This window comes from Anarhichas minor, unplaced genomic scaffold, assembly GCF_050575085.1.
Source record: "Anarhichas minor isolate MPS153535 unplaced genomic scaffold, ASM5057508v1 ptg000016l, whole genome shotgun sequence".
Taxonomy (NCBI): Eukaryota; Metazoa; Chordata; class Actinopteri; order Perciformes; family Anarhichadidae; genus Anarhichas; species Anarhichas minor.
Window position 1 is genome coordinate 5,372,797 of NW_027466462.1, and position 144,179 is coordinate 5,516,975.

Consider the following 144,179-nt stretch of genomic DNA (forward strand, 5'->3'; position numbering starts at 1 on the left):
CACTTATTTCTGCCTCTGCTCCATGTTCATAGATACACACTGCAGACAGGAATAGCTAAATGATCTTAATTTTGCAAGTAGCTACAGGAGTGAAGTGTTAATTACCCTCCAATAAGAACAACACGTGTTGAAGATCTCAATAAAACCCCTAGTTTGGTGTTCGCGGAAACTAATAGCGCCTGCTATGTTGTGAAAATACACAAACGTGACTATTTCTTGGCTTTTTTTTTCAAATGTAGCCTTGCTCATGCGACAGAGTGCAATGTCATAATTAATTGAGTACATTCGCCCCCAAGTCCCAAACACTTGGTGGCTCAGCACCAGCTCAAAAAAACAACAACCAATAATGTGATCCGTCGAGCACTTCAAAGCGACAGAGTCAATTTACTGTGTTATTAACAGTCCAAGCAGCCTCTACCAATGTGGAGAACAATGTGCTGCCTTTCTTTTGTAAATGTTTTTACTGATTGCAGAAAGGAGTAATCCAGCTATAGATGTCATTTAATGCACGTAAACAAAGTTGGAAATTGAAAGCCCATGAAGGAGTTTTATGCATCCTGGATCCATAGTCCAATTGTTGTCATGCAGCAATTTTCCCAGCTTTTGTGATGGGCTGAAAACCAAAACTAGATGGAGGATGGTACAAAAATCAACCCTTTTCAGATTCACAAGATTCTCACAGACCTGGAATTACAGTGATACTTTTCTCACATTTCTCTAAACTAGCTATCACACTTTCAAAGATGTAAACACAGTGAACAACACTGAAACTTCATTGGGAAATCTTGCCTCCCTTTCCAGATTAGATACCCATGGGAATCAAAATCATCTCATGTCATACCAATAAGCAAGTATACGTTGATCGTAAAATATCTGCTTGTCTGCAGTTTTATCTATGATATCTTGCTTGTTTCTGTACAATATGCAAATGTGCAAAAGTCTCTATTTTCATTTCAAAGACACATTCAATGTTGGTCGTGCCATCTGAAATCTCTTCAGAAAATAGACATGAAAAAAAAAAAAATGCTAACATCGTTGTAACCCCGCCAAAGCTGAATGCCAATTAGCAGCATTTTTCTGTCACAAAAGAGGACTTTGCAATCGCGCAGTTTTGGAATGCGAGTGTTCAAAGCAACACAAGACGTAAAAGAGCTCAATAGTGGCCAAAATCACCTCAAATGCTGTCTTGCTTTACTTTTCACCCTTAGTAACATAATTCAATATCTTTTCATCGCTTAATCATAATAATTATGTAGCTGTTTGGGGGCCTTATTGTTGGGGTCCACAGGCAGTTGCCTACCTTGCCTAACAGTAAAATGTGTTTCTGACTGTGATTATCTGCGATTTGAGTGTGTGACACACACACACAACTATGTCATTGCAGGTGTATTGCTGAGGACCCAAGGAAGCGCAGTGTTTGTGTGAAAACTTCTTTGTATGAGCTGCTTTTGAGAAAGCTTCAAGTAACAACACCACAGGCCGAGTATTCTGAACACGGGGGGGGCAGTCAAAAAAACCTTGTTCTCCTCTAGCCTACTCCATAGTTCTCTCAAAGGTACGCCTCCGGTTAAGTTAAACTAATATTTCCCTCACCTGAAGCCAATCCCTAATCACCATCCCCTCTATCAATCCATTTAGCTGCACCTGCAGTGTGCCGCTTCCAGCACCTGATGCCAACATCCAACCAGCAGCTCTTCCGCCAACGCCAGCCTCAAGATTTCACGCAGTCACGATGATGGCGGCCCAGACAGAGGTGGTTGAGTGCTCCATGCCAGAGTTCATCCCTATAATTATCAGCAGTGTTTAACCATATTCAGAAATATATAATATTTTCACAGCAATATGACCAACCTTGGTGTTATGTGTGAAGCAGTTTACTGTGACTATTTCAACTAAGTTCTTGCACACAACAGTGTCTTATTGACAGGCGGGTTTAGCCAACTAAACTGCTTGCTTAGGCTTAGGAAGTGATCATGGTTTGCGTTAAAATAAGTATGTTAGTTGTGTAACAAAAGTACAGTTATAAGTCAACGGTGACTTTTGGTTTAGCACAGGTCACAGCAGTCTTCGAGGTGAAAGTCCAGAGTATGTTTGAGCCATCCATCACCCATGACCACCTGCCGCAATGGGTTTTGTTGCTCTTCATGCCACGTCACCTGACTTCCTCCTTTGTTCCTTTCATAATTACAAAGGGGGGAGAGAGGTCGGAGTCGTCATTCTGAAACCTACTAGGTGTAGCAGGAACCCTCTAAACCGTATCTATGAGGCTGATGAACCACTGATTACACTCGTATAATTGGTGTTAACATCTGGAGTGGGTTTAGTGACATATTTTCATCCGTCGGTTGCACACTATAACCTGCACTCACAATGTGTTTTAGAAAGATTAAAGTTATTCGGTAAATATACCTTTTTTTTTGTTGACAAGACAACTCCACTGGGTATCTTACATTGTAGTCTGTTTTAGCTTTTTATTTCTTTTTCACCCCCGCCCCTCAGACAGCCAGAGTCCACCATTGGATCAAGGAGTTGTCAGTGTTTTCATCTTAGAACTTTATTCCTTTCAACAGTGTGTGTTTAGTTCATGAAAGTAAATTGTTACATTTTGGTCCTCTAAAAATGTCTTATTCAGCATTCGGATGTACTTAGCTCCACCCTCTCATGGCACTTCTGGTTCCAAAAAAACAACAACATGGTGACAGCCAAAAACCAAGATGGCTACGGCCTAAATGCAGAACTGGAGATGCCAAAAACGGTAGTCCACAAACAAATGGGTGACCTCACGTTTTCCTTTAGGGAGAATCATTTTGTATATCAGTTTGTACTGCAGCATTAGTCACTTGGACATTTTACTGGTGGAGAATGTGTGACTAATGGAGAAAAGTGTTTGCAGCATGGACTGGAAAGCAGAAAACATTAACAAAATAAAGATTGGCAGACATTTCTGCAATTTTTCATTTTCTGAAGCTTTAGCCATTTTGCCATCCGGATATTCCCTAACTTTTACTTTGTGTTTAAAATGCAAAGATTCGGTTCGAAAATTACTTTTTGGGGGCAGAAAAATGTGAAAAATGTATCATCTCTTGTCAGGACTTATTTTAATTGTGTGCTACCAGTCATTGCGTGGGAGTATGAGTCAATTTTTTTTTAAACATCTCGTTCTCGCCGTTGAGGTCTTTGTAACGGCGTGGAATGCTTTCCCTAGCATCATTTTAGACCACTCATCCACTCGAAAGCAAGATCGATGCTACACACACAGCAACGATAATGTGTTTCAGTGATGATTTTGTAGCCTTGATCTTCACGGTTCTGATAGTGAACAATGTCTCAGAATCGCCTACAAGCTCTATTCCACATTGACTTATTCCAAAGGCCTTGGGACACGGAGTTGTTCATGTTATTGCTTGATGCGGTAGATTCATACCGGCTGTTGCTCGTGAGGCTGTGGAGAAAGAGCCATGGACTGTGTGAACGTCTTTGGATGTTTTGATTTTGTTTTTGCCTCAAGGGTTGATTAAAATTGTCGGTTGACTATCAATGTGGCTGTGTTTCGAACATTTTTTTGACATATACATGGAAATGATCAAATTTAACCAAACCACTGCAGTATAATATGGTATGCTCGCAAACTGTTATGATGTACTGTTTCAACTTGCAGTTTTAATGCCATGTGCACATGGTTCTGTAGTACTTACAACACATTTGTTACAGTTTTAGGGTGAAACATCAGCTCGTTATGTCTGACACAGGATTACCATACTGTATTTTAGTTTGATTACATAACCCTACAATAATCTCAACCTCAGCCTGAGGCTTTCAGTGTCTACACTTCAACCCTATTCCTCATAATGTTGGATAAATTATATAGCATTTTCTGGAAAAAAAAACATACTTGTAGTCATGATTCTGAGGGAAGTCATAGCCAACTTCCCTATGATGAAATTCTATTTTAATTAGTGATAATTAAAACTGCCTCACTGCATTCACATAAAGCCTCTGCATATCATCCCGAAGAAAGAACAACATATATCCCCTTATAATAAACCATTATACTGTTATTTAGTTCTACAAAGTGTCTTTTGAGATAGACTAAAGGATGAAAATGCACGTCCATAATAAATGTACAACATGATTGGAATCATCTTCTTTCTGCTGTACTTCCACTACAGAAATTTCGAAAGGGTTTGATTTTAATTCGACGATAGAGGGCGCTAGTAAGCAAGGATAAACGCCACTGCTGGAATTCAGACAGCCCGTCTGAGAAAGATGCAGAAAGGGCTGCCTCTTTTCCTCTCTCCCCCGTTCTCACGCTCCCTCTATCCCTCTCTGCCCCTCAGTCCTTCACTCACTCATTCACTGTATATTCAGTCGCATGCAGCGCCGCACTGACCCTGTATAAAAACGGGAGAGCATCCCCAACTCCAATTTGGAGTAGAGTATCCTCACGCGCGCGCACCAAAGCACAAGTTTCTTCTTTTTTTTTCTCTTCTTTTTGCTCATAACACAGCAGTGAAAATGCGCCATAGTTAAAGTAAATCCACGCAATCACCGAACATGTGCTCATTTAACCACCTTACACAGAGTGTCCTTTTAAGCATGATGATCAGAGTGACCGCCTGCATCAAGTGAATGTTTGCCCAACACTGTGCCCATCACAAGTACTCGGATTGCAGCTGCGGTAGGACACACACGGCGCACACTAATTTTACGCGGGGACTTGGGTTTGCGCAGTGGCCGGTCGTCTGGAGGGCCACGCGGGAGGGATTTCGGTCTTTCTTCCTCTTCACGCAAATTAACTCACAGCCACTGTATGAGGCTCCTCGATGCTGAGTGGACCGAACAGCACGCAGGCGAAAAAGACACCGAGCCCGCCGCGCCGGAGAGCGCAGCCACTTGCGACCACACGCATCCATATTATAGTAACCACAGGGAAACCACAGCACTGCGCACACAGCCAGCCAGCCCCTGTCCCGTCCCGCCAGTGTCGTCCGCTGCTGGACAGATTTTTTTGAACACATCAAATTAAAAACATAACTTGTGTTGTCAACCTAGGAGTGCGTAAAAGTTATGGTTTGAATTTGCGGGGAGGTTGTCTTTTTTCTTGGCAAGGAGTCTCTTGCGGCAAAGCCAACATCCCCGCATCACACTGCATAGACTACAACATGAAATAACGCGTTGCTTGTTGTAATGTAAAATACATTAAATTGTATTTTGTATGTCGGATAACTCGCTGTGTTGCCCATACATATGAAGCATTGGAACTGTGCTCACAAAATAAGGTCCGAACCACGTCTCGGGAAAGCACCGATTAAAAAAAAGGACCATTATTAAGGCGTCTCACTCCCCCCTGTCCCCTTTTTCGTCAAATATTGTCTGCTGGTGTCTGGACCGGGCGATCGAGACCAAGTCCGACCCTGTTTACGGGCGCGCTGCTGGGGGAGAACACACCGGAGGGGGTGGAGAGTCAGAGAGAGAGAGAGACGGAGAAGGAGAGGGAGAGAGAGACTGCAATATCATTTGTGAATCCCTCTCACAGTGCTGCAGATAGGGGCTGCCAACACATGCGGCGTGTCTGCAGGTGAGGGAACAGGCTGAATGTGCTGGACAACAATTCGACCAACGTTTCCTTAAAACTGCGTCGGATGTACATTTTTGATTGTCCTCGAGTGATATGTGTTCCTCTTAAAACATCCGTGGCATTTTGGGGTTGCAAAGGGAGAGAAAACTGTACCGCCCGCTCGCCGCAAGTGACTTGGAGGAAGAGAGCGGAGTAGGCAACCGGACAGGTAATTTGCTTCATATTCAGGCTCCGCGCGCAGACAAACCTCGCCGTCTGCTGAGTTGGAAAACTGCGCGGGCCTTTAAATGATCCTCTGACATATGTGGACATATCGTCGGACAGAGGAATATTGCAGCCTCACCCCCAAAAAAAGAGGAGATTCGAAGCACAGACTGTGAGTAAAACGGCGGCATATGGAATGAATTCACTTTCTGGTGACATGATTCCCGGACTATAACATTTTGGCTGATTACGCGCATTTGTGGAGGCGCACTACGGTGAGTTTTAGATATCATTGCGTTTTTCTTTTCTTTTTTTACTCAAACAAGGAAAGAGCAACTAACACCCGGAGCTGGAGAAGGAAAAGCAGAGAACAGACGAGCAGCCCGTGCACTTGCTGCTTTGCACTGCAGCAGGAGCGATGTGAAGTCGTCCGGAGGATGAAGACTCACGCATCCCGCTGCAGAGAGCTTTGCTCTGTATGAAAACGACATTTTACCTTCCATATTCGGACTCTCCGGCAGTGATTAAATTATTTTTTGGACATTTTTCTTTTTCAAATCTAACTGGACATTTTTTTTCAGACGAGAACAATGAGGACTACTGGTGCAGTGGACTATTTGTACTATTGCCTGCTCATCCTGCAGCTTGTGCATCAGCCCGCTGCCAAGCAAGTGCTCCGGTACCGTTTGGCTGAGGAAGGACCCCCCGATGTAAGAGTAGGGAACGTAGCCGGCGACCTGGGCATCGTTGCCGGGTCCGGCGAGGTGACATTCACTCTAGAATCAGGCTCCGATTTTTTCAAAATAGACAACATTACAGGTGAGCTCACCACCAATGAGAGGCGCATAGACCGTGAAAAATTACAGCAGTGCCAAATGATATTTGATGAAAATGAGTGCTTTATAGATTTTGAAGTGTCAGTGATTGGACCAGCCCAAAGTTGGGTCGACCTCTTTGAGGGAAAAGTCATCATATTAGATATAAACGATAACACCCCGTCTTTCCCATCCCCTGTCCTGACACTGTCTGTGGAGGAAAACAGACCGATTGGAACCCTTTATTTGCTGCCCACAGCCACAGACAGAGATTTCGGCAGAAATGGAATAGAGAGATACGAGCTTATCCAGGACAATGGAGAGAACACAAGGCGCTTGAGCTCTTCTGGGGATTCATTCTCGGGGAAGAGGAGATTTGATGAAGGCGCAAGCAGGAGCAGCGTCTTTGAACTGCAAGTTGCTGACACTACTGATGGAGAGAAGCAGCCTCAACTCATCATTAAAGGGGCCCTTGATAGAGAACAGAGAGACTCCTATGAGCTCACACTGCGTGTTAGAGACGGAGGAGATCCCCCTCGCTCCTCTCAAGCCATTCTAAGGGTGATGATCACCGACGTGAATGACAACAACCCTCGGTTTGAGAAGAGTGTGTATGAAGCTGACCTACCAGAGAACAGCTCCCCTGGTGCACCCATACTGCAGCTTAAAGCGGCTGATGCAGACGTGGGGGTTAATGGTCAAATAGAGTACGTGTTTGGGGCAGCCACAGAGTCAGTGAGGAGGCTGCTGAGGCTGGATGAGAGCACAGGGTGGCTGAGTGTGTTGCACCGCATTGACCGTGAAGAAGTGAGCCAACTGAGGTTCACGGTAATGGCCCGTGACAGAGGCCAGCCCCCAAAAATGGACAAGGCCACTGTGGTGTTGAACATCAAGGATGAGAATGACAACGTTCCTTCTATAGAGATACGGAAAATTGGACGCATTTTCTTAAAAGACGGCATAGCCAACGTGGCTGAGGACGTGGTGGTGGACACACCCATTGCCTTAGTTCAGGTGTCAGACCGTGACCAGGGGGAAAACGGCATTGTGACATGCACAGTGGTAGGGGATGTTCCCTTCCAGCTCAAACCAGCCAGTGAGATGGAAGGTGAGCAGAATAAAAAGAAATATTTCCTCCACACGTCCGCAACGCTGGACTATGAGGCCACACAGGAATACAATGTGGTCATAGTGGCTGTGGACTCTGGAAGCCCAAGTCTGGCAAGTAATAACTCTGTTATCGTCAAAGTGGGCGACACTAACGACAACCCTCCTATCTTCAGCCAGAATGTAGTAGAGGTGTCGTTTCCAGAAAACAATGCCCCTGGCGAGAGGGTGACAACAGTGGCAGCCATTGATGCAGATAGTGGGAAGAATGCTGAAATAGCTTATTCCCTAGACTCATCAGTAAATGGGATTTTCTCTATCGATGCAGACAGCGGAGACATACGAGTAAACACCATTCTGGATAGAGAGCAAACAGAGCGCTACGAATTCAAAGTGATAGCCAAAGATAAAGGCATAAACACTCTACAGGGCTCTGCAACCGTGGTCGTCCTTGTGGCAGACAAGAATGACAACGAACCAAAGTTCATGCAGGACGTGTTCACCTTCTACGTCAAAGAGAACCTTGAACCAAATAGCCCAGTTGGGATGGTCACAGTTATTGACGCAGATAAAGGCCAAAATGCAGAGATGAGTCTTTTCATTGAGGAAGAGGAGGAAGTCTTTTCTATTGAGAATGACACCGGGACTATTTTCTCCACCCTGTCCTTTGACAGAGAGCAGAAAACTACATACACATTCCGTGTCAAGGCTGTGGACGGTGGTGATCCTCCGAGATCTGCCACCGCCACAGTTTCACTCTTAATCATGGACGAAAATGACAACGCGCCAACTGTCACTTTCCCAATAAACAGCTCCTACACCCTTCTACCTCCCTCCAGTAACATCAGAACAGTAGTCAGAACTGTCATAGCCACTGATACCGACACCGGCATCCACGCGGACTTGAACTACAGCATCATCGGGGGAAACCCCTTCAAGCTGTTTGAGATTGATGGGGGCACTGGGGTCATTTCGCTGGTGGCGAAGTTGGAGCTGAAGCACTACGGCCTCCACAGACTGGTGGTCCAGGTGAACGACAGGGGCCAGCCTTCACAGAGCACCACCACACTAGTCCATGTGTATGTGAACGAGACACTTTCCAATTCCACAGTTGTGGACGCCCAGGTGGCAAAGAGCCTGAGCACGTCTCTCAACACCAACATTGCCGGTGACCCCAACTATGATCTGAGCAAACAGCGGCTAAGCATTGTAATTGGAGTAGTTTCGGGCATCATGACGGTCATCCTCATTATTCTAGTTGTCGTCATGGCCCGTTACTGCCGCCCCAAGAATAAGAATGGCTACGAGGCCGGTAAAAAGGATCACGAAGACTTCTTCACACCACAGCAGCACGATAAGTCCAAGAAGCCTAAGAAAGACAAGAAGAAACAGAAGTCTAAACAGCCCCTCTATAGCAGTATCGTCACCGTAGAGGCCTCCAAACCCAACGGGCAACGCTACGATGGCGTCAACGAGAAGCTGTCGGACAGTCCTGGCATGGGTCGCTACCGCTCGGTCAACGGAGGGCCGGGGAGCCCAGATCTGGCCCGGCACTACAAGTCCAGTTCACCACTCCCTACCGTCCAGCTTCACCCGCAGTCGCCGACAGCTGGAAAAAAGCACCAGGCAGTTCAGGACCTGCCACCTGCCAACACCTTTGTTGGCACCGGAGATAACATTTCCCTTGGATCTGACCACTGCTCTGAATACAGCAGTCAAACTATCAACAAGTACAACAAACAGGTAAGACGACACATCTCCATGTTCTTCCCCCCCCCCCCCCCCCCCTCTTCACCACTCTTAAATGTCTTCTGTTTCTTCCTCTTAGTGTTCTCTCTACCATAATGCTTTCTGACAGGGCTAGTCTCAGTAGTCGTGTTGCCTTTATGGTGGTAATGTGTGTCAAGTTAGCGGTATTGATCTGTTTTGGTTTGGAGTGCCATTCACATGTAATATTGAAAGGGAAGGAAATCTTTAAGCTTATACGAAGAGGGTATTGTTACCAATCGACCAAACTCCTCCAACTTTTCCCCTTTTATCACGGCATATGTTGAGGCTGCCTTTTCCGTCTGCGGTGTCACATCTACTAAACTTAGCAACTACGTGTTGTAGTGTTGTAGACAGCTCACATAAGGGTTTGGTTTGCAGTTATTTTATCCCAGAGGGGGAGCGTGCCAGGGGCTGGCTATGCTTCCCCCTTAGGCATGTCATGCCCTGCCCTGCCCCTCTGTCTGTGACAAGGCCGCCTTGTCTTCTTGTGAAAGAGAGCGAAACAAAAGAGGGAAAGGGGAGAAAGGTAGATGAGGGGTGAATGCAGCACAAACATGGCTTTGTGAGCTTTGTGAGTCAGTTTTACACTCTCGGCTTGAGTATGAACATCTGGCCAGGAAGTCTTATTAACATTCTTCTGCACTTCAGGGTCTGCATCAATTCATTGAACCTAGCGGTGAAATTGGACATTTTTATATCACCTCCCCTATTGTGCCTCGGCTTCTTTCGCTCCTTTTATCCGTTTCCTCATATATAAATGTCTGCCATCTTCTACCTGCTTTTCTTCCACTCTCCTCCACCCTCCAGCTCGTCTTACCGCCCTTCTTGCCTTTGCTTTTTCTTCCTCCCAGTAATTATTTTCTTCCACTTGCAGTGCTGGAAAAATAAAGGTGTAGGTGGCATGATGTTATATTCAAATGTGGGCTTTTTTTCAGTTCAGTCTTTATATTTTTTTGTCAGCCTTTCCGCTGTGATGTGCACCAACAGCAAGAAACAAAGTTAATACATAATGAAGTCAGTTGATTTGCACTATTGTTTTATGTGTTTGCTACGGCAGTTTAATGAATTATTGATCTTTCTTTTACATGGTGTCAGCACGGCTCTTTATAAATCTGGAGTGCTGTTTTCTTTCTGGATTGTTCCTTTTTCCCTTCCATTTTCTGTTTTTGATCTCCTCTCTCTCTTTCTCCAGCTATAGCTTTGTTCATGTTTTTTTTATATTCTATGCCCACTGTCGCCCCTCAAACTCTCCTTTGGCTCTGTGTAGTACATCCTTGCATGCCTTTCAACCACCCGTGCAGCCTCTATTCCCTCAGTATTCCTTTTGCTCTGTTTTTTTTTTTTTCAGCCTCTGCCACATCATACCCTTTACAATTGTGCTCTCTGCCTTTCCTTTTTTTCTTGCAGTGCTTTCTTTTTAAATCTCCACTCTCATCTCTCTATACCACTCTTCCCTCCCTCTTTCTATTACTCCTCTCAAATCATTTCACTTCCCTTTTTTACTTCTCTACCTTCTCCTCCCCTGCTCTGTCTTTAACAGCTTCTAATATGGTGTATTCACTGAGCTGCTTCCCAGAGTGTGAGGAGTGATGTTGCTTTCGGATGTCTCCTGCATAATTAAAAGGGCACTCTATTTGCTGCTGCGGCAGCAGCATGTATTGTGTGTCACTATGCTCCACTTATATAATTATTTATTTACTCTCTACATTAATGCTGCGGTAACTTTTTATGGACTGCGTTTGTTAGTAGACAGTGTCATGGGAAAAACACAAAGAGAATTTTTCTGTGACTCTTTAGTTTGGATATTTAAACTGTAAAATTGAAGAAAGTGTTTACTGGTGTACTGGGCAATATCAGCCAGGTTTATTTGGTGGTGTATAGCCTGTTAGGTATTGAATATACAATAGCTAGCAGGTATTCAAGTAGCCTTTTATATCCCATGGGCTCAGTAAATACTCACTGTTGATGATACATTCTGCTGAGGTGAATAGGGTGTAATTTAATGGCTGCACAAGAGAGCTAATTGAAGAGAAGGTGTGTGTTCATGTGCAACAATTATGGCGTTAAACAGCCACTCCTGTATTAGATTAAATAGCGAAGCGGTCACACTCTCGCCTAGAAATATTCTGTATTCACATAAGTGCCACTACAGCTTAAAGACATAATAAAACACTTAACGACACTTGTGTTCCTCAGTTAATTGATGGCGTCAACGAAAACCAGTGACGTTATATTGTTGTTATATTTAGTCATTTTCTTAAGAAATGATATGCTTTGCTTTCTTGAGATTTAGTCATTATAGTTAATATTTTACCTTTTATCACATTTAGCAAACCAGGTTGAGCCTGTTGAAGCTGTGTATGGTTAAGATTAATGCTAAGTGTTATAAGGGATATTTTTCATTGTGTGTGTGCGCACATACACTCCCTCGCCCACAAACCCTTCTCTTTTACCACTCCCTCTCTTTTTCTCCATCTGTGGGAAGAGATAGAGACAGGCACAAGAAAGACGGCCCTGTTAGCAGTGTAGAGAATGGCCCCTACTGTTTCACAGGGGACTCAGGGGTCGGGCGGAGAGAACGAGAGAGCGGCCGGCAGAGGGAGAGAATGGAGCTGACCATTGACTGTAAGGTATCGGGTTCCGTCTTTCTCTCTCCTCTCGCCTACCTAATCTTACGATAACTGCAAAGGCAACTTGCAGGTAACCAAGCAACTGAGGGAGTTAATTGGTGAGGCGAGCCTTTTTTTTTTTTTTTAGCCCATCAGACATTTAAACACTCATTAAGCTGATCTAGCGGTGAGGGAGAAGCCAGCGTGTCACCCAGCATCTGCTGAGGCTTGATCAAGAGGTGCAACTGACTTGACATTTCATCTCTTTCTTTAACTCCATTGATTGGGACTTATTCATAGTTCTTTCTGCATTGCACTTGTTGGTCTGTCTGCTTCTTACATACCCACGTCCAGTCCTTACATCTGCAGGGCTGATGAGTAGTGCATGCACTTAACTGAGCACTTAACTGTATTACTTTTGGCAGTAGCCTCTGTTGGTACCCAGTGCCAGAAAATAACGCTGTCCAACTGTAATGTGGTGAGGAATGAAATCACTTAGCCATCGAATTAGCACAAGCCATCAGCATTTGTTTTATCATTGCACTTCAAAGCGCCACTCGTTGCCCAGGTGGATCACTTTTAATCAGTGGTGAGCCACAGCAGCTTGTATTCTGTGCTCTTGCCACGTAGCCCCCCCCCCACCCCTCCCACATGGCAGCAGGCAAAGCCTTGTTCCATACTCTTATACCAGGTTATCCTGCCTCAGGGCTGATGCATTAAGCATAACTGGACATTGTCCACCCAGCGTTCGCTACCCGTGCCCTGGCCAGCTGTTCCTCCCCTGCGCTATTGTAGCTGCAACCTCTCCAGCGCGGGCCGAATACCGCCGAGAAGCGTCCGATTTGCATAGGGCACATCCTCGCCCCAGCCAAACAATATCACCATGCAAATAGGGGTCACCTGGATGGTGTTTGCAGCCAAAACATAGGAAGTGAATGCCCTTCAGGCTGCAGGCAGATCAGGAAACCAATATGGAAATGCAGCACTTTGCCTCTGGCCTCATTTGTTTCAACCAAGCAAAATGTAGCTGCATAAAACACCTACGAAAAGCCACAAATGACCTTTATTGAAACTCACAAAGCCCCAGTGCTGCAGCATTTCAGGTGTTTTCAGTTTAATAGGAACACCTGTACATGACGACATTGCCCGAACCAAAGGTAATAGCTTGTTAAGAGGATCCACAAAATATCAACAATGTGTGGCCATCCCCAACCCCTCCATGGCCGCGAATACAGGTCAGCTCCGGAGTAAGCAGACAAAGTAGTCACTTTTCTCAATCATCAGCAATTCTGACTTTCTGGGACATAATGAAAACTGGTGTTAAAGCAACTTCACTGAATGTCAGAAATAGGTGCCAAAGGTGAAAAAAAAAAACACACACACACAATCTGGACATCTTGCATTTCGTAAGAAATGAAATGATGTGCAATGAGCTGGTTGGTTATTATTAGCGTATGCCCTTTTTGTGTGGTGCTGGGTACCGCCGACTCGTGGCTAATTTGATCAAAATTGTTTTGGATCTATTACGGCTTAATTCAATCTACGGCTGCGCGGGCTTTTGTTGTTTGTGTTATGACAGGAAAATGGAAGGAGTAAGAGTGCACAGTAATACTCGTGAAATTGCAGCGGGCAGCATTTTCTGGTATAATTTGGTTTGGTGATTTGAATGCATTCGCTCTAAGGCAATTACTAATCTCAGGATTAGACGTACCTGATACGCCAGCAGAAATGGTGGGGACTGAGAGAGGGAAGTCGGAGAGCGATTGGTACAGCTGGATGCTGCTATATTACCCTGCATAATATGTTAATACTGAGGTTTTCACTCCCTGATAGGGGAAGCCATGAAAAGTGTTGCTTCAGTTTTCTTCGCATTGGAAATAAATACTCATGATTGAAGGAGCCCCAACTCATTGGCGAACATTTGTCACGATAAGATGCCAGAATACAGAGAATTGGGGGGAGTGAGGGGAGAAACAGACAAGAAATTTAAGCCGCATACCACCTTGATTGCTCTCCACGCCGCTGATTGTAAGTGGCAGTGTCGGGGATGCCACCTTCTTCTCGTCGCTTCTTTCAATTTGATGTCATCGAAAATGGAATTTCATTTCAGACGCGGCAGCGATCGCATTAGATAGGGCTCGCCTGGATAAAGCCGATTCATTTTTGCAGATTTGCCTTTCCTGTGGCACTATCAATCATCGCATACTCATATCGCAGACTTGTTTTTCACGGCAATTTTTTAGGAGGAGTTTGTACAGTAAATTGACTTCTACAAGGCTCCCAAGGTCTATGATATGCTAGCCTTGTTGTTTTCTCTAGCTGTCCTCTCGTATCGACCGCAGAAGCTAGAACCGACTAAATGAGAACATCGCTGAACTCCGCTGCTGTACAGCCCTGGGGAATAGTTCTCTGTCGGCGAGCGGGATCACAACACGGATCAGACGTAAGGCTTGTTGTTTGTGAGACTAATAGGCAAAACAATAGTGCTTTGTTTACTGCGACACTGCACCTCATCAAAATTGCAAAACTGTCTGGCAGAGTAAGTTCCGTAATGATGTGATTTTTTGTTGTTGTTTTGCAGAAGAAGGTCACTGGCCATTTGTTCTCTTGATGTTGATTCAAACAGGTGGAAGAGGAGTCTTCTTTTTTTATTTTTCAGATTCTCTGACGAGCAAAAATTCTGTTTTCCTTCTTCGTGCGCTCGCCCTCCTTCTCTCCTTCCGTCCATCGGTCACCGCGGATGAAAGATGGCAGTGAATCAGATGGATCACTCCCTGTCAGTGTTGCTCGCGTGGGTCCAAGGTGTCAAGGGAACAGCCGGCAGAGTCCCTGGCCCCACCCGTCAGGGCGCCCGGCGATTTAAATCCCCCATCCAGCATCCAGCCATGTTGTGGCCACGCGGCCTTCGTGAAAAATGAGAACGAGAGCCGTGAAAGCCAGACACGCGGCGTCCATGATTTACTCCCTAAGGGCCACCTTTTGCTCCGGCAGCCAACTGTAAAGCTCCTTAACACAAAGTGAACTTGTTTGTTCGGTGGAGCTGGCAGGTGAAGAAAGAGACACTTTAACTGACATGTTGCCTAATAGAATATTAGTACAATTAAATGGTGGGACATTCACCCTTTAGGTTCACATTGATTTTTTTTTCCAGGCTCTGACAGACATGCACCTGCTCTGCCTCACATAGGACTCTGACCTTCCTTTTTTTGTTGAGAAAGTGCTGAAATATTAACATGCGCTGAGATCTCCTGACTGCGTAAGACACATTAGGAATTGTCCGGTTTGAATAATGCATCCGAAAGCTTTTTTTCTTGTACAAAAGGCGATAGCGTTTTATGAACAGGCTGCAGTCATACATATTTGCGAAGCAGCGGCGTATAATGGGTACGACTTGACTTGGGAAGGGGATGGATAGGACAGCTTGACTGCTTCTATTAGCCCTGCTTTGGTGCGGCTCCCGCCGTGCGGCCCCCCCAAATGAGATTATGTGTGTATGAAACGGGAGGTATAGAGCACTCACCGACCATCCATCAAAGCCTGGGGGGGGGGGGGACCTGTGCGAAAGTTTGTGCACGTGTACTCAGCGGGTGCACTCACTGCGCGGGCGTGTGTGTACATGTGTGAGGGTGTGAGGAAGCGTGTGGGTGTACAGTATGAATGTGTGTACGTGTGTGTTTGTGTATCCTGTGGGGGCTGGCGAGGAGAGCAAAAGGGGGGCCTCCACAGTTCAGCCTCTCAATCATCCCGCACGGCAGGCACACGCGCGGCGACATGCCTGAGAGGGTTTCAATATCCTGTATGTGTTTGTGCGCATGTGTGTGTGTGTGTGTGCGCCTGTGCTGCAGTGTTTACCCAAGGAATGCAGTTCATTATATTTGTATGTGTGCCTGGTTATTACATATACTCTCTACACACATGCGTAAAGAGGCAGATGGAGGCTGAAGGCTGGAGCAATACTTTATCTTCATCTGTTAAAAACCCACAACGAGCTCGAGTGGATGATGTCACTCTCGAGCAAGGCACCCGGAATCCTTTGCCCCCCCCAACTGAGCTAGTTATTGGACACTGGCTATGACTGCTAATGTGTATTTAAACCGCAGGAGAAGCCCCTGTATCGATGAGGCCCTACCTGGCAGAGAGCAGGCTGGTAGCCAGGCCCGATAACCCTTGTCAGAGGCTGGGAGAGTCTGCCTGCCTTGCTGGAGAATGAAGGTCACAGGGCAGCTGGAGTTCCGAGCGGCCTCGCTAGGCACCTGCTATCAAATTAAATGAAATATGAAGTCCAGCCAGCTTCTTTTTTCTTTGAATGCTAATTTCTCAATTTTGTTAGTGTGTGCTTTCTTCCGCTCGCCCCTTTTCCCATGCAGCAACGTGGGATTGGAATGCGAATAAGGTACAGCCTCGTCTGGGATCACCGTGAGGCAGATGAGGGCAACATTGATATATTGAATTTTCATGAAACATATATTATTTTTATCTTGTCTTACATCTGCTTCACGCGCGATTTGATGATGATTTAATGTCGTATAAAAAGGGAGGACAGAGAATCCTCTAGATATCCTCAAAAGGACAAAGCGAATAAAAGCAGGTCTCCGCTTGTGTGTCTTCATCTAGGTAACACATAGAGCGGAGGGATCAATCAAGTAGTTGATAAACAGAAAATAAAATGTTTCCAGCTCCGTAAATGTGAAGACGCTATGCTTATCATTGTCATATATGAGAGTAAACTGAATATCTTTGAGCTGCTGGTGAACAAAGACCTTTGTAATGGACACATTTCACTTCTCTTCACTAGATTAATCGACCGTGCAAACAACCATTAGCTTGCACCCCTATTGCTTGTTGGAGTGTCCAAAAAAACTGCATTACAAATAAGTCATCACACATTGCTTGATGACAGTGACAGCGGCATTAAAAAATGGTTCTAAGCCGAAAGCTTAAGATGAAAAGTTGTGTACAATAGCAGAGCTCTATGTATGCTCCATATATATTTCTGCCAGGATAAATTGTATATAGTCTGACACGGTTCCTCATAACGCTGTACAAAGGCCTGCCCTGTTAGAAACTGAAAAATAAAGCGGAGACGACTGTAATGCTGGCCTTAGTCAGACAAATTCTACTGTGGATTGAGGAGCTGCAGACATTTAATATGGTTTCAAGTATTGATTTGCGGGCACCTTGCCCTATAGCCTGTTTATTATCTAGCTTTGGTTTCACCTTTTACTCCTTTTTTCTTCAGCAGTATCTCAGGAGATGGAGTCCTCCTCCTCATTTCTCCCGCTCTCTTCCCCCAGCAACAACATTCTTAGTAACAAGTACAAACAGTCAATCAAAAAAACGGCCACTGGCGAGGAACAGCCGTTCTCGGTTGTGAATGAGCACACGTTGACTCAGGTGCTGGGATAATGGCGGCTCCATGGGCCGTGGCGGTGTAGAGAAACAGTGGGGGGGTAATGCAGACTGAAAGACAGGTCTTTGATATGGTTAATTTACTGTAAGGTGGTCCAATGCAACACTCGGGACACGGTAGCCGATTGTAAATTGCAGAGTGGAATCTGTGGCGAGGAGTGCCTTGAGGAGGAACCAGTCCGAAGAGGTGTCTGTGTGTGTGTGTGTGTGGTGTTGTCGTACGCTGCTACTTTTATCCAGGTTGATGAGGTCTGGGATTGTGCGGAAAGGCGAGGACATCAATCAAATTGACATGTCCGGGGGCGGTAAAATGATTAGAATAATAGTAAACAAAAGCCGCTTAAACACGAGCAGCTTTTTCATACTTTACCCTCAGCTTTATTTCAAACCCATGCCTTAGCCTTAATAAGCTTCACTTAGCGTCAGATTCATCACATTTAACCCGCCCATGATGATATATTAATAACAGACTCCAGCGGAAAGGAGGCGAACTGCTGGGACACATCATGAGCGCATGCCGGAAGCCGATCACGCTGTGAAGAGCTCTTGATGAACCGGTGACGTGCTCGGGGAGCTCATAGTGTGCGTTGACAAGCAGCTGAGAGCCTACATGGGTGACATTTAGGAGTGTGCGGCGGCGGTCCCCCAGCCGGACTTAAGAGGGAAGACTACTACTTTCTGTTTAATCACCATCAGAATTCTGCGCTGCAGCAAATGTTTGAGGAGCGCAGATTACTTTCCCCCCCCGTGAAGCCAATTGCGGGGCGACCGTTTGATGTCGACGCAAATGTGCTCGACATGCAAACCGCTCTCCCTTTCCTTTCCTTTCCCTTCCTTTCCTTCGCACAATTGAAAGATTTACGTCAGGGCGTGTGCATGCGTTTGTCTGCTTCTTTTGAATCCCTTTGAACGAGCTTTTCTTCGCCGAGACAGCCCTCTTCTCTCTGTGAATTGGGGACATGACGTGACAATTGGAGACCTCGTAACTTACGTTTAAAATGTCAGCGTTATGCTGGGCCAGCGTGCTTTTTGTTTGAACAAGGAGGCACACTAGGCGGAGGGGGTCCTCAAGACGCCGTTTAAAGCCGTATGCCTGTGTTTGCTTGGGAATCCTTGGTGAGCCATCCAATGTTACTATGGCAATATACAGTACCTCCACGGCGCTCGTCCCCCACCCACTTGCACCTTCTCCCGTGGCCAAATGCCTGGAGTTTGTTTTTTTTGTTTAAAGGTTTTCATTGCTCTCTCTCTCATCTTGCTTGTACCTGGTAATTCAGACACATCGCTGCCAAAAGCAGAGCTCGGGGCAACGTCCTCCTGAAAAAAAAGCCACAGTAGTCTAACAGCGTCGGCCCGGAGGTGGATGAGGATGAGGCGTGGGAACTTCATGTTCCACTAAACCCTTTTGATAAGAGCCACCTGGGCAAGCGGGGAGCATTTCAAAGATGAAGGTCCCTGAACACTAAATTGGCAGCAGTTGCTTCACTACAATGGGCTCATCTCTTCCCTGTGTCACAGCTCCTTAGGGACCCGCAATTTACTGCCCTCCCCACTTTGAGTTCTTGATTCATGAGATCAAATTAGACAGCGAGGGGAACATCAGTGGCTGCACAATACTTTGCTCTTTAACTGCGAGCCTATAGTATTCCGGCACCACCTCTAATTCTGGTTGCCGGTTAACCATTCACACATCTATTCCTGCCTGGGAAATGTGCAGACGTTGGGGATTTCAAAGACAATGTGTTGACCATATTTTTCTTCTTTTTTTTTTTTTTGGAGCCAGCAGAGAAGACGAGTTGCTTGATTCAGCGAAACAAAAGCATTCAATGAGATCCGAGTCTCGCATCCAACCCTTTGGAGAAAAGACATGCCTTCGCAAGGTCAAGTCTATTATTGATGTAATGCGCCACGCAGAATTCTACTGTTTTCAACACATCGCAGAGTATCAAATAGCCATGAATCTTAAAGACAGATGAAACAAGCCCTCTATATTTTATCCCATATCTGAGGAGCGTGACGGCTGAACAGCAATGAATTCATTCAGACAGATTAAAAGGAACTGGTGTCGAGGATCAGACAGGAGGAAAGTCGAATGAATACTGTACGTAGCAAAAATAATTCACCCAAAATCACAAAGTGTGTGTGTGTGTGTGTGGAGATTCAACGGTATGCAGGCAACTCAACAGCCCGCCGTTTAAAAAAAGCAGAGGCTAGAATGACAGGAATGTGTGTTTTTGTTGCGATTCTAGCTGAAGTGCGTCTGTAGTGACTCTCGGCACGCATGTGTCCTAATGAAGTGGGACTGCCACGACCAGCAACGTGCGTGTGATTGCAAGTCGCAGCAGAGATACCCCTAGGCCTGCAGTGTGTTGTGACGTGCCTGCTCTGTGTATTTACACAGTTTAACGATTGACACTCACCTTTTTTTTAAGCCTCGTGCCTCGCAATTAGCCCACGCCCTCATCCGGTATTTTCTCACGCTTCTCAGGTCTCTAGAATTATTTCCGAATGCAGATTTTCAAGATTTTCAAGGTAACACTTGTATTTTGGAGTTTCTACTAAAACATTTGACACGCCTCAATGCTGAAAAAACAAAACATATTGTCTGAATATACCTGCATTCACCCTCTGTCTGAGACGCTCCGTTCCAACGCCTGTCTCTTTAACCCCCCCCCCCCCCCCCACTCCCTACCCCCTCCTGGCTTGTGAGAAAATATATTGCACCTTTGCAGAGGTAGCTCTCAAGCTGTGGACTCCAATGGGGGGGGGGGGGGCGGGGGGCGGGCATGAGCCTGTATGTTACCTCAGCAGAAGGTTTAATACAGACCCCCCCCCCAGCAAAAAAAAGGAATAAAACAGCTGGATCAAGTCTCCTTGAGCAGCACTGTGGCTCCTGTTTGATTACCAGCCTCGGCGTCTCTGTAGACCTGTCAAAGCTCACACAAAACACTGTGGGCAGTGAATGGTGTGCACCTCTGTGTGTGTGTGTGTGTGTGTGTGTGTGTGTGTGTGTGTGTGTGTGTGTGACGAAGCGCAGGAGAACAAAGGTGTCGTGTGTGCCTTTGCATGTGGGAGACATGTTCCTCGGGGCATCAAGCGCACCGACACATCGCCACTGACTACATCTTAACCTGCCCGCCTGCTGTGGCCTGGTCTGTTTATCGCGGCTTAGCGTGCAGCTCCATGTAGGCGAGACGGCGTCTGAGGCTTGGCTGTTGTTTTTTTTGTTAACTGCCAGAAGGTGTACAAAGGTCGGAGACTGAGGAAGACAAGGTAAAGAAAATAAATACATGTTGTGGATTACCAAGCAACCACTTCAAACTGCCACAGTTGAACTGGAAATGTGTACAATCCCAACATCCTCTCATTGCTCAAGCCATCGGCGTATTCGCCGGCGTTGGTGTGATTTTTCAACACCGACTGAAACACACTCCACGGATATCGTGTGCTGTCACAAAGCGGGTGCATGATAACTGTACCTGTACCTTCCACAGTAATGTGTGTGTGTGTGTGTGTGTGGGGGGTTATGGATGACACTGCCTCACGTGTCTACCTCCGCATCGGCACGACGACGACAACAATAGCGACAGCGCGAGGAGGAGGCCCTCTTTGTGCAGCGCGGCGCTGATCCACCGCAAAAGGGAGTGACAGGTTTGAAAAATTGGCAAACAGTGTTTGCTGGAAGGCTTCCTTGGGGCTTGGGTACCTTTTTTGGAATCGTGTGCGAATGCAGAGGAGTGTGAATGAAAAATAGCTGTGTGATCCTGCCATGTTGCCTCTGTCAAGAATGCCTGATTTTGTTTCCCTCCTCCCTCCCTCCCCCCCTCCCACTGCTTGCTGTCATCCTCATCATCTGCCCCTCAAAGCTTGCTTTTTCTCTCTTTCTCTCTCTCTCTCCGCTTCCCATCGTCTCGGTTTTAACACTCCCATTCTCTCACCAACATACCCTCCTCCGTCTCTCCTCTGTGTTTACTCTCTCTCACACCCTCTCATTCTCACACTGCCCCCCCCCCCCCTCTCCTCTCCTGTTCCTTCCAGCTTAGTGGACGTGGTTATTTGAGGCTTAGAATCCATAAAAACCCGCCTTTAGGTGTGTTTGCTTTTGTTACTTTCCCAAAATGGTGCATTGACTGCCACATTGTCAGCTGTTGATCCTCGTTCAGCCGCTGCCCATCGGAGGACAGTTTCGTGTGGTTTAGTGGTGACTTAAGCCTAGGTGGAGCCCAGCGATCCCATCAGCAGGTTTTAAGTGGTGTAGCTGCCACTTAGCGGGGAAGTCCGGAAGACATTCTCGGGACACCTGTCCCTGATTCCCTTCACCCCTGAAGTAAAAACTGTCAGGGACCCGCCCTGCAGGGCTGTGGACATAAGCTCTTTACTGCTTAGATTTACAGCAACACCATGCGGCTCTCAGAAGTGAAATTGCCGTATTTTCTAACACTGACCTCTGTACCACGAGTGTTGGAATTTCTCATTTTGCCTTTGCCCATGCTGTTTTTATGGGTGCAGTTGTGCAGCATAAGCTCCCTAACAATACAGGCTTTCAACTCTCCAGATCACGCCGCGTACGTGTGTGTGTGTGTGTGTGTGTGTGTGTCCAGGAAGTAGTCTGAAACAATTAGTTGCTTCTGTCTTTCTGCAACATGTTTTCTTTTCTTTTTTCTTTACGACACAAGCCGAAAACAGTCGCAGCGTGATCCCCTCCTTGCACAACATCTGTCCCAGATTGCTCGACCCTTCCTAATTAAACCCTGTTTACCTCAACATTCTTAAAGCAGTCTACTGACTAATTATAGGGCATAAGCTCCTCAAAGCCCCCTTTTTTAAAATCTTGCACACTGATGAGAGTGCTGGTGTCGTAGCTGGCGAGCGAGCGTTGGAAATTAGACAGGAAAAAAAGAGTGATTCCCCCTCGAGCATCCCCCCATCTTTGCGTCCATGTCTGGCCTTGATGATGCCAAGTCTCCACCAGAGACTTTCAGAGATATTGGTCTTTCACACCAAAAAAAAAAAACTTTAATTAATGCCTGCGAAGGCTCTGAACAGTGCTTAAACATTGTTTTCATATATTCAACGGAAGGCGGTATAAAAAAAAAGGATCTAGAACTTGCGGCAGTTTCCAATCATGCATTTTTAATGTTTATTCCGCTGATTCTTAATTAAATCCATGCATCTGAATATAATAAAACGCCTCGTATCAGGGGTGGATTTGGAGGTTTGGGGGGGGGGGGGGGGGGGGGGGTAGGAACATTTATAATGCATAATTTCCCAGGGAATGTCCACGAGGGAATTTAATGGATATTTTCTGAGAGAGATTCTCGTGACATAGACGCAGCAGAGTTCCCCCCACGGGTCTTGGCAGGAGCGGGCATAAGGCCCGGCGGGCTCGTGATTGCACACAATGTTCCCATTCCGTTCACGTGAGGAACATATTGGATGGTTATCTGAAAGCGAAGGGGTCGGCTCAGAAAGTCAAAATTGAACGATTTTAAACCTGGTTTAACAGACTCCTTGCGAACACACACCTCCACAGTCCCTCTCACTCACACACACACACACACACAGAATTATCCTGGGCAGAAGCCTGATTCAATTAGTAGGAGGTGAGGAGCAGAGAGATGAGGGTCACACTTGCCATTCCAGCCCAAATGGAGATGCTTCCTAGGAGACCCAGCTTGCCTCTAAATTTGGCAGCTCCTGGGTCATTGTTTCATCGCGGCCCAGAACGGCTCCCGGGGCTCGCCTATGACTCTATAAGTCTATCTATACATCTAAAATGTGCATTTCAATTTGAAAAAAGCTCCTGCTCCCTCTGTGATGTTGTTTCGCTCCGCATCGCTGCAGTCACAACCCGGGGAACCCCTGCGGCTACTACAAGATGTGTTGGTTCCTTTGCACTAGCATATCAATGAGGCTGAAATGGACAATTTACATAACTACAAGTTACGCTTATAGATCGGCTCGCATATGACAACTCGGAGATGTTGTTTGCATCCCGAGATTCTGACTGAAGGGGATGTTTTTTTTTTTAAAGATGGAGGATGAAAACACAATGTAAACAACCGAGTAAAACACGGCGACCTCTATAAAACCACTTATCCTCAGCCACCCCTGAAGGAATGATGAGAACTGCCCACACTGCGGCTCCTCCGTTATTGAAGTTATAAAATGAGCATTCGTAATAAGAAGGGTATTAGGTATAGATTTCCTTTAATGGCAGTGACTGACAACGGCCCCCGTCCTCCCGTCGAGGTGTAATAGACAGAGGGGGGGATCAATGGCGGATAAACACCAGGCCCTCACATTTGGAAAGTTACTCAAAACAAGCGCCAGTTCCAATCTCTAATGGGAGTGTTTATTAAGAGCACCGGGCTCTGTGGCGCCTCCCCCCTCCTCCCCCCACCACCCTGTCTAGACGGCCGGTCCCGTCGTTTTTGATGCGTATATTCCTCAGCAGTCAGCATATATGTCCGTAACAGATTCTGAGAGGATCTGGATTTAATAAACAGGAGCTCAGGGCCAGAAACATCTCCCGGAGGGGGCCAGCGCTGACAGAGCTACGGTGGTTTAGGCTAACTCCTACAAGACGAAGAGTGGGGACGAACAGCAAACATACACAGCAAGACAGAGCACTAAGCAGGGTGCCTATTTTTTACACAGTGAAAAGAAAAAAAAGATTTAGAATGTACACATTTATCAAATATTCATTTTATAAAATATGAAAAAAGAATATAGTTGTATGCCCTTTTCAAAGCATCTTCCGTCCCTGTGTAGGTGTCACCTCAGCAGAGAGCAATATATATATCAAAGCACAGAGACAAAGGCCTTTTTTTTAACACTTATGGAAACTGCCAAAGAAGCAGTAAGAAATCAAAGACACCCACACGATTTAATGGCTCATTCTTTCCACGGACACATGTCTGTTTCTATTAATAGCACATCTCACAGGTTGTAAATATACGGGCATGCGTCTCCAGGTGTTCACATTGTCTGAAGTCAAGAGAGTTTTGGATTCGGCACTCGGCTCTGAATCAAATTGCGTGTGAGAGGCGTTTTCCCCTCGGGGGAGAAAGGGGAGAGAGACGGAGAGAAGCAAGGAGCTCAACAAAAACAAGTTTGTCTTGTTTTTTTTGTTTTTTTTGGTCCCTCTCACTGATCACTAATTACAAATTGACAATGCTCTTGCAAAAAAAAAAAAAAATAGTACAAAAAGGAAAAAAAACATGAAAAAAACATTAAATACCCAGTGTAATTCCATTTATTGTGATAAGTTGGAACAAACAACACTCCTTTCATCCTCCGGGGACTTGTGTGTGTGTGTGTGTGTGTGGGCGGATGGAAATAAATCTCTTTTATTTGATTAAACAAACACTGATATACAAGTATTATGCACTAGTCTTTGAAGTATTGAATTATGGCAAAGTTAAGAGCGCCGCTGAGAGTTTGCAGTGATTTCCAAACCCCACGAGGAGATGCATTACGTGCCGTTAAGGCGTAGTGGTGAAGAAACAAGGATGCTTTCATGTTGACAGAAGGTGCTGATGAGGGCGGCGGCGCCCTATCTGGGCCGAGCCTAAAGGGCACACAGGTTGGAAATAGTTGGGCGTCGAGTTAAACATGCAGTTTTTTTTTTTAATCTATTGTTTAGGCGATGAAAGGATGGTGAAAACAGCATTCACTGCTGCTCACGGTTATATGTTGTTTTGGTCTTTGAGCCGGTGCGTCCAACCTGTTCGCGTCGCCTCCGTCAATGACATGCTGTCAAAACGGTATTCGAAATGGAACGCTGGCTTCCGTCCTTGTCTTGTGGTCTGAAGGCACGTACATGCAGTCATACAGATCTTATCTCCTCGTTCAACCACAAGCAGGTTCGTGCATCTCCTTGGCGTGCCCCGCCGTCTTGCAGCCGTTGCGTGCATTTTTTTCCCCCCTAAGAGCTGCGACGAAAGTCACAGCAGTCGTCAAAGTCGTTCCGCTTCAGAGCCGCAGTATTTCTAGCAACTCGAATCGGCGAAGAGTTGAAAGCCGAAGAGACGGAACAGGAGGGCTGCTCAAATCACAGTGTTTTGTTTTTTTTTAATTCGAGACGTTTCCTTAGTAAAGGTTGCTTCTAAAAAGGTACAGTCATAGAAGAAGAAGTATGAGTCACCGATAAATGTTGGTGCTGAGTATTTTAGGCGAAAGACAAAATGGTTTGAAATAAAGGGATTCAGATTCTAAAATGAGATCTGGAAGACTTTATATCTTTTTTATTTCTGAAACGAAGACTTTTTCAGTGTCAACACTTTTCCATGAATCCTGAGATAACACTGTGTGATGTTCTTTATTTAAATTGCTACATTTAGAGGAATGGTGGCCTTTGCAACTGCATAACAGAAAGCCTTTTTTTTTCCGGTCAATGCTTGTTCACGCTGACTTTAGAGAAGCTGGAAAAATGGCTTCTGTGACCTCACGCTGAACTCCTCCACAGCAGATAAATCCTGTCTCCTTTCTTCGCCTCATATCCTCACTTCTTCTGAGGCCACCGTGACACTCGGCTACCTCTTTTTTTCCCTTCTTCCTGGATTTATGCGATGCTACAAGGAGATGTTGTCTTCTGTACACAGTAATAATTCAGTCTGTGTCTGGGGCTCAGAGGAGGCCCCGTCTGTTGCTCACGTTTCTAGACCCCTGGATCATTAAAATGCCTCTGGCAATGCGCTCCTCTTGTAAACTGTTTCTTGTCTTACACTTACGCTCCAACATATCATTTTGGCAGAGAGCACGGTCGGACTGGCTCAGAAAAAGTCCAAATAAGGTGTTTTTCTGCACAAACACCTTTTTCCCCTCCCTCCACTCCCGCTCTTGCTGCCCCTCATTCTTTTCTAAATCAGCATGCTCTATTAAAACAAACCCAAACAAGGGGCTGTAAGCGAGGAAACAAACTTAGGAAATTCATTAGTCAGGGCGTTGCTCTTCACTCCGCGACTCGCATGAGACACGGTTTGCCCGGGCGTTGTTTGTAGCGGTTCCATTCGCCTGGGATAATGAGAAAATGCTGCGTATCAATATTAGCCGAAGAAATCTCATATCCATACGAGGATGAGGTTGGTTCATTTGAAGTTACGGATACCGTGGGGTTTTTTACAGTCTCTCTATGCTTTTTTTCCCCAAACAGGAAGGGCAAAAAGAAAGGTTTGTTTAACAAACTTCATCAATGGAATCCACACGGTTGACATCCTTTTCACGGCTTTTTCGCTCTCCGTCTGCCCTTATTGGTTTGGTAAATAAATTATATTAAACTTGTTGGTTGGGGAGAGAGGGAGCTGGTGTGTGTGTGTGTGTGTGTGCTAAAACCAGGCCGAAGGAGAGAGCCCCAGTCTTTGTCTCTGTCATGAGGTGGGTCTCAGAGGAAGGACGCAGCTGCCACTGCTTTGTAGCTGGTCTCAAGTCAGCCAGTATTGGGGCCACCAATCTAGATATAGGTAGCTATCATTTTGGCCTGTTTTGGATGCTTCTCTCTGTCTGAGTGGTACTGTGGTTGAGATCTCAGGGTGACGTAATGTTACTTACTCATACCATTGATCGAGTAAATAAACAAAATGTGTAAACAGATATGTGGATTCATTTCAGCTTGGACATGTTTTTCTTCTAAATATCTGAATTAATTGGAAAACTAAAATATGTTCTGCTTTAATTATTAATAGAACATGTTTGCAGTAATACTACCAGAACACACTGTGCTGGTACTGTACTGGTGGTGCTGATTCTCAACAGTAAAGAGCTGTGCTATTGATGTCCACCAGGCTGCCATACATCTGCGGATACTCTGGATTGGTTGCCTTGGGGATAACAAGAGCAGTGGCAACCTTATTGATCAGATTAATATTCCTTGAAACAATATTATAGATTCTGTGTGGAGGTTTGTTTGAAAAGGTCACAAGATGAATGCTGCATTTGGAAGATGATGACATGCAGGATTTTTCAGAAGACTTCTCAACAGACACGTTGAAATATATCGACATCACTCAGCATCTACCATTCGGGCCGAAGCGTGCCACCAGCTCTGGTCTCCAGCAAACATATATTGGAGCCCATCGGTCAACTCCCATTTTCACTTTATTACTGGAGGTAACCGAACGCATTAACGTGCCTCCGCATGCGGAAAATGTGATCGCCTCAGCATATTAATCCATAGAAGGCCCTTTTAATGAGGGGGGATTTTATATTACAGTGCATTATTCAATTACACGGAAGGAGCAAAAGAATGTCTGCTGTAAAAGTCCCCATCACGGGACACTCGCCAGGTGCAGCTGCAGGATCAGAGGAGAAGGAAAGAAAAAGGATTGAAGAGGAAAAAGGGTGATGGAGGAAGGAGAGGAAGAATAAATGAGCAACGCAATGCAGGTTGCGTGAATATTTTCACTCCCGGGCCAGCTCAATAATGTGCGGTGGCAGCAGCACCAGTCTGCATACGAAAGCATAATATCATATTTTTTAGCTGGATTGGCAGAGCATGCATTACCACTGATGGCAGTCGTTGAATTGCAAATTTGTCGGTGGCATGTTCTCGCTTCGGCGGATTATTAATCCAGTTATTAGCATTTTACTTGATTACTCGGGAGTAGAGAGCAGAATCACACTCCGTCTCCTGCGTTTGTCACAGAAAGCACAAGACCACTTTTTTTTTTTTGAGATTGAACGATGAGTGACATTGAGGTCTGGAACACTGTCGCGTTAGGTTTTAACGCGTGCCAAGCCGTGTTTGTGTTTTCAGCGCTGGCAGATGCACATTGGAAAAGCAGGCAGGTGCGCAAACATACTGTAGCTGCGTTAGAACAACACTTGTCAATGGTTCCTTCCCACTCCCGTCTCTATGCGAGGCAATGAGCTCAGTTTCTCGGGGTCCCTGAACAAATGCGCACTGATTGAGCCTGATGTTTTCAAAATGCATCGGTGCTTCCTCTCGCTCTCTGTGCACACACACACAGAGGCGTGCATATCCACAAACAGGTACACACATACAGCCAGAGTTCTGTGAGATTACCAGATTGACCCCCACCGACCTCACACTCTTTGAAACAGAGTGGGAATAAAACAGCAAAAATGAGCGAGATTTGCCTCGAAATAGGAGCCGCGGGTTGGCGTCTGCTCGGTGTTATTTCTCTTCCAAACAATAACCTGGAAATCAGAGAGGCAAAAGCTGGGACACAATCTCACTCGGCGGCCAGAGCGGAATAAGAATACAAATGCCCGTTTTTGTATGTGGGAGAAAAAAAAAAAGCGAAGGCAGGCCTAAGATTGCACACAGAGTCCTTAAAATCCTCTGAGGCGCTAGGGGCCGTCATGTGCCGAGCGGTAAATTGATCATGACACAGCACCGTGGAGAAAAAAGAACCCCAGAACGTACAAGCGTGTCAAAGGCACAAAGGATGAGGCAGTGGATGCAGGGCCTGAGAGAAAAGGGAACACACACAGACTGCATCATCTCTACATCTTGGCTGAAAAGCTGAGCTTATGTGTTGGTGTCTTCATATTGACACACACACACACGTGTGTGCTTTTAATATATGCAAAGACGCTGCTGCACCCTACGTAGAGGGGGGGAATCTACACTCGCAGTCCCTTGGCGGTGGCATCGTCGGGTGCTCACCTGGCCTCCTCTTATGATTAGGAGTTGAATTTGGGTTCATAGCCGAACCCTAGGCTGAGCACAAATCATCAGATACGCAGACACTTTGAAACCATTCATTTTACTGAATTGCTATATTTTCTAGGTTAAACACACCCTTCCTTTGAAGTGAATTCCTCTGTCCCAGAGCATGCAAGTATTATGCTCACAACCTTGAAATATTAAAGGCAGAGTGCTGCAAAGATATCTGGGTGAATCCTCTCTTTGCCTTTTATTGCAATTTTTTTTGGACTGTCGCATACTGGATGGCGACCATCTGGATAAACCTTGGCGGATTTAGTCGTATATCCAAATGGCAAAGAAAGTAAATCTACCAATGAAGTATTAGGTGGGAGAGGTCAGACGAGCGACTGGCTTAACCCAAACAATCTGCCGCTCGGAGAGCAAAGAAGACCCGAGCAATGTGGCTCTCAAACCTGCCTGCATTTTAACGCTTAAATATTAATCATGTAACGTTTCATTTGAGAAGCTGCTTTGTTTTTGCCGAGTGAGAGCTGAGGCCTTTGGCTAGACGACAACCGGCTTTCATGTCAACACTCTTCTTTTACATGCAGATTTTAATAGTTAATCAGGGGTCTTGTCGCTGAGCTTTTGTTTGGACTGGAATGCCAAAGCAATGCCAGTGACTGCAATCACCGCAAGTTTTGGGAAGAACTTTGTATTTGCTTGAATGAATATGTCTTTGCTTTGAGTCGGGAGAGAACTCTGGCTTGGTTTTGATTTAAATCTAAATTGTGATTCATAAATCGAAATATAGGAGTGCAATTCAGCTTTTAGTTGAACCTTTTTTTCATCAGTAGGCATCCTCGACTGTGTTGCAAGCCTAGTTAAGTGTCCTCTTTGTGAAGCCACCGTCCGGCCTGCTTCCATAGCACTTGGCTGCCCCTTTGAAGACGCGCTTACCCTCAGACTGCCCTTTGATCTGCTCGCCTTGGCCTCCCTTGAACTGTTAACTCAAAGCATTCCTACACTGCTCACTACACCTAACATGGGAATTAAAGAAGAGGCTGAACGAGCAGGGGTAAATAGAGGCCATCGCCCTTGTCATTGCTGCTCCAAAGGGGCGATGAAGCACTCTTGAAGATTTTTTGAGGAGTTCTGGAGCGGCCTTTTGTCTGCAAATTTGTCGTTTGCACAAGAGCCTCCTGCCGAGGTTCAGACTGATTTCCCAAAAGAGGTGTCTCGCCAATGAAATAAAGCACCATTGTGTTGCCGAAGACTAAGTGCCTCTTTCTTCTTGCACATTTCGCTTTTGACCACAGAATTATCTTGGAATATTTCTGTCTCTATTCATACGACACCCTGCCCCCATTCCCAGCAAGTGATTTGGTTAACCACTGAGCAGCTAGGGGTGATTCTTTATGACTCACCCTGACGTCTCTTTTCCCTCATCGCACCGGGGGGGGGCTACCGCTTCGTCTTTTATACACCTAACAACAATAGGAAGGGCCGTTCCGTTTTATTCCTCTTTTGACATCAATGCCGTTTAGAACTAGGCTGTTGGGAAGCAGCTCTTCTGCAGCCGAGCTGGCCTCTTCTCTGCCTGGGGCGACAGAAGAGGATGCATGCAGCATACCTCAACAGCGTTGCACAGCTGAAGAACCTTCGCCTCGGACCCTTTTTGTCTGCAGTCCCCTCTCCCCCCCCCCCCCCCCCCCCCCTACTCTCATGGCCAATTACCAATTCCCCTTTGAGATACAGTGACATTGAGTTTTTGACAGCTGAGGGTTTTCGTTGTCATTGAACTTTCTTTTCCTCCCCCTCTTCGTTCTCTTTCACCCCTCTTTTACTTTTCTCTGTCTATTTTTGAAGGTCTTTAATCTCGGGCTCAAAGACAGGTGCGGCGGTTGAGCCGAGCGCTAAATGAAAGCCTGTGGAATTGTAGTTGCCTCTCTGACCTCGGGTTCTCCTTCCTCGAGAGCGGGCCTCGTTACTGGCAGCGGGATGTCACCTCAGTGCGAGCCAGATCAAACGCTGTGTGAAGTGCGTGCTCGCGCGCATGCACACGTCTATGTGTATCAGCCAGAATCCTATTAGAACACCTGATAATGTCAAAAACTGACAGTAAAAGAGATAAAAAATAAATAACAAAACTCGACACGGACACATTTTAACAAACTTTTCAGGGTTCAAACTTCTCTGACAGACCCAAAAGTTTTAGCCGAGGGATCCAATCCCCCATCGGGGTGTCATTCTGTTTCTGCTCGGCTCCCGATAACCATCTGTGATTTACAACCTAAAGGTCAAAGACTGAAGCTAATCCATCCACTGAGGATAACTCTTTTTTGATGACACGATGTGATGAGTATGGCATCATCCTGAGTTTGGAGAAGATCTAATATTTGCAACATGCTGTGATATTGAAAATTTGATTTCATACCGAGGTTGAAAAAAAAAAGCCTCGGTAGACAATAAAACAAAACTATTTATAATTTTTTTCCCTCTAGGTGTCTTGTACTTTTGATGCCTGAATCCGCATCTTTCTTGCACTCCCTCTCTGTCTTCTTTTTCTTTCTCCGGCTTATTTCGTTTTCTCTCCCGTCCCCCTCATTCAATCTTTTCTCAATCTGGTGTTTCTGTCTACTGGTGCGGGAGCAGGTCAAGGGCAGGAAAATGATAACATTCGCTCATTCTCTGGTCAAATGAGGGGAACAGCAACCTGCGCACACGCACAACACACACCGCGATGATGGATGACAGGTCTCGCGCCAAGGGTGCACAAACATGATTCATGGCTCCTTTTCGGGTATTAGTCCAACACCCCTACACACGGAATGTTCACACGCGCTCTCGACTGCACTTGTATTTCAGAAATACGCTCTTTTGTCAACACATTTCTTTATAACGCCAGATGGATTCCACCTCTGGCACTTCACTAGCAACAAAACCTACTACACTGTTTGAATGTCAACAAGAAGAAAGCAGCAGAGAGCATTCAACACACTGCCTCCAGTCAGTCACGGCAGGTGGAAGCAGGTTCAAGGAGGTGTGTTTATACCCAGACACAACGCCACACGATCACAAGCACACTCAAGACACAAGGTGTCGAATGCCTCTGATAGTATTTGTTTACTGCGCAGTCACACACACTTCAAGTGCAATGACGAGGCATCTCTTTGTTGATTAATGTTCTTTTTCCATCTCTTAAACAGGCATACGTCGGTCTCCACAGAGTAGGAAAAAATGAGTGGGAGGAAGAAAGAGAGAGAGAGAGAGAGAGAGAAAAGCAGGCAGGCAGAAAGAGGGGGAGAGATGTTAAAGTAGGGATGAAATGAAGAAGAAAGAAGGGTGGCAAAGAAGAAAGAACCGCCCCCCCCCCCCCATGCCCTTTGCAAACTGTATGCAAAGCACACTGGATCCAATTGATTAGCACTGCAACATATAGAGAGGAACAAGAGTTCACAGCCACGCTAGCAGCTATGTGAGGCTCAGGCAAAGAAATGCTAACATCTAAATGCTAACACGGTGCCGATGTTGAGCAGGTAATGATGAGTTTGCTACCTTAGTTTAGCTTACACTTGCTAACTCTGAATGCAAAGGACACCTGAGGCTGATGGGTAGTCGTGCTGGTATTTGGTGCATAAACCAAAGACTTGAACCAATTGAAATGTTGACCTCATGGCAGCATTATGTAGAGCCGGGTGATAACCCAAAAATCATTCGATTTTACACCCTCGGGACCTTAAATATCGATTTAACAGCAATCCATCCAACAGTTTGCAGGACATTTCACTCAAATCCAACAATGGCAGCACCGTGGTGGCGTTGCAAACCAGTAGGATTCATTCTGTGGGAACCAAAATGTCCAAAATGTCATGGCAACTATTTAATAGTTGAGATATTTTAATGACCACACACGAAAGCATACGGTGCACATCAGTCTTTAACATCTGCACTCCTTTTTGTGCCTCTCTCTCTTCATCTACTTTCCATGTCTTCTATCTTATTCTTTTTAACTATACTTTCGTCTTCTCTGCATCTGTTTTTTTAAGTCACCCTTCCGTCCCTCTCCCACGCACACAATATGTAAAAATCTTTCCTTCTCTTTCTTCTCTGTTCCTCTTGTTTGCCTTTTTGTTGACACATTGCAGAAGACGTCTGTTTTGTCCCCGTGCTGGATGCTTACAAAATGACCCATTTCTTTGCTGAAAGACTCGGAGGCAGGTTTTTTTTGTCTCTATTACTGAGGCCAGTCTAGCAAAGCAAATTGTATAGAATCCTCGCTGCACTATCTATTGTGAATCCCTCTGCGAGTGTTATTTGAGATACCTGACCAAGGTGATATGGATAAATGTTCCTGTCATCACCAAGTGAAACCCACAGCTCGTCTGTGATTCCAGACGGTATTGACAACGCAGACAGCTATATTCCAAAAATACATTTAATTCAATTCTCTTCTACTTTTCCATAATTTTGTATAGCTACAGTGAACGCCCTAGACTTTACTCTTGCTAATTCTCTCAAGCTTCTTTCTCCCAATTAGTGTAGTCTGTGACCATGGGAAGGCTCATGGCTCGCCCATTGGGTGCTGTCCAACGGATTTGATGCCCTGCTCTGGCCACGGCCATCTGTGTCTGTTGGCGTCGTAATGAGGGAGCCTGGTCGCTCCTCCAATCCCCAGCCTTCAGTCCTTTTTGCATGTGCATGAGCTCCGGACAACAGTAATTTGCTATCATTCATGTTCGACCTCGTAGTGCGCTCTACGCTCGTGCTTGCATAACCATGCGGATGATGAAAACCGGATAAAAAGGATAAATATACATTTTGAAATGGAAAATGAGCCAGGCACAAACAAGTACTATTTTGCTGTCTCTCTGCTCAGTTAGGCTAAAGAGATACGGGAAACATTCTGCTTATCCCCTGAGCTAATCCCTTTAGACAAATGTCCAATCCCTCAAAGCATGGTGCTCATTGCGACGATAGCGAATGTACCGTATTGTCAAATCATGACTGTTTACAGTCCTGTATCTGAAATATTTGATTCAAATTTGTTTTATCTTTTCTTTCCTGGCCACAGGGTTTTGGATTTGTACTTTCTTTTGAGAAAATAGAAAATATCAGATGTTATGTTTGATTGCTAAAAAAGGTCCCAGCCGATACAGGTTGAAAGCAATTATGAAGCTATATCCAATCCACTGACCAAAAATCTCTCAAGCAGTACAAATAATCCCAGTTTCGCAAACTATATGAGCACAGCAATGGCTGCTGCTAAGCTAATAACTTTTTCAGCCAAATTCCCTGTTATAGTATTTAAAGTAAAATAATATTGATGTCTTAATACAAAGAAATACTTAAATGAGAAAATCAATACCTCTGTCATGTAGCTCAGTTAAATATTAGGCCACATCCAGTTAGCTTTAGCTCAGCCTGCAGCCCTAAAGACTGGAAACATGGGTAAACAAGCAGCCTAGCTCCGTCCGAAGGCAACAACATGCAGCTATACCACAACTAAAGCTTGCTAATGAACACAATATTGTTTGTTTAAACTGTACTAATCTCAAAATGTTAAAATAACAAGGGGTTCTGACAATTTAACTTCCAGAGCTAGGCTAGCTGTTTACCTCCTGCAATCGTAATGCTAAGCTAAGCCAACCAGCTGCTGGCTGTAGCCTTGTATTAACTTGACAGAGTGGTATCAATATTTCTGTCTAACTTTCGGCAAAAAACAGAAATATTAATAATATACCAGAACCATAAATGAGTGGCCTCTGTGATACAGAGCATCGTATGAACAAGTCTTTAAATTGACTTGTGCATATGAATGTGTGTGTGTGTGTGTGTGTGTGTTTAGCTCTAAATCCTATAGTGGGTGCCTCCCCATTAAATTGATGCTATTGCCATCCTCCTTTTACACACACCCCTCCCTCTACACACACACACACACACACACACTGAACACCCAGTTGACCCACCCTCGCCACCAACCTCTCCACCCCCGACATGTGCAATCCCTCCGTTTTCTTCCCCCGCTGCATTATAAGTGTGTATAGCTCTATCCTGGCACTGCAGAAGCCATTAGCTGAGATTAGCAGCCGAGGAGCCAGGCGACTCTCCCTCCCTCCCTCCCTCCCTCTCTCTCTCTCTCTCTCTCTCTCTCTCTCTCTCTCTCACTCACTTTATTTCTTTTTTTTTTTTGCAGGCTAGCCCTAGCTGCCACGCTCAGTGAATGATTACCATCCATTATGGGGCCTTATTGTGCTGACAGAGGCAACTTCTGGCCCTGGCCCCGGTCGTAAAGAAAAAAAAAATAAGAAAAGAGAGACTCATAATCTCAGACACACTCCCTCGGAGTGGAATGTGTATGTGTGTGTGTATGTGTCAGGGAAAGAGAGAGAGAAAGAGAGATGATGTGACGGTAGGGAAAGGAGGGAGACTGAAAGGATGAGGAGAAGATAAGGCGAAAGAGAACTGGGATGTTAGCATCAGGGATTTGGAGAGCAAGAAGTGCAGCCCTGAATGCGAAACGAGGGGGACATTTGGCAGCGATCGGTGCCGTTATTACTTATTTGTTGAGGTTTGATGGATGCTACAGCGATGCACCACGGGGAGTGATGTTAACCTTCACAGCGAGGTATGGGACCCGCGCTCCTCCCCGCTATGGTCCCCCTCAATCAGACGGCATCCATGCTCTCACAGGTTGCACCTTTAGCTGCAGGAGTCGCACACACAGGGACGCCCATATATAACGGCGCGCTCGCACCGGAATCACCGCAGAGAGGGGTGACAAATCGACTGTCATTTTTTATTTAGAATATATATATATATATATAAAAAAAAACTTCCAACAAAACAAAACAGGCTCATTTCCTGGCTGCTGGCTCAGGTTGTTAGAGAGACGGAGAGAGATAGAAAAACACAGCGAGAGGAGCTGTGTCACTTGACTGGAATATCAATCATTTCTCTCATTTTATACCCCCTTCTTCCCTTCGCTCACGACTTCCCTCGTCTAATAAAAGCGGAGGATGCTCCCTGTCGACTGCTGTTTGGGCCCCACCAGGCCTGCGGTGAATAATGCACAGCTCAAGCCCCCCCATCATCAAACATATTTGGCAATATGTTCTGGACTGGTAGCCTGCTTTAAACGTTATTGGTGGTTGGCGGGGGGTTAAACAGTACAAATCTGTGCGATTTTATATAACGCGCAGAGGGATTTCTTTCAAGCATTAACTCCCAGCACCCAGCCTTCCTCTATCCATCGCTCTGCGTCTCTCGTGTTCATCGTCTTCTTCTTCTGTGGCTTGCAGAGCTGCATTTCAATGAGCCTGTCCCAAAATGCCCCGTCAATATGCTTGACAGATCTTTAAAGCACGACACTGTAAAACGTGCCGGAGAAATGCCAAGCGGTGGTAGAGTTTTCTCCCGAGTTTAAATCTGTGTTGTGATTTGTGGTTTTTAGAGAAAAAGACAGAGAGAGAAGAAGAGAGAGAGAGAGAGAGAGAGAAGAGGGTGTGTTTGTGTGTGACGACAATCTGCTTAAGCCATCCATCAGCTCACGGTCATGACCATGTCTGTCGCCCAACCCTGGCCCTCTGTGCAAGGTTTTGGATTAGCATAGCGCCAAAATGCGAGCGTGTTTTACGTGTGCTCATGTGTTTGCATTATGCGCCACCTCCAGCATTGGTAAACATGAACTTCCTATATATTTGCACCCATACATTAGCGCCGCCTATGGTTGCATCCTCTTCATCTCTACTCTCCCTCCCTCCCTGCCTGCCTCCCTCTCCAGACGCATCACCCTCAATCACATCCGTCTCTTCCGAGCCCTTCCCTGCTCTTGAGCCCCCTTCTTTATTTGTAATCTATTTTCTCTCCTTTGCCAACACCCCCGCTATCTCCTCCACTTCTCCCTTCTTTACTACTTTCAATCTCTCACCCCGCTCAGCCATGCTATTCTCTTTTTGTTTTCCATCTCGTCTCGCTTACCCCCCCCCCCCCCCCCCCCCCCCTTTTCTCTCTCTCTCTGTCTCTCTTTCTCTGCCTGTGTTTCTCACCAGTCAATAATGAAAATTGCTTGCTACCTTGAATGGATTATGGGTGTGCGCAGGGGCCCTAGGTAGTTTGTTTGAAGGCGCAGCGGTGTCAAATGAAAAGGCCCGGGCCATTTTCTACCTGCCACAGGGCCTCTGCCTCCATCACACCATGCACACAAACAAACACACAGGTGCAGAGACACACCGATAGCCACAGAAATGAACACGGACGCCTGCGCGCAGACACGCGTACGCACATCTGATCAATGACGGCGGGTCATGCATTACCACTGCACACTCAAACGCTCCCTTCTACCTCTCTTCTCTCTCTCTCTTCCCCCTGCTCCCCTCCCCTTCCTCCCTGCCTCTCTCCCTCCGGTCATGTATTACGAATGTTGCCTAATTACGCAGCCCAGATTTCTTCATACGGGCTGGCACATTTATTTGTTTGCTTTGTATCTCTTTGCCTTTCCCTTGTATGCAAAATCCTTCTGTGATAGAGTTGTTTATTCGTTGGCTCCTGCCTCGCTGAGATCAAACAGTGAGCAGATTGAACGGGGACGGTGTGCGACTGATGGTCAATCCTCGGGTTGATACACGCCGAGAGGCGGGGAAGAAGTGGTTAAACATGCTTAGCGGGGGGCTGCGTGCCTCCCTGCTTCTTATGGAATCTCAAATCCAAAGCACATATGCTTAGACTGTGAAACAAATCTAAAAACATGTTGTTTCTTTTCCCCCCTTAGCTTGCCATCTCAATTACGCTGCAAGAAACCCAATAGCAATGTGTACATTTGAGACGCCTCAGTTTGATCTCACGTATGACGTCCTGCTGTCTTTTTTCTATCACTCATTTGTGTTTTTTTCCTATTACCGCAGTAATTGCTTGTAGCGGGTGACTCATGACAACTATTGAGTGGACCCGAGAGTGGGAGTGCATTCTGAGATTCGGTCAGGCTCTGACTGACAGCTGCTGTGCATCGAAAATCACATAAAACCCCGCGTTTTTTGTTTTGTTTTGCCTCTTCCTCCAGCAAGTGTAAAGCAGCCGCATCTGCTTGACAAATATGTTAAGACGTCGTTATTTCAACATTGATGCAGAGAAGCGAGGGAGGCGGAGGGAGTGCCATTCTGAACCTCCCGCAATCCCGAACGGGGCTGCCTGTTTTAATGTCACATCCATTTAAACGCCACGTCGGCCCCGTCGGCTGCGAGCCGCTTCAGATTTCTTTCCGTGTCTGGGGGCGTGCGTGGTCGTACGCTTTTATTAATGTATGAATGCTTGGGCATGTGGGCTCTCTCTAAAGAGCTGAATTCTTCGCCTGTGTGAGAGGTGGCTTGTATCTGAGCAGCTCAAGTATTTTCATTTTTAGCATCACGAAGGGTCAAACCGCAAAGCATGTGGGGGTTCAACTTTCCGTTCACTGACTTTGACCGGGAATTTAAAAATGCACGGCTGAATGTTCTCAGTCGATGGCCAAAGTCAACGCAGCCAATCAGCCTCCCTCCAGTGTAGGTTTGCGTGGGAGGAAGAGCAGCCTCCTTAATCTCTGGGAACATACTGTATTTGGAAACTTATTTTCCGACGCTTTACAGTAACAGAGTTAGTGGGAGACGTCCATGTGTTGGACATACTAGCAGCTCCTCTGCCTTCGTCCTTCTCTGTATCATTTTGTGCAAAACAGGAGAAGAAACAAACAAAAGAAATCCTCTTAAAGAAAAGCATTTCTGACTGAAGCCTGTGAATGCAAGAGAAGCTTTGGGGCTAAGATTTCACAGCCACTAATAAGCATTCAGCCTCATCTCCTCCTCTGCCTTGTGGTGACTTGGCTGCTAATGTGTGACTGACAAGCCTCGGCTTCTGTGTTGATTGGGGCAGTTTTTTTTTTTAGGTTGGCTAAAACACATGGCTGATGGACAGATCTGGGCTGCGTGTGGGATGGGTGTGTCTTCTTCGTCTGGCGGGCGCACCAGATCATATACGCGCACCAGATCATACGCGCCCCGTATCAAAGTTCCAACTCGTTGTCGGGGCTGCACCTTCACAAAAGAGACGCGCGTTCTTCCCCGTTTGAATGCGAGCGCTCGCTGGCTCGCATCGCGAGGTTTTGTCGACTCGAGACTGTAACTCTGAGAAAAGATTCAGTGGATGTTGGCCATCTCTCTGCGTGATGGCCTTGGCTGGCTGGCTGCAGCGGGGAGCATTGTTTTTTTTTTATTTCGCCAGATTGCTCGGCTGCCTCTTTTGTTTGCCTGCTTAAATTAGCCCAGCAGGGACCTGGAGTTGCCAGAGTGAGTTTAGTTGTTTTTTGTGGTCGTATTTTAACATTAATTCTGTCCATATCTCTTTGTCACTCCCTCCACGCACTGCCTTCCCCAACAACAGATCAATATGTATTAGATCTAAGCAGGCTTGCAAACAGGAAAGTAACAAGGTCGTGTATTAGTGTGCATTGCGGGTCAGGGTTCTGAGCGGCCATTGCTAATAATCACTGGTCCCAGATCGGCAACACAGGAGCACTCATCATGACCCGTCAGAATCAGTAACCAGGCCTTAAATGAGAACATTGTTTTTCAATTCGTGGTCCATAAAACCACGATGAGCCCTTCTCTGTGTTTATGTAAACCCTACTCAGCATCTTAAGCAGATATAGAAAGGCCCAGTGATCTCTTTAAATCCATTCCGGAGCTGCTGTGTTGACTTCCTAGTGGAAAAAAAACAAAAACAGCAAATGGCTCATTGGTCAGATCTCAAATCGCGTCCTACATTTGACACAACAATCCAGAGTGGAGAGGATCACCTTTTACATTGACCCGCCGCTGACACCGTGCTTTTCCAGCGTTATCATACATTTCAACAGGCTATAGTCCAGGGCATCCTATTGTTTCCTCCTAATGCTGTGAGGCATATAGGCGGGGGTTAAATCAAAGATATTGCAATGAGCGAGGCATTGTTAATCCAGTTCAGATACAGTATCAAGGATAAACCCAGCAGATTCCAGCATGCACTTAAGACCCACACAAGACACACTTAATGCGCCTGCACAGATGTCCTTTAGTGAGCGCACGTGTAATTACACACAAGCAGGAAGATGATAAGCGTGCACTCGCAAGTTCATTGGAAACCCCCTCACAAAAAAACAACAACTACACGTTGGTCTCTGCACAATGTTTAACTCTTCAAATCACATAAACTGGTGGGTGCATAGGCCATTACTTTATAATTATCCATGGTTTCCAGTTTTCACAAAGAAATCATGGCAGTATCATGTCCTTAGTTTCCTAATCGAAGGATTTGTCCAAGACCAAAGAGAATCTGTACCTGGAGAATGACTGCGGTCGCTTCTCATTTAGCCGCGCAACACTTTAAAACCCAGAATGCTATTTTATTCATGGCGGATTCGGGTGGTCTCCGCACTTTCTCTGTCTCTCCATCTCCATCTGTAAGGACTTCAGCGCGGGCTCAAATTAATTTCAACTCGTTAATTCCCTTTGAAAAAAAAAAAAAGAAGAAGAAGAAGGGTGCGCAGAAGGGCGAGGAGAAGAAGAAGGAGTAGAATTAAAAGAAGCAAGCCAGGTCGCTCTTTGAGTTTCTAATTGCCAAGGCCCAGAATGTGACCTACAGATGTGAAATTCCCCACTTGATGAAATATTAACTAGATTGCGGGGCTCGACGGAGCACTGGATAGCACTGTAGAGAGAGAGAGAGAGAGAGAGAGAGAGAGAGGCCCCGAAAGGAGCAGAGAGCTGGTGGCATTGCAACTCAACACAACTGAGGTTGATGGGGTCGTGTAAAGGAATGTGGGAATGAAATGGAACTCATTAGCGGAGAGAGAGAGAGAGAGAGAGGGAAAGATGACAGGGACCTTTATTCATGTGTGTGCTTAGGCATGTGCGTGTGACGGGAAGTTCCTCCGAGGTGTAACGGCGGGGCTAAAGCCGTAATGTGAAACATACCGCTCACCTTATCTGCGGATTTACGAACCCAACAAGCAATTCGTCTTTCTCTACCCTTGTTAGTATTACGCCCTCAACTGCACGGTGCGGAGATAAGCGGAGCGAGAGACGTGAGAATTAGGGAGTGGATTGAGCGCGATGGATGACTTGGTGGGTGATATTCTCTGACAGATGGACTCGAAATGAAAAGTTGTCGGTACTGAACAAGCAAACACTAATGGTGATGATCACATCTGGATGGGCTGGTACCTGGCACATGTCGGTTGAGGGCGGGGGGGGGGGGGGGGAATGCAATGACTCCACTTTACTACTTCTGCAAAAAACACCAACAGCATTGTTATGTAGGACCATGCACTGAAGCAAGGAATGCACGCCATTTGCTGTAAACAAGAGTGTGTGTGTGTGTGTGTGAGCTGCTGCAACTGCCTTCAGATGTCACCGCGCGATTATACTACCACTGAAGTACCAACAAGGCTCGGCAGATGCATCTTGGGAGAATAAGGACAGCCACCTCACAACCCAAGGCTCTTCAATCCCGCTCCCCGTGGGAGTGCATGTCAGCGGTTAGAATCACTACAAAGAGTCGATTTATAACACCTGCGATAATATCCACGGACAGATTTGCACTTTTTTTTTTTGCCTCGCAGTGGTGAGTGTGCTGCATGCTAACGACGACGGCCTCAACTCAGTTTCGGGGTGTATTATACTTAGCTTATTGAGTTGTCGTGTACGCCTGACCTGATTTTCATTCTGGCCGAAGACGAGGACCAGAGGCGCAGTGATGGGGCGGAGGGAGGGCTGGGGGTAGGGAGCAAGGGAGGCAAAGTAAATACATGGGGGGGATAACAGAAACCGTAGCCTACTAAATAACTTCTCTTCCAATGCCCCAAATTCATAATAATGTGGTCTGCGCCGCAGATAAATAAAACACACCCAATGTTCTTGTTATGATAGAAATGTGGGCCAAGCGGCTGTTTTTCCTCTTCTTGTTTTTAAGAGATGTGATTATTGTTTTTAAGCCAGAGCGGCTTCATGACCGCTGCCTCTCGATTTACACCAGGGGGTTAAATTAGCCAGACCGAGGAGGGCCATCATTTTTTTCTTTCGCCTTGAATGGGGAGAAGAACCTGTTCTGCAGGCCACTAGGTACGGTCTTAGAGGCAGCCCATTCTGAGGCAAATCCTGGGCATTGTTCTTAGATCAAAGAGAGAGGAAATGGCAATGTAATACGAGCTCAAATGAAATGGATGTTTTGCCTTTTTATGTGACAGCCTCAATTCTGGCCTCGAGTTTTGATGCCGGGTTGCTTTTCTTTTTTTCTTCAAGCGGTTCTGTTGTGGCTGAGTGACACGGGCGAGGGAGAGAGAGAAAGAGAGAGAGAGAGAGAGAGAGAGAGAGACATACGACACAGAAAACCACATTCCTCTTATGTTCTCCCTGAAAATCAACAAGGACGCAGGGAAGCCTGTTCATAGCAACCCAACTTTCATGCCTCCGTATTGATCCGGCATCATGGATGCTGCATGTGATGCACTGCGCCGTTCTTAGCACTTTTTATCCGGCGCGCCGATGTCACTTTAAATCAATAATCATCTCGGAGTCATTGACCACCACCACCACCACCAGCAGCTCCTTCATGGAGTCAGAGACAGAATGGGTTGCTGTCACTGCAGAGACAGTGTGTGCGTGTGTGTGTGTGTGTGTGTGTGTGATGTGGAGATTTCCCCACTAGCTTAGGTTACTTCAATAGCAGCCATTCTTTTCTCTGTTCCCCCTCAAAGCTCCTTGTCCTCTCATTTCTGTCATTCTCTTGATTAGAAGTACAGAGAAGAGGGGGGGGGAGGGGAGGTGGGGGTCCTTGTACAGTTAGGTGCTTTCACCTGCACCATGAGTAAGGAGGAGGGGGGGGTATTTCAACGAGACACAGGATCCGTTCCATCTGCTAACCCCGCACACCGCCGCCATTATCCCACCCCCCTTTCATCTTATCTTCTTCCTCCGCTGGCCATCTCTCTGACGATTCCTTTATTCCTAGGATACCAGCTGCTGGTAAGGTGATAGGTGAAACACACACACACACACGCACATGTTAGGCCGCAGGTGTCCTGTAATCATGCCTGTTTGACCTCTGTAACCTTTGATTAAAGTGGGGCGGAAAAAAAAGATAATATTCTGCCTGTTTACTTCACAAAGAGCTTCATTGTTGGCAATCTCGCATGTAACCTGACCACGTTTTTACCCGCTCCTTCTTGTTCAATAAGGGGGTGAACAGCTTGCAGCTCAGAGAGGACACAAACAGGGCCAAATAGAAACCACGCGCAAGTTTCTTTTGTACTCCTCCTCCAATGTTTTTCTGCATTGTTTTGACTTATTGGGCAGAAATACCAGAGGGAACAAACAAGCTGCACCGTTAATTGTGCTTTTTCGACACTCCTGCACGCCCTTAACTAAGTGCCACTGCGAGCGAAAGTGCTGGAGAGCTGGTGACAGTGGGGACCAAAACAACCTGACGCCCATTACCAAATCTCCCATTAGCTGCCCCCAAAATGGCCGCCCGGTCAACAGCTGAGTAATGAGATCTAATAGGGCTGGAGCCGAAAAAATGAGACCTTAAGAGCCACGTTGTGGATCTTATCTGCTTGTTTTTGTTTTGTTTTTAAGTTCGCTGGGAATAGTATCAAAGAGAGAGGGAGAAGGAGGAAAGGATCGGAGAGGAGAGACGTTAGCTGAGTGCACTCGAAGGAGGAGAGGACTATTTAAAATGCGGATTAGTGTTCGTATCGCCGTCATCAGACAGTGATACGGAGCGTTGATAGACTGCCTGTCTTTGATGCCTTCTGAGGCACGGGGGGGGGGGGGCCTTATCCCTTTCGCCTATCTCCTGTAACACACATACGCTGCTCCTTTTAGAACTGCTGAGATGTGGAAGATTGGATTGTGTGTGACTTTTTTTGTTTTTTATAGTACATCATACAAAAGTCAACGTAAAAGTCTGAATGGGCACGTGTCCGCGTGCAAACGTGCTTCCTTTAATAAACATCACACATAAATTCAAGGTATTTCATCTCGGAGCGTCCACACACACACACACACACACACACACACACACACAAAGCCCCACAGGTGTGTATGTTTAGTGCTCCCAACACAATCCCTCCTCTGCTCTTGAATGACTGCATCACTTCAGTTACTTCATTTTACATCCCTGCGTCAGGCAAAATGAACACTGTCGGCTGAAAAAAGAAAAAAGGCATTGCCTTTCCACTCCCCCCCCCCCCCCCCCCCCGCTCAAATGCTATTAAATTTTTTGTTATGTTTTCCACTTTGGCCCCCTGGTGAAAATAACACATGGGGATTGTCTGGGCCTGAGCCAAACACACATAAATTTCAATATTAATTCGGTCGGCACCTCAGCAGCCTCGCCAGCTTCCTAATCTCCCGCCACATATCTTCATTATCTGAAAGTGTGCTTTCATCTTAATTCCATTTTCATCCATCAAACGTCGGCGAGGTTTGACCTTGCGTGATCTCGACAGAGATAGCGAGGTAGGGAGGGTGAGCGGGCGGGAGTGATAGAGAGACTGGAGATAGGGGAGAGAGGGGGGGGAGATAAGGGGCCGAGTTGCAGTGATGAACGAGGATGGAGGGACGGGGAACATGACGGGAAGGAATGCGCGGGAGTGGGAGGGGGGGGGGGGGACATCTCCGATGCCAAGTTTCGAGGGCCTGTTAAATGTGCGGGTAAGTGTGTGAGGCCGTTCCATTTCTCATAATCCTCATGTTGCAGCGGCAGGACTGCAGCACGATAGCGACTGCACACATCTCTCTCAATTCCTTTTCCTCTCCTGCTGCTCTTTACTCATTCCCTTTCCTCACTCGCCTTGGGCTTTCTTCCATCCTCCTTCATCCTCTCCCTTTCTCACCGTCAGTTTATTTATCCCCGACGTTAGGGCTTTAATTGCTCGTTTGTAATAATTGTTTTCATAATTGCTCGGATCGTGATTGTCTTATGCTGCTGTTGTCGGGAACAGGTGGTGGATAGGACCTTTTGGGGGGGGGGGGAAGTGTGTGTCAGAGATATGATCAGGACGTAAAAGTTGGCAAAGACGCGCCACCTGGTGGTTTTATGTGCGGGTGAAATGAGGGGAGTGCGGGTGATCCTTGAGATGACATGAGCGCGCGCACGCATGTACAAGTGGCACGGACAGGCGCTAAAAACACACACACACACAAGGACACACGCTCCTTATCCGCCTTGAATGATACATGCCTGCATGATCAAACCCAAATAGAACGCCTCATTAGCGGATAAGCTGGATATGCTCTCCAACCTCCCCCAATCTATCTCTCTCCTCTCTCTCTTGCATGTTTGGATGGCGGCCCTGATCTCCTAAATGCAGGTTATCTGTCATCAGTGACTCAGGATGGTAAATAAAGAATCATTTATCTTTCTCCGTCTCTTCCTCCCGCCCTTATCTCAGTCTTTTTTCTTTCTTTATCCTTCTCGCCACAAATCTGTCCATCCCTGTAGATCCTATCACTGCCTCTTTTCGTCTCTCTCTCTCTCTCTCTCTCTCTCTCTCTCTTTTCTGCGTTGACATTCATTTATTTCGATATAGCATTTGAAGGCTTCTAAATCTCCCATCTGTGCTTGCGCGGGACAGGTAGCAAAACAAGTGCGCTGACGTTTCTCATATATCCGTGGCAGCGAGTGCTCAGCTCTGGCATTTGGCCGCTTTGGCTTCGTTGATGCCGTGTCATGTTTTCTGCTGACACCCAGACCCGTGTCACAACAAGCTAGCGTTAGCGCCAGCCAGCCCCAAGCCCGACACAAACTGACAGTAGTAGGCCGTTGGTCAGATGCAGCGCTGCCACAGCTGTGATGGATCCCCACATGATTCACCTAGACCCCCCCGCCCAACCTCCCATGCCATGCCAGAATTTAAGCGGATGGCAGGTTGACATGTGAAAAGACATGACAATGCCAAAGACTTGACCCACACACATACACTTTCACTCAGATAGACTACAGGCACGTGCATGGAAGCGACACACGTGCGGCATTCAGGTGTCGCCGTGTAAACAAGGGCTGAATTCGACAAAAGTAGGAAAGGCGATCTCAAGACTTTGCAGGCAGACTCTATGTAAGCAACACCACGGTCAGGTATTTGGTTGACACTCATTCCCAGCGTCTGCCAGCGCCTGTGTCAGCGGCACTGGCTCTAACATGGCGACACAGGAGAAGGCCCCATCCATTCATAATGAGAGGATGTAACATAATTCGCGACTGACGGACGCGGATGTGGAAAGTACCACAGCATGAACGCCAATACGTTAGCTATTTGGTCGACAATGACAAGCCTCCCTTCATGAATTATGAAGCTTTCATGTATCGTTTTTTTAATGTCCTTTTTACATCAGCTACATGACACTGGGTTTGTTTCCTGCGGCCCAGCGGGAAAGCAGCAGAACCCCACAAAAGGCTGTTGTTTGTCAGCTTGAAGCTAATCCACTGCCACTCAACATCCTCTGGCCCACCCCCACCCCCACCCCTTCAACCAAAAATAAAGTAAAAAAAAACACTTCTCCTTTGCCATTCAGAGCAGGTCAGGGGTTGGGCTAAGCTTCTGAAGATCTTCAAACGCATCCCCCCTGAATAGTATCTCTGTTACACGAATGGCCTAATCCGCCACTTGAAGAGCAATTAAAAGTTTAGCCCGGACTTTAAAAAAAGTAACCATGTGGTTTTTTCTTCTTCTCTCCATTTCTTTTTCTTTCTGCTGGTCGGTCTCTCCGGCTGTACACATGGTGTGCATGCTAATAGTAGTGCTAGCTGTGGCAGTCGTCCAAAAGCATTCCAAACACACCGGGAAAAGAAACGACTAGAAGGGGATGTGGATGAAGGAAGTAAAAATAAGCTTGGGATGGAAGGATCCCCCATTTTGTCATTTCCTTATTATATATTCCCCTTTTTTCTACCTTCTTCGAGTCGCTCCGACTTTAGCATCTCCCCCCCCCCCCCCCACTTCCCTTTTCTTAATCCAAAGTGGTACCCAAGGCACAATCTCGGCGACTAAGAATTTATCCCTCCAGAGTTCTTTTCGAGGACATTTCATGCCTAGCAACAACTTTTCATGGCACAACGCCAAACATGCAAAAGTCGGAAGCATCAGGGAGTTCGTGTTTTGGGTGTCCTGCAGTCTATTTGTATTTATTGAATAGCCTTCTCTTACTGGAGCACATATAGTTATACGGATATTTCTTCTGCCAAAGACTGCACTAAAGGGTCAGTAAAGAGAACGCCAGTGGACCAGCGCTAGGGGACATTCGATTGGTCGGTGTGCGGTCAGATCATAAAACGACCACATGTTAAAAGGGAAGGGTAAAAAAAAAAAAAACACACTTTCAAAGATCGACAAGAGAGTGCTAATAGCATCATCAACTCTTAACGAGGCTGTGCACTGTGTTGCCCATATGTCTGCACCACCTGTAATAAAAGTATTTTTAAAGCTGTATAAAATTTTTATTATCAGGCTTTGGACCCGTGTGGATTGTATGACCTCACATCTCACTGACATGATTTTAAATGAAAGATTGGCGTTTAAATCCATCGTTGTAGTTTCTTATTATGTTCCGATCCTTTATTGAGGGCAAAGTTAAGGTGAGGAACCGGCAGCTGGATGCCCTTGTGAGAGTGGTTTTCTAAAAGGACTTTTTTCAGCAGACTAGAATAGAAAAAACAGGGGGGGGGGGGGGACACTTGTCGCATCTTTGTCGGCTCAGAAGATAATGTTGGAAAAATCTGACAATCAACTTGCAAGAGCCTCTTTTACCTCGGCTTTGTTTTTTTGAGTGTTGGGTGTTCTTTTGAAAATGTCACCCCCCCCCCCCGGTTTCTCCTCTTCATCCTGAGTGACCTGGGAGGAATGCGTGCAGGAGGAGCGAAGCTTGAAGAAGATGGGGGGGGGGGGGGGGGGGGGGGGGGACGTGAAGAGGAGCAGTGGAGCTTGACGGGGCTCAGCCAGGCCTAGAACATGATACCCGAGACTGTGCAGGCGGTTGCACTAACAAAGCTGCAGCCAACGACTCCAGCCAGCATTCCCACAACTTACTCGGCCCTGACACAAACCCTGTTTTGGAAATTCCCCTCGTCACAAATACACCTGAGAGACCATCCCCCATTCGGCCTCTTGTTTTATTGACAAGTGATGCCAGACAGCAGCGTTCTGTGCTTAGCTTAGCAAAGTAATTAATTGCAACAGTGCAGCACCCAAACAGAACCTGATCAGATTCCAGATTGATTTCCAGTCAGACATTCCACCTTGAGGGCATTTGTCCCGTTTATAACTTGAGCCTCAGTGTGTCTCATGATCTTTTTAATTCCCCACTACTGGAATCACAGCTAGCCTCACCAGCATTTGAGCTTCGCAAAACAAGCAGCCGCGATTCAGCGGCGGTCATTTTAAGATTCTAGCAAGTATGTTGTTTGGTGTGCCGTGGCTATTTGGCACTTTCTGCGCGTCTCAGGTGGCTGATTGCAGGTCTGGTTGCCCATTAAAAATGAAACATGGCTTCTTAATTACATACTGGCACTTTTGGCAATCATGGCCATACTCATGTGTCACTCCCGTCTCTCACTCTCTCCGAGTCCCCCCCCCCCCCCCTTCTGTTTTACTGGCCTCTTTATCAGTCTCTCCATCTCACCGCTCTCCTCTCTGTATCCCTCCATCTCTCTTGGTTGACTGCAATAAGACACTAGCCCTGCAGTTTATGTTTGCTCCCCTTGCCCCAAGTCCTATAGCCACAATTACTTCCTGTGGTTCACGGTAGTGGGTCACTGCCATCCGCCAAAGGTATTTACAGCTGAAATTACACACCCTGTGTTTTCCAAGCAGACCCACCTACTTCGTTCTATTATCCTACGCTCCACCCAGAGGGTCTGGTGAAGGTGGGCTTAATTATAGACATCCAGAGAGATCGGGTTCAAAAGGCTTCGTCAGTGGATGAGGACTGGCCGTAGAGCAAGAACACAGTCACCATTGTGTGGACTTGTGTACAGGTACTCTATCACATGGGCATGAATGAGTGACATTGGAGGATTTGATTGGAGGTTTGTTAATGAGAACTCTTTACAAAATACTTGACATTAAACCTATACTGCATAGTCTTAAGTAACGTGCCTTTACTGTGTTCTCAACTTGATGTGAACGAGTCTGAGGTTTCGTGCAAAGGACGGATGCTCTACTACTGAACAATGTGTTACCAAGTCAAGGTTCGCTAGGAGATAAAAGAAGTACTACAGCTCAAACAGAGCGGTGCTGACGGCGGTTCCACCTTTAGTTCGGAGGGCGGTGGGGGGGAGGAAATGAAAATCAAATCCAAGAGGTCACACATTATTGACACGAGTGGCACGGTCCTGTTTTTATTGGCTCCAGCTTCGCGAGAGTCAGGCAGCCCATGTGTTTTCCCTTTAGCGTCCAGGAAACAGGCCGAGCCCAGCTTTCGGCCAGAGCTCCCAGTAGACCTTTGGGCTTGTTTGCATTGTTCATTTTTTGGGATGACGGATTTGCTCAATCACCCGTGGCTGTCACAGCTGGCTTTCAATCACAGGCGCTCCATAAAGAGGCCGAAAAGAGGTCCCGGCATCTGGTAAAGATAAAGCAAACTAGTGCTAACTAGCAATTAAAGCCATACATTGAAAGCTCGGCCACTCCGTGGGGAGGACACATCGTGGGGTTTAGCTACTTTATACATGGATGTGTGTGTAAGTGATGAGATATTATTTTTCTTATTTTGTATCTTCCAAGAATTTAAAAAGACACATCACACAAAAGACAGTATTGGCTACAATAAATGGGACTTGGCCATGACATTTCAGTGTGTCTGTGTATGTGGGAAAGCACTGCTGGATTAATTGGCAGCTGAGTGGACCATGAGGCCAGGAGGTCAGGGTAGGAGGTAGAGGGACCGGCATCAAAGGGCATGTACTCAGTCAGGCTTGACAAACTCACCGGGTGTGACCAGTATGTGGTGAGAGGGGGTCAGCTCCGTGTCAGCAGGGACAGGCCGCGAGGGGAACCCTTTTACCTCAACAATGTAAAATCCCCCTCACGCATTATCTTCGGGGTCAGCAAAACCCCAGCCGTCAACCCTAATATAGTGCGAGTGCACAGCAGATTATTATTATTTATTTTTCCCTGTGATTAAGCCACGTGACGAGTCACCTATGAATACTTGAAAGAGAGAGAAAAAAAAACATTGGATTTGACAACCAGAAAGCCATTATGCGATTTCACACGGCACGTTGGACAATTCACTTTTTCTTCCCCGGCTACTTCTGAGACACACATGAGCACACACACACACACACACATATAGGGGAAGAAATGACTACGAAATAATCACTTTTTATTTTATTCATTTATTTAAAAGACACAGAATGAAGGGAGCGAAGGTCGCCGTGCAGACGGTGGTTGCTGCAGATTCTAATCCAAAGCCTCCGGCGATCTCTGCGTGAACTCCATTTTCTGGTCTGCAAACAAATTAGCTTTTTTTCCCCCCTCTCTCTTCTATCTTACTCTCCCCTCCAGTGAAAATAAGGGAAATTCAGGTGAATACAATCTATTTGTTCATTTAACTTTTTTTCCCACCCTTTTCCTGTCAGCTTCTTTTCTTTTTCCTTTCTTTTTTGCGACGGCCTCGCCAGCAATTCATTAGGCAACAGTCGTTTAATTTGTATCATTAGAAAAAGCGTGTTTCCCAAGGAGTATGGCACTCCAATAAATCTGATCCAGACAAAGTACTCCACCCCCCCCCCCCCCGACCACACACAAGCTGTTGTATTTGTTAACACACACCTCACACCAAACAAGTGTTTCGGAGAAATAGGGTGGAAACAAACAAAACCTGATAAAACATGGTTTAATATGTTAGCGTACTTTCAAGTGTTATTACACTTATAGAGAGCAGTTCTCCTTCTGGGCCCCGATTTTAATTATGCAACAAATGTTTGACTATCCAAGTGAAATTTGCATGAATATTTATACCAATTCATTTGTTGAGTGTTGATTGTAATTACATGGAAACATGATTTATTGCCAAGATTGCTTTGCTAGCCAGCCAGCCAGAGAAAAAGACGGGAGGATATATATATTTATATAAAATAAATGCAAATATATGAATAAATGCAAATTTACAAACAGGCACACAGAGCTAAAGGAGGCCCGTTTTGTCCCCAGTGGCTTGTGGGAAATGTCATTATCAAAACGACAATCTTTCACAGTATGTGCCTGGCAGAAATTCAGAGGTGCTTTCAGTAAGTGTCTCCGGATGACAAAATAACAAAGAGGTTCACCTTCCTGTTGTGACCTGTATACACTCGCTGAGATTGTCCCTTATATCCGTGTGCACACGAGTGCCGTCACTTCATTTGTCACTCTTTTTTCCAAAGATATAGACACGCGTTCACGCATACCAAATATCCGTCGGCGCGATAACAGCTTGACGTGATGTTTTTGGCGTCAGCCTCTCAGATAAAAAATGATCCAAAAACGGGGAGTGGATAGATGTACAAAATTAAAGACGCGGTTACCGACCGCATGGCGGCCGATAGCAGATTTCATTTCATCAGGTGAGACAATCGGGGCGAAAGAGATGGAGGGAGAAAAAGAAAATGTTTGAGTAATGGGCCTCTGTCTGGTTTAATATTCTCGTGAAGGAACGAAGAGACAAGGAGGACATATAGGGAGGAGGGGAAAGCAGAAGAGTGGGAGAACAAGTGATGAGGTCCGGCAAGGGGCTGGAGGAGAAGATCAGCTCTGACTGTGTTTGTAACTAATTAATGAATATCGTCAGCCATTTGTTATGCCATTCATTCTGGTAATGACCAAGCCGGATCTTTCATTCCTAGTCTCATGTTCCTTTTCCCCTCTTTCACCCCCCCCCCCCCCCCATCCCCACCTCTGCCATTACTTTTGTACAACGCTCAGACAGGGATTGAGAGATGTAGAGGGGAGGGGAGGGTAACGGGCTGAGACGGTGAGCAGGAGGCCTCCGCTTTAACGACATGCTCTGTTACTGCTTAACTCGGGACACTGTTCAATAATTAGCAGGCTACACTTATTGGCAGTGGGAACCCGCATCCAGCACAAAGCTGTTGCGCGTGCACGTCTAGTAGTTGTCCCCCGTTTGCCTGCACTCGCCTTTGTGCGAGTCGAATCAGACCCCCCGCAGCGCTGGACGCTCGTTCACCTTGTCCTCTTTTTTTTTTTAGTGGCCAAAATAAACAAGTGAATCAGGCCGGTAAATTCCTCCCCTCCTCGACTGTATTTAACACACAGTCGTCTTGGTCCCCTGAGCTTCGAGCGGGCTTGTGAAAGGCTTCCTTTGTAAAGCCTCCTGGGTGTCCCTGTTACAATGTCTTCCCATTGATAGTTTGCAGGGTGTGAGAAAGGCATGACCTTGTTTGTTGCGATAAAAAGGTCTGTGTTGGCTCTTTGTGATAGAGCAGATTAGGTCGTTTGTCTTGTTTTTAGGGTCAGGAAAGTGACATCACAGCTAGCTTGGGAGATTTACGCTCCAATAATTGTGTCCTTAAAATCTAGCCAGCGCACTTCCACGACTCCTCCAGACTCCTCAAATTAATGTATAGTCTCCTTACCCTTGCCCCCTTTTTCTCTACCATCCTGACCCGAAATCCCTTTTCAAAAATACAGAGGATCCAACTCCCTAGCTGTCCTCAAACAATAACAAAAGAAAAGCAAAGCAAAAGAGTCCCTTTTATAGTGACCCCCGGCCGTTTGGTTTCTCTTGTAGCCGTTTCGCCGAGTGACCTTCTCGGTGGTGAGCCAGCCCCAGGACCCTCACCAGCAGGGATCGCTGCAGAGCTGCTACGACAGCGGCCTGGACGAGTCGGAGACGCCCAGCAGCAAGAGTTCGTCGGGCCCCCGGCTGGGCGCCCTTCCCCTGCCCGAGGACAGCTACGAGAGGACAACGCCGGATGGCAGTGTCGGTGAGGCAGAGCACATGGAAAATGGTAGGGGCAAACACTGAAGGAGATTAAGAACAGGAAACATACACATACTGCCTAGACACGTACAGAAAGCAACCCCGAAGGTAGACAGTCCTCAGAAACACACAAAAACATGTGAGGTTCGGCCATTTTCTATTATTATTTGTTACCAAGTAGACAGTTCTGTAAGTGTTTTGAGTGCCTGAGGATTCCTGGTTAGTACTGTAAGCGAATCAAGTGTGACGTGGTGTTGAGGCCGTGACATAGAAGCCGTTGCAACTTTCACCAAAGCTAAAGCCCCTCCACGAATGTACATCGTGTGAAGACGAGGTGCGGGATTTATAATAAAACCTATGGTTCTGTTTCAGAAGACAGCAGGCTTATTTGATCAAAGGCGCTACACAAGGGAATATATGTAACAGGCGTATTCCGTAAGATCAACACCTTTTCAGGCCGTCTCACTCCCTTTCAGTTTGCAGCTCTTTTTTCTTTGCAATCCTTCATTCGTCGTCTTGATTTCAACCCGACTGAGGATAGATTTTGTTCGAGATCTCTTTGAGATGAGGTAAAGGAGGAGTAGCAGCGGGGGGTTAATACCCCACTTGAATTGTTTAGAAGCTGTACCGCTGTACTGATTTGCAATGAGTGCCGGCTTGAGGCCCTTATGAAGGAGTTTATTTTGCTACAATTGGGAGATGGAGCTGATGTTCTGGAGGTTGTAATGCAAAAAAAAAAAAGACTGCAGTCTAGAGAGAGTGAGTGGGAGCAGTGGAAAAAAAAAAAAGGGCTATTGTGAAAGCAGTCCCTGGGTACAGTGCTGCATAACCTCACAGCCACCCTGAGCTAGTTTCCTACCAAGACCAAAATATGTGTGTGTGTGTGTGTAGCTGGGTGTGCAGTGAGAGATGGGGGTAATGGTCCCATTCATAGTGTAGGAGTCTGAGGCGATGCTTAACAAGGAGGAGCTGTCTTGAGAGTGCTAAGCCTAAGTGCAGAGGCTTCCCCCACTGCAGCTTAGGATAAGGATATTCAAATGGCGTACAGATTCACTCTTCTTTTTTTCTTCTTTTTCAGACGGATTTGTTTTAGAGATGATGTCTTAACTTATCTCAGATCAGTGGAGTCAATGTGACATTCCACTGTGTCCACAAGGGTGAAGCCCAGACAACCTTTAGAGAGGGTTAAATGTCTCGTTATGGGTTTGCAATGACCCCTAAGAAAGCAGATAGAAAGTCAGGCACAGATGTGCACATCAAACAGGCAGTTACAAAAGGTGCCCGCGGTGAGCTTTCCTCAAATTCTTTGGCCTCAATGCAGATTAAAAAGGATTTAAACCACTTTAATGTGAGCCGATAGGGCTACCTGGAGGATACTTAAAATCTCCCTTTTCAGACAATAGGCACCCATTTACTGGCCGAATTAGACCCAATCAAAAGACTCATTTCAATTTGGTCTCCATTTAAAAGTAATAGGACAGGGACAGCCGATAGCAAGAATCCAAGTTAGACGAGAAGTGAGGTCAGCCCGTCAATCAAATCCACCTTGAGAAAAAAAAATAAAAGCCCATATATCGTAAGATATTGTCCAGAGTGAACTATTTTACACTTAGCACATTGACCCAAAGTATGTGATCATTTCATCCCCATCAATTTTGGTTTCAGCTCAACGCACATATGTTGTTGATTCTTCCCTTTTCAGCTGTTTCAGAGGGTACCGTTGCAAAGCACACTGGAGCCTTAGAGATTTGTTGGAGGAACAGAGTCAAGGTCGATTCATGAATCAGTCTCCATCCAAGAGAAACACCATGCTCTGCTGCTGCTCGCTATCTTTAGTGAGATCAGCTGAACTGTGTGTTTGCAAGTGTGTGTGTGTGAGAGAGAGAGAGAAGATGGAAAGGCAGTAGTACAAGTGAGTTCGTGTTTTGTTCAACATAATGTTTTCAATCTTAAAGCAAACCCTGCATCTCTTGCAGCGCGTGAGCTCCTACGATTTGTATTGGTAGCCTGGCGTCAGCGGGGGTGGTCTGGGAGACTCTAATTGGTCCTAGTCCTGTCATTCAACCCGAGAAAAAGGCAGCTTTATGCTTCCTGTTCAAGTGTCCTTGAGGAAGACGTTGAGCCCCCTGCTTGCTCACTTCTGCTAGGTCACTGTGGATAAGGGCTTCGGCTAAATACCTAAGTGTAAAGTAAATGCAATCATCTAAGGTTAGGGCAAATATTGGCAAAGTGCTTCACCCTCTTGAGGGATGCTAACTACAGTCATTAGCACTCCCCCTTGTGTTGTAGCCAGAACACACACACACACACACACACACACACACACAGACACTAACAGCACCGCTTTATGTGAAACCTTAGCCCTTTTAGAAAACGAGGGAGTTATGAGGAAAGAGGGAAAGGCGAAGAGAATTTCTGTGTGTCGTCGAAAGCGATCGGACTCAATTCAACACGATGAAAACCTCGACCCCCCCCCCCCCCCCGAGGCCGGAGTGTCAGTTTGCAAACTAAATATGAGGATTTGAGTTTTGATTTCCGTTCACAGAGTTACTGATTCATCACCTTTGATCGCTCATTGCTTTGTAACAGGGTCGAAAGCGGACAAAAGGCCTCTTGTCCCTTTTATTTTAATTCTGTGCCTTCTTACGGCTCTAACTCGCTTCGTCGTCCATCGATGTTCGCACAATGTGCAGGAGCAATCGTCCTCCACTGCAGCTGCTCGTCTGTCTCACACACATGAATGCACGCACACCAACAGCCACACACACACACACATGCATGCGCAGGCATCCGTACTAACACACACACAAAGACAACACACGCGGTCTGTTTTTCATTCTCTGGTCTCCCGCTCTTCATCGCTACTTCCTTTCCACCGCGCAGATGTACCGAGGGACCGTGTTTTCTTTTTCCTCATCTCCTTCATCAAGGTCAGGTTTCGAACTTTATTATTTTCTATTGGTTGACTTCTTTCCATGGGGAGTATCAAATAAGGATAAAACAAACAAAAAAAACCCCTCTCCATCCAAGACAGATTCTTCCAGAACTGTCTCCAAACAGGGAGTGCTGGGGTCATCGCGGGAATATGAACACATTGTCGACCCAATCCACACTGCACAGACGATCACACACAGGGCTTCTCTGTATAGTTCTCTTCTTCACAGACGTTGTTTCGGCAGAGTGAGCTGCATGCCAGGAACCTAGGAGAATTATGCTGCATCTTCACAGATGTTTCTGGATTTGTTCAGCTGAACAGTGCACAAAGAATTCAATTTGTAGCTTTTAGAGCAAAAAAATCAAAAAAAATCTGTTTTTAACCATAAGTCTGGAGCAGCACATAGTTCCATGTATTGCTCAGCTATGGCATTTGGTGCATTTCATAAACTCTTGATCTTTTTGACGCACAGCTGGGCCACTCACTTATTCATAAGCTTACCCTGGCGCTCATCCGATATTCATAAACGCTGAGTGTTTGGAGTCAAACACCCGATTAGGCCGCTACGGATGTGGAAGAGCCCTTCTAGATGTACGTCGTTATCGCTGGGTCAAAGACTCGCGCTCTATTATTGATCTCCACATTGCCAGGGGCGGGGCGGCGGATTTTTCAATTTTTTACCGTGTTAGTTCAAGTGCACCTTAAAAATAACATCCTTCTACACTGCCCTTTCATCGTGAGTCAGGTGTCTGAGGTGTGCGATGTGTTTTCTTATGAAATGGGAACAGCTCCGGGCGTTGAAGATGTAATAATTGTTCAGTGCATCAGTGCAGCTATACGGTTTGCTCTGCTTGTTGCAGTAGGTCACGCTGCCAAGGATTTATACTATTTGATCCACAGCATGAATCATTAAACGGTGGCTTTTTTTTTTTACGGCAAAAAAATGCCTGGCCTGCGGCTAATGCCAGGTACGCAAAGCTAATGTATCCCGCGTGAATGTGTGTGAAGGAAAACTTTCCTCAACAGAACTTTTTTTATTTTTTCACACCGCAGGGGTTGTTTTGTGCCTTGTGACGCTCACCGAGAGGTTATACATTAGTTTACCCAACTTTTTACTTACCGCTACATCGCTGAGTGCATCTCACGGAGGCTGATGCCGGATTTCATTTACGCCGGCTGCTAAGACGGATGAATAGTGCAAATTTATTGTAGCCTCTAAGAGAGTAATAGCACGTCCTACTGGCTGCTAACGTTAGCATGCCTCCCACGTTTCTGTGCTTTGGCTGCCAGACAACCACCACCCCCCCAGCGCACACACACACACACACACACACACACACACACACACACACACACACACACACACACGGCTCTATCTCTCTCCTGTCTCTCCCGCTGAGAAATCTTGGGCTAGCACCGTTGGATTACAAACATCACCATTTAGTGTTGGCTCGCTGGCCCGATAGAGTAGGACAGACAAGTGGCACATCACAGCTGCTGTCACTGAGGTAGTCGGTGTGTACAGACTGTGCTGACACAGACAGACTGAAATGCACACTTTTACACAGAGAAATGAACACACATGCTCAGGCACATACAAATAAGCTTTAGCCCTACACACACACACACACACACACACACACCTCATTCAGCACTGCATCATTTTCCAGCTCTGTGAAGCACCTCACTTGATCACTTCATTGTTGTTGTTTCTGTCTATTTCCAAAGCTTTGCCTGCCGGAATGCTGCTTAGCCTGGTTAATAATGTGCATGTGTGTTTGTGTGTGTGTGTGTGTGTGTGTGTGTGTGTGTGTGTGTGTGTTACTCTGTTCATTAGGCAAGCCCAATTGTAGGGCCAGATGGCAAAGCGAATTTGTTTAATTAAAACCATTCATATTTCAAGAGCCGAGCGGCAGCAGCACTGGTCTTAGGTCTGATTTCCCCCAACTTGGTGGAGGGATGGGAGCGTGTGTGCTTGTGTGTGTGTGTTTGTGTGTGTGTTGCGTGCCCATCAGCACCCGGTGGAAAGCGGTATAGTGAAAAATCACCCATCGGAAGGCGTTCGCACTATCAATCAGCATGTTACACACAATCTTCCCCCCGAGTGCCCTCCCCAAGGTTGCACTCCATGTGTGCATGAGTTAAAAACACTCCAACATTAATTAGGAAATTAAAATCGGGACGGAAATGAGAAAAATAATAATGAGTAACAGTTACAGTCAGGTGCACTTTGCGGCAGGGTTTGTACTTGTAGTGCGTGCCTGCAGTCCTCCGCCGCGTGTCTCTCGCTCGTTTCCATCTGTCCCTTACCCCACGCCCCTCATTTCGTTCCCTGATATCCTCAGGCAAGCCGACAGCGCGGGAGATAGAAAGAACAAGAGGACCTGGCGAGATGCCGTGAGAGAAAGCAGTGAGGGGAAAGCATGGCAACGCAGAGTAAATGAGTAACACATTGCTCAGGAGCCCAGAGATGGATCGAAGGATGGGGGGAGGTTGGAACGAGACCAGCAGATAGAGGAAATTATTTTTAAAAACAACAGTAGAGGGATAGAGAATGAGAAACAGAAGGGGGAGGTGTTAAGAGATGGGGTTACATGCGTGGAGAAGTTGCCAGCAGGGAGTGGCGCTTGACAGAGAGATGATTGATCACTGCTCAGCCAGAGCAGGCAGGTATTCAAATCATCCCCCGGTGTCACATCCACAGTCCTGTCTTCCTCTCCGTCTCTCCACATGAGCACATATGGACTGCAAAGCCCACCCAGTGCCGTCTAACTCCTGCAACACCCCCCCCTAGACCGAATTAAGCCTGAAGAAATACCTGCTCTTTACAGGGAGCGGAGAGACCAGAGGAATCTGTTCATTAATGGTTCCTGTTAAAAAGATCAATTCACCAGAATGTGCCGCTTTCGGTATCCAGCCATGTATAGTTTGCCCAGTTTTGGAGACAGCCAGAGTTCAGAAAAAGACAGATTTGAAAAAAAAAAAAAAATCTGCATCACTGTGAACAGTTCTCGTTGGTAGTTTTGAACAAAAGTCCCTCTAATAGTCCCTAAGACACGCAAGCTGATGAATTCATATTTCTTCAACACCTTGTTTCTTTTTATATCTTCTTTCTTGTGATTTTGGCCAAAAAACAAGCCAAAAAAGGTTTTTGGAACCACTCAACTTGAATATAATAAACTGTTTTTTCGCCATACTTTGTCAAATTTTATTCATCTCTATTGTATTTAGGTGGGGGCAGAAGGTTTTAGGGACAAATATTTTGTAATTTGGATGACCTGAGCCTTTAAATCTACTTCAGTAATAATGTTAACGGTGTCCTTTATCGTCCAAATACTACACTCTCTGCGATGTAAGATGCTGCGGGAGAGACTGCCAAAAATAAACGAGAAGTGTTATTGTGTAGGTCCGGGTGTGGATAATGGCATTGTTGCTGTGGTGTTTTGTGTAGCGACAGTCGGGCGAACACCCACTCCTGACAGAGATTAAAAAAAAGCCATTCAGCTAGCTTACAAACGATGACACACAGAGGCATCGCGCAGCCACGGCGGCCATTTGGTCCGAGAGAGAAAAATAGAGTGCAGCCACTTCATATTGACTGCAAGTACAGAATATGAGCCTTTCACACAGAGAGACAGGCTGTAAATGTGTTTTAAAGGTGTTATTGTCAAGTACTCGCAATAATAGCCCCGCACGAGTGAGGCGGACATGTTTTCCGAGGGAATACGCGCGCGTCCATTTCCACGTCAAAGATGGGTTGTCTGTTGTATTCTTGCTTTTTTTTTTCTTCTTCTTCTTCTGCAAGCTGGACGCACGGTTGATACGTCCACACTCGCAGGAGAAAGAGCCGAGGAACGGGATGGGTTTCCATGAGACTGCAGAGACATGACTGCATTTTCAATGAGGGCCTACAGTCATACGCGCCGCCATGCGCATTTCGTGCCTTTTTAGGTGCAACGAGGCGGTGACTAGCAATTTGGCTCGTCTCCCAATGGCACGGGCATTCGTTATGTTCGGAATAAAATCACTTTCTCCGGCAGCTGTTAATTTGGAACGCACCTTGCTTTTTTTTTTTTTGGTCCCACACCGCCACACCCACCCACACACCTCTTTCGCGATCTCATCCCTCCTTGGGCGAGGGTATGCATGTCAGGTGTAGCGTTTGGTGGGGCGGTCTTCAATGAAGACAATTAAACACCTCCAAGGCACTCAGCCAAAGCCTCCCGTCCTCCGTTCCCTCCCTCTGCTCCCCCTTCCATTTCCTCCCAGGCACTCTGTCTTCTGCTTGTCCCTCCCCCTTACCTCCCACCTCCTCCGACTCCTCCTGGTCTTCCTTCTCTCTCTCTAACTTTCCTCCCCTCGGTCCAAATAATCGGTTAGGATTCTGAGCATGATTGTGGACGAGGTGAACAGGTGGTGCCGAAGGAACATCAGGTATGCGGTGCTGGGACACGGCGGGTGCCATGTCTTTCCCAGTGTGGCGTCCGTAGCACGGGAGGGAGCTAGCTGCAATGTATGCCGATGATCTTACACGCTGCCCGCGAGTGTTTATTTCTTTATTTGTACATTGATCTACAACTGATCATTGAACGTGGGCTGAGAATCCACAGAAGACCACTGCAAGGGACAGCTGCATGTATGTATGCACATATGTTACAGCATACCAACTTCACACCAGCAGCATATCTTGAGAGAAACACTGAGAAAATAATGAAGGCATTCTTTTTTCTTTTTTTTCTCACTTCAGGGGATTTGTTGGGAAAAGCACAAACAAACAGAATTCAGAAAAACAACAACATATTCAGGTGTTCACACATTCTGAAGGCCGGCACCAAGCCGGGGCCGCTCATGCATTCATTCATGCGTTTGCCAGACATACTATACTTTATGTGCAAACACCGTCTCTCACTACCCCCTACTCATATCTCACAGTTAAAGGCACATACACAAACTAATAATAACTGCATAATAACTCTGCTGGAACACTTTTGTCCTGCTCAACACAACAACCAAAAAATAACTAGCCGGCAATTTAATTTTGCACAGAAGGAATGCTGCGTCGATTACGAAAACGCAGCGCATTTATGTGATTACAGAACTTTCCGAGAAAACGCTAACAATAGGCGAGCAGGTTTTTGCCAAAACCCAACTGAAACCAACTGGAACCAGATGCAACCTGCTTCCAGCCAATATACATAAATGTGACTTCTGGGAAGAGATATCCTTGTGCGTCTGAGTGTGTATGTGGATAATACAAGCAGTAACACTCATCTTGACCTTTAAGGTTGGAATCGCAAAGCGTGTACATTTTTCCGTCTGTGTTTGTGCACCAGCTGACCCGGGCGTGTTCCAGCACTTTATCCGTTTATCTAACACACGGCCCGCCAGCAGCTTAACCTCCTGGAAGATCCGATATTTCACATTGTGCTTTTTCTGCCGCCCCCACAACTTTGTCCCCAACACATGTTTTAATCTTGTGAAAAACAATACAAAATACCTTAAAAACTTTTGTTTTCGTAGCTTTCTTCTTTTTTTGTTGTTGTTGTAGCCACCCCGTCTGGGTTCACCCACGTGTGCCTATTTACAGAGCAGCTTGCTTTGCCACATTGAACTGGCATTCCTTCTGGGAAGGGATTTTGTCAGGAAACTCCTGACTCTGCCAGCAGCGTCGGCTGCTACAGCTAATTGATACCAATTAAGTCGTATTATTTAGGAATTTGACATCGTGTTTGTCTTTTAATCGGGGTGGTTTGATGACTCAGAGACACAGCTAAATGCTGTAAAACCGTCAAAAGGCAGGCAAACAAATGCTTACTTGCTTGCCGCAGGCAGTATTCGGAAAAGCTAATGATGTTTCAGTGTGAGAGGACCGTCTCGGTGTGTTGCAGGAGGCTATGTGTGGTTTTCCAGTAGCTTAAGATACACGGTGAGACGCTCCTCGCTGCTGTGTAACGCAACAGGGTCAAAGTCGCTGTCCACTGTATTGGCTCTGTGTAGAAATAATGGCAATAACAATAGTTACTGGAAGTGTCACTTCCTTTTAACCTCACATTTAGCCTTCAGATGAACATGTAATAAATGATTTAAACCCCAGTATGACACAATGTTTAGGGCTGTTCATTGGCAAGAATCTGGAGTGAACTATGTGCAGTTATACATCATCACTATAGCACATGGTTACAGCTTAGTTATACTGCGTTATCAATCATTTCATAACTGTTAATACATCAGTTACAGATGCTTCATATAGGACAATTGCGTTATTTAAAAATTCTTCCAAAAGGTCCTTTCTTTTGATGTAAATCACGAATCGAGTGTTTATAAGCTGCTTATAAACACTATGGTGGGTTAAAGCGCTTTACAGAAAGTGTGTGTGGTGTGGATCAATACTGTGTGCTGATTGTGTTCCAGCGTGCATGTAAAACTTAGCCGGGTGTGTGTGCGCACATGCCTTTCGCATGTGAGTTTGGATCCAGGCAGAGATGCATCATACTCTCAGCGGTGCAACAACTACCGGGTCCGCAGCCCACCAGAACTTATTTTTACTCCCCTCCATCCTCTCTCTCTCTCTCTCTCTCTCTCTCTCTCTGCCCCCTCCACTCTCCCTCGCCTTATACAAATAGATGAAAGCGTGCCACAATGGAAGAAGGGGGTTATCCTCCCGCTCTCCTCTCTTCGAGGACTAATGTGTCTCATATGGAGGAAGGGTTGGGGGGGGGGGGGGGGGGGGGGGGAAAGGATTAAAATGAAAAGCTAACACAGTCTATAGAAGGGTGGCTCACCGGCCGCCCTCTGGCAGAGCCGTGTTCGAGGTGGCACACACTGCGACCTGTGACACCTGGGATGGGTTTCATAACATCCCCCCCCCGCACATACCTCTCCAAACCGAAAGACACATAAAGAAAGAAGGCTTTGATACACACACACAAAAACCTCCTTATACAGCTGTATGCATGCTTGCACACAATCCACCTGGAGGGACAATATCCTCCTGAGTTCCTCGAGCTGAGGAATTTCATTATTTCGTCTCTCCTTATTTCCTTTTGGCAGGCGCTCATGGAGACAATTACTCAGGGTCATATATGCATTAGTGAAAAAGAAATCCTTCGCAAAGTGGATGTGTGGGTATTTATTTTTCTATTTCAGGGTAAAAAAAAAAAAAGGAATCCTCATATCTCTTACCCTGAACAATCCTTCTCTGGTTCTCTCTGAAGTCTAAAGAGAACCGAGGGTGAAGTTTTGTCTGAGCGAGTGACTTAGTTCCTTTCGAGAGAGACTTTTCACAAAAGGCTCGTCAGTTTAGTCCATCGAATTTGGTTTCCCTGGAAACTGCGAGGCAAGAAATCGCACATAACGGTCAGCATTAGCACCATGCATGTTCTGCGAAAGCGTATAGATTCAAGACAAACGTTCGCCAAACCACTCCCGTGAGATTGTGACGTGGAGGTGTGTGTGTGTGTGTGTGTGTGTGCTGCTAATATTTGCTTCTCTCTTGTCAGTGTGAAGCTGCATTCTTATGCATTGTTGACCCTTTCAAGGGCTTTGGCGTCTTCGCTATTGTGCCGTCTCTCGTAGCTCACAATGTGAACAGATTATTCCTATGTACATAAAGCCACACAAAGGAGAAACTCAATGTATTTTGATGCTTTTTTTCAAACAAAACAATACCATTTTGTCCGTTTCTCTCTGTTCCTTATCCATACATACTTAATCGCTCCCACGTGCTCCTCTTTTTCCCTCTCTATCGCCCTTTCTCCTATCTTGGAATGCAAGGATTTGAGGTTGGAATGAGATGTTGTCGGCGGTACGCCAGAGCAGGGAATAAAACAACCCGCTGACATCTTGGGAATTATTTAGGGGCACCACGCGCCATTTCTCCCACCCCCTCACGCCGGGATGAATACATTGGCACCCAGTAATTGAAGTGCCACGTCATCTAGAGCCCACGACTTGAGAAATTTCACCCGGGTCTCTTTCCCTCATCGGCCCTTGGCGCTCCCCTCCCTGTGTTGTTTTTCATTTCGGAAGCACCTGGTCGCGAAGGCTAAGAACCGTACATACAAATTCCCCCAGGTGTGGATTTTTTAAACATTTTTTCCTCCTCAAGGTTACAAAACAAGGAGCACAAAGTAATCCTCCTGTCCTTTGTGCGCCACTCACCGTGGCGGCCGTCTTTCTACAGCCGGTGAAAGGCTGCAATCACCTCACAACAAAGCTCCGGCTCAGCTATGCTCATCTCTGATGACTGCGGCCCGGAGCACAACTTCCTGTGAGGGATGACGAACGCCAAAGTGGCAGTCAAAAGCCTCCGTTTGTTTCTTTTATTGGACAACACAAAAAGCACCCGAGAGCCAAAAACATATCAGCGGACACAATCGGTGGGAAGTAACGTGACACCGAAACCAAACAATGGCTGTAACTGTGGGATAGCCAGGTGAGTTGTTTTTCTTTCCCCGTGGGGATTTACGAAAAAACATTAACCCTTTCAACAAATGCAATAGGGGCACACCTGTTTCTGTGCTATTGTGGCAAAGTGTGCGACTCTTTGTCGGTTTCCTGCCCTTTTGTTTGCAGTCCCGCCCGCAGACTAATGGCTACCTTGAAGGCTAAAACAATAGCATTTATCTTGTCTCTCGCACAAAGTAACCCTCAGGCAACCACTTTAGCAGAGGTTGAGGGAGTAGTCACATGAGTGTCTCCACAGGGCACACATGATTAGATTTAAGTGGAGGAAACACTAACTAACGAGCGGTGACCAACAGAGAGTGAAGCGTTGCTGAAAGAAAAGTTGAGCCCTCCGCTTCCCAAGTCATCCGACTTCCTCAAGTTATTCCAGTTTTCTGTTCTTTGATATCTTTTTGTGTCTTCTTTTTTTCCCCCCACACATTGTCTTGGCATCAAGCAACCTTTCAACTTTCAGCGAGGGTGAGAGGGAAATAAAAGGAAGCAGGAAGAGACTGACATGATGACAAAAGACGCCCCCCTCCACGCGGCCCCCGCCACCGATGGCCTGACAAAACAGAGCGTCCCTAATCCAGATGATGTGCCTGTAAAATCCGCTGACAATGCCCACGAACATAGCGCGCGCATTCATGAGAGCGCACACTTAAATACATATGCGAAGGGACCCGGTTTCAAGAATCACTCTTTGAGAGAATGCCCTGAAATCAGCTTTTGGCAGCCTCCGCAAACATTGTATCGCCTGCAACTCGCTGCGAGTCAATGGATTTGTTTAATTGTTGGAGGGATGCAGCTGAGAAGAGGCTTACCTCGAACACATCAAGAGCTTGTATATACATAGAAAAGAAGGAATCCTTTGTGCTGTAGGTGTAAGTGAAAGCATTATATGAAATACAGGGGAGGGGGGGGAGCCATTCTGTTTGGACTGTTTTCAAATTACACTAAAGTGTTTTTTGGTTGCACCAGGCTACTGTATTCTTCGCTGCATGCGCACTGGGGCTGTTGGGATGAAGAGAAGCGCTGTTTAGCCTGCCTCCCACACACAATGTACGGCTTTGGATTTGAAAATCTTCTGGAAGTGACAGATTGGGTTCACACACTTGCGCTGGGAAACAAGTTACAGTCATTATCCAGTTATAGCGGTCATGATGAGCTCGTTCTCAAACTACTCTTTGGGTAGTTGTCTCGTATCAGGACAGTAACACACACAAATACACACACACACACACACGCGCAAGTGTTTGCCATTTCATGGCTTTACTCTTACCTAATGCAGAACTGCTTTTAACCAATTAAAGGGGTATTGGACGTGGACACCTTGGACGTGGTCACTGATTAGTTTGTAGACCACGGTTTTGGACGAAAACACGGACGACACCCAGACCAGACAACGTCGTGGTAGCAACCTGTCAATCACAATGTGACACACCCTAAAGCATACCCTGCTGTATTGTCTATTTAACTCTTAATGGGACCATACTTTATCAAATAAACATAATTCTGTATTGAAGAATAATTGATACAAGCGACAATGTCAACCAAAGTAATAAATCGAGTGAGAAGTCGGGTCATTTTCTCACAGACTTTTTTGTGCATTTAGAGGAGTCGCCCCCTAATGGTCATTAGAGACAATGCACGTTTAAGGCACTTCAAGAACAGCATCTCACTAGACTTCTGTAACCGTGGCTTCTCATTTCTGCTTGAGGCTAGAAGCATAACACAACCGAATGGTCGGTGGTCCAGTTGCATTGTGGGAAATGGAGGAGCCAGGCTTTGACGTGAAAAAAGAAAATGTGGATTAAAAGCAGATGAAATCTGCTGCATCAGACATATTTGTTTATTTTAAACCATCCATTGTGGGTCGGTGAGGTAGTTTACGAGTGCGTTACTAAATCATTGTAATACATTTTAAAACACGAAAAACAACCCGATGAAAGAATTTTGATAAGAATTTAAGGGAATGGACTCTGAGTCAGAGTTTTACCGACAGCGAAAAAGACAAAAAAAAAAAGAGAACGAGATGAATGATGGTCCCATCACCCCACACGTTGTGACTCTGAAGTCAGGCCAGCATAAATCATTTTAATCCCTGAGCGATTGCAGACGGAGCAAGGACACACACATCCACTCACACGAGTAAGCATATATACACACATATAAAACGCACAAACACACACTCTTCACCTTGTTCCAGAACTCCTCAAATCACCATTCAAATCACTCATATTTATTAAAAATAATAAAGAGGCTGCACTTGCTGAACAGCTCACGGGGCTTGAGCGAGGTTTAATCTTAATCAAAACCAACCGCAGATTACAAGCAGCAGGAACAGATGGTTTCGGCGTGAAAATTGCTCTTGCCAGACATTTTTTTTTGATTGTTTGCTCTTTTCTCCCTCCCTCCTTGGTGTTATTATTATTATTACTACCCGTGCTTTTGGTGATTTCATTTTGGTCTTAAAGGCATTATCTGAGCTTAAGACCTCGCTGACCAATTCCAAAAAAGGCTCCAGTTAGGACCTTTCATTAGTACCAAAGTCTTAATCCACCTCAATATATACATGCAGTAATCCCCCTCTCCTCTTAAAAAGACCATAGCTGTCAACACCCATGTTCTTTGGCTGAACTCTGTTGCGGGGACAAAGCAATTTCTTTCTAAAACATCAGAGGAGGAGCAAGGGAGGGGGGCTTTGAGGAGGCAAATGTGAGAGACGGCTGCAGGGGGGGTGAGAGTGTATACAGTGTATAAACAGATTTTTTGTCGAGAGAGACTGTGAGAATAAAGAGAGCGAGCTCCTTTTTGTGGTTTGGGGCTTTGACGGAAAGCCTGCAAGCCAAAGAGTTTATCCTCTGGCAAAGGTGATGATGGGAGAGAGAGAGAGAGAGAGAGAGGAAGGAGCGGGAGACGGTGAGAGCGAATGCGGGAGTGCATAGGCGCGATTGTATTCTGTGCAAGGTGTTACGCAACCCGAGCAGACTCGTCCCTTTTCTTGTGATTAATTGTGTGTTTGTGTGTGCGCGTGTGTGCGTGTAAACCTTCACACGCAGGCAGGAGATTGATTCAGTTTAATCTGAAGTGCTGATGATGTGAATAGGGCAAAACATAATGAGAAACAAAGAATGCACAGTTAAGATCCAGAGAGCACTTCCCCTGATGAAATGCATCGTCTGACACATTTTCATACACACACGCACTAAACGAAGCCTTATTCTCTTGAGCCGCCGGAGATAAAATACGAAAGAAATCAATTTCTAAAATGTCTTATACGTCGTGTTTGTGAAACTAACTCGGAGTGCAGGACCAGGAAATACCCATTAACATCCGATTCAACGGACCAATCCGTAAGTGCCGTTTATTGAAAACAGGAAGTTAGCAGCGATACGTCTGGTGCCCGAAATATAGGCCAACAAGTACAAACGCTGCCACCATTGCTAGCAGGATGTGACTCGTCCGTGTTGTTGTGAAAATGAGGCCACAGACGAAAACGTGTTCCCCTGCAGCAGGAATAATCTGCAACGAGTTGCTTCGAATCAGGCAAATGTTCCCAACACACTCGGTGACACCAGCGTTTGGAGTTTGGAGCGTGATGTGTTGTGCATGAATGTGTGTTTATGCGTGCGGAGACTTTAAAAGGTCCACTGGACAGCGCTCTCTTTGCTCACGCGGACAGGCTGAGAGCTGTGTGTTTGCATACTATCTTTTCCTCTTTTTTCACCCAATGTGAGCAGAAATGAAAAACAAAAAAGTAGGTGCCAACTGTTTGAGGCGCAGAGAGACAGAGAAGAGAGGGTCCTACTTTGTTCCACCCCAGACGACTCGTTGTAGTCATCTGTTTATCCAAAAGCCTCAATATGATTCACAGAGTGAGCAGCTCGCCACCTCCCCAAGACATGTTTTTATTTATTTATTTTTTGGCTCTTTTGGGCTTATTTAATTGAAAATACGATTCTCACCACTCGGCCGCAGCGTGTGAAACATGGATGCGGCCCCCTCTGTATCCAATTAGGAGCCAGTCATCTATGATGACGGCGCTGTGTCGGCGGGGGAAGGGTTCGGGTGGGGAGGGGGAGGCAGCCGCTACTGCAGCTAATAATAGACTAATAACTGTGACGGTGTCTGCTGACAGTGTTACGTTGACATGTTCAGCAGTGTAGTTATTATTTCACGGGGGGTTTGGTTGCATGAATGTGTGTGTGGTTGTGTGTATTAGGCCACATGGATGATGCACGTTAGTCACGGGTATGTAACAGCAGGATACATCATATACACCAGCATATACAAATACGCTTTTAACCAATAACACAATGTGTGAGTGTCTTTTAGAAGCCTGCCTTGGCTTAGTCCCTCCGCTGTAATCAGTAACTGAAGAGCCAGCGCTCATTATTATTCTGTTTATCAAGCTCTTTCTGCTGATGAAATTCCATCCAGCATCCCATTGCTCTAGGAGAGAAATCCAATGGAGAAAAAAACATCTTACTTCCTACTTCCAGTGTTAAAAATTCACATTGTGTCGGCTTTAAAAACCCCATGTCGGTCTCCATCCTTGGCTACTTATTCTCCTACGGTTTGGAAACACAGGTAGAATGCAGAGGGGGCTGTGTGTCTCCGCTGCTTATGTTGCTCTGCAGCCGATGCGGCCCGTGTTCCAGCAGGCGATACGAGGAGAAATATCGACCGAGACGTCGCAGACAACCTTGGCTGTTGGGAGGGCAGACATTTGTTCTATACGTTGTCTCAGTCCGGCTGAATGGACAAACCACCTCACCCCGAATGATGTATTTTCTCCTGCAAACTGACACACTTGTTCTAAATGTTTGTGAGCTAGTTAATTGCGTTTCCACCTGCGAGAGACAGAGAGAGGGTGGCGGATTCTGCAGGTGAGGCACCTGCTCGCGGAAGCCGCCGCAAATGACAATCAAAAGGAGTACCGGCAGCTGGACAGCCCTTCTCTAATAATAGAAGCTAAGGTCTGGGAGCAAGGTAGAGTGTGATAAGAGCTGTTTGCATAATGGGAAAGGGAGTGTGTGTGCGCACAACAGAAAGAGAGGTAGAGGAAACACACTCTTTGTCTCACTCGGATTCTCTGTGTTGCATCTAAACCCCTTTTGCACACACACACACACATATGGTACAATCACGTTGGCTTAACCGTCCACCCGTATGCCGTGGCACGAGCAGCAGGACACAAAGCCACTGAATGAATGCTGTGAGTCTAAAGGCTTAGGAACCTTAGTGTGTAGATGTCAGCCTTTCTTTAAACAAGTATCTAACCTTGGCTGCCAAACTGTGCCCTTATTCACCTCGCACGAGGCCAGTGGATTAACACTGAACCGTCAGGGCGATAGGAAAATGTATCGCGGCGGCTTTTTTTTTACATCTCGGCATCATTCCTCCTTGTCGTAGTAATTTCCAACAGCAATGAGACAGAATTGTGAGTGACTTTACGAGCAAAAACTTTCCAATTTCACCGCCATTTTTTTGCAAAATGATTTTCTTCCTTCCACTTTAATATCACAGACTTACTCTCCATGACTGGAAGCATTTGTCTTCGCTTTCAGAGCTGAGATTTAATCTTGTTAACTGCTGCGATTGCTGTGAAACTATGAAAAAAAACATAAATTCCTGCACCTTTTTCAAAAATTGTGGGTATGGGCAGTGAAAAGATGCGTAATATAGACACAGGAAAGAAAGTCTTGTAATTACAGTTGGCAGAAGTCTGCTGTAATATCGCCGCTGTAGCAGTGATCTCGTGGAGGCCAGCAGTTTGTGCATCGCTGACAGGGAGATGATATACCAGCCGTGGCAAGTGCTGTTTGACAGTAAATGCCTTCCCCCCCCCTCCTCCATGTTTACAGTAATAAATGGATTATGGTCCATGGGCAGCTCCACGTTAACCTGCGCACACGTCTGCTCCCGGGTTCACATGCGCCTCTGTGATGGGAAAGAGAGCCCTCACAAGCAGCCTCCGGTTGAACGCTAGCGTGTCGCTAATCACGTTAGCATCGATCATGTGAGTGCCCCGGCTTTGACCTTGCCCGCATTGCATTGGCTCTGAACTCAGAATGAGGTAGCCGAGCTGCACCTCTTACGGAGCAGTTAAAGGCGCAAGGCTAACGGCGTGAGTGCATTAAAGAGGCGCTAATATGTGGAGACCGAGCGGGGAGCTATCGCTCAACGGACCGTTTCGCACGCTCGCCTGCCGTTGTGACCGAGAGCTTACATGTTTTATCCCACGTGTCAGCGTGATGTGTGTGGGCCGCTGCCGCACAGAACCCCCATCCCCCCCCCCCCCCCCATCCCCCCCCCCCCCCCCCATCCCCCTTGTAATGCACTAATATGCATTAGAATTAAGCTCATGCCTTTGAAATGAAAACACCGGAATTAGCCGTCAAAATGAGAGCCGAGCTGAAGAGAGTTGGAAATAATGGGGGGATGGGGGATGGGGGATGGGGGGGGGGGGGGACTGTAGTAATATGAATGCAATTTTTCTTTTCATAAAGTCGGGGATGAGGTCGCCACAAATGATTCCCCTCGACGTAAGTCCGGGAAATGAAGCTTGCTCTTTTCAACGGGGATAATTAGCTGGGCTGACAGTCGATCCCCACCCCCACACTCTAGTTTGGGACTATAATCCCTCCTTTGAGGATGTGCAAGTGACAGAAGTATTTCTTTTTTTTTTGTCCTTCTAGAATATTCCAGCAATTAGAGAGGGTACAATAACACCCATCAACTCAGTGTAATTAGCGAGCATTTGAGATGACGCCAGAGAAACTGAGAGCCCTTTTGACCTCGAGTGGGGTTGAAGCAGTGATACGGTTTCGTGTCTCGCTGCGTATCCGTGTGTCTCCGGGTCTCGGCGTACACAAGGGAGTCGAGTTCGGATGAGTAAGCAGTTTACAGCCGAAGCAGCACAAAGTGTACCTGCGCTACCCTACCGCCCGAAGGGCCGATTCAGCATTAATACGCAAGCACATTTGAAGAGTAGTGCGTGAGGTCGTAACCAAAACCCAGGCCTCTGCCTCTGCCTCTGCGTCTGTGTGCCTTTGAAAAGTTATCTCTCTCGCGTCTGTTGTTTGTTTGCAGCTGCCAACTTGTTGTTGACTGTCTGTGTCCAGCGATGGTTATCACAGCTGATGATGCCCTTCTCTGTCAGGCCACGACCCCTTACTCCCACTGAATAATCATCTGTCAGAGGCACAGAGAGGAGGGAGGGTATAGAGCAACAAGGGACGGAGGGAAGATTTGGCTGAGTGCCTCCGAGGTGTTTAATTGTCTTCATTGATGACCACCCCACCTGCTCGCTTGACACACATTTCCCAGCCAAGACATGTCACACATAAACAAATAACTCACGCATCCCCCCCCCCCGGGTGAGATTTATAGGGACCAGGCAAGCCTCACTCTGTCACGCTGAAAGGATCGTTTCTGGCAACTCGCAAGCCGAACGCGTTGGTCAAAACCAGCGCTGAATAAAAGCATCTGGTCTTGCCGATCAATACCGTTCAGCAACAATAAAACTTAAATCTTTCCCCTCATGATTCCTCTCTCTCTCTGTCTCTCTCCTCCATCTCCCAGATGAATTTCACAATCCTCGGAGTGGATGAATTAACAAGCGAACCGCTCGGGGTCATTGAATTATGCAACATGTGGAGAAATATGACATCTGGACCCCCTGCGACCCTGGCCCCATCTCCCCGCTCGATCTCGCAAAGCGAAGTCGCTTCAAACACTGTAGACGGGGCTCTTGTGTCATTAAATTTAATTGCGCCTCACTCCCAGGCCCGCACACTTGCAGCAACCTAGATTTGAATATAAACACAAAGATTTGAAATGTGGTGGAAGTTGGGGGGGGGGGGGGGGGGCTGAAAAAGACCAAGTCAAAACAGAACCCACTCCTCTTTTCATTTCCCTTCCCCTGAGTTTAGCTGAACTCTGGAAAAAAGGAGTTGAAAAGTTTCAATTAGAAGGAGTTTGAGCTACGGCGGCGGTGTGTGCGCTCCGTCTCTCTCGCTCACCTCTCCCTCCCTCCGTCTCCTCGCCGCAGACAGTAGTTTGTAAAGGTCAGCGCTGTCTGTCGGCTTTATTTGAGGGTGTCTGTAGACCCATTTAAGGCTGACTTTAACTTCAAATGTGCTGACCTAGACAGCGCTGATTTGCTTGAGCCCAGGGTGGCATGCTGTGATTTCCCCCGCTATCTTTCTACATTAGCCTCTCTCCCCGCTTCATTCATTTAGACACTATACCGCGAGCAAACACACTGCTGCGCCTTAGCCTGAACTGCAATAGCTTCACATATTCAGAACACGAACCTGACGGAGGATTACTTGGATTCTGATTCTATAATGAGGCTGTCAACCAAAATGCATTCGTAAAAACTAAAAACGCACAATTTTAGATATTTAACTATAGCTTTCAAACACCCGGGACTCTGCTCTGGGTTAAAAGAACGTGCTCGCTCGAGTGAAGTGTCGAATATACGTAAACCCTTGACACACAGGCAGATCGGAGAGGACGAGCCTCACGTTTCATCTTGCAAATAATTGTATAGTTTTGGAGGACTCATATTTCATTACTATAAAGCCACCCTTGCAGGGTGAGATCAGTGTCTTTATATAAAAGCTATTAGGGCACTGAACCGCACACATAGCCAGGTATGACACTAACCGTTTCAGACCAGGATGGAGGCACCAAAGGGATGAAAAGGAGACATGGGGGGGGGGGGGGGGGGGGGGGTGTAATGGAAGGAAAAGAGTCAAAGAGCGAGAGTCATGAAATGGCTGGAGGCAATGCCGTAGGCCAAAGTGGGCCATTTGCGTGTGTGTGTGTGTTTTAGCGTGGCTACGGTAAATACATGTCAGGGCCTATCATCCTCGCCGGCGTAACGAGCCATGGCACTCTCACTAGGTGAGGCCCACGAGGGCACGCAGGTTAGTAGCTCACACACACACACACACACTTACAAGCTTTCTCGCTCATGCACTGACACAAACACTTTTTGCCCCCCATGCCTTCAATTTTTGGGAAAAAATAAATAAGCTCAGAAGCTATACCTGCCTGAAAAAAAACCCCCGAACATGTGTTAGTGTTTTGGCTCATGACCTCAGGTCCGCTGGGTATGATTGTGAGGTAAGAACATGTCCGGTTATACAGTAGTTCTCCTCTAAAAGCCAAACGAGGGCTGCAGATGCTGCCTGCGCACGTTCGGTATGCGAATGTGTGTGTGTGTGTTGGCGTGGAGGACACCGAAAGTGTCCTGCCCCACTTCTCTCTGCTAATTTCTTGGTCAGAGTAGAGAGGGAGACTGTCCGTCCCTTCCTTTAAATAGCCACTCCCGTGGGGCTCTCCAGCACATTCACCCTTCACAAATGAGCGGTGTTAAACATTGAGATTTGGAGGCCTCAGATCGGTCACAAGAATGCCAAATCAGCACCCGCTCTCCGTTTTCACGGACCATCTTTTTACCCATACGTCTCTCCCTCACCGATCCTCTCACTTGTCTGCTTGTCCATCAAATCCTTCCACCATTCACTCATTCACTCAAGCCCCCCCCCCCCCCCAACCGCCTCCCCTTGCATTTTTGCTCCCTCCCCTCACTGGCTCACTCCACTCTACTACACATCCAATTTACGGGAAGTGAGTCAGAGAGGGACGATATGAATCTTATCTCGCGGCATGCTTTAATTATTCCATCTTCAAGGTGCGTTTTCTTTTTTGAGGGGAGGGCCGGGGTTATTAAATAGTGTCCGTTTTAATCAAGGCACGCTATAGCCCCCAAATTGGGCAAGTAATTAAAGGTGGAACAATGAAATTGAATTGGAGAGTCTGCTACATTTGCACTGGGTTTGCTTCATTTTGCGCTCGCCAATTGGTTCTCTCTGAGAGGCAGGAGTCCCTTGAGACTGAACTGGATTAGTTTCTGAAGGGTCTCTCTCTCTCCCTCATGCAGTCATCTTGTGCACCTTCTCTTCCTCAAAACTCCCGTCCCTGCGTTTTTGAGACAAACGGGCCAGTTAATGATACCCCTTCTTTCCTCCTGGCCTGTTCTCTCTGCTCCTCAGTGTCCTCAGTCTTGCCTGTACTTTGTAATGAAGCATTACTGTCCCTGTCTTCCAGGCAGACAGTGATAATTACCAGCAAAGTGAAGTAGACTGCAGTGCAGCAGCCTCATATACCACAAAGACACCTTTTATGGGATTAGAGTGTCCCTTTTTTTTTTTTTACCTGCCATGTGGAACAAGTGAGCATTGATGTGTATGTGTTTGGGTTTCCTTAGCAACGTGACAAATACGCAGCGTCAAACAAACTTTGGCTTTGTTAGTCAATGCTCGGGTTGTTGTGTGCTGCTTTGAGTGTTTATAAAAGCTTTTAAATGGAGCCTGCTTGCCAATTAGGGACATGTTTTTTTTGCCAACTTGTTTACCGGCCCTAAATTCACACACGCCAAAGTGTTTTCAAAACAAACTCCAGTCAGGTAAACTTACTAACCGAAGGCTATTCAGGTATTATACGGTATTTTAATGGCTTGAGTAACCGAAAACAGACATGGATTTTTTTGACAATGTACCACTGTCACAAAATGAGATTATACATAATACATATCACGATAGATTATATCGCTTGCCGCTTGCTGCATTTCAATCATTCTGTCTGCGAGTACATTGAGAAAAGTTGTATTTTTCTAGCAGAGATATACAGCAGGTCACCTTGACTTTAAGGCCAATGTTTTAGTTTTGTATAGCTCCAGGGTACAACGTGCCAAACACTCAAGGTTCAAGGGTTCTAGCTGCACTCGTGTCAGCCAAACTCTGAGTGAAAAGTCACGTATTGGCGCAAACACACACCGCTTTGTCCTGTGACTTCCTCCAATGCGTGCACACCTGCCCTGAGCATCACAACCAGTATTTCCTCCTTCCCTTCACCTCATATGCCTCAGTCTGCCTCCCTTGTCTTTGCGCCCCAAGGTACCCGTGTGGCCTATCAACCGCACTCCAAACAAACAGCCGCTGGATCAGTCAGGCTCCCTGGGATATGCCTCGGGGAGGGAGAGGGAAAAAGATAACGAAAGTAGGGACGAGAGAGGGGGGAAAGAGGAGAGAAGTGACATGCACAAGGAGGAATTGCAGGAAAAAAATGACGAAAGTGGTTGGAGAAGGGGAAGCAACAGAGCTAGCTGTTGGTATGCATGCGTGTGTGTGTGTGTGTGTGAATATATTTGTGTACGATATGCTTAGGGGATTGGGCTGCAGAGAGCTCATTAGTCCTCAGTGTGTTGTATAGTTCATCTCTCTTCCAGGTAAATACACTCAACACTGGGGTAGCTCACACCTCGGAGTGATGAGTAATGCCCGTACACATACTATCTGCAAGTGTTGTTTTCGATTTGACTGTATCTATTTGCATATTCAGATTCATAGCCGCTTGCATATGAAGTTGTTTGTCAGCAGCACCGTTTGTGTGTGTATTTGTCTGAATCAAACAACGAGGAGGGGTCTGTGTGTGTTGGTGTGTGTGAGACGGTAAGACAATTTCCCACAAGCCCCAAGAACATGGGTGACTCTCACTGACGCTCTATTTCTGTTGGCGTCTTTGGCAGGCCTAATGCCGAGCCTCCGTAAGCAGGTAATTAATGGGAGTGAACGCTGCAGCTACGGATTGGAGAGCAGAAGCGCGAGGGGCTAGCTCGGAGGCGAGCTGAACGGATTTCTGAGCGCCGGAGACACATTCACTCCGTGGAGAACAACGGCAGACTCAACTTTGACGGCGCGGATGTGAAATCAAAATGGCTGCCGTGGAGAAGGCTTTTATCCTCAGTGAATGTGCCGTTTGCTGAGTCACAGCTTAGCTCTTTAGCAACGCTTTATAACTCATTTCACACATTGGAGTTTTCCATCTGTCAAAGGCAGTGAAGAAAGGAATCAGGTCCTGGGTTGTGTGTGTGTGTGTGTGTGTGTCTGAGCTGGGGGGGGGGGGGGGGTGGGCAATTGATTGACATTCGACGGTGATGAGCAATCCTCAGCGTTAGCAACCCTTCCGTGTCAATTCAGGTGGCTGCACAATCGACCCGGAGCACAAACACAGCGGCGCTGGCGAGCCGCACGTTGTCGGAAAGGACAAGTAATTTTACGCTTAATGATGCGACCGCGCGAGCCCACCTGCATCGAGTCCAAGTTGGACACCCAGAGCACACTTCTGTCCACCCGCTGGCATCATTAGGCGGCTTGTGTCCACTTCCCGAGTCAAGGGTCACAATGACAATTCGCCAGTACCGTATTTAGGAACGTTACCACCATCACTCACGGCATTAATGAGGGAGCAGCAGATGGATGCCATTCTAGAAACCGCTTTTAATGACCGAACAGGGGATTGAGCTTCCGTCTCCAATTGGACCCAGCAGACTCTCACTCTTAAAGGGCAACTGCCAGATATCCGAGCCAAAATGGAGGCAGGAGGGCTCATTTCTATCCTTTTCCCTCTTTTTTCTTTTCTTTTTTAGCTCAGTCTTGCTCTGGCGATTATGCTCTCCCTTGTGAGAGAAGGACAGCATTATCCTCGATTTTCTATTTTTCTGTCCGCGCAGGCTCAGTGGAGCTGGCTTTGGCTTGATCCAGCGTCGGCCATTCGGGAGCGCGAACCCCCCCCCCACCCACAATCCTCTGTTTTGTAAATGAATGCTTGTGATGGCCAATCAATACTGCCAGATTAAGAATGGGATTTAGCATTACAAAGGTAAGTCCCACCACATTGTAATCCCCCACCCCCTTTCCTCCACCACACTTTTGTTAGGAGACAGAACATACAGTGTATAAATAGCTTTTATCAACATAGACGAGCTTAAGAGCTCTTTTCTGTCTCTTTTTTCTTCTTTTTTTTGCTTTTGCCTCTTCGCTGCCTCATTGATCACTAATGCAGCCATTTTGCAAACCGGTTTTAATTGCCGTAGAGCTAGAGAGAATAACAATGTGCCTATTTTCTTCCAACTTGCTCACCTGTGTGCGCTTTCAAACTGAACCTCACCACAGCCAGAGGACTGAACAATAACAGTTTAGAGACGTGCTGCGAACCGCCAACCCTCCAGGGAGGAAAGGGGGCGGAGGGGTTGTAGCAGAAAGGCGGTCAGGGGGCATCTCCGAGCCCCACGAGGCCCCCTCGCTGTTACCTCATTTCCCCTGTTTGTAATTAGCCGTGTGTATTAGCAGTTAGCCGGTGCAGATGGGAGAGTGTCAGGACATCCAGGAGACCACTGGGGGACCGCTGCAACAGGATATCGGGCCCGCTTTCTCTGGTCCCAGAGGGCGAGCCGGGAAAACAGCTTAAGCAAACAGCCTCTCAGGTAGTGTCCTCATTAGTGCCATCATCGCCATTAACAGCATTAGCGCCAATGTTTTGATTGCCGTCATTATCATTAGCAGCTTGAACGGCACAGCTACCTACCAGGAAGGGGTTGACAGTGGGGTATGACAGGTGTTTTAACTCTTGTTGGTCGCCAGAAGCCAAGCAGCTTGCTGTTTGGAAGCAAACAATCCAGTGCATTGTCTTAAAGAAAATCATTTTCGCTGAAAAAAGGACAAGAATCGTGTTTATCTTTCAATTTACAAGCTCCTTGATATGTGCAGGGACTTCAATGAAGTTCCACAGTAACCCAGCTTAACCTGTTGTGTGTAAAAAAAAAACGGAGGCAGATGATAATGCGACAGCACAAAAAGGACATTAACCTGTGGGTTGAGGTATAGTTCGAGCTGTGACACTTTTGTTTTGTAACAGAGCAGCATTAAGTGAAATCTCCAGGCAGCATGCACTGGTCTCTTAACTGCTCTGGCCTTGTTCATATTGACTTGATTCATGAGGCCATTGAGCCTTGCCGCAGCAAATTGCTTTTTCTCCCATAATGCCCCGCTGGTAACTGCATGGCATTACGGTCAGCGGAATCTCATGCAGACCCGACGTTCAACTATATCTAATGAGATTCGTGCGCATGTCACCGGTTCGCCTCTTCCTCCCCTGTGTCTGAGTTTTAAATCTTAACTAAAATGGCAATGTGTCTTCAAAACAATTATCTGCTGGCAACCACTAGAGTAGGTACACAGAGAAACAAGTACCCTCTTGTGAAAGAGGGATTGTTCCAAAAGGAGGTTGAACAAGGGCAGAGTGTCTGGTGGAGGTAAAAGGTAGAGAGGACGGGGAGCGATGGAGGGAGGGAAGAGGAGATAGTGGGAGAAGGGGTGCCTACAGCTGCACGGAGGATTTGTATGATTTCCGGATTGTTGCCGTACTGAAGCGCACATTTCCCAGGCCATCATGATTGACAGCTTCGGTGTCGGCGAGGGAATGTGTGCGTGGGGGGAACGGGCGGGCTCGCACACGTGTGCAAGTGTGCATTCCCCTGTTAATGTCATCCGTTTTTTGCCACTGACCCCGATGTGCAGTGTGCACGGTTGGACGGAGACAGCCACCTGGGAGAGGAGAGGAAGGAGGAGGGAGAAAGAGAAAACCGGAACAGAAGGAAGGAGAAGAGAACTTTAGAAAGGAAAACATTCAGGTCTGTTACACGTTCCACCCTTCAGTCACAAGTAACACTGTGAAGGCGCCCTCTTCTTCCTCACCTCATTATGACAAAGCTACATCTTGAATAATCGCGCAATATACATATGAGACGTACAAGGAACGGAAACAAGTGAGATAAAAAGGAAGGCATGAAAGAATGGCAGCCGGTCTCTATGCACATCTCTCTCATTTCAAATGGTCCTTTTTGTGCGCGCGGTGGCATCTCCCACTCCGGGCCTGTGATCAGGTGGTGGCTCTAACAAGCGTTCGACAGCGAGAGATTAAACACGCGACTGTCAGACGCCACACCCGACGCATTCAATTACAGCTGCTTGCATGTGACATTAAGAAACCCGCCTGTATGAGACACATCGACAAAAGAGAAGCAGAAAGCGAAAGAGGTGGGTGGGAGATTGGCGCTGGATGTGATGTCAGAAGAAATTAAAGCCTTTCAACTACTTACTATTATTCTAGACTCAGATAGGGAAGTGGCAGAAAAATGCTAAAACAGTGACTTCACAGGAAGTAACTTTGAGCAAGTTTGGACTGCGTATGCATGCATAATGCCAAGGCAGTGTTGTGTGTTGTCACTGGCATTATATTTATACTGTTTACCCATCCAGTGTGATATAATGGGAACAACCTTTTCCAAATTGAGCGACAGGATGCCGTGCTTGTTCTACACATTAATAATTAATCAGATCAAAAACAGGACATTACATTTACAGGTAAGTAATGACAACTCAACAATGTTGAGCAACGCATTAAAATCCCAAGCATCTGGTAGGCTTAGCAAGCAAAGAACAATAATTTGCGAATACTAACACGAGTCTAATTGTATCCACCTTTTGTGAGGAGCAGATGTTGACATTTGTACACTGCACACTGGGGGAGCCGGTCTGAAAAGAACTATTGGCATCAACCCAGGATACCATCATCTTTACAGCCTAATCCTTCATTGAGGCCATTGTCGAAGCCGTGGGGGCGATATCGATTGTAATCTGAAAAGAGAAATCTATGGTTTTTACACACTCAGCGGCTGCCTCCCTGGTGTCGAACATTGGAGATGAATCACGCTCCCCTTAAGGTCCATTATTCAGCCATTATTGGCAAGTACTTGTGCTCACTTAATTGGACAACGCGTCTGCAACTGCCAACCCCCTGGGCCGGCCAAGACACAGCCTAAGCCAATCAGCCTAATTGATCCCAGCATAATGGTACTAGTCGCCTCTCATGGTTACAGATAGCAGAATCATTTCTGGAGATGTTAGCGGTTTAATTTCTAGTGGCTCGGAAGAATGAGAATATTGACACATTTTGAAATCATGTTTTAATACCAACAGAAGTCTAAAAAGGTATTTATTTACTTATTTATCTGGCACCTCATTCCAAAGGAACCCGATCTTGCCAGTATTTCCTTAAAATGAATCTGCAAACCATTGGATAAACTACAGTTTTACAACACATAGAAGTCGAGACATCCAATCAGCAAATGAAAAAGACACACTTGAAGGACAATTGGTGATCTTAATCCCAAGGGGCAATGGAGGCCACCCAAGCAGAGGTGCCCTCTTGGTGGCAAGACAGTAGACAAAAGAAGGACTCCTCCTCCAGTGATTAAGTGTGGTCTCTGTCAGCAAACATCTTCCATGTCAGTAGCTTCCAAAACTAATACGCCTCGATTGTTTGGAGAATTACGATGTTCAGATGCACTGCCAAAGACAGAGAGGTTATTTCCAACTTGTTTCATTTCTGTGGTGTTAAAAAAAGAAGAAAAAAAAGCGAGAGCCATGGGTACATGGGAAGAGGGTGGAGGGGTGCAAGGAAAGAGACTTGCCCCGGAGTCGAACTAAGACATGTTTTCCATTAAAAAGCGCTCACAGCGACAAACGATGCACTATTCATGTCCTCCTAAAGGAGAAGAAAGGCTTTGGCCTAAATAGCACAAGGAACGAAATGCAATAAGAGCAGAATATTCCGTTCAAATGAGCTCATCTTTTTTATGAGATGTAAGTTAGGTACAGGCAAACTGTTGTGCGACTGAGGTATTATGTAACGGGTGCGGGGATCGAGGCAGCAAATGGGTTCAATCAGCTGAACCAGAGTCCTAATGCATGCGTCTTCTGCATATACATCAGCAACAAAGTCGGAGGAAAGAAAGAGGAGTAGAGGGGAAGGAAGGCACTCAGCGGGCATTTTAAACACTTTGGTGTCAAGCCGACACATACTGATTCTAGTCCCATCACTCCAGCTGGAGCCAAACACATTTACATTCAGATGCTGATTAGAAAACACAAAGAAGAATGTTCTGTAGAGCTCTTCAAGCTCTTCAAGTTTGCGATAGAGTGGGAGAGTACATTTGATGTGCTTTTGATCAAATCTGGTAACTCCCAAATATATGCAGGAATAGGGGGGTAGAAAGAGACAAGGAAATAAATAAATAAAGGGGAGAAGAGGAGTCAGGCTCTACTCTCTGTGTGTGGACGCCTGCTGTCAGGTCCTTCTGTCAGTGTGAAATATTGCTGATCCCACCACACCTCCAGTGGGGAGGTGCTTGTAATGATTCAGTCCTTGCGGGGGTTCAAAATGTCATCTGTCTCACCTACCTCTGAGTGTATGGTGTCCTCTAACTGCATACTTCTATACAACATAGGGGTGGTTATTCAAAAAGATGAAGTTTTAGTGATTTATTATTATTTAGGGAGGTCTTGAAAGCTAATGCTATTGTTAGGACTTTTACTGAGCTAATGCGGTATAACAAATACATTCGTTAAAAGCTGTGTTTTCTGTTTTCATGAATGCTGACTGGCACCAAAACAGTAAGTGTGACCACCTGACTTTGCACTGTTATTCTGCTGTGCTAGACTGACGCTTCCTGCGGGATACATTCTTCTTTAAGTGCTCGAATATGTGAGATCGTTCCCTTTTAGAGAAGAATGTTGACTTTGCAACAGACCTTTCCCATCCGAAGACAAATTGACTGCATTTCACACGTTAATTACCGGTGTCAGGGATCGCAGGCTGCGCTTTGCCTTTCCAACAGGCCGCATCCTAACTCTTCTTCTTCCCTTTTTTTTTTTCTCGCTTCTCACGCTTGACCACTCGCAGACCCCTGCTGCTCGTCCTAATCAATACCCTGCCCTGATGAGTGGAGACTCCTTGTCACCAGCTCCTCACCCAATGGGAATCAATAAAACACAATACCCATCTACATCCATGAGCTCAGAGCCCATTTGTTTTTCCTGTTTACCAATGGCGGATGCTATTCTATCAAAATTCCAGTGAGGAGAAAACAGATAAGGTTAAAATGGGATAAAGCAAATATGAAGAGAAAATGCCATTATTTCAGCATCTGTTGGCAAGAGTTCAGTGCACAGGTTAAAAAGCAGGCCTTTAAACAAGCCATTGGGTCTATCACCAGTGGAAGTGACGCTAATCCCCAGCTGCAGGGGCATTGTAAAGACGCCGACAGTGTAGATGCGAAAGACTGGATAACGCTGACCAATCAGAGCAGACTTGTATTTTGGAGGGTGGCTTAAAGAGACAGGCGAGGTTGAATACAGGTAGATTCAGACAGACGGTATGAGAAAAAAGTAAGTGTTTTTTTGAACATCAAAGCATGTAAACACATTCTAGCAGAAACCCCAAATACAAGTATAAACCTTAAAATTAGCATACTATGTCTCCTCTAATCTCTCTTGGTGTTAAAATCCCCAACATTACATTGTATTCAACTAGCCAAGAAATGCATTAACCAAAACAGTCAACATCTAAATACGTAGCTATCTAAATGTCTCATTAAAATCAGTCAGTATCTCAGCATTGATCAAAATAATAACCTCTAACTCCGGTGATGTTGACATAGCAGCCTTTTATGCAACAGTATTGTTTATTTTTCTGCAACAAATGTCACAGCCACACATTCTGAACCTCCATATAGTCTAATTTAGCATTCATACGCTGGCACGGAGCAATGTGTATCTCGGTAATATGCTCCCATAGCTTGTTTGTGTCAGCAAATATGCGCTCACTTTCAAGGAAGATGGCCTAATCCATACTCAGCTGTTGGCGGCTGATATGTTTGTTGTGTATTAAATATTTGGTGGGTTTCCCTGCCTTTTTTGCTGCGATATCCACAGCTCCAATCGATTGGTGGAGATTTAGTACCCGGAATGCTTCCGTGTTTGAATTACAAAATCTGTGCATTTGTTGAAAATTGGCTGCCATTGCATTTGTATGTCACTGCACTCCCACACAGGGAAACACTCAAACAGAAAAAAATGCTTTTGTTTCTGGCAATTTTAAGGATGACACTCTATGCTCTATAAAATGCACAGAAAAAGAGAGACAGATGAATGAGCTAGTACAGTGCTCATTCTGTTACTGTCCTCCTTTCTTTTTCACCATGGACACCGAGGCCAAAATATGACAAAAACCACACTATAACATATTTATTCATGCTATGCAGCAACACAGTTACTCCTAAAGCACAAACACTATCCAAGAATAGATGGCGTTTCATAGCCTAAACTCATTCCTTTGATTCTTTCCGAGGCTCCCTCACTACAAAATCCAATGAAAATGTGATTTATTTTCCCCTTCCCTTTTCTAATTTATTTCACAAGCGTAGAGCCAGGCAACACGTCTCAGAGCTTGGTCCGCTTTAAGCAAGGTGCGGGGATGAAAATCAAGTTGCATGGAATTATTTAGCGATGAAGGGGGATAAATAGTTTTGACACATCAATGAGTAGACCTCCCTGGTCCTCAAATGGCCAGGCTGACCCGCAGAAACAAACCAAGCAAGTCATTATCTCCCGACACCAGAGTCGGCTTTTCCCTCCCTTTAGACTGTGTCGGATTCCCATCAATTTAATACGCTACCGCCGGCACTCACATAGCATCCCTGTTTCTTGTGGACAGATTTGAAGACTAATCTCATACTGTAGGCCTAATACAATTAAATGGTATTGAACCGATGCGTTGCTCCATACATCAGTTCCCATCCAGTGAGCGATAGAGTTCGCCGCAGGCCTGGGAGAGACATATAAGCCGGGGTGAAAAGGTTATGATTGTGGCTTTGGGGAAGGGCCAAGAAATGAATCTTGCGGCGCTCCAATGCAAGAAACCCAAGACCATTATAGAGCATGTATTTACATTCATCTGCTGGTAGCAGCCTTATATTTTCTTGTCTGCTCTTGTAGGTTGAGCAGGACCGACGTGACAGATTCATCCGGTGAAAACATATAAAACTTAAAGGGTCTCGTAAAGCAAAACAAGTGCATGTAGCGATAACCAAAGATCTTGTGTCACTAGGTTGAATGGCAAAGACATCGTATGTTTATGGGCCTTTAGATTATAGTTAAGAAATGTGTCAGCAGACATAAATAGTGATGTAGAAGTAGCGCGCAATGAGTGCCAAAGAGAGGCTTCCTGATTGATAAACAAGCTATAACATGGAGGTACTAAATGGAGATGCCTGATTTATAACTGATGAATTGACCTTCAATGATGTGCAAACCGACTCTTTCCACAGAAGTGGTTCCTTTGAGTTGATGCATGTAAATGTATCGACATTTTTTCATTATCTGTGTACATACTGGCCACTAAAAAGAGTCGTTCAAAAAGGCCGGTTACTTATTTTTAAGGCGGTATAGGGCAGGTAGCTCAGCTGGTGGTCTCTTTTGTCCTTCCCACACCCTTAGCTGGAATGATGTGGCATTGTTTTGAAAGCTCTATACCACCGCGGCTATTCGTAGATGAGCATTCAGAGTTGTTTGAAAGATTTAAAATATGACTTCGAGACCTCGAAAGTGGTCTAGGTCTGTGTTGAAGGTCTAGCCACAGGTCCAGCGGGTGATTTTCAGCCATTGGCAACGTCGTTCGTGGACCCTCCATCATTTTGTGCCTGCTGTCAGTGAGAGGCTGCACACTGTGCCCTGACAAGACAGAGAACATTCATAAAGTTCCAGCAACGTCTCAGCAACCTTGACAGAATGTGATGTGTGTGTGTGTGTGTGTGTCTGTGTGTTTTCCCCTGCAAACTTATCTCCAGAGGCAGGAGTTGAGGGGAGCTCCGCTGTTCACAAGTAGCCTAAAAGCACCTGCCACATTCGCGGCGCAAAGACGTCAATAAATCTGGCCGCTAATGTACCGCGGAATCTTTTTCTCTCACTCTCTCCCTTCCTGTGCCTCTAATATTAATGAATGTCGGCTGAATGCTGCCACGGGGCAAAGATAGAAACATGTTCTTTCCACTATGCTAACATGAACAAGGTTATAGCTTCCTTATTCCGAGTGGGATTGGAAAAGAGTGCACTTGGCTTGCAAAAGGTTTATTGCAGAGCCATGGGTGAGCATTAGCCAAGTGATAGGCAGGAATTAATGACTTTATCCATTCAGAATGGTTATTATTGAAAGCTGAGCCAATGAACTTCCCAGCACCAGGCAAGTAATTCTCAGCTAAATGATTAAAAGCTGTAATGAAGAGAAATAGTCCACATAGTGCTTGAATAACGATGAGCATAACCAGTAAAAAAATATGCTCTTCCACTCCTTCCACCCAGTGCGAGAGCATACAAATGGATTTACGGCACATGAAACCTTGAGGCTATTTTTAGAGGCCGCCTTTGCCTGCAAGTCAGCAGTTGTAGCAATGAAAGAAACTCTCTAGTCTGTATTTTTCGCCCCCCAAAAGAAATTGTGATAATGAGGCTTCGCCAGCGACCATGTGGCCATTAATATTTGATGCATCTGAACACACACACTCTCACACCCAGCCTTTTCAAATACTACACACGACATATTCTGTCGAGGAAATTCTCAAAAGTCGGCACGGTATGTGTCGCATATTGTCTCTTCGCAACTATTCCTCATTGCTCGTTTTCCCGCCACTCCGTCTCTCTTCAAGAGGGAACGTCAAATCGCGAGGGAGTGAGTGCCTTGATATACTTGGCCTATATCCTTTTGTGATAGTCACATGGCTTCTCTGAGACAGCAGTCATTTGTTACTGTCCTTTTAATCATGCTAATGCACCTCTCTCTCTCTCTCGCTCTCGCTCTGCTCAAAGACCAAAATGTACGGACATATTGGCGAGAACACACACTCGCATGCGCACAGATATTAAAGAAAAGAGAGAGACAGAATGGAGTGCCCAAAGTCCCCTAAGGCATATGAATATCTTAAGTGGAGAGTTCTATAGCTCTGTTTCTTTGCATGCCTGTGCGCACACTTTACACACAGTCTGACATATATTCACCTAAATCTACGCACACATTCGTGCACGCAAACACGAGGCGAATAGGCTACAGAGATGCAACAGTATTGAATCAAATTAAGTGGTAATTTCGTAGCACCACTGTCTTTTCCCTACTCCTTTTTTCTCGAGTGTTTATTAGTATTCTGCTCAGGCATTGCTCCGCTTTCTTCTCCTTCTCTCCCTTAGCCCCTCTCTCTCTCTCTCTCCCTCTCTCCTCCCTCCTCCAGGGAGTTGAGCCCAGTGCATGTTAAGTGATAGGGCTTCAGAGTCTTACCGGCAGGGGTGTGGGTGCCACATAGCGCGCCGTGTAGGAGCTGTGTATCGGGGAAGGGAGGAGAGGGGCCCTTTTAGTAAATCCACCCACCCGTGTAAAAATGATCAATCTCATGAATTTGCCGATAGGGAGTCGTTGGCCGATCAGCAGAGACAGAGGCAGATAATGAGAGAAATGGGGGGGCGGGTGGAGTGGGGGGAGAGGAGTGGGGGGAGGGGGAGAAAGAGTGACTACAGGGAGGTAATATTGAAAGGTATTGTAGGAAAAAAGAAATGGGGAAAGATTGAGCGAGCGTGAGAGAACGGATTAGTGAAGACAAAAGAGCAGGTGAGCCTTGATAGACAGAGTTGCCATGAAAGAAAGAATGTGAACATCAATGTGTGCTCAGATAGGAAAGAGAGGACGGAGGGAGGAAGGGAGAAATGAAATGGGCCATGTGGTTTTTTTTTCCCCACTTCCACGCTTTGTGTCCTCCGTCTGAAAGTCAGCAGCCCGTTTTGAGCAGCAGTGGAGCAAGGTACATGTTTGGGGTTCTTTTTGTCAAGCGTGAGCAGGTCCTGGTGAGGTAGTGACAAGAGGGGGGGGGACCGAAAAAGTGCCCGTCCTAAATTCAAGGCCTGGTACAGCCTAAGGGTGATTCCTACACTACCAGGCAGTGCGGTATGTAAATGTCATAGGACCCAACAGAGCGAGAGGCTGTCTTTCTCTGTTTGTTTGAGCGGACATGACGGGTCACGGGGGTGCGTTTCTCCGTTGTGTTGGTGTCAACATGAACACATTGGGTTTGACATACATGAGTAGGGGGAAAAACTTAGGAAAAGTAATTTGTGAGGAGTGTGACTTATAGTACTCATGTGTGTGGTCGAAAGTATGTGGAATTTTCAGGAAAAGAAAAAGAAAATCCAAGCAACAGCAGCTTAGCTTGGCCGTCGCCATCTTGTTTTCTTGCAACCAGAAGTGACCTGAGAGGGACTATAAACTCATGTTTACACAGTTTACTGAGGTAATAACTCAAGTGAGAAGTACGGTCATTTTCTCATAGACTTCTATACAATTACATTTATTTTTACAACCAGAGGAGTCGCAAGGTGTAAAGGGGGGTCTAAGGCTGTTGCGGAGCAAATCCCTGCAGTGCAGTTTGAGCAATTACCGCCTCTTATTGTGAAAGCACTTCTTTGATCAACTTTATCATTCATAGAAGCAAAGCTGTGGTGCCATAACAAATCTTAAAGCGGTTTCCTGTATATATTCAGCATGGCAAGACAGGCCTGAACGCTTACATCCACACACACACACACAACACAAACAGGAACATTGTCCGCTAACAATTCTGTGAATAAAGCTGCCGTTATTCAGCTGGAGTCTGAATAAGTGTGCAGCGTGTGTGACCTTAGAGGGGAGGTTTTGAAGAATCGTAGCATAAGGAGAAGAAAGGGAATAATTCTTTAAAGTGTAGCCTCGGGCATATTAGCATGTGCGCTAGCTACGGATGTTGCGCGTGGCTTTTTATTTATTTTTTTATTTTTATTTTTTCTTTCTTCTCCAGCGCTTTTAGCACACCCCGTTTGTCAGAGGGAGGCATCATCCTTTATCGGCACATTTCATGTTTCCCAGAGGACTCTGTGAAGCGGGTGATATTATTGAGGAGCGCTGAGCCTTATTAAATTCCCAAGCATATTACCAGTCTCTCTCTCTCTCTCTCTCTCTCTCTCGCACACACTTGCATCTCTCACTCTCTCTCCACCATTCACTGATTATGTTCTCTCTCTCGCTCTTAATTTGGTTGCACACCCCGCTGTAGCTCAAGGAGCCCCCTCCCATTCGTCTCTTGAGAGGAAACAAAGGAAGTAAATACATGTTATTACTTTTTCTTTTTTTTTTTTTTACTCCAAGTAGCACTCATCAGGTATTAACACAGCATGCCCTTGCCTAGCAGCAGACCATCATATGACTCACTCACTGTCTAATAATACTATTAATAATTAATACTAATCTTTCAACCAGTGAACTGAATAGAAAGCAAATATTCTGTCAGCTTTACTTGGATTAAGTCGGGTGTCATTATTATTATTTTTTATGTAGCTGTGTGCGTAGAAAGTGATAAATCCAGTATTTTTAGTTCGATGTAACATTACAACGACTACAACTTTTTTCTTGAAAGATTTCTCCGCGATAAGGGTTTTTAATGGGGCCCAAAATGAGCCGGAGGCATGTTGCTGGTCTCCACACGTGCGACAAGAACAAAGGAGTATGTAGTGCGAGGGTGATAATGAGGGTGAAGTGACCATGTGTCGAGCGTACATCTTCATTGCCCTTGCACAGAGCCGAAACTTCCTTAGCTCTCCATTTCCCCAGACTTCATGCTCAAGCCGAGGGAAAGCGTGGGACTGTACACCCAGGCGTATTTATCAAACGCGGCTTTTGACATTTTTTACGGTGCCGACACGGACGGTGATGCCTCTGTCTCCCTTGCTGCAATGGAACCCTATTTACATACGACCTTGCATGCAGCAATTGGTGGAACGAGTTTTATTTTGCTGGAATGATGTGCTTTTATCTTGGATGTGACAGCAGAATATGAATAAGAAAAGAGCAGTTGAGTCAGATTGGGTTGTGATATTCATGAGGATTAGACATAATGTGTTTACTAGTTTGTCTGCCAACTGTACTGTGTATTATATCAACGGACTGTACAGTACTGTATGTGTGGGCCGCTGGATATTTAAATGTACGTATGTGTCATCTAACAAGTAGCGAACACACTGTCTTCTAGGCATAAATGACAACCTGTCACTTTAATACCGGGGCAGCTTCGAGATCCTTTTTTTGTCATGATTGTGAAAAAGATAAGTAAGCTTCACTGGGGCACTGTTTCTATGTGGCTTTGTGTACGCACAGACAGGACAGCCAGTAAACAGCGATGTCGGTGTGCGTCCACGCGTGTTAATCGGTGCTGAAGGTGTTCATCTGGGGGATAGCATGCATACAGTAGCAAAGGCCCCTTAAGGAATAGCACTGTCTATGAACCCTGGACCTTGCCTGCGTCCCTCACACATGAGCCCGACCGCATTCATTCGCGGAGAAAAGGAGACAGGCTTCAAGAACTTCATCATTGTTACGTGTGAGTGTCTTGTCAGACGGGGCTGTCGAGACTGCTTGATGCTATGAAAATTTGATGCCGAAAATATCCTGTCGGCGGTACATTTTTAATAGAGACAACGCAGATGGAGGCATTGCGAGCGCTCCCTCTAGCCCCGAGTACCGCATCACGCACAGCACCCCAAACTACTTTGCACCTCCAGGCCCCAACGTAGTCCATGTTTGCTTCGGGTATTTCAATCATGCGCCAAAAAGTTATATTTGTCTCTTAAAGAATTGTCTACGAGGACTGACAGCACGGCTGTCTGGTGTAGATTTTTCTACTTCTGTGGGAAAATGAGTCTGGCCTTTGGGCCTTGATTGCCCTAATCTGCAGTCAGGCCCGCACTTCTCTCACTGGTGATTGATATATGGAGACAATTGTGGGACAAAAACAATTTGAGTTCTGACGCTCATGAAAGACCCATCAGGTCCGTCGTCGATCGATGTGAATAAATATTTCCCACAACCCAGAAGCATGAGAATCAAGAACGGGGGGGGGGGGGGGGGGGGGGGGGGGGGAAGAGGAAAAATCAATTGGTCGAGAGCTTTGCTAAAAAGATGGTGGTGGTGGGGGTAGAGGGTGTAGGAGGGGGAGCTAGGGGGGGTGTAGGCCTGTCAAGCTGGGTGAATAATGAAGCATGTTTTCAGAGCTTCAAAGGCAAAGGAGAAAAGGCACGGTGAAGTCGTGTTACGAACGCCATGTCATCTAATGTCAAATTCATTTGAGTATCATATGAGCCAGACATAATGTACGGAATGACGTGGCGAACGTGGGGCTTTTGAACTCTTCAAGTATTAATTTACCATCCTCAAGAGTCTCTTTAAGGTTCAGTCGGTAGACTAATATTTCCACCAAATATCAGCAAGGGTTCTCAAGTACTGCTGATCAATGCCAGGCTAGCGCTGCATTACAACTTTTGGCTGCCAGGCACGAAAGCTAACAGCTAATGTTTGTTGTTGATGTGACATATCAAACATTTGCAGGCAACATCGCATTTGCTTTAGCGAACATCCGGTAGTACTGTCATAGACCTCGTTCTTGCTATCACCTTCTATACGGCTGAGATGAACCTGGGACATGTTTATCCTACTTTAGTAGCTAGCCTGAATGTTGCGATGCCGCCTTATCTTAGTCAGTGTGTGCTTTGTGGAGACGTCAAGTAGATACGCTAAAATCGTTTGGACGTGAAGCTTCGTTCCTGAAGTATCGAAACATTGTTTCAGGTTCCAAATTCCTTCAGATGGAAGTACACTCCATTTATCTGAAAACGGACTTCAAGTCTAATACAGTGATGGCATTTATGTCCAATATCCAACCATTTCCAGTCAAGATAAGAGAGGCTGAGTGTCCCTATTCCCGAGCCACTGCCCACCTGTCCAAACCTCACCCACCCACGATATGAATCTCTTTCCTTTCCTCACTCGCTCTCGTTATTTTGATTGGGGATCCATTTGGTTAAAATTGACTCATTTTTGTCAGTCGGAATCGGAGCAGTGAGACTGAAGAGGGGAGAAACGGGCAAGGCTGCCGCTGCTTTGATCGCTCCCGACAGGCAGCGTGAAAAGTGCATTTCATAAAGGATGTTCGCCTGTGATGAGCCTGCCAGAGTGACAAATTGGGCCCTTGGTGCTTTAAATAATACACTGTGTATGCTCCAACCATGGCGCTGTAGTTCTATATTGCTCAACCGGCCTGCTCAAAACGGGCGTGTGTTGAGGGTTGAAAGGGGCTCGCTTATAGTGACTCGCCAGTTTCACTTCTAAATCATCTACTTTTCTTGTTCATCCGCGTGATGATCCACGTCAATGTTTATGTGAGACTTGCTTTCAAGTGTCCACTTGCATTGAAATCTAGATTTTAGAGCTTCGAGGATAGGAAGCGACTTTTGGAGCAGTGACTGGAAAGAGCCTTGTTGTCTCCCCGTGGCTTTCGTTTGCTGGAAAACAGAATCGTGCAGTGATCAATGTTCAAGATGTGGTGTGCCGCTGCCCCCCACCCCCCTCCTTAGCTGGCGCAGATGGATGGTGAAAATGTTCAGATGGGCTTTCTTGCCTCTTCACACCGAGTAATTTGACCGAACATGCAAAAACCTCTTAGGAATGGGGAGAGGACGTGGGAAGCTTGTATGTTGTTGACACGTGCGTGCATAGAAATGCTTATGGGTGACATAGAAAAATATAGATTTGTGATGCTGTAAATGTACAGAAAACACCTCCTCTTCCCTCTTACGGATAAATCCCATAACTAAGGAATCATAAGAGGAAATATGGAAGTGGCGTGACCCACAGTGGACTCTGAAGTCACAGGTAGAGTGAAGAAGGAAGGTGACAGCACAGTGCCTCTCTGCAGCAGCAAAACCAATACCCTGCACCGGGAGGGAACAAACTGCGGCCTATCTGTGAGATAGTCTATAATCCAGGACACCTTGGCGTTATCAGGCTGCATCGCTCTGAGCTTCTGCCTGAGCAAGAGTGGCTGGATAGTGTTTAAGGCACTCAAATAAATCCAAGATCACAGATCTCCACCGAGCTCCCACGCCACTCGTTGCGGGACCAAGCCAGATATTTGATGGTATCTTGGCACCATGTATATCTGTACATGTTTTTGTACACATGACTAGTATGCAAATGGCGGCGATCAAGACTCCCACACCAGATGTCTGGCATTTAGGATGAGTCCTCTGTACACAGAGGCCCCCCTGGTCAGACTCCAGGATATATTAAAGAGTTGCTGGAGAGCCTATTTGCTGACTGGCACATCCTTTTAGCACTTTCATCAGGGCCTGCACTGTGCAGAGCCATTTGATGCAGCTTGTTTTTAACCTTCCCAGCAGGTGCTCTGGAGGGAAGATTCTCTAAAACCTTTCTGATCGCTTGTTTGCTTACCCTGGTCATAACACTGTAAAGATGTGTCCGGGAGTGTTGTCACATCCCAATATCTTAATGGAGCCTGGGAGGTAGAAGTCATCATAGCAGATGGCAAAGATGACCAAGACTACAATCAAAAGAGTGAAGGGCAGCTTTTTTTGCTTTAGGTGTTTGGTCACTCCGACATGTACACCATTATTGTTAAATTGTTTGGTCCTATAAAATAAATATTTTTAAATTTATATATATTTTTTGTTCTAAACCGCTACTAAGTCAAACTTAAAGGGACAGTTAAAAAAATATCCATAAAATACAATTTTTTACTGTTACTTGTAGTGTTATTTATCAATCAGTCGTACGCCACCGCGATAACGCCATTGGTCGGCACGGTTTCACCAGCGGTAACCGTCGTATGACTGCAGTGCACAGCTGTGGGCGTGAGCTATAGGCACACACACACACACACTCACGTGCACTACCTATTTCTCCAACCAAATCAGCGGGACTTTATCAGATCAATTTCCCTCGGAGCTTTGAGGTAGAACCCAAGAGTTCTTCATGTTTTGTGAACCTGCTGAAACATGGAGAAACTAATCCCTCTGGAAAAAACACAGGGCCCGGGGTAATTTGCCTTTTTTCGGAGTGGAGCTCCCTGTGCCTGTTCATGAGCCTACATGCCGAAAAACTGAGAGCCTTTCCCCTAGAGGTCAGCATAATTACCCCCACCACTAGCTCTCCATTAAGGTCGTGACTCACCGTGCCCAGCTTACTCCGGCCTACAATGTGCTAGCAAGCTGAGAGCTAATTGCTACACTCAGGATGGCAAGCATGGTGGATAGTGGGTGTCGCTTGGCTGACTCACAGGCTAACTAGCTGTTAACTACTTATCACAAGTGGAAGCATTGTTTTAGATTTTCTATCGGGAGGATAGACTATTATTTTAGGAGTTGTTTTGGTGCTTCTTTATTTGAAAATGGAAGTTGCGCAACGCATCAATACGGCATTATTTGGGATAATGTAGGTCATGCTAAATTCAAGACACAATGAAATTCTAATTCAAATTAGTTGCTAGTGTTATGAGTGTCTTTGCCAAGTGTTATTCCACTTCTTGTTAAATCTTCATATTTCATACGCCGCTTCGGGCGCAACATGAAGTATGCTCTGTGCAGTCACCATTAATTTTAACAGCACAAAGATAAAAATTCCACCAAAGCCCCATTTGCTATCATATGTTGTAAACTACCCCCGGTCATCTCGGGAGCTCTGCCCCTCTCTCCCTATAGACCTACAGTATGCCTCAGCATGATTTAGATGTTTCCTCTTATTAGTACGATCGGTAAAAAGCACAAATCACGGACTTTACTTTTCTCTTTTTTTTAATTTTAGGGTGGGAATTAAATCGAAATTGTATTTTGACAAATAACCATTAAATGGTGTAAAACAGGCTATTGTGTGTGTGTGTGCCTGCGAGTGTGCGATAAGAGCAACAGTGGAGAAGAAGCAAAGACACTTCTTTTTTTAAAGGCTGGAGAGAGAGGGGGGGGGGGGAGGGTGTATGTGTGTGAGAGAGAAATAATTTAGAGAAGTAATAAACAATGAAAACAACACATTTCTTTAACTGATTTAACCCGTCGCTCACACACACACACACACACACACACTCGCAGTAGTTCAGTAAGCCCTACCATTTTCTACACACCCACCAACACTTCATCCCTGTGCTGTGTTTGTCTCATCAAATAACACTGTGTGCTTGTCTTCTTGTCTGTGCTTGGGAATGCTGAGCATCGACACACACACACACACACACACACACCTCCACACACAGGCTTTACAGGCGCTGCATGGTTAATGTAAGGTTTGCTACAGCCGCACGGTGTCTGTGTGGTGTGGAAACGAGCTGAGAATGCCATGTTGTTTTATCGGTTGCTAGCAGTGTTGCATGTGTGCACCATAGCAGAGCGGCTAATGCTAATCCTTACGGGTCTTCCAGAGTATTCTGCATAAGCTCAGCGTGCCATGCTGAAGAAAACTGCACATGGTGCTTTATTCTGTACTGCAATTGTGTTTTTTGAGCATACATGAATTACATATACACATGTGTGAGTTGTAGCCTCTGAAGGTATTTATGCACCGAGGATAAACCTGATAAAACGCCTTTGTTTTAAAATGTGTGCGGATTTGAGAGCAGATTTTGTTGGTGTTTTTGAGTCGAGTAGCTTTGTGTGCGTGTGGCAGGAAGCCAGCGCCGTCACTCTTATTAGCAGAGTGGATGAGTCTCTCGGCTTCTCTCCTCTCCACATCATCCGGCTGTTGTTCCACTTATAGATGAGGTCAGTGGTCAGAAGTGATCTGAGGACGCAACCCGTGGTGTCTGCATTTATGTGCGTGTGTGTGTGTGTGTACCTGAGATAGGGAAAAATATGCATCCGGTGAGCACGACAACCACCTGCTGTACGAGACGCTTCGCCCTGCACTCGAGCATGTGAGCGAGCATATGCATGCAAGATGAATGAGGGAGCACGACATTGCGGGGACATTTTATTTATGGGCTCCTCGGCTTGAGTGCTGACTTCTCAAATGGGCAGAGAGAGGTTGAGACCCGGAGAGACAGCAGGCGTGCAGAGGGGAGGGAGAGTGCAAGCCGCATTTGGTAATTGGCTGAGAGATCGTCACCAGAATGAAATTATGCTAGTTAATCTCTCCTCAATTAATTACCCCGGGAGCAGGCCGCAGTACATTCATTATTCCAGAAAGAGTATTGACCCTGCTGGAGGAGAGAAAGCGGCCCTATCATACCCATAATGCCTAGAGTAATCTGAATGCTAGTTGGGGAATAGGCAGCCGCAGCAGCAGCAGCTGAAAGAGGGAGAACGAAAAGGAGGTGATGTCATCATCTACCTGCATGCAGCTGAGAAAAGCTCTCCTTAAAGTACCTGATGGCCTCATGTGGATTTCTTTATGCTGAGTCTTTGTTCCACATAGAGGTTGGGCTTCTGGAAAAGCGAAGCAAAAGGAGGTGACACCTCATTACTAAACTCGATCAGGGCTCTGTATCTTTTCCCTCCACTCACTCACTCACTCTCCCTTTCCTTTTGGTTTTATTTGCAGCCAGTCCTTCATGCCCCTCTCGAGGCATGAAGAGAGGGTTCCAAAGCAGTAAATACTTCAAGAAGCTCAGAAGGCAGACAATAGATAACCTGCCGCCACGTTCAACAGCGTTCCTCCTGCTGGCATATATTGTGTGTCAGACAACATATAGCAGAAATGAATATGTGGTCTGGGCTGAGAAAGCAGCATGCTCCCAGAGAGGGCCGGTAAGGAGATAGACATAGGCCAGTAGAAACATAATGGATTCGTTGATGGCCCACCGGTGCGGAGCCCGCTATAGGATTTGTCCCGGTCTGCCAGGTGGACAATACACCACTGCTACCTAGCAAACTGTAGGCTGTGGTGCATACGTGTTGTAATGCGCTATTGAGCAGCAGAATCACTACACGCTATGTGCTCTAGTTTTTCTATTGTGTTAGGGGCGGGGTTATACTAACCATGTCTCCAGTGCGTCATCGAGACATTATTTCAGGCCTTTCCAAAATATCCTGAACACAAAAAGGATGAAAATATTTCTCCTGTATAGAAGAACAGTGATGAAAAGAGGCGGAGAATGTGTCATTTCTGCTCCTTCGATAACTGGCTGATCTTAACGGCGCTAATAGGGACTACATGGTCGGATTCAACTTTACTGTACCGCTGAAGAAATCTCCACTGCTGACGTTAATGCAATCAATTAATGTTGTCGCTGGCGGTGCACACCATGACTTGCATTTTCAAAAGGTCATTGCTCCCCAGGACCTTTTGTTCTCATCTTACCCTGCACCACTGTGTGTGTGTGTGTGTGTGTCCTTCTCTCTTCCATCCTTCCTTAATTGTCTGGCAAACATCTCAGCAAGAGAAAGACAAATATCCCCTTTTTGTCCCCCGTGGATATTGTTCCGTCTGAACCTGCCGTCACGGCGTTAATAATTTAGTGGCTATTCCTTTTTCTCGACGCTCCGACATTTCCTCCCTCACCTTACTTTCTCCACTTAGGCCTCGTCTCTTCTTCTCCCTCCGTATCCTTCACTTTTGTTCCCCGCAGCCACCTTTAGTTGCGTGTGTGTGTGTGTGTTTGTCTTCAGAGTCGGCCTGCCTGTCTTTGATGCTGAGGACCTCTCTGGTTTGAGGCGATGCCGCAGGGGCCCCCGCATAGCGAGACAGCCAAACACAGCGAGACTCGCTGTTACGCCATAATTAGTCGGAAAGTTCCACCTAATTAAATGGGACCCTATTAGAGGCGAGAATGAGTAGAAAGTGAGAACGACGTCTGCGTAGAGCTGTATTTGCCGTTGTTTTCCCGTTTGGGCTCCATTCCTATCCCTTGTCTCGCTTTTTTTCTTCTTTTATTTTTGCTGTCTCTTCCTATCACATTTCATCCGTCTCCTTTTCTTTCTCCTCTCCCATTTTGTCGTGAAGGCCAGAGTATTTCCAACAGCTGTTTTTTCAGGATAAATATTTCATTCTCCCTCTCTCAGCCCCGCACAGAGTAATCCGTATGACACCCGGCAATGTACACTGTCATCTTCGCGCTGATTGCTCCGCCGTGTGAAATAGATCTGTCCGAACAGGCGGGCCTTTGATGAGGGTAGCGAGGCAATCGCGAGCCCACTTCCAAAGCCAGACTCACTGTGCTTTCTGCCCTGACCCTTGAAAACTTTCTCTTTTCATTGTCTTGTAATCGAGAAGATGTTCAATTTTGGGCTTAGAATTGGAGCCGTGCGGACGTGTGTAAATGACATTTGGAGGTTAAAGTGTTTTAGCTTTCTTAATACTTGGGAATGTGATGGAGGTATATTAGATTGAGTTAATGGTGAGGATGGTGGCGCTTGGCATCCATCCTGGACACAGGACTGTATTGTCGGAGAGATAATTTGAAGGGTTAAACAGGCTAAATCGAGGTCTTTGGGTCGATAAGTTAATGCGAGCATGTGTGAGAGCACGTTACCAGGATGTATTTACAGCACAGTTCCCTTCATCATCACTCCTCCTCCTCCTCCTCCTCTTCTGTCCTTTCACTCCCGTCTCCTCCTGTCTTTGCTAATGTCCTCAATTCTCTCTCCTCTCCTCCTGTCTCCCCTACTCTCCTCTCCACTGCTCTCTTTGGCAGTGTGTTTGGCCTGTGACGGCCCAGAGGCAGCCATGCTGTCTTCTCCACTCAATCTGCCGCTTCCCTTCTCTCAGGCCCTGACCCTGCTATACTCAGCACACACACACACACACACACACACTCTCTCCCTCCTTGTCTCTCTCTCCTTTATTCTCTTCCCATCCCTCCCTCTTTAAATCATCACCGTCTTCATCGTGTCCCGCATGCCCTCATCCTCCCTTTTCTGCTCTGACCCCTATCCGCTGTCCGGCCAACTTTAATGTCTGTCAAAGACACGGCAATGCACGCAGACACATCAACCTCTGCTTTGTCTCCTCTTCTCTCTCGGCCATTTTTTTTTTTTTTTTGTCATTCCGCCCTCCACCCCTTCCTCCCAATGCCTCAGCTGTTCGGGTTGAATCTGCCGGCCGGGAAAAAGCGAGGGCAAAAAGGCCGCGGAGCTTCAGTCTGCGTAGCAGCGGTTCACAGCGAAATATAGAGAGAGGAAGGAGAGGGAGAAGCGATGGTGCGGGGGGGACGATGCAGCTCAAGAGTGAAAGTGCCGGTGACGTAGATGAATGCGGACTGGCAAGTGGACTTGCTGACATGCAGTGAAAGCACAGTGTACAGTACTACGACACAAACAAACACGAAAAGTGTAATTGCCCAGAAATGCCCACGCAACAGACATTATTGTGCATATGGCCAGAGGCAATGTGACTCTAACCCTCCATTTCTTTCTTTTTTTCCCCCCTACCACTGCAACATCTTAGCGAGCGCTAAAGAAGCCGCATCGAATTGCTACTGTACCCCGGCAGTGGAGGTTCTTTGAAATATCCCAGAGTGTAAGCTAGTCAGCTGATAGGGCGGCTGACTAAAGCCCAGCCGAGCAAAGCCGCAGCTCAACCGCTGCAGCCACTGGCCCACTTTCAGCCCGCTTTCCTTGCACAAACGAAGGAAGGTCTTCGCTATATATTGACACAGTTGCGAGGCACAAATATCTCGGAGCACCGCTCCACAGTGGAGTCTCGCTGGGCAATCACCACTTCAGCAGCGCAGGACTTTTGTCCATATGGAATTACATCTCAGGGAAAGCCGCGCTTGCTCTCTCCGCCCTACCCGTCGCTCCTTCTCACTCATCCGTCAATCATTTCCTTATCCACCTCTCCCTCGCTCTTCCGGAAGCCTCTTTTGAGTAGATGTAAGAAAGAAGAAGAAAAAAAGGGTTAATGGCTTGCGTTGAACATTGGGCCATTATGAGCGTTGGCTAAAAAGCTCTTCGCTTCCAGCGGTGGAGGAAGCGGGCGCGGGCTGTGCCACTTGTTTTCTGGCTCCGGATCCCCAAACAACAAGGCCTGAGCCCTCGGGGACGTAACCCGGTATGGAGGGGCCTCCTTGTTCGGCTCTCAGTGTTGCAGGGAGGCTTTTTAACACAGCCGAGTGACCCACTTGTATTGTGTTATGTTATCGTTGATAGCGTGAGCTCGCGGGGTGTTTGTTAATATGTAACAAAAGCCTGCTTCAGCACCGTGCGTGCTCTCGGGGCCTTTCTTTGAAGATGTTTTCTCCGTCCTGATTTCTGAATCGGGTCTTGAAAGGGTCGCGAATATGTTTGGAAGCCACGTGGCGTGTCCTCTCCATAGAAATACTCGAAACAATTACAATAGAATTTTTTTCTTTTGCTTTTATTCTGCAGACTTACATTCATAGATTTAAAGAAAAGTTTGAATCAAATAAGCCTGCAAAAAAAGGAAATGAGAGTTGTGTTTCTTTTTAATTCTTGCTAAAATAAATAACAGTCTGACATTAGAAGTAATTTAGCAATCCCTGCAGCTATCCCCGCTAGTCCAGGCTAAAGCCGACTCAAGCGTACTTACAGGTATTTGTCCAGAGCTAAAGGACGGATGGATTTAAATGGTTTAAAGTCCTCACAAGTTCATGTCTCGACCTCAGGGGGAGGTGACTCTTGAGAAGACGGAAAGAGAGGCAAAAACCACACAACATTTTTTGCTTTGATATAGCAGCCGAGTTCATTAGCTCAGCGGGAAACGACTTCATTTTGAGCAAGCTTTCCGAGTCAACGGACCGTGGCTGGGAAATAATCAGCCTCCTTTTCAGTGCGCACAACACACAGAGAGCCGGCTAACAACCTCAGTAGCTCACCGTGCACGGCGGAGACGTGATGCCGAAGGTTGGCCGCTTTACCCACGGGGAGCTGGAGGAAGGGAGAGGTCGTCGTTTATTTTTTTTCACTAGTTTGTCTGAAGGCAGCTGGGGGTGAGGAGGCAATTGGATAAGCATTCAGTAGCAGGGCGCTGGGGGGACCTAGTGAGATCCGCCGTGCATTGTGGGTAGCCTGATGGCTCAATCGTAGGTGGAAATGAGCTAGACAATCAGTACCTGGTATCCACTTGTCTCTTTGACGGCTGTGTTTGTCAAGCTGAGACGGGGAAAAGGAGGGAGAGGGAGGCAAAGACGTCTCTTCTTCCCCCCCATGCCGTCATCCAGAGCCACGTTTATCATCTCCGCCATATCAGCTGGCATGTTAACTATCTGCGATTGCCAGTGCATCCCCTCTGTTTTCTGTTAGTTTCTTGCCTTCTCATTTATTTAGCTCGTTTTACATTTCATTACATCTCGACCAGAACTGTGTTCAGCTCACAAAATGATTCAACAGGTTTTATTTTTATATTTATACCAAGTGACAGTGGCTCCCCGAGGCTTCGGCTTTATATATTGACTGGCACTCATTAGCTGATGTTTTACAAAAAGGTAATTTGTGACATGAAAATGGATTCTCAGTATTTAGTAGAAATAGGATTTTTTGCCACTCTGGAAGCAATGTTTTGCTAAAAAGGCATTCATAGCGAAAGTGATTCGTTTCTTGATTAAACACGCCGATCAGTCGGAGTGCATTCTGTTATTCCTACCTATCCTGTCTTTGCTGTCCTCGTCTCTGCCGCATCGTGTCCTCGGCCATGTGTCTGCTCTGCATAACACGGTGTCTTTTAGTGACAGTTTCATTGCTGCTTAAGGTTTCTCATACAGTGTATATATATATATATATATAAGCTATTGCAAGTGCAAAACATAAAGAGTGATTTCTGTTCTATTTTGTCTTTTACAGGAGAAAAAGAGCATTAAAAGTAAGCCATGGTCCCAATTCTTTTGAATTTTTTTATTTATTTTTTTATGTGGGCAAAGGCATGCTTGGCTTGGTTTGCACTCACCCTCGCTTTTGCTTTGTTTTTGGTTTTCCATACTTTGCATCAGGTCATGAATAAATTGCATCTAACATAGCATCTCTATAACATTGGCACTCTTCGTCAGTTCATCCGGTCAGGGCTGTGGAGTAGACTCCTTCCTTTTCTTACAGTGTTGGTTTTTCATATTGAGCTACTCAGCTTTGGTTGGCTCTATTTGGGATAATTATCTGCCACATATTGCACTGAAACAGACTCTTGCACTGTCTAACAGTAGTTGAGGACAGTAGGGCATCTGTCAAACCTGTTTTCCTGTACCGACGTAAGCACATAATTTGCTTTCCCCAATAATACAGTACTGTAGTTAATCTGAGGCCAGCTTCCAGCTAGGTAATTGGTTAAGAACCCTATTAGTGGATTTAAGAGGAAATCGGGAAGCTTTAGCCACACAAAGCTATTAAGCTACTTAGATCAGAATGTGATTACCGTCTGTCAATCACCAGATAAGGAAATGGGGTTTTGTTGGTGCTCACATCTCATAAACATTACAAACGCACGCACACAGAGCAGGCACAGTTGTGCATCTTCCATTTTAGATCATGGCAAACTGAAAAACACAATCTGACCTCCTTCCCCCCCCACCCTCCCTCCCTCCCTCCTCCTCCTCCTCCTCCTCCTCTCAGCACAAACACGTTTTGAAGCATGACATTATTTCAACTCTGATTCACGCCACTGTTTTTTAGTTTGAGGCTGTTGTCGTAGCCAGTGGAGTCTTCTTTTCTTTGGTGTTTTTTTCCGTTTCTGTCATGTGGTATGGGTTTCTGCATGAAAGCAAATGCAATTTTATCCGTCAGAGCTAAATCCTCTCTCTCCACGAGCGATAAAAGTCAGAAGTTGCATTGGCTGTGACAATCGGTGCCTGGTAACCATCGTGAACAGTTTTTTTTTTTATTGTTTTAAACCTTCTCCATTAACATTTAGATGCTGTGATGACGTCATTAGGGAGAAAATACTGATTCAAGCATCTAATGAAAGAATTCATGATAGCCAAACCATGTGACACATACCACACCAAACACTAAGTGCTAGGAAATCTATTTATTCATGTCAGTTTATCATTAAATGTCCCACTTTAATGGAACCGACAGTATCTTTAACTAAGTTTCTTTTTTCTCCTTCTGCTTCCTCTAGACTCTCGGCCCCTGCCTGACGTAGCAATGACTGGCAAATGCACCCGGGAATGCGACGAGTACGGCCACTCTGACTCCTGCTGGATGCCTGTGCGCACGTCGCCTGAGCGACGGCCATCAAAGTCAACCACCACCCCTCAACAACCAAAGCTTTCCACTTTCATGAGCGGCAACGGCAGCAGCGGCAGCAGCAGCAGCAGCAGCAGCGCCGAGCCCGGCAGCCAAGAGACCCTCGCCATGGCCGCCATGGCCAACGGAGACCCCACCGCCGCTCACATGATGGGCGACCGCAATCGCAACCTGCTCAACAAGAAGATGGCTTCCTCCTCCTCCTCCTACGAGGCCTTCGGCTCGCCTTCCTACGGCTCTCCGGGAAGTGGGGAGGAGACGCTGCACCACCCCACTGAGGAGATCCCTCTGGCGCCTACTGGGGAGTACAAGCCTACATCCTGCGGTACTCTGACGCGACGGGAGGTGTACCTGTGAGTGTGAGACACACCTGCTGTGCCACACCATATGGCGTTGAAACACAACACTAGGCATAGTTGTTACAGCTCTAGCAGCTTTTTAGCCACCCTTGTTCTGCAAGGTAGGACTTAACTTTCTCCAAAGACTTTTACGACAGCTCCTTAATGAAACATCTAAGTGGATACATAAACACAATTTGTAAAGTGCTATTTCCGGCCATGACCTGGACGAGAGGAGGAGGAGGAGGAGGAACCTTTGAGGGGCATCGATGGGACTTGGGAGGAGGATGTTCTACTGGCGAGTCGGGCTCTCGGGACACAATCTGCTGCTTGACAGTCAAATCTGTACAATAATCAACTCATTTTACATATACAGTACATGCATGCATTACCTGCCCCCCACATCCCCCATGAAGGCCCCACTCCCTGAAGATGACACTGTACAAAAAGAGACAATTTCTTTTTCTTTTTCCGTTTGTGTTTTTTTTTTCTAGAAACAAAGCTGTACATGTGGACTATTTTGACTTTAAAGTGTGTCTGGTTATGCCTCTTTTTTTTAAGTTTCAGAACACTGCTCTTGGCCGTGGTGTTCAGCGGCTGCAACAATATATTGGACATAACGGTCCGTCTTATGGATTCCGTCACCTAGACTGTTTGTGATTGAACTCGCTCAATACCAGACCAAAACTTAACCGCGTTCAAATCTCATAAGGACGGGAAGCTTTAAACACTCGGCCCAGAAAACAACACTTGCTCTTGGACAGACATTGGGAGCCAATGGAATTTGCTGCAACACCTTGTTTCAGACTGCAACACCACTGGTATGACAAACTTATGATGACTGATTCTGACCTACCAGTGGGCACGGCTGAAAAGTCACTCTTTGTACATAAACATTGGACCACAGCAACAGCGCTAACTGCTCTCATTCCCTTTTGTCTTGCTACCTTTCCTCAGTCTCTCGTTCTTTGTCTTTGATTGGCGAGGTTGAGACCAAACCCCTCTTACTAGATGCAAAATCGCAATGGTGTGTGCAGACACACGCACACACTAACACACAGAAGCAGAAAAGCCGATATATTTAACTGAGGCCAAGGGCACTGCTGGACTAAAAGTCCTGGGTAAGCACAGTGTGTCGCGCCGAGATTAAAATTACTAAGGCGCAATTGAAATCGTATGTGTGTATGGGCCCCGATATGCAGTATATAGTGTGTGTTTGTCGGCTATATTTAGTGTATACTGTAGATGTACACCGATAATAGGCTTAGGGGGGCGTAAACATGGCTAAGCTGATCCTAAAACAGCTGCAAGGACATCTTTATACTGTTATTTCTTTCTTGTTGTGTGATAGACTGAGCAATAAATATCATAATGTAAACGTGACCAACAAGCATCAACTTCTTTTTTTTTAACCTCTACTCAAGCCTGCAAGGTTACATTAACCCACACGTGGCTGTCCAAAAGTCCTTTTTTTTCTCCACACTAGTAGATTGTGCTTCCCCACAATACATGGTGATGGCATCTTTGAGCAAGAATGTAAGAATCAGCTCAATGGAGAACAATCAAAACGCAACGTCTCTGTACGCGCAGATACCGGGAAGGTTTATGGATAAGAGGCTGAGGAAAAATAAAAAAATAAAAAAGGTGTCAAAGTGAAACCAAAGCTTCGCAAACAGGATGGAGCATTCCCAAGCAAAAATGTTGGTTTTTTTGGAGTATTTTGCTTTAAGTATAAATTACATGATGGATTTTCTCATTGAGATAAGAATGTGATGTCTCGACAAAACGTCCATTAGATCCTCAGAGCTGACACCTAATGACCACTAACACACAAGACACATGACAATGTTGAGATGTTGTGCCTCCCTGTCTACAGTGATGTTTTCTTTTTCGCAGCTGCCAGAGGTGCAAAATCTCATGACTGTAATAAAGCAAAAGAATATCAGATGCAATGGAAACCTTTTTTTTTTTTTTTGTATGTTAGCAAAACCCCCTTTTTGGTTTGACCGGAGCTGCTTTTTCTGCATTCCGGCAATCTATAGTCTGTAAGTACTACTCGTTGGAAAGAAAGTGCTCCTATACTTATCAACTGTATACATAAATATTTACTTTTTACTGCACGTTTAATGGGAACTTACTTCACTTACTGATGAGGAAGAAGAAAAAAAAAAACTGTAAAACAAAATGTACAAAAAAAAAAATGTTTTCCCTGTAAACATGGAAATCCACCTGGTTGCTTGCTTTTGTTATACCTGAAGTAACATGTAGTACAACTTAGTACATCAGTTGAGTCCATACTGTTGTTTTTAATTTTTCATACACAGTCAAATCTCCCGTCTCTTGTATCACCACACGAACCCCAAATCTTTCACACGTTTCATTTACATCACCTTTATATCATGAGATTTTCAATTGTTTTTTATCTTCATCTTGTATTTTACTTTGTAATCCCATAGATATGTTTGTTACACTTTAACAGTCGAAAACCGTGGAAATGATCATGACAATGTACTATGTGTTTTACTTTCTTTTTCTTTATCTGGTGCCACTTTGTATATTTAGAGTGCTTCTGAAAAAAACAACAAAAAAACAACAAACAAAAAAAATACTAAGAGTGAATGCAAATATGCAATTGTGCCTTTTTATACCGATTGGTATGATTAAATGTTGGTTTGGAACGGTGCATAAACAATTACGTTGACATGCTTACAAAAGTAGATGGGGTGGCATTTAAGAACGGACTGAATACATTTGCATATCTTAGTGAAATTCCATGATGTCAAAGGCTTCTTGGACGACAGTCAAATGTCAGTGAGCCTGTAGGTCTAATACACAAACGGCTATTCGCTGGGTTCAATTAACTTGTTGAAATATCCATTCCTAGCATAGTGCATTACAGAATGAGTACAGGTACATTCAACAGTTGCTTGTTGGTAGTAATAATAATGATATAATGGGTTTTTCTGTCGTGTTCCAATCATGTACTCATGTATGACATCTGAGGTCAAGTAACCTTCTTTGTGCATGAAACAAGCTCTAGGACTGAATATAGAAGCATTGAAGGATAGGAAAGGTGGGTGAAAAGTAAAAAAAAAAAATTAGCTTGGAGACATTGGACTGCTCGTGGGTTGAGGGAGCCTGGAGATAAAAATGCTAATGTGACGGTTTACGAGGAGGAAGTGGAAGTGAGCGGGAGAGGAAAAAAAAAAAAAAGCCGCAGGGGAGAGTAGCTGGCAGAACACACACCTCGGGATGTGCCGAGCAACACGCGGCACTCGTGGGGAGATTTACAGTATGCATATCGGCAGGTGATGAAACCCTGTACTACAAATAGGCGCGGTATGACTCTGTAGTGTGAACCTCAGACAAAAAAGAGAAGTCATGAAAGAAGTAAAAAAAAAAAAAAGCCATACATTGGCAACTACACTGATATCCACTGCGGTACTACAGAAATCTGGATTTTTAAATTTTTTTTTTTTTTGCGTTCGACAGAAAACATTGAAGTTCCTGCCATCAAAATGTTTGTATCTTGCCGCCCGAGGTGTGTGTTCAGTCCCCGAGGTGTGTGTTCAGACCGCGCTCTCCTGCATTCGTATAGCCTTCACAGTGTGTAACGAGATTTGTAATATTAACCATTACTATTTGTCCTGCGACTTGGATGTTGATATAGAAATTGAGGAACAAATTGTATCATCATTTAATATGAGTCACTATGCACGCAGCTTAGCTGAACATGGCAAAGTGTATTGAACGCAAGTCCACTTCTATTTATGAGATATTTTACATAATTTAATTTGCTTTTGTACAGGTTTGTGTAAATAAATTGCTTGTCATTTTTGTCTCTGCAGAAATTAAAATATAACATGGTAAAACAAGTCGACTTGGTTTCATTGGTTTTTTTTGTGTGTATGTTTGTATTTTCAAATGATATTGACTTAAGAGCCTTTAATTATTCAAAGGGCAACACCATAATACAATAACTCTCATTAACACAGTAATGCAAGTATTTAAAGTATATACACACATTATTCCAGCCACTTACATGCAGCAGGATGTTACCCAAACCATGTTATAATGTAGTTTAATTTCAAAATGAAATACCCAGCATGCAGTCTAATAATCATATTCTAATTTACACATCTTTCTGCAGTATTTTAAATTGAAGACCTTTTAATTTATCTTTTTTCGCTACACATTTACACTTTAATAGGCAGTTACGGCTAATGTGTTAGCAAACAGTCGCCTATTTACACCTAGCAGACGGGGAGCAACATTAGCATTCATTTGGAGTCCTGTTTCTCAACATGTTCTCACTCCCAACTACTCTGACGATAATTTATGGAAGTCCACCTTCATTTTAAACAACCATGTCCAACACTTATGGCGCACGTGGGCAGCTGTGTGTGTTGCTGGATACATACCGTGTTTGCACGTGACATAATGTGCATGTAGTCATGTGTTTTGAGGTGTGCGTTTTCCTTTCCTCTCTGTATGTCTGGGTGATGTATGAGGCGAGTTTACAGTCGAGGTGATTAGAGATCCATTCTAAACCTTCAAAAACCGCTAATGGCGTCGCAATGGAAAACCACAATGCCCTGTAAAAGTCTCCAAAAAATATCCACAAAGTTCAACAACTTGGAGAAAGTTTTCTTGAAAAACTGTCACAGGAATATTAGAGGACGTACGGTTAGAACACAGCTGGAGAGAAACACAAGGCGGGGGACGTTTTTTTGTTTATGTACGATTTCAATTGAAAACTCAAAAAGTGTGACCGTTTTTTGTTTTTTTTCTTTCTGCATGTTTGTCTTCAAAAGATGCCACTTCCAAGAAAGACGAGGTTTGAATCGTGTTGATATGCAAATAGTCTGGCTCATTTTCTTGTCCTCTCTGAAGCATTTTGAATTGCCTGGCATGGAATAAGCAGTGGGTAGTATTAATTTGTTTTCTGTTGAGAGAGAGAGAGAGGGGAGGGGAATTAAGACAAAATAAAATTAATTTGAATGTAATTAATGGTTAGGCGATGCATACCAATGAATTGAGATTCATTTTTTATGAATAAGAGTAAAAGCAGAAATTCCGAGATGCATTTATATCACTGGATAGTCGGAGGCGTCAGTCAATAATACAGTTTATGTGCAAATTATTATATCTTTAAAAAAGGTACATACATACATTTTAATTGCCGCTAATTGTGAAACAGTTCTTATTAGATCAGGTAAGTACTTTTTATGATTGTATCACAACAAAGTGCCCGTTCAGAGGTTCATAAGCAGCTGGTACTTTTCCACTCGCAGCAACAAATCCCCTCTGGCAGCTATCTCACCAGCGATCGTTGCTGACATTGCCCTGTTATCAACCGTCTCCATGCAAAGTTGCAAACGGGCACCCACGCACCAAAAAAAAAAGGTCTGGCCGATGCGCTGACCTCCCACACAGGTTTTTCCACTGTGATAACACGAGCCCGAAAAGAGGCAGAGGTGAAGCCTGGATAATAATCGCACATTCACCTGAATCAAAAGGTGCGTTCTGCTGTGGCGTCGTGTTCAACTTAGGTTATGAGGGTGCTGAAGACAGTGTGGAGCAGACGGGCAGATAAGACTGCAGGCAAAGGAGGGGAGGAAAGGGGAACAGCCTCGGTTCCCCCCCAGCTCAAAAATGTGAAGCTAATTAATGAAATCATTGATCACTTCTCCAACATCAAACACGAGGTATGCCATTTCAATATGAATTCCATTCCCCGTTTATGCTCACTGGTGCAAAAATAACGACTCAAAATCACATCAGCTGGGGGAATTTGACCATAAACCTCAGAGGAAGCTATTTGATATCCACAATTTATGACTTTTATTGTCTGTAGATTTTATTTTCCTAGCGCAACCGAGGGAAATGGCACCCGAGGAATAGCAGTTAAGGCTTTGTTAAATTGATTTCTGTTTCATATTTATTTTACGAATGCGCTGAGGGATTGAGGGCTAACTTTTTTTTTTATGTATTGAGGATGGAACAGATAAACAAGTTCATGAGGAAGCTCCTGCAATAACTTTGATTTAATTGTGATCACATAAATTCTATCAGCATTTATCTCGCCGGCGATCACACCCCAGTGGACGATGTCTTTACAGTTGATTTTATTGCTCTCACAGCGGAGATGGACACACACATAGAAGATGCAGTCACTTCCTATTACTGGGATCACACTTGATCTGCTGAAGTCAGTGTTTTCTGATGGAGATTCATTCATTTGAGTGAATGGTGTTGCAGTTGCTTTATATTGCTGCAATTTGGGATATGGTGGGTCGACTTTTATTGCCTGAACAATTCTCACCTGCAAAGGCAGCGCAGTTAAGACGAAGTTTAGGAAAAAATGTATTTTAAAGTGTTCAGACTGCACCGCAAACAGTAAAAGAGATTACAATGCTTTCATTTCATGTCTGATTATTTAACCCCAACTCATCACATATGGACGTGCCCATGCGGTTTGAAACTCGTAGCTAGCTAGAGTGAAAACTGTAACAAAGGCGGAATACAAACAGTCACCATTTTGTTGGCGCCATGTGTTCTTTCCCAATGCAAATAAAAAAAAAACAGATTCAGCACGCTTCCTAGAATGACTAACAGGAAGTGACCACTGCAAAACCAGAACTCCTTAATAAGCATGACTCCGGTCAAAAAGGCCGCCTTAAAGGCAACAATGTGTGTCTGTTATGTACAATGTTAGTTAAGTTAATGCAAATAAGTCAGCTGTTGGGTGAAAGTAATGCACTTTTTTTACCCATTCATCTCCTCCTTATGCAGACCTTCAAACCAGACAATAGTACTTTACTTGTGTATCGGCATTTTCTACTTAATACTTCTATTCCAGTTCATTTCAGAGGCAAATATTGTATTTTTTTACTCCACTATTTTAACAATTTAACAACTTTAGGTGCTCATTTTTTTTTCTATGGCATAATCATTTTATATATTAAAACAAATGTCAGAAAGTTAGTTACGGGTATTTTGCTTCTATCTTCATCAATATTTGTTGGAAAGTTTGAGCCACAGGATCCTTGTACAAAAAAGGTCCAGTAACATACGTGCACTGCGGATAAGCGAGACTGCAGCATAGGCATATAACAGCATTTTTTTCTTCTTTTTTTTAGCTCCATCATTCATTGTTTTTTTCTCTCACCCCTCCAGTTGTGTACATGACAAACCGATTTTACCTGCAAACAAGGACACGGAGAAGGCAGCGACTGGACTGGCAGAGAGGCGGCATGAGTGATATCTTTCCAGCGTGTGCGGGTCAGTAGTTATTACCCACAAGGCTCTCCGCGACCCCTGCTGTCACATGATAGATTTCCCAGAAATGACCTGCAGCCACGACGGAGCCACTCACGTGATCTCCGACCGCAGCTGAGGCACAAGTGCTACTTGTTGACGGGGCCCAAACATCTGCAGTGGTAAAGCTAAACGTGCCCCCATTAATCATATATCAGTTGTGAGTGGAATGCACACAAATTTATATGTGCTGGATTTATGTGGCAGAAGCAATTTGACCAAAATCTATACAAGCCTTAGTAGTCGGAGCCGGAGTTGTGATTAATGAGAACTACTTACATAAGAGAAAGTGAGCGGGTGAGAAGAAAAGGGGGAGACAGAGCTGCAGGAGGTGGAAAAATGACAAATAGATGGAAGTAGACTGTGTGGGAAAGGGATTGAGAGAAAGGTGACTGCTTGATTGACTATCCAATCGCCCCCCCCCCCCCACCCCCCCACCACCCACCAATACCTTACATCCAGACTATATTCTAAAAAAAATAAGCCTCGACAAACGACAGCCAAACTTTTACTTTGAAATGTATTTACTTCTGGAAGTTGTGGAAAAGAAAATTCATCATTAGTAAACCCAATTTCCCCAATTTACACCCAAAGACAGAAAACCTTGTAAAAATAGTGAAGTTGTGTCTTTGCAAATGCTTCACTGAGAATGATTATGTGAATATGAAGAAGCTCCAATCAAAAAAAAAAAAAAAACTTTTGAGGATGCTGGTCCTTCTGAAATTTTTTCTTTTTGGAATGCAAAATGGAAAATATTAATTCAAAGTTACTGAATAAGGCGGATGTCCAATGTGAGGGGTCAAACCTGAATAGAGTGGTGGTGAAGAGCATGTTGAGCCCGACTGTTAAATTGAAAGGACTGACGGGGAAAAGAAACAAGACTATGCAGGTGCAAAATAAAGGCTTCTTTCACAACAAAGACAAAAATATTTAAAATAATAATTTTGCAAACTGGACCTTTTCTCCAAAAGACATCCTCAGAGCTTTATTTGGTTTGTTTGATTTTTTTCATCAACTCTTCAACTCAGTGACCAATTGTCAGTCAAGAAATAGTGTAAACATTGTAATATTTGGATTTTAATTATTGGCATTTCCACTCAGACAACATATTTGGAGGGAAATGATGGGACTATTATTGTTTTTACAAAAGCTACAGCTACACTGTACAGCACACATTATGTTCATGTTGTACTACTGGACAGTACAAATAGTACTTGCACTTTTGTAATGTTTAAATTTCCGTCCACAAGTCTCAATTTCTGCGCGTTTCCTTGTACTATTGATTCGTACTGTGCCCAAGCACGATTGCCCTCCCCTCCCCTCTCCAACACTCACTTAAGAAATGTTGTTCTGTACCCTCATACAAAAGCTACATCATCTATATATATCTGACATTTGTCTATGTTGTCGCTAAAAGCACTTCCCAACTGCAAGCCTGTATGAGTCGACCTTTGTACCATAGTATTATCTATATTTTGGAGACAAGAACGATTGCCTGCCTTCCTGTTTTATCCCTCAAAGCCGCGCAGTACAGAGGATTGGATCGGCACGTGGCACTCTCGCTCTTCATTTGTATGAACAATCAGAACATGAAAAAGACCTTTAGTCGGGCGGCATTAATGATACATGATTACAATACTCAGAGCTTCAAAACGATCAAAAAAAAACGGTGCTCTTTCGTTCGGGGAAAGGCCACCGCATAGAATTTCTCACTTATGGAAGACATGGCGAGGACGATCATCTTTGACATATGAATCACGGGGAGATATCGTCTGAACGTATAGCCTGGTTGGTAATGTTTCGCTGCTTACACTTTGGCAGCGGGACTCATATCTCATCTTTGCCCTTTTTCCCACATCTGCGGCTCTGAATTTATGATTCCCACACTAGTGTGTACATCTTCTCCAATGGAAATGTTTAACTTTAACCACAGCTGACTTTTGACAACTTTACATTTAGCCACGCCTGACGCTGACCCTGCTGTCAAGCTGCAGAGACACAATTCACATCTGGTTGCTTTAACTCCTCTTTGTTTTCTTTTCTTCTTTTTTTATTTCCTCGTCCATGTCTGTCGGATCCTCATGCATTCCCTACACATGCTCCAATTTGTTGCATTAAGCAAAGCCAGACGGAAAGAGAGCGCAATGAAAAGAAGAAAATGAGAGAGAGAGAGAGAGAGAGAGAGAGAGAGAGAGAGAGGCGTGTGCAGAGGGAGAGTTGGTTTTGCTCCTCGCCTCATGCTGTTAAGATGCACAAGGCACCAGCCATGAAAATGCTAACGGATTTCCTTTTTCTAAGAGAATGATCTCAGTGATCTCATTATTTCCCATGTGGATGAATGTATAATGTACGGCGCAGCTGTGTGTGAGGGCGAGACCACACACACACACACACACACACACACACACACACACACACACACACACACACACACGAGTGCAACGTCCTTCTTGAGCCCTCCAGCTCAAGAAGGAACCCTTTCTCAAGTTGTTTGTTGTCATCCCGTCCGTTTCTCACACTCACACTTCCATGCCAGATCATGAATATGGGGTTTGACTCAACATTGATTGTATTGACCTTACGGTGTGTGTGTGTGTGTGTGTGTTTGTGTTGAATCCCTGACTCGCCCCGTGGTTCAAGGCCAGAGTGCAGCACAGCTATATTCCATTTTGACACTTTGATAGACAGCGAGCCATTTCCAGCCCACTGTGCCCTCGCTAGCTCTGCCACTCGGCTGCACTTCTCATTTCTGCTGCACCAAAGGAAATCACCGTGTAGGTACGTATAGAGGGAGTGGTTTTCCCAAAAGCTACACAGCATGTGGCCTTTTTTTTTTTTTTTTTTTAAATCATAAGTTAGCTGTGTGTCAATCATCCAAATATAAAGCAAACTATCTTCCGGCAACACATGTACAAAGCCAAAGGAATGACGTCAATCGTATAGTGGAGAAAAACAATCCCACCACAAGGCCCAATTAGCAGACTTTCAAATGTATTACATGATGTTCATCAGCAGAACGAGAGATTTGAATACATAGAATGAGAAATGGGCAAGTTAAATGTGCTGAGGAGGATTGTCTGGTATAATTGAAAGCTCAAAAAAACACAAGCTACTTTATACATTATGCATCAAATAGTAGAAGATACACAATCTGCTTCTATAAATGGTGTTTCTTTGTCTCATATTCCCATATTTCTCCAAGTAACTGGTAAACTTTAAGAGTAACTTCTCACCCGCTGAATTTTTCTCTTGTTGATCTTCAGTAGTTTAACTTCTCACCTCGCTGCAGTGATGCACATATGTACTCCAGGACCTCATGGCATCGCCCACCAGTGAGCTGGGTTTGAGGTGAAACTGACTTTAAACTTTCAAAGCTGCAAAATGTTGTTTTACAATCTGGACAAACATTACTCCTAAAAAGGACCACTTCTGCCAAATTGCAAAAAAAGAAAAGAAGGTAATTAAGCCATTTAGATAGTTTTGATCTTCCTTCCCGGGTGTAAGGTTTGAGATGTTCATCTTTAAAGGTCTGTGCCACCACACAGCTACAATGAGGTGATTATAGGATTTAGCTTATGTTACCCGCATCATTGAAACATATGACAATATAATAATTGAACACAAAAAGAACACATTTAACAGTGATTATAGGGACCATTTATTTTTTTTAAAGTAGTAGCAATAGTTTCAATAGCAGCGAACCATGGGACACAGCCTCCCTAGTTCACTTCCTGTTGGGGATTATTGTATTCACTTCCATTGTATTGGCAGAAATCACAGATTTTGCAAATTTCAAATTATCTCTACACTATCAATGTCTAAGATATGGTAGCTACATGACTTTATATATATATATATATATATATATATATATATATATATATATATATATATATATATGGATGACCCTTAAAAGCCTTTCCAATTTGTTTCCATCTCATTAGACCTCTAGTCATCAATCCTAAAATCTATGGACCGATATGATTAACAAGAGGGTCTCACCCTAACAGGTGCCAACAGGGGAGTGAGGGAGATGTCAATCAAGCCCAGTTTGTACACGCCCACACTGTCCTGAGAAGCAGCCTAATTAGGCACAATAAGTGAAAACACCTGCGTGGGTGGACTCTCAGGGGCTTTAACTGTGAAAAGTCGACTCGGTCTTTGTGCATCATTCATCTTTCAAAATCAAAAGCAGAAAGAAAACTGCAACTCGTTTAATAACAATGGAAGGACTTTTAGGGTTGTTTTTTTTTGCTGAAATTATTCCATAATGGCCTCAGCAGGGAATCAAATTATTCTTAATAACACATTTGGTCAAAACATCGTTTTTATTCCCACTGTGTGCATTTCCATCAACAATTCCGACTTCTTTTATTCCACTCCAGTCCACATCATGAAACTCAAGCTCACGTCTACAGTGACCGACATGAACATGTGTACATACATAAACTAATGCACTCCCTCTAAACCATTCCACTATTGATCCCTCGGTGATCTCTTAAACCAACCGCTGGTCCAACACGCTGCGGCCTATTTACATATCTCATTTGCATACCAAAGTAACACTGGCCGTGACACTTTCTCATGAATAATTCATCAGAGGTATATTTACATAAGGTACAAAGCCCGAGCCTCAACCTGAAATCTCCACGGGTATGGGAGCGACTTCAGGATGGGACTTTGTTTCGTCAAAGACTTTTGCATCAAGCGCTCTGTCTGCTCGCACCCCCCCCCCCCCACCGCAATAATTAATTAGCTAATTTCAGCCTCTGCTAAGATCAATGGATTCGGCTTTCCGTGCGGGCTAATACAATTCACCAAATGAGGGTTCGTGAGAAGAGACTGAGATCTGTAGGCTAATTCTCCGTGGAGAGTCGCCTCTTGCTTGCTGCTTATTTTGCTCCCTGCTATATAGTCAACACCAGCAAACAAAATACTGTTTTGTTTTGTATATGAAATAACTGTTCATGCATGCATTATTCTGACAAGGCCAGCACTTTGTCTTTGATGTTTTATAGCAAATACGGTTCCTTGTATGCCCAATCTCCATGCATGTTACTGCATGATTATACCACATATCTGATTGTGGTGAGAAATTGCAATGTTGTGTGTGTGTGTGTGTGTGTATGTTTGTGTGTGCGGGGAGGGTTGGGGGGTGCAATCAGTTTATTTACTTATTTGCATAAAGCTGATGGCCCCCATGAAAAGGGTGGCTTGCCTGTTATCTAAGTTCGAAGCTGCTTGTGAGAAGAAAAGCATGATAAGAATATCGGGTATTTACATCAAAGGATGTTCGTATGTGACGATCACAGCCCGGTTGCTTGTTTTTGAATGATACATTGTGGTTGTAGGACTTCAACGCATGTCCTCCAGTACGCATGTCAAAGTGTCCCGAACCCTAAATTGCTCCCGAAGACTGTTCCGTTGTAAACGTTGGTATGTAGAGAAAGACTACGAAGGTGCTACAAAAAGGCACTCAACTATTGTGGTCTGATTTTGAATAACAAGCATCTTCCTCTCTCTAGATACGACTTTGCATCCTATCTCTGTCTTCCTCACACACACACACAATCCAAGTGTGAACCATGTGGTCCCTATATACCCAGCTTGTTTACTTCCTGCCTCTCCCTCTCCCTCTCTTGCTACACCCAATGGGATGAGGAGAGCTGGAGAGGGGGGTTGGGAGCTACAGTGTTTATCCCACAAGAGGCCATGTGTCTGTACCGTCCGCTTAAACCTCTGCCGGCTGTCTTCCCCCCTCAAGGAGAAAAAAATGTCTGTGTTGTTCAGCGGCTACAGTTAATTAGCCCATTGCTCATAAGCACACACACACAAACAAATGCCCACAACGTGCATTACAAATTCATTCTCGCATGTATGGTAATGTAACACGCACACATACAAATATACACACGCGATAAACCCACATGGATTTGATGACGCTGAGCAGCAGGAACCCGAGGGAGCAGCCTGTCTTGACAAAACAAAACAGATGTTTATGTGCACATCGTCACCCTAATGTCGGCAGCCACATTCCTATCCTCTATTTAAATCGAGCGGTTCTTCTATGCAGGCTTCAATTTCTGTTTTGATTTAATGTTTCTATCGCTGTGCAATCGGGGGCATGTGTGATAAAAACAATGTGTGATAAAACCACCTATGTCACCGCTGGGGATGTTAAGGATTTATGCTGTCAGGGTTTCATCATCCATTTCAAATGCCTGTTCAAATAGCAGCGGGATCTGCTACTCCATCGGCAACCGCTGCCAGTGTGCCCTTGAGCGAGACCTTTAACCCACTCTGCTGCATGATTACCAGGAGTGTAAGACTGTGTTTGAGTTTGAGTGAGTGCATTGCACTGGATGAATTTGAAGCATAGCAGTGCTAGGGAAAAAAAATAATAAATATATATATATATATATATCTAAGCTTTCCTGTATAAATAACACAGCGCTTTCTAAAGGTTTCGGAGGAGGGATGGGTTGAGAGTGGCATGCATGACTTAACTGTGGTAGGTAAGACCAAAGTGCTGTGGTAGCACACAAAATAGCTGGGGGAAATATTTAATTCATGTGTCGATTTTGCAACTCAGAAAATCACCAGGTTCATCTAATATTTGAAGTTTGACACTTGCCATATTACCAGGCAATATAAGTGCACAGTGTGTTCCCTTCACGAAGGGGGGATCCAGCGTTGCCAAAAGCCTAAGCGCGTAGGTTACGTTTCAACATTGGGAGGCACCAACACATTCACACTCCCAATACGTCAAATACTCATGCTTGATCAGTGGCCATACGCATCAAACTAAGCTCTATCTACCCCTCTAGTGTCATTTTTTTGGACGTGGCAGTGGATGGCGTGGCAGTTTCCACTCAGAGTTAGGATTGTGGCTACGTTTGCAGCTACCTGGCAAGTGTAAGCCCATATTCGCTCTCTTTTAACTCCGTCTGTCTTGGGCCTCTACCAACCAGTGAGGGAAATATCTAGCTCTTCAGCCGCTGAATATGACTTTACTTTCACCAGCTAGTCGCTAATTGGACCTGTCTGCCGTTTGGTGCACAGCAGGTAGCAATTAGTGGGTTCAGCTGTGGCCGAAAACAACATAATGAGATTGGTGAGAGTTAAACAAGGCAGTTTAAGATGCAGCCCGGACAAGCTAAAGCTTTTCACATTCGTGACAATAATGGCAAACTCAACTTTGTCTAATAATAATGGGTAATGGCATCACGTTAGGCTCACCGGGAACAACGAGCGTTGCCTCTCAGCTTGACAGTGCATACAGACGTGGCATTGACCAATACAACCGCCGGACTGCAGAAAACAGGTATGTTCTTGGCAGAATTATAACCCTGTACAAAACTATATGGAAAGTGCGAACTTGCTTTGCGTGGTCATGACGAGTCTGCCGGCTCATTTTTATATACATATTTGAGACTATGTGCGAGGGAGAGTCCAGGCTAAGGAACCCTTACGATGCTCAACGCTGTTTTAAAGGACACTTCAGCCATTATTCTAAACAAACTTTTGGATTGCATCTACAATGTTTACAATGAGCAGGTTGCTCAACAGATGGCAAATGCACCATTCGTTGCAAATCTATGGTATGTTTGGGTTGCATCATCAGATTTTATTGTATGAATATTGTGTACGGCCCCACCAAAATGTTCATACCAAAACCGCCTCTGACCTAACCATGTGCAGAACTCATTGATGTAAACCTTGGTTTTATGCTATGGGGACTGGAAACAAAAAATAGTGAACACAATTTGGGGAAAAAACGTCCAAAACGGATGTAATTCCCAGTGACGCTATCCTGGTATTGCTCAAGTCAAATATGTGCCCTTCACTTGGCGTTGAACTTGTGAACCTCTGGACATCCTCATCGTCTGTCAACCCGCTGCCTCTTCTCTGCATAAAACTCTCAGCCCGTCACGGTCATTTATTGAGTCAACCGACGTACTGCGGCAGCATTACTTCTGTACGGGTAACTTGTTTACTCGTGGAAGTGATAGCAGCCCGTGCGATGCCTCCAACCTGGCACATGAGATTAGTGTCTGCTCTCACTGCTGCCATGCCAATCAGTTCAACAGAGACGGAGGGATGGCAGCCCACCCCACCAAACACACACATGCAAAAAAAGCACGCAGATACACACAGAGACACCGCTACCCCTCGGAGGAGCCGGATGATGGCACAGGACTGGAGCTCTGGTGACAGTTTTTCTTGCGAGTCAACAAGAGGAATACAATGGAGTGTGTTTAGCCGGAGGGTTGAGGAGACAGACGCAGGGGGGGGAAAAGCTGGTAAGATGGAAGAAGTTGTATTGTAGACACTGCAGATGTCTCCTCTACCCATCTGCTGTGCTGTAAGAGAAGATTTTTCATTTTTCTTTTGTACGTCGTCATTCAGCATGAGAGCGGTCTGCAGGTGGTGGACACGCTGCACTGTATTTACATTGTCTCTACAGCATTCATATTTCGTTTCATGTACTCAATGTGTGTAGTAAATACTTTTTGTGTAAATACATGATACATTCATTCTTACAAATGATGAACAATCGCTGAATCAACAGTGCTTTTATCTTTATGGACAAGACATGAACTAGGAATATACAGATGATATCATGGTCCTTAAAGGAAGTCTCCGTTCTATTTTAAAGTGGCGTTGACAAGACAAACGTTCAGAATGATTTAATGAAAAGGAAAGCATTGGGAGGCTGACACAGCTTCCCGCAATATACGTTGTTTTGTACAAGTCCTTGTTTCCCAGAATTTCTACAACAGAGGTTGCAAATGCAAAGTCACATTTATGCAAAACAATATCTACCTGACACCAATGATTTAAGGATTGGTTTTTTTTTGTCAAAAAAAACAATCATGGAATTGGAACATTCTTGGTATTGGAGTCATTTTGAATTGTTTACTGTTGTACTTTCTTGTTGAGAGTTTGAAAAGAGGACTCATACCACTCTCGTGTCTGTCCATTAGGTATGAAGTTAGACCCGGAAGGCAATTAGTGTAGTTTAGCCTTAATACTGAGAGCAGGGGGGAAAAAGCTCATCTCAAGCTCTATAAGTAAGATACCTAAAGTTACGTCCGCAAAATGATCTAGTTGGATTAAAGTAACTATGTTTGTTACGCATGTGAAATTAAAATTAACTTACATACATAACTTAAAATAAAACAATGAGTGTTGGTCTCACATGGGACACGAACGGCAGACTGTTTGTTTGACCCATCAATCCGCCCCGACCTAATCCCTACTACGACTTTGTCGCAGATATTGCCGCTCTTTATAATACGTCACCTGACTTCCTCCTTTGCTCTAAGTGTCTAATATTGCCGCGGATGGCTCTACATTGGAGTTTTTGAAAGACAGCTCTTACAGACACTTAAGGTGGCCTTGTTTTTAAGTGTCAGACACCAAGGGGCACGACAAAGCAACGGTATTTTACAGCTGGCTCACGGTGAAAGGTAAATGGACTTTTTTATTTGTGTTGCGCCTTTATAGACTTTAAGCGATAGACAACCTGCACTACCTTTGAGCCACAGCCGCCCCGGGTCTGAAACCTGTCTGGCTTAGACTACAATATATCTTGGCTGGGCCAGTGACCTCCCCAACTTGTTAAATTCAAAGCGGTGGTAGGCCACAAGTCAGCAGGAGACACCAAAGTGCTGACTGGACATTTCCGGAGTTGTCATTCCAAGAAATGACCTATAGAATATGTGTCTCGGATACTTCTCCTCCACTCTGTGTATGGTCATGTGTACCCACTACTTCTATGTTTGAGTCAAGAGTGGCAACTCTTGGGCTTCTGTATTGCTCACCGTCAGCGTTCTCACCTGACTTAAACCTTATTTGTCATCCCATTGACACCTCTGATTACAGAGAAAGGTCAGCAGTCTATCATATCACATTACATCTCTCCCCTCCCCTGTATTGACACAAGTGGTTTGGAGAAAAAAAGGGGGGGGGGGGGGGTGTAGCTGGTGTCTTGTTTGCAGTGCATCACATAATGGAGTGCAGTTGAAATATTATCATTTTTCACTGAGTGCTGGCCGGGCAGACAGTTAGTCACTGGAGATGTGAACTGATGATAAAATCACAGAGAGGTGTGGCGTTGTGTGCAAAAACAATGAAAACAAGAGGGACCCCGGGTGTTGAGAAGTGCATGAGCTTGGTCATTGTCTTTGTGGCTTAAATTCAGGCGGCAGCCATGGCAAAAAGTGAAGCCAATGCAGAAGAAGTCATATTGTCTAGAAGTCAATGAGACACTACTTCCCAATTCATTTTTTACCTCAGTAAACATTCTAATCAATTCCTATTTTCAAGTCTTTTTTTGTTACTTATGGTCCCAGCTTTCAGATGTACTTAGCTTCAACCTCTCGTGTCACTTGTGGATGCAAAAATAGCAAAAACAATAGGATGGTGACTCGATGCTTCAAAAGGACAGTCCACAAACCAATGGGTGACATCACGTTGACTACGTCCATTTCTCATATAGGGTCGATGCTTAAAAACGCATTCAGGTAAATTCCTTGTGCTTCTGCACGGGGGAAGAACTTTGTGGAAACATATTGCAACATTTGTGCTCATATCTATCTCTTCGTGTCCCTTTGCGTCCACCTGTCAACTGTGTTTTGCTTCTTGCCCTCTCCCGGGTGCTCCCTCTATATATTTACAAAATGTTTTGCATGACAACTCTCTCCCTCCTTCCTCTCGTCTCTCCTTCCTTCCTCACCTTCTACCCACAGGTCCTTTCCACCCTTCTTCTTCCCATCACACAGTAACACGCAATGATCTTATTGAGCCCTCCTTGGTATTCCCAGTGTGTCGGCTCCTCTACCACGCTACCACGCTTTGCCTTGCTTTGCTCTCTGACATTCATGTTTTCAATTAGGCATTCCTCTGACGAGCACCTTAACCTCTTCGTTAAGGTGGAGGTCGTTAAAAAAAAGAATCAAAACGAAGAGACCCGGTGGGAATTCTTCCAAAAGATGTTGTAAGAGACAGCCAGATGATGTTGGCAGCGGACACTATGCATGTAAAACATTGTGGCTCTTTCCTGCTGAAACACATTTTAAAAGGGCACATCTTCTACAATGACTCTGGCATTCGCACCAATTGAGGTAAATACAGATCGCGAGCTCCCTGTCGATTTTCCATTTGGCAGAATGTGGTGGTTCTTTTTCTTTCAATCGTTTCTTTAAGTTGTGTATTGCTGGAGAAGTGTAAATGTTTAGTTTTGGGGCTTGACAGTGGTCAATTCACTTCCACTGTCTGTTGAAGAAATATTTCCTCAGGAGTTCTGTAATCTACTCCGAGTCCTGCAGGGTGTGCGACGGACTCCTCCCGGTTTTCCTTCAGATATCCGGCAGCCGATACGTGTGTGTGTGTGCATGTGTGCCTTTCTCACCGTCACACATGTATTACACGCTGTGCAGAGGCAAAGTGATGACAAGTGGAAGGAAAAAAAGGAGGAGGAGAGGGGGTTGGCTGGCTGTTTGACTTTCCCCGTCTTGTCCCCCCCTGTCTCCATGCATTGGGGAGGGGGGGGGCTGGGGTGGAGGGGTTAGGGTTGAGCCTGCAATTAAGATTCTGCTCAGCCAGCCTACTCCAATGGCTCAATGGGGCGAGAATAAGCAAGCCCACTGGTGATAAATGGCCCACATCGCTGTCCATGTCCTTCCAATATAGCCTGGGCATTAATTACACCAATTGGTATTGCACCGTCATCAATATCCATCTGTGCTGTGGCCTATATGCGATGAAAGTGTGTATGTCTGTGCATCACTCTGATCAGGCAGATACTGAAGTGCTTGCACTGCACAGGAGAACAAAGGAATGATTTCATCTTTAAAGCAAACTTTGCCAATAAAATGCACTTAGCTTGTTCGAAAGGGGGACAGTGTTCAATACTGATATGCACAGTGAGTTTTCACTTTGCTTTAAAGACACTGCCCTCCCATTTACTGCATCTTAAGCACCTTGCCAACATGATTATGGGTTTTCGCAGCTTGTCTAGACGGTCCCTCTCTGCATTATCGCTTGTGGGTGTGTTTATTTCCCCTGGAGCTAGACAACTCTGTTTCCGAGCTATTTCGTTTCTCAACACACTGTACAAACATGGAACTTCCAGAAACTTAATCACGTTTGGTTTAGGTAATCCATCACGGGGAGACTTTGATTACTTTTGTCAGTTACTTCCTCCAACCACATTCTAAGCCGTCAATCAAAACATATCAGAAGAGAGAAACAACGATAATAAATCTGAAAGGAATTATTCCCGGAAGACAGGAGCGGTGTTGTGATGCTCTAAGCAACCATGATTCATAATCAGCGTCTTCACTGCTGGCTAAACCTGCAGGGGGTTTAGGCTTTGGTTATTACCCTAATGTTTACGCCTAAATCTCGGGAAATTAAATAAATGGTAACAAATTGAACAGACATGCTGGAAAATAGCTTAGAATAATGTGGCATGTTGCTCAACACTCATTCACTGTCTTGTCACATGAGGCACTGCAATAATGAGACTTTTTTTATTATTATACTAAGGGGCAATTGAACGGAAGTGACTATTTTTACATTGCTGTACTGGGACATTTACTTAAGAATACTCATACTTCCTCAAATTTAGTTGACTGTAAATGTAGTCCACCCTGCGGTGCCCTAAAACTTTTAAATCTTCAACAGTCAGAAAAAAAAAAAGAAGAATTCCAACAAAGTCCAACCAAAACTGACCTCAAAGAGTGTACAATCACAATTTGCTTTATTTGCCCATTCAGCAACCGCAGTGCACTATAAGCAGAGGAAGGTGAGAGGAGTCCAACGAGCTAAAGTGACTTTGGTTCGAAACTCGGACCATCTGGCCTGTCACTTAACCTGCACCTTTACGTTTGCTCCTTGTCCCGCGGACCTTTACTGTACCACTGTCGTCCTCTCCTAATTAGCGGAAGTACATTTCAAGATGGAGTTATGGTCGGCACTCGGGTTATTGTGGCAGGTACGACTGACTGGGAACTTTTGAGAAGCATATGGTGAGCAAGGCCGATGCCATTCTGAAGTCTTTGAGTTGTGTTCTTATAGAGGGCAAAGTGAGCTGATGCCTTTTGCATTATGATTTAGAGCCCAGAGTCAAATAGATCATTAACTGGCTCAATGCATGCATCAAAAGATGTATTATATCATGCCTGTAGGCTCATTTGATCAATTGATGTTTTTTGGCATGTTCTGCTTGTTTTCCCTTGTATCTAGTAAATTCAAATTTAATTTCAAAAACCTTTCTGCAAAATCAAATTTGTCCCATTGGACCATTCATTTTGGAGGGGTGATATTAAACTGAAAATGTCAGCTGCATGCACTGACTTTTGCACTGTTTGCGGTTGTAATGATTTGGGAATAGGGATTGCAAGGTATTTATAACCAATTGGTTTTTGCTGATTGGATTCAGCAAAAATAGAGGCAATTTGTTGTATATGAATATGAGCAGAGGTGATAGAGATAATGTAATCGCACTTGCTTTTAGAAGCTAATGAGCAGTTGCCGCATTTTTTATTTTTTTTTTTCATTTTTGATTGACTAGTATCTCCAGTTTGATTTTCTACTAGTCAGTCAACATTAAAGTTTACCAAAGTCAGACACAGAAAGCAGTGGAATGTGTGTGTGTGTGTAGCCGACTACATCGTGCATATTGTGGTGAGCGTCAAGAGGCCATTCGTCAAGATGTATGCGTGACAGAAATGCACACAAAAGCATGAGCTCAACAAATCGCTAATCAACCCTAATACGGTTTCGGAGTTATGAGTTGTCAAGATCAAGGAAAACACAATCCACTGACATCATCACATTTCATCGGCTGGGCTGGCTAAAATAAACTTCCGTAACAATCATTACACACTGAAAGTCACCAAAGAGGGCAGGTGCATACACATGTTCTTATTATATATATATATATAGGGGTTTCCAAAGCTTCGACAAGCAATAGCCTTGTTTTTCTGCTCAGTTTAATGTCCTTGAGGGTCCCTCATAAGAAAGCACTGGACTATGAGCTCATCTCTTTACTGAATTTCCTGTTTGGCTGTTTTTAAGAGCCACATCTTGGTATGGCCATGACCTTCAAAAACAAACAATAATGCACATACACTACTTTCTATCATGCACAAATACACACATCTTCTTGCATCCTCTGTCTCTAGCTTCCACTGCACCTCAGAGGTCACTGAAATTAGGTCCGTGGACAGAAATATCTCCTTTTGTCTGAGCAGCAGTTGACGGTTGGTCTTCCGAAACTATATTTGCGAGATCTCATTATTTTTTATTTCCTATCCTGTCACTTAGTATTAGATTTCTTCCGTTCAGCGCACACAGGAATAGCTCCAGTCTTGATACAAAGCCAGGGTCCTCTGAAAGAGATGCATTTCAATAACAAAGGGATATATCACTAAGGATTGGCGGTTTAGTACCGTAAAATATCATTGATTTTGCTCAAATGCTCAGGATGTACTCTGCTGGACTGGAATGAAAATCAACATAAAATGGGCCACTTATTACAAGCGGGACCCGCTCTCTTTTTTAGGTCCTCCCTCATAATATTGCAAATGAAATGACAAAGCGTTGTGTTCCCCAGCACCATGTAAAAATGGAAATGCACAGCGTTAATTCATGCATGAAAGCACTGTTGGTGCTGTTGAAAAATTCCACTGATTCCAGACGCCGGAATCCACCATGGTATTATTCATTAAGACAAGTGAAACGTTGGGAGTCTGCAAGTGTATCTCAAAACAGGGCCGACCATATGTTTAGTGTCAATATGACTTCACGGTTGCCCATGTGGAAAATAGCTACGGGCCACAGAATGCACACTCGCACAGTGCGGCGTTTAGATAAATAATCTTGAACTGTGAAATGCAAAATAGGAAATGAGAGCCATGTCTAAAAATAATTTCCATCGAGCTTTTTTTTAAATTGTGACAGAGAGGAAAAGTAAATGGTTGATTATGAAGAACTCAGGTCTGTTTTTTTTTGGGAGAGGGAAGAGTCGTCTGATTGTTTCCAATGCCCTTGGTGATTCTCCAAGGACTGGCCTGGCATGAAATTGGCAGGAGCAGGGACCGGAGCGAGGAGAGAAGAAGAAAGCAAAAAAAAAAAATAATGTGCAAGCGAGAACAGATATAACTGTGGGTAAAATGTCCAAGAGTAAAGGAATGGTGTGCGAGAGAGCTGAAATGATGAAAAGACCCTGAAAAAGAGGAGGATAATTTGAGGTCTGCTGGGTTTCCTCCCAGCCATATACACTCCAGAAACTTTGCGGTTAAAAAAAAACTCAAAATTCAACACGAATGACCAGGAGCCTTTAGCAAGAGCCAGACACGGTGAAGCTACTCATTAGTGGTTCGCACCAAACGAATGGCAAACGCACCCTTTTGTAAGATAAAAATCGTGCTGAATATTAACACCTTTAACCCACAGTTCTTCCATGGTGCTCGCACTAATGCCATTTCTTTGGTTGCTGACACGTTTCACGGTTGGTCATCATTTGTATCTGTGAGATTGTGTTCAGCACTATTTTCTCTGTGGAGTGCTCCTCAATGAAAGCTGTTGTGTAATGTCTGCTCTCACTCCTTTGGAGCTCCGTCAAGTCTGAGAAAATAACCCGTTTATGATGTAATTGTGAAGTTATCTTGCATGTTGGGAAAGATGGTTTTTTTTTGAGCTTGAAGGGGAACAACAAAATCTGAATATCTTGACCTCTACTGCTTTGATTTTGACCAGTCGTTTTTTTTTTTTTTAAATGTGTCTCTTGTGAGTAATCAAAATGTGCACCAGGGAGCACTGCAGTTTTTTTTTGGGTGCACTCTCTTTTGGTTTTACCACAACATAAAGTGGTTGAGATAATTTGGCGAACCTTTTAGCTTGTTTGGAACCCATCTTACTTCCTGTTTTTTTGCCTTGTGGGTCTTTGTGTTAGCATGACCTTAAGCTTTATTAATTAAATAGGTGCATTTATTCCAAATGCTAAAAAAACCCAACCCTGAGCTGCTTAATTACAGACAAATAAAAGGTTTCCTGTTAATAATAACAGTTTGTTCATTTGGGGTTTCTCCATCTTAATACCAATCATGAGGATAATTATGAACAATCAATACTGTGGGGGCTTAAAAGCAACACCTATCCCCACTGACAAGGATCATCCTTTTTTTTTTCTTCTGTTCCCCTTCCCAGGAGACCCCATGCCACCCCCACGGCACCCCCGCTGTTTTTTATGGATCTTTTTCATTAGCCACCTAGCTTGAATTGTCCCAGAGGAAAGCCCGAGGGCCACACTGTTTACTAAATGTGCCTTTTACTGCACATCATCCTTGTAAAAGATGCAAAAGCCTCCCATTTAGGAAGAGAGAGCTAAACGAGAACGTGCTAATTGGATTGGCATTTCACAAAAGGCAGATTTGACTTCATGCTAATGTGATTGTGCTTTTTCTCTCTTTATGCTCAGAGACCGGAATGAGGTGGGAGAGATTCGCAAGAAAGTGAAAGCATGTGGTCTGTGCTGAGAAGAGTTTGAAAGATTATTTTTTCTTGCGGATGAGAAAAAAAAAAAAAGCTGAGCAACCAGTTTATTCTTAGGCAGATAATGCATCCGATTTGCCCTTGCTTAAATGATCCGAAGTGACTATTCTGCAAACGTTCATACTCAAAACTCGAGTTTTGTAGCATGAGTTTGTTGAATATCACGAGGATCCCCTTCATCTCATTTCTGCAGGATTCCTATAAAGCCCTCCACTGCCCTCCGATGCTATTGGACTAATCAACCTTATCAGTTGTTTGAGTCTTGAGAGCACTCCCCAATTACAACCTCAGTGGATCTCAAGATGCTGACGAGTGTGAGGGTATTACTGTCCAATCAGACACCCGGCACTGACACTCTGCATCGACCCGGCATCCTAATCCTTCAAGAGTCAGTGTGAGATGCAGATGGAGTTGATTCCAAGTGTCTTCATTTGTTTTTCTGCAGCGGCGGATGTGCAATCCCGGGCTCTCTCTCCCTCTCTCTCTCTCTCTCTGCTGATAAAGACTGATCCTTCCGGCAGGACACACCAAAGCTAAATTAATCATCCCATAAATGGGTTACATGTCAATTTTGTGGTGATAAGTGTTGAGCTGGATAATGGGTGTCACTGCTATTTTGAATGAGGGGAAAACAGAAAAGCCAAGGGATGACTTTTCTGCTGATGCAACCAATATGGATTTCAGCGGTATGGATTGTGCACTGTGTTATTTATCTATCAGACAACCTTTTGATGCTTGGAAGTTATAAAATTGCACTTTAGTCAAGACAGGTCGTTCAATGAACTACATAACTTTTAAATGAAAATTCAACTGGTTCTCGGCCTTTTTGGAACTCAAGCAGAGCAGGAGGGGAAATGTGGTTTTGCTCATAAACAACCCCAAAAGGAAAGTGAGAGCAAGAGAGCTGTTTTCATCTTGTAGTAAACAAAACATTTCCCTGCGGGGGGAAAATCTCCTCAAACATCTGGCTCCATTATAGGCCCCTGTCCAGGCAGCATGCACTGTAGGAGCTAATTAGAAAGAGAGAGCAGATGAGGGGAAAGAGCAAGGGCAGAGAGAGGAAGACCCAAGATAGAGCTCCAGATTTGTTTTGGCCAGTTAATGCACGGCCAACATTTTTCTTTAAATCCATTCAAATATATCTCTGAGGCTTCATACGAGCCAAAAGGCAACAGATGAGAGACGAGCGAGTAAAGGTCTGCTCCGGTCTTGTGCTTTGATCAGCGGGTCTATCAGCCCCACAATTCTAAACTGTCCACACCGTCAAACCAAAAGTCTAATTATTAATGCCAGTGGCGTTGCACATGGGAATGTTGGGTGGACAATCCACCACATGGCCCGGACTGACATATAACAGATTAATAATAATAACCACTGACAACTATTGAAGGTGTAGTATGCTGTACAGATTGTCGTCGTCTTTTGAAAAAAAAAAAAATGTGAGTCATGTTTCTGGCTATATGAATAAAATGTACCTGATTTAACGAGTGGATCGACTGCTCTGACATTCTGTCAAGTCATGCATTGTGCCCAGACTGTCTTTGCCAAGCTACCTTTGCCAGCATGCTGTCGGAACAGTTGTTATGTACTCTCCCGGCTCAACTAGTTGGAGTAAAACAATGTATTCCTATTGATTCCTATTGAAAACTATGCTACTCATCCAGTCTTCAGCAACAAGTGGAAAACTTTAACTGGAGGAATCTACACCTATGATCACAGAGCCAGAGTCACAATACACAACCATTATTCCATGAGACAAAAGCTTCAAGCTTGAAAGGAACTCTGTAGGCCCTCGTCAGCACATCGGTACGAACAAGTCTGCTAGAAGTATCTGGATTCCCCACCTGTCCTTTGTCATACGCAGGATATGGAAGTAGTATAGCAAGCACTGTATCATCAGTGCCTCACGCCTACAGGTCGAGTACTCAACAGACATAGACAAAGAGTATGTGACTGGACAGGTTTGACAGTGAGGAAATAATCAACTTCGCAAAAGGTGCGTGTCTGTGAAGTGGATTGGTGAATGCATTCAGGTCTATATTGTCTAAGTAATCAATGAACCCAGAGAAAGCTCAAACAGAAGAAAAGTGGCTTGAAAGGAGTCACCACTCATCACATATAGTATCCCTCCTGCTATGAAGGAGGAGAGAGAATTAACCTGATGAATGCTCGTGGTTTTCGACCGCGACACCTTTCATACACACACTCCACTTGCTTAGACTGAGCAGCGAAGGCACGGTCCCTCCCTGCCAACATAGACAATTGTCATATGCTATCGCGTAGGAGTGGCAGAGACACATTGCAGACAACAAGCTGCTGTGTGTACTTTAGCCACGAGCTTCACAACAACATGTCAAAGCATGTCAACACACAGAAGACATATGATGGATGTCCTCTTCCCTCTCTACCCTGCGGGATAAGGATTGAAGGATATGTTGTTATGCATAGAGGCCGTGAGGCCTGGAACCCTTTAAGTCCCCCCCCTGATAAGCATGTAGCTCAAGCGGACTAATCGTGCACGCAATAGCAGCAATGCCGTCTTAATTGACAACAACCTGAGAGGGATCTGTCCACGGTGCTGCCACGCATTTACGTATGCGATACGTGAGGGGTGGATGTTAGAGACTAATCTCTCCCCAAAGCTATCACAACAAGCAGAGATTGCTGACGCACGCACTTTGGTAGTTGAACGTGACAGAGCCCTCTCCAGCCGAAGCTGCTGATGAGCGGCTCACCGAAATCTCTCCTCGCACCACTTTTGGAAGCTCAACAATTTACCTTGTAAGCAGAACAGCACTGCGCATGACTGTTCTGCAAAGTCTGCACCGCAGCGTCATAAACTCTTAGAGACACCCTCCTGGGTAGGCCGACCTGTACTTGCCGCGCGGTCTGGTCTGTTATAAAGTGATGGTAAACATAGCCACCACTATACGTATTACTAAGTAAGAAAAAGTCTAACTATTCTGAAAAGTAATGTAATGGGATCGGTTGTGACAGCTAACTTTTTGACATTGCCATTTGACAATCACTGGTGGTCAGCACTGTGAAATTAACTGCTAAAAAACTAAGACTTTATTTGGTGAATTAGCATCACCTGCGTAATGTAATTTTCCAACTTTAATTTATGGAAATAGTCATTAACAAAACTGCTCAGGTGAAGACTGTCTTAAAGCTTTCCCGCTTCATACATACAATATGTATGAAGCAGCCATTCCAATTAGCACTACCATCTAAAGCTGAGTTTAGGCAGAACGTGAAGCCGAATTTAGGGGTGCGTTCATTACGTCGACATTGGAAGAAAACTGGGATTGAAGGGAAGCAGATGTGGATTTGTGAAGTAAGGTGAGGATGCATAATGGACATTGTGTTGACTGCTTAATTTTAAAGATATTTAGATATGCGTTAATTCTACAGTAGGCTATAGTAGAGTTATTAAGATACAGTACTGAAGGTTGGATTTTAACATGATCCGCTGGTAGGTTTCTTACACAGAATCATCTAAGAAACCGTCAATGGAAACTATTTGGAAAATGACAGGTACTTGGCAGAAATACATGGCAGGTGATGGGATGACATTATTTAGTTTAGGCAATTGGTTTCCTGAGGGTTACGCGATGAATCTGAGATGATTAATGTGCTACACGGGGAGAAAAATGTTCGGAACAGTTATTTCAATAAAAATATCTGAGAAGTTAGGAGGGCAAATATCTTCATTTTGGAATTGCTAACAACTATAGAAAATGTTGAAACTAGACATTGCTGTTGTATGCAGAGGGTTACAAGCCAAAAAGGTTATGAGTCACTGATTTTAATTCAACAAGGTGTGTTTTAAAATATTAATCTGAATGAAATGAATGTACTTGAGTAAAAGGTAACATGTTAGCCTCTGAATGCCTCAAATTGTACAGTACTTAAATGTAAATGTACTTTCCACAAATGGGGACGGATTCTCAGTTAAAAGTTTAGTCCAAATGGAGACTGGGAAGTGAGGGAGGTGTTTGATGAATAAACCTTCTTACTCATTTCACCCCTTACATTTTTTGGGAGCCGCATTGTTAGCGCTCATATTCATGCAAGCTGCTATCGGTGAGCTACATGCATCTCGCTAACCCCTAATACTTTAACTCGGCGTGCTGAATCGCAGCTCGGATTAATCCCGCGGCCCTAACCTTTCCCTCTCGCTGTGGAGAGAGCAATTTGCCTGATTCTGTCGCCACCGTGGGTGGCTGTCCTCCCGATGACATCTCCTGCTGTGCGCCCAGCATTGGAGGCCATTGCGCTCCCCGAGGGGTGATCAAGATGCCAGAAAAAAAGCTCACTAACACCTGCCACCGAGAGCATTGTGCTGATTAAGGGAGAACTTTGACTCTGAGCCGACAAGAGCAGAAGGAGAGGGGGAGTCGGAGAGGAAGAGAGGGAGGGACAGAGGAAGCTAGCGGGCGTGTTGGGGGTCAGGGGCAACAGTCTTGTTACGCTGACAGGAACGCAAAAAGTCACTGCTTTGTTCAAGCGTCCATTGGCATGACACGCCAACATTGTACATCAGTGCTGTCTATCTGGAGCTATCAGTTCTTGAAACAACTGTGTGACGCACTGGGGTTAAGGATTCAAAGGCCTGCGCATGAGCTGCTCCAGTTCACACTTGGTAAATTGGGCCGTAATCCCGGTGAGAACATGCTTCAGCTGCTTGTACATCCAGACAGTGGCTTTTATGTGCTTTTAAGGGAGTCTCCTACAGATGATATTCCTAATGAGCCTCGGAGGAAGACCTTGTCATCATTAGATGTTCCCGGGGGAAACTGCTCGCATCGCCTCCGACTCGACCCCGCCCTACCAGTTTCATAGACAGAGGGGAGGAAGCGGTCCAAAGAGGTTGCAGAGTGCCCGTTTGAGGACCCAGCGTTGACCCTGTCAGTAGTGACCAACCCTTCTTGACCACATGCAGAGAGATGTTGACCCCAGAATGGCCTTGGATGACAAAGATAGGGAGAGACAATCTGAATGACATAATTGTTCAAGGCTATCCTTTTTTCACTGGCTTTCATTCTTCCTCCAGCATATCCTCCATTGATATTCAAGCAGGGAAAAGTGTCTGCAAACAGTCGTTAGTTGGATGAGCCTTCATGAACTAAAAATGATTCCATTTATTTTGCGTCTGTCAATTTCAGAAGTGTAATCTGCAAAGTCAGAACGTGGCAATTATTCGCAGCAACTGAAATGAGTATTAATGAATATTAAATATTTCTTGTACTTTCATGACCATTGCGTAACCCTCCGTGTACTTCTCGCTCTTAATTAACCCCTTCCCCTATTGATTCAACAACGGACATCCCCTTCTCTTTTACAGGATTACAGTTATATGCTAATCACTGTTTGCAGCCTTTTCTGTGTTTGTGTAAGCTTGTAATCACTGTGTTCGGCTTTTTTTGGGGGGGCTCCATGCTGGGTTTCATTAAGGAACAGCGCTCCACCACCTCCACCCTCTGAACCGAACGGGTTCCGTGATGCTACTGGGAGACTGCTGGCAAGATCTGTTGATTGTAACTCATTAAGCTGAGGTAATTAGGGCCCGCTACACACTTTTATCAGGATTTGGTGACATCTTTCTCACATTGCTGTTGTGAAGATACCAGCATGTGAATAACCATTAACAGTAATTACGCCACAGTGCAAAGCACAAAGGCCTATGGTAAGAAGATATTACACAACTGGCTTAGAGACCTCTAAGCCAAGTGATGTATCTCCTTTCAATAGCATGGACGGAGCAGCCAATGCAGTTGGACAATGTATGGATTTGTAAATTGAGTCTTTCAAAGTACGACAAGGCTAAGACCATGACTGGAGAATAATATAACATAAAGTGTGATTAGTCTTTGCCATTTTCTTTGACAGGGCATCACTTTGGTTTACATTCAGCAAGTCATTTGGTTTTGAAAACTATCTGCTTTGCAATGCAATCAAAATACTTGATAAAAAAAGAAACCCATTTTCACTTACTTAAATGGTCTATGCATGAAATGAAACAGAGTCTCCGAGTATTTAAATAGACTTGGTTTTGCTTATATTGCAAAGTGGAATGCGTTTTTTATACTTCAGTAATTTGAATTCTGCAGTTTTGGGCTATACATGGTCAGGGGAGGTTGGGGGGGGAAACATAATTACAAAAGCTAGTCAAGCCTAACAAAACAGTGCTTAGAGCCTGTGCGACTATTGCTGCTGCGAGACCCTTTTTGTCACTCCCATTATTCATAGTCTGGAAACCGGCAGGAATTAGTTTATTGTAATTTTAGAACAGAGAAATGGGGGGGGGGGGGCAGCTATGAGAGGACAAAACAACGACTGAGACGAAGGAATCGTGTGCATAATCTGATTGAGAAGCAGCAAGGTTAAACTCTGCAATACCCCCTCTGCTCATTTGGTTCCAACTGGGAGTCTACCTCTTAACCATTTAAAAAGATCATTACAACTTAAGTATGCCGACAGCATCCATCACAAAAAAAAGGGTGTGCATTCAAGCACCGGTGGATGTAAAGGCACAGTGGGGCCATACACCTATACTGGAGATAATATAACATTTCAATCAATGGCAGACTTTATGGGAGTGACTCCTGCAGAGGTGACATTCAACTTGAGCAGCTATACCCCAACTTAAATGGTTCGTTTAATCCATTGTGTGTAATTACGGGAGGCAATGGTAATATTAGATGAATGCAATTTAGATCCCTATTAGCCTTAATGTACTAATTCTCAAGATTAGGAAGAGTTAAGCACTCCAGATGGAATACAGGTGCCACCTGGAAAGGAAAGGCAGACACTCCACGGCAGCAGCAAACTCATATTTGACTCTTTTTTTTTACTGAAACACAAACAACTTCAACAGGGGGAACCCACTCAAATATGTAATATGATGAGTAGAGCAGGAAAACTCACCACAATATTGGATAGCAGCAGAAATGCCCGTCTTGGGTACATGCCATCTGTCCCTGGGAATCAATCAATCGCCTCAACCCGATTACGCCATCCAATTGAGTGAGGAGAGAACAGAAGGGAGGACAACTGTAGCCTCCTTCTAACCAACTTTACTCAGCTTAGTGCCTCTTAGAATCTCTTCAATATATTGCCAAGTAACATCCTGCCTTCGATTTTTGAGGAAATGACGCACCTGATCTCAAAATGTGCTCCAATACAATCCATCAAGCAAATATCAATCACACAAATCTTTCACTTCGGCAGCTAAAAAATTTCACAATCAAAAAGAAAATACCTCAATATTTTTGAAATAATGCTTATTTGCTTCTTAGTTGAAAGTTAGACGAGAATACGAACAAACCTAGTAGCCTGTTAGCTTAGCATGCAGACTGCCAAGGAACAGCTAGCCTAAAATCCATATCTAAGCTCACTGGTGAACAAAGTTCTATCTCTTTGGTTCATTTCAAATCTGAAGTATGAAAAAAGTTTTTGTTTTTGTAAATAGTAATTTTCTCGTGTCTCAGTTGGTTGCCTGTCAACAGATTCGAGCGCAGGTTTGTCTCATCCGTCTCAGGTCAGGTGATGCAAAGAGCTTACAGTGGGGACATCTAGTGGACAGGTGTGGAACCACTGGAGCAGAAAATACACACAGGATGCAAACACACAGTGATGGTCTGATGGCCAAAACCTTGGCTTTATCAATAAATGCAGAGCCTGTCTTTATGTATATTTGATGTTTCGGGGTTTATTGCAACTCAGCATTGTGACACGAGTGCAGTGATCATCTCATAAGAAAACTGCATACTAATTGTAACAGGAGTTTCAGCATGTCATGTGAACAAATTGGAAAAAGGGTCGACATTATGCATAGTTTCTGCCATTCTGCACAATCTTACATTAGCATCATCTTGCCAAACTCACAGTTTTGATTGTGCATGTCATCATTTCCTGTTTGTACAAAATTGCAGACTACATTCAGATCTTGTATAATAAATGACAAAACATCATATGATAACGATTTATCATACAGTACAGTTGACTTCATAGTGAGAGTATAGAGTGTGGATTTGAGACACATACACTACAGGGAGGGGCAGACATAAGCCGGGGAAGACAGAAACAGTGCAGTTCATGTGTAAGTGTGTCCACTTAGATGGATAAGGCGCTCATCAAACCACATGAGTGCGCTCACACTGAGTTAATTGAAGAAGAGGAAAAATCTGCCTCAAGCTGATAAACAACAACATTAATTGCCATCATTTGCCTTGAAAGTCACTAGTACTCCTCCTCTCGCTCTTATCTCCCTGTATTTCTGTCTCTTCCTTGATAAAATCATAATTGAACAGTATTTCTGCTGTGACACATGCACTCTACTCTTGCCGAGTCGGCTCAGTCGCCTCCTCCTTCAGGCCCAGAGAGGTCCATGTGAGTTGACGTCTACCGACATCTGTTGTCTAAATGGTAGAAATAACTGTAATTTACCATGCCACTGCGTTGACCTTATTAGGCGCTGTACAATAGCACTTTTTTTGGACTTCCTCTAGGCCAATGTCGAGCCCTTGATGATATATAATACCACTTGGCAGGCAAGTTAATTATAAGCTGGCCCCGAACACTTGGCGTCGGAGGAGCCCGCCATATGAAGGCAATGTGACTGCGGCGGTGTGTGTGTGCGTGTGTGGGCAGAGAGGAAGCAGGGTAGCACTGTTATCCAAACTGTCAGAGTCACTTTCAAAAGAGTTGGTGTGACACAAACGGTGTCCACACCTCTTACGCATACACACCAGATGCTACCACACAAATTCAGTTGAAATGAAAGAGGACTCCACACACACACACACAAATACTTGTATGATGTGGCAATGCGATGTGAGAAAAACAATGCATTCATGTTTAAATATGTTGTGTTAAATCATAAAATGTCTGTCAGGCTTATGAGAGAGTAATAAGAAATTGTTTTATGAATATAATTGACGAATGTGTTTGTGAAATACATAGGTTCAAAGAGTATTATTCCATCTTAGACCTTTGTAATGTTCTCAGGCTAACAGAGGAATGTTTTATTTCACACTAATCTAATGAAAATGGTTCATTTCTGAACTGAACACAATTGTATCGTAAAATCTCATTAGAATTAAAGGAATTCATCTGTCATTTTATGACACAATACAGATGCCTTTGTGCAAGTTTTGTCAGACCTGAATGGCTGAAAACCTTCAAGGACGTACTGTATTTGGATTGACCAGATCACAACCCATTTTAATGCTTTAATCCATCCAACTAATTCATTACTAATCAACTGAGAGCACTTATGGAAATGAATCCAAACATATCAATACCTCAACAATATCCTAATTCATAGAAACAGATACAAATCTATGTTCAATGTCACTTTCACACCTTCAAACTATTTCTTCAAAGTATATTAATCCTTTTAAATCACACAACTATCAGTCATATAATATACAGACTTTGCAGTAACTTCTTATGAGCTCAAACCAAACAGCTGTAGTATGTGTGGGCCATCTCCCTTCAGTTCATCCTTATGTTCATGCTTTCTGGCCAGCTTCATTTCCACGCTAACACTGTATTTATGTCCCCAGAATTACAACTAATCTCCCCATCAAACAGACACGATTTACAGCAGCTTACAGCCAGAGAATCCAGTTTGGCTTTGCCTGTAAGAAGCCGAGCCATCTCCCCCTTGTCTTCCATCAATCTGACAGTCGACATCGCTTCAATAAACCTGGCCCACGTCTAGACTCACTCTTGCAGATTTAATTCAAACAGCTGTTCACTCCTTACTGCAGACGCCCTGAGCACTTCTACTGAGGAAAGGGAAGTGAAGGGGGGGGGGGGGGGGGGGGGGGGTCTCATGCCTATCTGGAGAATGCATTCTGGAGGCGTGGGAGGAAGTGACCTCAAGGGATACGAGGATGTCAACTGCTAGTTAACTACACATTTTGGGCTGTTTTGTTTCTGACTCTCATACAAATTGCTCTGGCCTGAGCAGCTGTTGCCATTACAACAAAAAGAAGCTCCCCGTGTTACTCCAGCACTGAATTGTTAATGTTTGTTTATGCTAGATGTGTTTGACTGCAAGACATCTCTGTAGAGTGGCTCTCAACCATTTTTTGTCTGATGTACCCCAATATCCAGAGCAGATGAGCGCATCTACCCCGTCATCAACGCCACCCGTCGTGTCCCAAATGTGTTCATTTCTTTTAAAGCGGGTTTTCAAGTAACCAGTGGTAGGTAAACTGTACTTTAACTTACTTTAAGTAAAGTATTCATAAAGAAAGTATCTCGTAAACGACTCAAGTAATTAGTTACTTAATTAGATCAAACTTATCACATCAATGTATTACGTCCAATGTGACAGGTCCTCAACAGGTAATATTATGAAAGTGAATAGTTTATCTATGTATTCATCACTTTCAAAGCTCTATTTTAACTTCAATACATTTAGTTTAGTTCATTTGTTATACAGTTTACCTTTAGCAAATTATGTTAACTGTTTATAGATGTTGCGTACACTTTTGTGAAGTAACTATTTCATCCATCATTTATTTTTTTCAATTTCTTTCAACTTTTTCAACTTCTTTGCCTGCTGATGCTCGACTAGCTTTCTCTTTGGCAAAAGATAATCTTAAAGTGTAACAACTACAGTGTCTCAGGTTTGTGGGCGGGTTGTAGCCCACTGTGCAATCAACCTATTGTAGCTGGTAGGTAATTAAGACAATAAAATGACTAAAGATTAACATCACTCCAATTTGTATTCGTGATTTATTGTTTATTTTAAATCAAGTTTTTAAAGTTGAGCTACTTCACAATCTTTCCAAATACCCCCTGTTGGGAATCACTGGTATCAGTGAGTGTACACTGCATCAACAAATGTGTTTGTTGTGCCTCATCTACCATCTTGCCTCAAATCTGACCATGCTCCTCAGTGGGCGGGCGCGCGCGTTGTGTGTGTGTGTGTGTGTGTGTGTGTGTGTGTGTGTGTGTGTGTGTGTGTGTGTGTCCTCCGCAGTCCAACAGGCAGACCCAGGCTCGCGGAGCAGATTGCCTGGCTGCTAAAGAGGTGCTGAGGCCTGTGGTGCTCCCCCAACCCTCCCTTTCACCCCACCCAGTGGAGCTCCGCAGATGCCCATGCAGATACAGTAAGCGCCCTTGTGCACATAAGCCCCCCCGCCAGTGGAAGGGACGAGTGGAAGGAGGAGAGTGACAAGCACGGCCCCCACGCTGGTCTCCAAGCTGTCCTGCAGATCTGCTCCTCTCTCTCGCTCTCACTTCAACACACTATGTCCTCCTTTGCCCCAAACTGGAAAGAATTGTGGAAGAGAGAGAAAGGAGGGACAGATAGACGGGAGGGCACGAGGGGGAGGGAAGGAGGCCCAGTGTGAAAGAATTGTGTTGACAGTGGGAGAGCCGGAACAGAACGGTGAATGCCCTTCATTATGAACAGTTGGAGGCCACACGTGGCAGCTCACATCTGTCTCACTCATGTCTGTGTGTATGAGCGTGTATATCATTTTATTTTTTTGGGTCTTTTTGCTCTTTCCTCTTATTCCAACCATTCTTGAAACACCTCTGAATCTCTGCCGCCTCATAACCATTTCTTCATTCCAATACCCTTGATGGAAATAGCCGCTATTCACTGTAGCTAAACTAATTTGGTGTGAATACTGATTTTGACTATTGTAGTAATTTCTCAGAAAATGACAAATGGATGGCTGAACAGAGCCATGTCTAATGTAATGTAATGAATTCTCATTAGAGTAGAATGGATTGCATTGACTTCACCTGCCATTGCAATGTTTCAAATGTTCACCGTTGTCAATCACATTATCCTGGGAGCATCCGGGATGCGTGAAAATCAAGTTTTAAGAAGCTGAGAAAACAGCAAGGAAAGGAAATGTTGATTAATATGGAATAATACCACGAAGAAGAAAGTAAGAGGGACGAGCAGAAGGACAAACAGAAGGAGTGAGAGTGGGAAAAAAGCAAGACATGGTCAAAAAAATGGCAGAAAGGAGATGCATATATAGTGTGAGCACAAACCCATGCTGGCCGTGAATCGCCACTTTTGTTTGGCATGGCATGAGGCAGAGACAGTAGCACGATGGGCTTATGGTGACAAACCCTTGTGACAGGAGATGTCAGAGCTCTGTGGTGAAACACCACATATGGGCGAGCTGCTACAGCGAGCCAAGTTCGATGATGCCAATGACTAAACTTGTGCAGAGAGAAGGACAAAGACACAGAAAGAGGAAGATACTTTGGATATCTACGTGTAGATGCTGGCTCTTTTTAGCTACATTTTGATGCTAATTTACTATTAGATCATTGATTCTAATTTAAGTTTTTACTTTCTTTTTAAGGTATATTTTATCTTTAAATGACTACCTTTTGTGCTGAATTAAAAGCCCCGTTGCCCACAGGAATTTAATTCCATTTTAGTGAATTTGAGAGAAGGGATCCTGTGCACAAGTATAACTCCTTTACATGAAAGGCGAGCTCTGTGTTAGAATGAGTACTAACAGGTGAAGCAGGCTCACACTCAATTGACACCAAATTAAACAGATAATTGAACGATTTTTAATGAAAAACTTGTTCTCTTGAGCGGTCAATGTGCCTTATCTGTCACTAATGGAAATGAAATGAATTGCTTTGATTTGATTGCGAGAAATTACCCTTCCCAGAATGTGGAGTTTCCACTTGTGTTGGTCGCCGCATACATGGCTTTTCACATTGCTATTTACCAGGGTTTTCGTTTTTTTGGACCAACTTTTAACAAAAATAAAATTAAAAAGCTTACAAAATGAGGGCACTGAAGGTTATCTACTGACTGGCTTGTCTAGCCCTCTCCAAATCTACTTGGATGGAGCTCTTCATATACTCTCAATGGCATAATTGAATCTTCAACTAGAAAGTGTGATTTTGCTGCGATGGCTGCCCACACTGGTGGACAAGATCGAGTGGCGGACATGCCATCACGTGCAAGTACACAGAATCTCCCACACACACACACACACACACATGTACTGTAGATTACACATTCCACACATGACATACAGGAGGGTATGTGCATTCATACCCTTGGGGGCAATTATGCACTCTTCCAAACACACATGTACGGTGTAGGTACAAACAAAGGACAAATGGACAGATCGGCACCGACAGGTATACAGACGGATACTCACACACACGCTGGGAGCCAGTACAGAGACGCCCCACAGATTTGGCATCCTCTTGACCCCACCAGAGGGCACTTAAAAGGCTTGAAGACAACCTCCCCCTCCCTGCTCTTCCTTCCCTACCTCTCTCCCTCCTTCTGTCCTCGCTTTGGCCTCTGTCCAGACAACCAATCATATTGATGGCTTTGTTTTCAACTCTCTCAAACCCCTTTCCTCCACCGTGGCATCACTTCCTCCTGCAGTGTGGGTAACATCCAGGAATCCAGGGCTGACGAGCCCAAAGAGATGTTTTGGTAGACAGCCAGCACTGCCAAGGCAAATTGAGACCAACCTCACACTGGCCCTCAATCAGGGGAGAAAAACTTTGAGTGGAGGGTGTTGTCAGTGGAGCTACACATTTTTAGTTTGGGATGGTTTTAAAAGGTTTTGATCTGCAATTTTTCATGACTAAATAATTACTAGTACAACATCGTTAATATATGGAACTAGTGTAATAGGATAGTTGTATGGTTATAGTCAATGTCGACATCTTTCAGCTTATTGTATCGACTTCATGGCCAGCAACTAAATTGTTTTGAATCGTCTGTTTTGCAGGTGCAGCAACCATCTGTTTCAATTAGACAGAAACACGACTCCAAATGAATGCTAATGTATCAGCTGGATGAGTCAAGGTAACATTTTGCTAACAAGTTCAACATATCAACTTTATAAGGTAATAACATTTCAATTTTCTGTTTGTTTCTGCTGCCCCAAGTGGCCATAAACGCTGTTATTGCAGGTTTATGGATTGGATGTACGAGTCATTTGAGATCTTCATCCTTTTCCTGAGTCAATACACTAAGGTGAGATTATCTAGGGCTATAAACTGCCCAGCTTCAGCTCTGTCGAGTCTTTCTTTTCTCAGTGAGAGTTTGAATATTGGCACATATGAATTTTTGAAATCATCCCAGAAATCAACTTTTGACTTTGGAACTTTGGAAATTTCCCAGTGAGTTAAGTCCGTGACTTAAATGAGTCATTCGACGTCACATTTGATCATCTGCTTGCATGTGCAGCCAGCTTCACGGGTGCATCACGCGGTTTTACCGGACACACTTTGCCAAGGCGTTTTTTTTAAAGCGGCCCCACCAGTTGGGGAACACATCTCGGTGTGATCAGGATCTTACGCTGCAAGCTGAATAACTAACGCCAGTTACACAGCAACATCTAGCCTAATATTAGACACTGGCAGTACCCAAACAAGCCTTACTGTAGCATCATGCAGCCATTACTTAAATAGATGTGAGGATCTATCTTGATTGGCTCAAACAGTACATGGAATTTTGGAAGATGTTTTTTTTTTATTTCACCATTATTATTTCTAACCCCTTTGTCTAAAGCTTTTCTGCCCATCACCTCCAAGCCCTCTAATCTAGCAAATTGATGGACATAATCAGTTGGCAAATTAGCCTTTTTTGTTCATCGTTAATCCTCACAGACATGCTCCTTTTGTTCACTCTAGAGTCTTTTCGGGGTTTTTTTTGTGCAGTATTATTGCCAAGTACTCTCGCTTCTGTCTTGACATAATTCTCTCTTTGTGTGTGGTAGTTGGTGTTTGAGTTGTAGACATCATCTTGCATAAAAAGTAGTATTTAAGAACAAGTTTTTAAATGTTTGAAGGAGGCCTGAATATTCTAATAGGCCTATTATTGTATATATAATGTTGTCAATTGCAATGATATTACAGCTGCATAAAACATAGAACATTGAAGAAATTGAATGTTAATTGACGGACATCACGTTTTACTATGATTTCAGTTGGGGCAACAGGGGAAAACCATGAAATAACCCCAGTTTCATGATAGAAACATGCAATTTCATTGGGGATTAACTTCATTTATGAGGGCGAATATGCAAATGGTACACTAATGAACTTAAAGTATTCTCTTTGTGAGAACTGATTAACCAAGGGGGCTCCTCTGCTGCTGCACATTTACATTTTTCTCAAGTCAAGTCAGGGTTCTCCAGTCACAAATTACAGTGCTTTTCCAGGCCAATTACATTGAACAAGTGCACCATTATCCAGTTCTGAACATCACACATGTATATTTGCCCCCTTCATTTTCTCAAGAGTGCTTCAAGCCAAGGGCTTCTCCAGAGAGAGGAGGGCAAGAGGAAACAGGGGAAGTCAGATAGGGATGGTGGAGGGAGAAATAGACTGAAGGCTAAACAGGGAGAGTGATTAAAATAGTGCTGCAGGGAGAAACATGAATTGAAGGGATATACAGAAGTGTCAGTCTTTTTATATATATCTATAAAAAATGTATCTATCCAGAATTAAGTAAAGGAACAGAGCATTGAATACAATTGTTAGTGGTGGGTTTTTGTATTAGCAAGGCCAGTCACAATGTATTGAAGTGCTTTGACTTGATATGCCAACAGCCACCGCTTGCCTATTTCTGTCCCCAAAGGAACAATAAGGTAGCGTGTCTGCGCCATGGCCCCCCCGCAGAATAGGCCCCAGGATTGGATTGCTTTCGCTCTGTGCTCATCCATGAGCCAAGCAAAGGGCAGGAATCACATATTATTGTTGGAATCCCACAGGATAGAGTGTGAGGCGAGAAACCCGGCCTCTTTCCCATCAAAAACATTGCACCCAGCCACGCACACGTAGCTCCACTGGCATACAGGCTCACAGTGACACCCCCCTTTTTGCAAAACAACAATGATAAACCAAAATCCAATCTCACAACAGAGACAACTCCTACTGGAGTGACAAATGTTCAGGGGCCATCTCTTGGTAGCTTTCCAACTGTTCTATTCATTACCGTTACCTCTCTCACTTATTCTCCTCAGCTGCTGCTGCTGCCGCCGTCTCCTCTCCTCTCGGCATGAAATAGACACTCCGGGAAGTACATTTTGTGCAAACTCTCCTCCCGCTGCTACAGCTGATTTCACAAATGATGGTGAAATGGCCAATAGTGCGAAGGGGTAAATGAAAAAAGATGGCTGTTCCCCCCCCTACAACCTTATTCCTCCACACTCCTGTTTCATAGATAACAGGGGATGATTAGAAAACAGCAGATGGGAAGGCCAACATTAACCTCCACCGGGGCCATGGTGAATTTAGTTAGAAGACTCCCCCGCATGAACTCCATTCTGAGGTCACACACAGACACAAGTATACATGCATTCGGACTAACAAGCACACAAAACGTAACAAGCCTTTTCTCTGAATCCTATTTTGACAATAGGCTGTTTTCTTTGACAGCTTTGACAGGTCAATTTCAGGACTGATGTTTCAGATGTACGGCTTACGTGTGAAAAAAGGGAAATCTTAGTCAATAAAGTCTGTTAAGCCTTTGTTATTTTTGGATTATATGGCTTTGGTGGGGAATGTGTCATAGGGCAAAATAAATAGTGATTGGGAGCATGTTCGTGAGTCAAAATAATTAGTTGAAGACTGGTGTTAATAAATCAGTCCCAATCTTCAAATAATTCCTGGGATTGGAAAGTGAAATGTTCGTGGTGGTCGAGGACAAGTCAGGATCACTAGAGTCATTAGGATTCCTCCACTGAGCTACACACATGTCTGTGCAGACTCTTCTGGCACGGCATCCAATAGTTGTTTTGATATTTAAGTCTGGACCAAAGTTGAGGGGCGACAGACTAACGCGCCATTTCTGCTTGCAGGAACAGTGAAATACCTCCGTGTCATTATATTTTGTCAAATACAAGTTGTGTGGCCTCTTGCCTTCTCTACATGCAGCATCCATCCTCGTATATCGATGCACAGTCTCACTGCATCCACTCTCAATAAGATTACCTTCTAGATTGCCCCAGTTGAGAAAGATCTCCATCCCAAATTACATTTCCCTTTGGGACGATTCTATTTTAGAGAAGGATCGCCATTCAGTAGGACTCCAATCACTTGCACTCAGGAGGTTATTTAACAAGTTCCTCAGATTGTAAGTGACATGTTATTTGCCGTTTTGGTACACTATGGACAAATGGGAATACTCTTACCCTCACCAGACTAATCCAACTGGATGAATTGTTATTCTCTTCAAATACTGGAGTGAATGCACTGAACCTCGGGGGTACAGCCTATTCATTTGGTGACCTGGTAAGAATCCAAAAAGGGATATTTCAAGTTTATTTCACTTAAGGGCAATCTCAGTCCCTTTTGTACCTCAAACATTTTCACCTAAGGTTGCTCTCTATGGTAGAAACAGCACAGATGTACATTGTTCACCAGGAAGGCTTGGGGGTACTGTTTGAATGATCTGTGGGACAACAAAACAGCTTCACTCGCACAATTTCCCTCACATGGATGTAACATGACACTGCGGCCCGTGTTGTAATGCCTTGAAGTTCTGTTGCCTCTCGTAAGTTAAAAATGCCCACCCGCCCTTGTGACGTCACTGAGAACGCTTGGTGGCGGTACCGCGTCGAGACAAAAAGCACTCCTTTTTTTTGGATTCATGCTAAACCACCAAAGGGATTGATGGTATTCTGAATCTGTTTCTAGGTGT

General features: G+C 45.0%; 1 protein-coding gene across 3 annotated transcripts; it reads left to right on the forward strand.

Moving 5' to 3' along the window:
- The first annotated feature begins 5,958 nt into the window (after positions 1-5,958).
- pcdh7b (protocadherin 7b) lies at positions 5,959-102,629 on the forward strand. 3 transcript variants are annotated; one of them, XM_076092701.1, is made up of 4 exons: positions 5,959-7,065; positions 7,204-9,447; positions 52,902-53,097; positions 102,145-102,629. In XM_076092701.1, exons 1-4 carry the CDS (start codon positions 6,373-6,375, stop codon positions 102,627-102,629), a joined length of 3,618 nt encoding a protein of 1,205 aa, XP_075948816.1. In that variant the 5' UTR covers positions 5,959-6,372. The 3 variants fall into 3 exon arrangements, with proteins under 3 accessions (XP_075948816.1, XP_075948813.1, XP_075948814.1); XM_076092698.1 differs by having other exon boundaries at positions 5,959-9,447; positions 52,902-53,121; XM_076092699.1 differs by having other exon boundaries at positions 5,959-9,447.
- The last annotated feature ends 41,550 nt before the right edge of the window (positions 102,630-144,179 follow it).

What these genes read in the sequence shown, in the direction of transcription:
- pcdh7b (XM_076092698.1), top strand. Translation starts at nt 6,373, where the DNA reads ATGAGGACTACTGGTGCAGTGGACTATTTGTACTATTGCCTGCTCATC. An exon ending in TCAACAAGTACAACAAACAG is followed by an intron (nt 9,448 to 52,901) that starts GTAAGACGACAC and finishes TTTCTCTTGTAG; the next exon opens with CCGTTTCGCCGAGTGACCTT. An exon ending in GGCAGAGCACATGGAAAATG is followed by an intron (nt 53,122 to 102,144) that starts GTAGGGGCAAAC and finishes TGCTTCCTCTAG; the next exon opens with ACTCTCGGCCCCTGCCTGAC.